The sequence below is a fragment of the Halichoerus grypus genome, chromosome 7 (genome assembly GCF_964656455.1).
Source record: "Halichoerus grypus chromosome 7, mHalGry1.hap1.1, whole genome shotgun sequence".
Taxonomy (NCBI): Eukaryota; Metazoa; Chordata; class Mammalia; order Carnivora; family Phocidae; genus Halichoerus; species Halichoerus grypus.
The window spans coordinates 41,430,341-41,574,519 of NC_135718.1; the positions used below are offsets into that span (position 1 = coordinate 41,430,341).

At 42.3% G+C, this 144,179-nt stretch overlaps 4 protein-coding genes across 17 annotated transcripts; 1 reads left to right on the forward strand and 3 right to left on the reverse strand.

Annotated features, from left to right (window-relative positions):
• Nucleotides 1-3,954: 3,954 nt before the first annotated feature.
• On the reverse strand, nt 3,955-84,084 carry SHLD2 (shieldin complex subunit 2). 14 transcript variants are annotated; one of them, XM_078077472.1, is made up of 13 exons: nt 84,020-84,084; nt 82,134-82,356; nt 58,441-58,487; nt 58,152-58,276; nt 36,311-36,544; nt 34,201-35,730; nt 30,424-30,531; nt 25,830-26,024; nt 25,533-25,667; nt 19,846-20,052; nt 13,051-13,279; nt 6,450-6,565; nt 3,955-4,615 (listed from the first exon to the last, which is right to left on the reverse strand). In XM_078077472.1, exons 6-13 carry the CDS (start codon nt 35,723-35,725, stop codon nt 4,416-4,418), a joined length of 2,715 nt encoding a protein of 904 aa, XP_077933598.1. In that variant the 5' UTR covers nt 35,726-35,730; nt 36,311-36,544; nt 58,152-58,276; nt 58,441-58,487; nt 82,134-82,356; nt 84,020-84,084; the 3' UTR covers nt 3,955-4,415. The 14 variants fall into 14 exon arrangements, with proteins under 14 accessions (XP_077933598.1, XP_077933599.1, XP_035935179.2 ...); XM_078077473.1 differs by lacking the exon at nt 82,134-82,356; XM_036079286.2 differs by lacking the exon at nt 58,152-58,276.
• A 122-nt stretch (nt 84,085-84,206) lies between these two features.
• GLUD1 (glutamate dehydrogenase 1) lies at nt 84,207-121,046 on the forward strand. Its single transcript, XM_036079291.2, has 13 exons — nt 84,207-84,902; nt 101,000-101,080; nt 101,547-101,602; nt 102,713-102,776; nt 107,081-107,175; nt 111,017-111,196; nt 111,917-112,054; nt 112,260-112,397; nt 112,804-112,884; nt 113,779-113,902; nt 115,085-115,176; nt 118,651-118,713; nt 119,630-121,046. The coding sequence occupies exons 1-13, from the start codon at nt 84,443-84,445 to the stop codon at nt 119,747-119,749; spliced, it is 1,692 nt and encodes a 563-aa protein (XP_035935184.1). The 5' UTR covers nt 84,207-84,442; the 3' UTR covers nt 119,750-121,046.
• An 8,265-nt stretch (nt 121,047-129,311) lies between these two features.
• On the reverse strand, nt 129,312-131,671 carry FAM25A (family with sequence similarity 25 member A). Its single transcript, XM_036079313.1, has 3 exons — nt 131,514-131,671; nt 130,097-130,159; nt 129,312-129,501 (listed from the first exon to the last, which is right to left on the reverse strand). Exons 1-3 carry the CDS (start codon nt 131,584-131,586, stop codon nt 129,368-129,370), a joined length of 270 nt encoding a protein of 89 aa, XP_035935206.1. The 5' UTR covers nt 131,587-131,671; the 3' UTR covers nt 129,312-129,367.
• An 8,337-nt stretch (nt 131,672-140,008) lies between these two features.
• Nucleotides 140,009-142,362, reverse strand: ADIRF (adipogenesis regulatory factor). Its single transcript, XM_036079314.2, has 3 exons — nt 142,203-142,362; nt 140,403-140,465; nt 140,009-140,201 (listed from the first exon to the last, which is right to left on the reverse strand). The coding sequence occupies exons 1-3, from the start codon at nt 142,261-142,263 to the stop codon at nt 140,098-140,100; spliced, it is 228 nt and encodes a 75-aa protein (XP_035935207.1). The 5' UTR covers nt 142,264-142,362; the 3' UTR covers nt 140,009-140,097.
• Between the last annotated feature and the right edge of the window lie 1,817 nt (nt 142,363-144,179).

Sequence of the window (144,179 nt, forward strand, 5' to 3'; positions counted from 1 at the left end):
CTTTGAATACATAAAGCCGTTCATGTTTTTGGTTTTATCTGTAAGCATGATTATTTTTATTATATTCAGAACTGTATATTATTGGTGTGTGGTAATATATTACTACATTTAAAATTTTTAAGTTTATGTTATGTTTAACTAATTTATGTTCTATGTAATTAACATGCTACTAATACATTTTTTGGTTGGTTTCCTAAGATTATTTTTCTGTGTATAACATTCCAGCCATTCAAAATAGTGACATTTTATTTAAGACTTTTTGTTACAGCTACACATTCTTTTTTTCTCCTGAAATCATGTGGCCATCATTTTTAATGCTGAACAGGCACTTCAAAAATATTAATAATACGCATATCTGGCTTTTATCTAGAACATACATATGATCAGTAAAAAAAGACAAACAACCCAATAAAATAAAGGAACAAATGACTTGAGTAGATGGTCCACAAATGAAGATGCATAGACAACAAATAAGCACATGAAAAGTTGCTCAACAGCATTAGTCATCAGAGAAACACAAACTAAAACCGTGAGCTATCTCTTCAGACCCAGTAGAATGGCTATGTGAAAATGACTGGCCACTCCAAATGGTGGCAAAGCGAAACAACTGGGACCCTCATACATGGCTTATGTGTAAAGTTGTACAACTTTGGAGTGCTGTTCGGCAGTTTCTTATGAAATGAAATATATACCTACCCTATAAACCAGCTATCTCAGTCACAGGTATTTATCCCACCCCCATACCCCAAACTGAAAACATATGTCCACAGCAGGACTTGCAAAAAAGATGTTCATAGCAACTATTCATAACAGCCCCAAACTGGAAACAACCCAAATGACCTTTGATCAGAAAATAGATAATGTAATATATTCATACACTGGCATATTATTCACTAATAAAAAGAACGAACTACCGAGTCACATAAAAATCTGGATGAATCTCAAAAACACTGTTGTGTGAAAAAAGCAAGTCACAAAGGAATATAAACCACACGATTTTATTTATATGAAGTTCCAGAGCAGATAAAACTAATCTGTGGTGATCGAAATCAGAAAAATGGCTGCCTAGTATGGGCGGGGATTGACTGGAAGTGGAAATGAGGGAAATTTTTAGAGAGATGGAAACCTAAATTTTGATGGTAGTATTGGCTACATGAATGTATATATTTGTCAAAATTCAGCAAACTGTACATTTAAGATCTGTGCATTTTACTCTGCATAAATCTTAATTTAACTCTGGAAAAAACAATCTGATTGGCCCAGCTTGAGTCAGGTATCCTACTGACTGTGAGTAATCGGTTTTTGCCAGGAATCAAACCAAATATAGACATGGACCAGAGAAGGGCTATCATTGTGGGCTCGGCTGCCACCCCATGAAGTATCTACATCTAGTAGGTGGTGTTAATTTCTGTGATCAAAACCATATTACCTTTTTCTATATTTGGTAAGTAATCTTTTTAATATAGGGAATTTGTGTTCTTCAGAAATTAGGGAAATTTTCCTAGTAATTCCATCAGATAAAAACAATCATAAAGGAGAAAGTAAAACCAGGCCCCAGTTCCCCACCCAGAGTAATCATGATATCATTTTGGTGAGATTCTTCCACACGGTATGATCACAATGTTAAATTTAAATTGTACTACACACATTATGTAAATAAGGGCAATCCCTCAGTTTGTCTGCTGTCCGGTTATGCAGAGAATTTGCTGACCTGCTGCCTTGTGCACATCTGGGCGTGGAGTGAAGTGAGTCAGAGAGAGAAGTTGGGGTGAAGAGAAGAGCTGACATCTGGAGGGAGTTGAGGGGTGGAAGAGACGAGGCAGGAGCATGATCTCCCCTGACAAGAAACGGTGCAGATGCTGTGTAAGAAGGAGAAGCCCTCCGAAGAACTCCGGCATGCGTTCTAGAAAGAGCAGCATTGGGTGCTTGCTGCTCAGAAGGCACCAGCAGTCAGGATCCCCCCAAGAGAGGACCATGATGGGAGCTGGTTTGTCATGAAACCCTTGTCCCCTGTCCTGTTTCCTCCCTGCCCTCAATCCCTGCAGGAGCTGGGCCTTGGGGGACAGGGAAGGGACTGGGGAGAAGTGGTCTCACTGCCAGTTCATGCCCTCCTCCAGCCCCAGGCCGCCAAGTGGGAGCAAAGGGAGAGATGTCTTGGAAGCAGACAGCTCACCCTTAGCAAATGTATTCCTTGAGTGGGTGGAGTTCACTTCCTGATGACGAACCAGGTTTAAGACCCCCAAAGACAGAATAACAATTAATTGGCAAACCTCCTCCCTCTCCCCTATTTCTCACCCTATTGGCCTTAAAACAGGGGCTAGGGTTAAAGTCTCAGAAAAGATGAACACTTTATTCTAATTGTTCCGATTTGGGAACCATATCGCACCATCTCGAGACCATCCAGGACGCAAATTCATCATTTAAAATGAAAGACACAGGGATGGCACATTTTCTGTTTCACTCTATGTTGTTCTGAGAAAGTAGAGATATTTTCTTCTAAGAAAGCCATGTTAACAGCCTGTGGTCCCCCATTCAGGTAAACCTAAATTAATGGAAGACTAGTTATAAACAACTTAAGACAGGAGAACTGTCCCTCTCAGCTGAACTGTCAGATAAAAAATGCGATTTACCTAAAATGTCTGCCAGACATAAGACTGCTGGATTGGCTGACATTCTTAGGCTACCTGATTTTTATAAAAATTTGTGGAGTAGGTTAAATATACTTACCTGTACATCATGGGTAAGGAATCACCTGGCAGCTATGGCAGTTTAAATTAAATACATGATAATTTCCTCAGGACAGAAGGAAGTTATTTTCAGCCCAAATAAGGGTTCCAGAAATATGGGTTAACCTATGAACTATGGACCAAAATCTGTGAAGAGATATTGGTGTGACCTGGTGCTCTTGGTCTCACTTAAAATGGCTTAGAGACTTCTTCCCAAAAGGGTGTGAAGAGCCGTCTATTCCAGGGGGCTGTGTTTTGGTTGATAAAAGGATTAGGCCGCATCTTGAGGACAAAGTGGGAAAGGTAAGTTTAAGAGAACAGCGCTCTTGGTAGGCTTACACTGACTGGCAAATTTTATATCAGAATTCCAGATTTGCTTCTACTGTGCTTATAGTTGAAAGAGCATGACTTAGAAGACATCAGCTCTGGGCTTGAGATTCATCACCCATCACGTGAATTATCTGGGAGAGCCAACTATCTTGTTTCTCTACGTACAACACGGGGACAGCTCTTTTTCTACCCACCTTACTGGGTGCAGGCAATCATTTGATTTAATCCCTTCCTTCCCCAGGAATTAACTCACCAAGTAGAGCGCTTGTTCCTACCTCACCTCCTTCGCCTCTTTTGGTCAAGGATCCTTCTGAGGATTTGCTGAGAATGACTGACCTCCTCCATAGAAAGATGTGCTTGTGTGTGTGTGCACTCTCACACACATTTTTACATATTATTTTTGGGAGAATCACAAAACTCCTGAGGTTCAAGTTAAAAAAAAAGCATCCCTAAATTAGAGAAAACAAGTACAATGAACCAAAATAATTTTTAAAAGCACATGTATGGTAAAACAAACATGTTCATTTGGTCACGAATTTAGTTTTTTTCAACCAATATTTTTAACCTATTAACCCTCAGCATACTCCAGACTTCCAGGTTAGGCGCCCTTCCACATTTCCTCATCAGTGACTACTATTTTATACGGGCTTCTTCTATAATCCTAATGAGAGAACAAATCACTAAATGTTTGTTAATAAGTAAACTCAGTAAGGCACTGAGATCCTAGAAATGAACTAATAACATGACTCTCTTCCACCTTTTATAAAACGAGTTGAAGCAGGATCTGTTTCCTTCATTTTCATTGCTTCTTTATAGAAAGACATGCTTGTCTTGAACTTGTCTAAACACAGGCTTATACAAACTAACCCATTACCATGTATAATTACAACCAAGGAAATCATTTCACATTGACAGTTTATTAAAGGGAAAGCGCTGAGAGTTTGTGAGCATGACAGAAAGCCACTCCAGAGGAAATGTCTTTTGTCTGTGTCCTGGGTCCTTAGTAGAGCGCTGGAATGGAGCAGGGACCAACAGAGTGAACTTCCCAGGGAAGTGCTACATACGGCCTTTATTGCCAGATCCTTCCTCTAGAAGCAGGAAAGGAAAAGACCAAACAACAGACAGAAAACCTCACAGAATGTTCCTAGAAAAAAAGTTTTAATTTATATATTTAATACAATTCTCTTTATAAAAATATATATATATTAAAATATAATATAATATAAAATATATTTTAATATATATACATATAAAATATATATATGTAACGCCCAGGTAAAGCCCTGTCATTCATTTCTCTCGAAAGGCAAATCAGTTCAGCCATCTTCCTTGAAGTACCTGCCACTTCCCCCTCCGGTCTCAGAGGAGGGCACTGGGCACAGGCTTGCCACTGTCGGGATAAAAATCCAGTAGGGAGAACTCTTGTTGCAGCGGGCAGCTGTTCTCATCCAACACGAAGAGGCTCTGCGCCTTCACCGTGCAAGGGGTGCCGCCGCCGGCCACCAGCGAGTGGATCAAGTCGGCGGCCACCATGGCGTAGGTGATCTCTGAGGGAGGTGCTGAGGAACACGGAAACACGCAGCTCTTAGGCTCCCTGCCCGCATGCCAGAAACGCACACAGCCAAGGGGTCGCTGTCCCCCTTGGTTCTCAAGCCCCGCACCCACCGGAAATTTCCCTTTCTATCCCCTCTCCTTCTAGTCACAGGTGCTGAAGATGCTCTAGAATGAGGACCCGCTATGCCTGCTGATCGAGGACAGGCTGCTCAGAGTGACGGCATTTCCTCTTGGCTTCTTAAAACAACAGAGGAAAGAACTGACGTTAACATCTTCCTAAGTCAAGCCTGACACAGAAAGAGCGTGTCCATGTCAGAAAAGTCATCTTCTTTATCCAGTCGACAGCTCTTACCAGTTATCTAGATAGTTTATACAACGGAACCCTGAGTCAGTGACTTAATGAATATCAAATCTTGATAATATAAAAATACTGAAATTACAGATAGATGTCACTGTATTTTTGCACTTGTCTCATAGTCTTCCTTTTTTTTAGGCTATCAAGTCCAGGTCCTGAGCCGGGTGCTCGATGCTAGGCTGGCCAGGCACGACCAGCCACTCAAACTACACTCGTTCCCTGACCAACACCACCCGCCCCTCTTGAGTTGGGTCTGTGGACTCCCAGGCAGCCAATCACATGTTTTTGGAGGTGAGGGAATTCTCTACAATACTTAAATCTTTTGTATTTTCACTTGGATAAGCTAAAAAAGAAAATCAAGATTAGTGATAATTTGAATGGTCTGATGCCCACTTTATAACTGGTGCCCACAATTTCACTTAGGGCTGCAATTTAATTAATGCCAGGAAGTACAACTTTGACTCGGGAATGGGCAAAACGTGAACATAGACTTGATCTGAGAACAGTCCTCCTCTGAGAAGTGGAGGCTAACTGGTATTGTGCCAAAAATGAAAAGACAAGACTGAAAATACAACAAAGAACACTGACAGAAGGAACAAAACAGCCAGAAGAATGAATGGTAATAAAGACAGTGAATAAAAAAGGACAGACAGACTTCCGGTTAGGATGTGGAAAGCTGGAAAGAACATGGCTCCAACCTTAACAATTACTAGAAAAACTGAAGACACTACAAAATCACAATTTGTGGAGCCTCTAGGAGAGCCGAGGCAGGGAGGCAGCCAAGCCGACTGAAATGAGAGGAGACAGCAGGAGCACAGGGTTACGGCGGCGAGCTCAGAAAGAAGACACATCCACCCAACAAGCAAGAAGAAGAATGCGCTACAATTTTTCATGACTTGCTGAAAGCCAAGTGTGGGCCAGTGTCTCAGGCAAGGGGAGTCTGCACCCTGGCGGGCTCTTCTCGTCCCCACCAGGTGCTCACAAGCCTGGACGGAGGGCAGGACATAGAGAAAGCTTCCAAACATGGTGAAGTCTGGAGAAAGGGAGGGAGAAGCTGCCACAAGGGAAAGCACAAAACACCATTCCTTTTAAGGAAAGAGAGCCTTAAACTGCTGGAGGAAGGTCGGCAAAACCTATTGCCCCAGGGCTGAACATGGAGGAAAGATAAAAGAAAAATCCCTCCATCCCTGGGGGAGGGGCAGGAAACCTCCAAGATCAAGGGCATTGGTGGTGCCCTACTGCTGGGAGAGGGGAGGACTGCAAAAGACCCGCAGAGACTCAAGGCTGAGCGTGGCTGTCATGGCAGGTGAGAGCAAGGCTTATCTTCCAACTTCATCCTCTTTGTTCCACTCAAGCTTTTGCACTGACAGGAAAAAAACCTTAATTTACAGTAGAGTGTTCTTTCTGTTCCAGTATACTGTCAACACCCCTGAAACGAGTGGTTTCACCACCAACCACCTCTAGATGGTGTGCTGACATCTTACCTATAACTCTGTTGAGCCAGTCAGGAGAAATGTTGAGAAGAATCTTCTCGATCAGCTTTGATCCTACGTGGATGCAAACCTTATATATTCCATCAGCTATGGTCATTACAGCTGGCCTACAAAACAGTAAATAACATGTGACCTTCAATAACATGTTCAAATTAAAGAAACACTTAAGTACCATGTAATTTCAAAGAGCACTGGGTTTTTATGCAGGGTTCATCTTAATTCCTAAAACAACTCTAGGACGTTCTGAAACATCCTAGAAAAAAAAAAGAAGGGTTTTTTTTTTCTTTTTAAGAATTTCAAATGACGGGGCGCCTGGGTGGCTCAGTCGTTGAGCATCTGCCTTCGGCTCAGGTCATGATCCCAGGGTCCTGGGATCGAGCCCCGCATCAGGCTCCCTGCTCGGCGGGAAGCCTGCTTCTCCCTCTCCCACTCCCCCTGCTTGTGTTCCCTCTCGCTGTCTCTCTCTCTTTCAAATAAATAAATAAAATCTTTAAAAAAAAATTTTTTTTTCAAATGACAAATTAATAAATTTGATTTATTCCATATTCATTTTAAAATTTCAGATACTAATATAAGAAAACATTTTTACACTGTTGTATAAATTATTCTTAGAAATAAAAATAAAGATGATAATCACAATATTTCACAATCACAATTTCAAGTTATTTTTCCCCACTGGATTCTTTCCTATCAAAACCAGACTGTTTTGCAAGTAGATCAATAGGGAACTAGATAAATCATGTTCAGTATGGGCTACAGTGGAGTACTATGTGGCAGTTAAAAGAATGATGAAGGTTTATAAGCGCTATTAGGGAAGGAAGGCCATGATGTGCTCTATGGAACAAACACTATGAATAAAACAAAATGGATAATATTCTATCTATTTTTATTTTTTTAAGGATTTTATTTATTTATTTGACAGAGAGAGAGAGACACACAGAGAGAGAAAGCACAAGCAGGGGAAGCAGCAGAGGGAAAGGGAGAAGCAGGCTTCCCACTGAGCAGGGAGCCGGATGCGGGGCTCCATCCCAGGACCCCGAGATCATGACTTGAGCCGAAGGCAGACGCTTAACCGACTGAGCCACCCAGGAGCCCCATATCTATGTATTTTTAAAGAAAGGCATATACATGTGCTGGTATGAAGAATATACAAAAACCTCCTACGAGCAAGGAAGTAGCACCGATGGTGGAGGGGTGGATGGGGAGAAACTTGTTGCTTTATATCTTCTTCTACAGTTTGCATTTTTACCATGGTCATATTACCTCAAAATAAACTGAGAACAGTTTTTTTTTTTAAAGATTTTATTTATTTATTTGAGAGAGGATGAGAGGAGAGAAAGAACACATGAGAGGGGGGAGGGTCAGAGGGAGAAGCAGACTCCCCGCTGAGCAGGGAGCCCGATGCGGGACTCGATCCTGGGACTCCAGGATCATGACCTGAGCCGAAGGCAGTCGCTTAACCAACTGAGCCACCCAGGCGCCCGAGAACAGTTTTTTTTTTTAATCTGAGAGAGAGAGAGAGAAGGAGTATAAGTGGGGGAAGGAGCAGAGGGAGAGGAACAAGCAGACTCTGTGCTGAGCGGGGAACCCGGCACAGGGCTCGATCCCATGACCCTGAGATCATGACCTGAGCTGAAATCAAGAGTCAGACCCTCAGCCAACTGAAACACCCAGGGGCCCTGAGAACAGATTGTAGAAACAGACTCATTAATATAGAGGAATTTCACTTAACAGCTCAAACAACACTACTGATTTTCCCTCAAAAAACCTACTTCCCCTTTTACCCATATGATGATTCTAGGTCTTTCCTCTTTCTCCATGCTCTCTCTGTTCCTCCATTCTTTATTTCAGCAAATACATACTCAATATGTACTATGTGCCAAGCACTGGACTAAGCACTGGGTACACAAGAGCAAACAAGACAGATCTGCTTCCTTCACTCAAGGAGCATAAGAGTTTAGTGGGACAAAAAGACAATAAGCGGGCGCCTGGGTGGCTCAGATGGTTAAGCGTCTGCCTTCGGCTCAGGTCATGATCTCAGGGTCCTGGGATCGAGTCCCACATCGGGCTTCCTGCTCCTTGGGAGCCTGCTTCTCCCTCTGCCTCTCTCTCTCTCTCTCTGTCTCTCATGAATAAATAAATAAAATCTTAAAAAAAAAAAAAAAGACAATAAGCGTTTTAACAATGGTGCTGTGCCAAGATAATTCAACAGGGATAGAATCGTCTTTTCAACAAATCATGCTGGGACAACTGGATATTCGCATGTAAAAAAATGAAGCTGGACCCCTTCCTTACATTAACTCAAAATACATCATGGACCTATACATAAAGAGTTAAAACTATAAAATTCTTGTAAGAAAATAAAGGAGTAAATCTCCATGATCTTGGCTTAGGAATGATACCTTTCTTAGATACAGATACCTTTGAAAAGCACAAGCAACAAAAAGAAAAACGGATAATAAAAAATGTTGGCAAGGATGTGCAGAAACTTCATATATTCCTGGTGAGAATGTAAAGTTGTGCAACAGTTTTGGAAACCAGTTTGGCAGTTCCTCGAAAAATTAAACATAGAATTTCCATACAACCCAGCGATTCTAAAACACATATCCACTAAAAATTTGTACACAAATCTTCACAGCAGTACTATTCATAACAGCCAAAATGTGGGACCAATCCAAATGCTGAGTTGGGGGAAGAGGGGAAGTGACTGCTAATGGAAATGGGGCTCTGGGTGATGAAAATGTCTTTAAGAATGGACCGGAGGGACGGTGCACAACCCTGTGAATATACTAAAACCAGGGATCATACATTTTAGATGGGTTCGTTTGATGCTACGTGAATTCTAGCCCAGTAAAGATGTTTTTTAGAGAAGATGGCATACAACTAGACAAGTACAAATTGCAGTGAGTACACACACGGTGCCATCACAGAAAATAAAGGGGGGATTAAGAAGGTCCCTCTGAGGGCACGTTCTGCATGGAGCACTGGGTGTTATGCACAAACAATGAATCATGGAACACTACATCAAAAACTAATGATGTAATGTATGGGGATTAACATAACAATAAAAATTTTTTAAAAATAATAAAAAAAAAAAAGAAGGTCCCTCTGATGTAGTGCCGCTTAAACTAAGACGTGGAGTCGTTAAGCGTCTGCCTTTGGCTCAGGTCGTGGTCCCAGGGTCCTGGGATCGAGCCCCGCATGAGGCTCCCTGCTCAGCGGGAAGCCTGCTTCTCCCTCTCCCACTCCCCCTGCTTGTGTTCCCTCTCTCGCTGTGTCTCTCTCTTCAAATAAAAAAAAAAAAAAACTAAGACGTGGAGTCGGGCGGAGGGAAGAACATGCAAGAAAGCGCAAGGAGAAAAACATCAGGGTGACCAAGGAACCGAAAGAAGGCCAGGGGGCTGGAACACAGGGAGCAAGGGAAAGCATGGCAGCAGAGTGTAAACGGAAACTACCGGGAGGTGTTTTAAGTCAGGCAGTGATCACCCCGTCAGCTGTGTAGAGAATGGACAGAAGGGGGCCAAGGTCGAAGGAGGCCAACTAAGAGACCACTACTCTGATAGTTGGAGCGAGACCTAGCAGCGGCCCGGACTAGGCCCATGTGCTTCGGGACCAGGAGGTCCTGACTCCCTGTTCTGGTTTCATGATAACTGAGGTTCTGGCAAGGCCAGGTAAACAAGATGCCACATGCTCTGCAATGTGTGGGGTACCCTAACAACGAGAAACTGTCCTGCCTGAAATGTCACTAGTGCCCCTGAGGTTAAGGAACAGTGGAGATGGAAAAAAGAGGGTGAATTTGTGATACGGTTTTGGATGAAAATTCATAGGACTTGCCAGTAGATTAGACATGGGAGGTAAGGAAAAAGGAATGATTCAAGGGCTATGTGCAGGTTTCTAGGTTAATGGGGTAGACGGTGATGCCATGTACTGGGAAGTATGAAAATGGGAAGAACCCAGTTTGATATAGACAGGAACAATAAGAGAGCCGAGCTCGGGTATTTTTAGTGTGGGATGCCTGAAACACATTCAAGTGGGGAATTGAGTATCTAGATACCGGAGCTTGGAGGAGAAAACCAGGGTGGAGATGCCAACGACACAGCACATAGGTAATCCTTTTTGCAGGTGGGAATGAGACTCAAACCATGGTATCTAATGTTGCCACTGGAAAATCAGTTCCAAGTTAAAAACAACCAACATCAAATGTAATTGGTCCACTCACAGCATGGGACTGTCATGCCATACAAATGTTCATTAGGTATTTCATAAGAGTTTTTGAGTACAAGAAGTATGCTTACATCAATCAGCATAACACCCACGTTACTAAATATTGGGTGAACATATGTGGATACCCAACTTGATTGTTTGGGTCTTTGAAAAATAAGCAATCAGAGCTTTTTCTTATTCAGGTTGCTACTGACCTATGTAGAATCGTAAGTGATGACTCATGCAATGATTTCTGAATCACGGTACTTGATAATTTGAAGGAATCTGTCATTTAATCTCAAGATTTTCTTTTTAACAACAAAAAAATTTCTTTTTAAGGAAATCAAATAATCTGAATCCTAAACCTAAAAACAATTTAAAGGCTTTTAAATAAATAAACAAAAACAACTCTTGCTTTAGCATGTCTATCAACATTCTAGCAACACAAAAAATTTGCACATCTTCAATGCAGTATAGTTTAGAACTATACCGTATATACCTCATACTAGGTTATACCATAGTCAGGTGATAATGATCTGTGAAGTCCTTCTCTTGAATAGTTATTCTTTTTTTTTTTAAGATTTTATTTATTTATTACAGAGAGAGAGATAGTGAGAGAGAGAGCACAAGCCAGGGGAGTGGCAGGCAGAGGGAGAAGCAGGCTCCCTGCCAAGCCAGGAGCCTGATGCAGGGCTCGATCCCAGGACCCTGGGATCATGATCTGAGCCGAAGGCAGACGCTTAACTGACTGAGCCACCCAGGTGCCCCTTGAATAGTTATTCTTTAGACTGAAGATTCAAAGCCTGTCTTCTCCATAAGGGATATTTATTGAGTAACATTTTTGTCCAATAAATAATTACATTGATTAGGAACATTAAGAATGACATAAAATAACACACACATTCTGTAAGGAGCCTTAACTATTGATAAGAAATCAATTTTAATTAACTATATTTTTTTTTTTTTTTTTAAGATTTTATTTATTTACGGGCGCCTGGGTGGCTCAGTTGGTTGGGCGACTGCCTTCATTTCAGGTCATGATCCTGGAGTCCCAGGATCGAGTCCCGCATCAGGCTCCCTGCTCAGCCGGGAGTCTGCTTCTCCCTCTGACCTTCCCCTCCATGCTCTCTCTCTCTCAAATAAATAAACAAATCTCTTTTTTAAAAAAAAGGTTTTATTTATTTTTTGATAGAGAGAGAGACAGCGAGAGAGGGAACATAAGCAGGGGGAGTGGGAGAGAGAGAAGCAGGCTTCCCGCTGAGCAGGGAGTCCAATGCGGGGCTTGATCCCAGGACGCTGGGATCATGACCTGAGCCAAAGGCAGACGCTTAACGACTGAGCCACCCAGGCGCCCCTAATTAACTTTATTTCTTATATACCATGCATCTTAATTTAATTTTCTTTTCCATACAAGCAACTTTCAGAGTAAGAGCAAAATTTATTTACTTATTTATAACACACATATGTAAAGGGAAATAAGGTTTATGGATTAAGCTTCTGTTAATATTCTTAACGTACACCAACGTAACATGCTGAATACATTTGCATTTAGTTTTTAGATACTGCAGTATTTAGAAACAGAAAAGAGCATAAAACACTGATGGCTATTTTATAAAGGCATGCAATTTACAAGGTAAAAAGAAAAAATTTATCCAAGCTTTTAAACATTTATTATTTGAAAAATGTGTTTTTCACTGAGCTGGTTTGCAATTTTACCAAAGAACATTTGCAATCCTTAATTTCTAATGTGAAGCTGGGAAAACTGAGGCACAGAAAAGTTAAACATCTTATTAGCTTCCACACTGAGAGGTTAGATGATAGAACAGTTTTAACCTTTAAATTCCAATTAGATGCTAAAGTATGGAAATCAGTTTCTTATGAGCCATTTAGATCTTGGTTAAAAATATAAACCAAGTAAAAATTTTCTTCAATATAGCTGCTTGAAGATAATAAGTCTTCCAATTACTGCTTTTAAAAATCCCTGTTATGATTACTGGACAATTTTTGCTTTCATAAATAGCCATTTGTCACTCAGGGGAAAATTTTTATTCTCTTGGATTAGTTCTAGTTAGTTCTCATTAGAAAGTAAGAATTGAGGGGCGCCTGGGTGGCTCGGTCGTTAAGCGTCTGCCTTCAGCTCAGGTCATGATCCCAGCGTCCTGGGATCGAGTCCCACATCGGGCTCCCCCCTCCACGGGAGGCCTGCTTCTCCCTCTCCCACTCCCCCTGCTTGTGTTTCCTCTCTCACTGTGTCTCTCTCTGTCAAATAAATAAATAAAATCTTTAAAAAAAAAAAAAAAGAAAGAATTGATATATGCAATTTTTCGGTCTCGTCCAGTCATGTAATAATACATCTTTTCCATCCCAATGGCTTGCTTGGCTGCCTCACCTATAGTATAACTTCTTCAGAGTAAATGGCAAGCAGCTGTAACACTGTTTATAGATCTTGTTCTTGTCTGTTTCCAGTTCCAATCCACATTTTGCACAGCCGGTATATACAATGTCCGGAAGAGAAGAGAAGATGCTCCTCAGAGAGCTGCGGGCATTGAGAGCTATCTTCTGAGCTGCTGGGATAGGAATCACTAACTCTAAAATCTGGGCTTTGATTAGAATCACTCCTACAAGAGACAAAAAGAAGTGTGTATAAATTATAGGACCAAAATCATAACTTTAATTTATGAACATGGTTAATGATAAGGTTGATTGAGTCACTTATAGTAAAGGATATGCCCGAGGACTCGTTCTTGGTCTTCCTTCCTTCACTCTTTCCCTGGACAATTTCACCTGCTTGCGGCTTCGGTGTTTACTCTGAAAAGTGAGAGGTAAGCTGCTGTTGCCCATAACTAAGAGTGAAGATTTATTTGGCTAGTTTGGCTGCACAGGTGGGTGTTTTCTTCCTCCCTGTCCTCTGGAATCATGCAAAATAAGGTCTCTCCCTCTTTCAGTAGAAATCCCTTCGAAACACCTGAAACTAGCTAACATCTCTCTTCCCATCCTTCTTTTTAATTGATCATTGCTGAAAGTCAAATAGCAGGTCAGTTATTCTTCCAGTCTCTATCCAAAACAAACATACCACTAGCTTATCCTCTTTTTAAACTTTTTTTTTTCCAATTTCCCGCCCATCACCATCCATACTATGGGCACTGGTTATAGAGCACGTGAGCACCGAGAGTTCTCATTTACGAAATGTGTGACTCACCAGGACCTTGAGCATGTTCATTCACTCTCACTGGCTCATGCATTCACCTGTTAAACAAATACTGAGTTTCTTTATCTGCCAGACATTCTTTTTTTCTAATTTACCTTTGCCGTAAGGTCTATAAGTTCATCTGAGTTTATCTTCTCCCTTCCTCTCGAGATTCAGTTTAAAGCCCTTTTTAAGTCTTTGGATTTGCTTTTCTTCATCCTTTTAGCAGGTGGTACATTTCAGGTCAGGAACTCAGCCTTCTGGCTACCTATTCTCTTTTCGGGTTATCTCTTTAAGAGTCCCACTAATGGTGACTTTCCTATTCTTAAGTCCTTCTGTTTGCTTTAGTCTTTTGGCGCCCAAAGATTGTTTTATCATCTTCTCCAATCATGCCCTGTATCCCTACATGAATTACAAGAGTGTGTAGTGGTCAGCATACCCAATAAACTACGGCACACTCTAAATCACACCTTGCCGCAGACATGTTGTATCACTATTAATGAAAGAATTCAATCATTTTAGAAGAACATTAACATCACTCCACACATTTTATAAACTTACACACTTCTATAAAAGAATTAAAAGTTCATGATTAATGAGGACTCTGCTTCCAAGGGGCTTACAGCCTGCTGGGCACTGACATTCTGCTGATGGCAGGACCGGATGCTGAGTAAGCACTTTCATTTCTTGACAAGGAGCCGGGCGCAGCTTCACCCCATCCAGCTTCTGTTAAGCTTTGTTAAGACAGCAGACCCTCTTAGGAAATTCTCCCATGTTGAGCTCCCTATCTCACTCCTTTTATTTAACTATGAAGCAGGTTAGGAAAAAATTACTTGTACTCCCACATGCTCTCTCCATTTCTGTCTTAAAAACACATAAACAGGGGCACCTGGGTGGCTCACTCATTAAGTGTCTGCCTTTGGCTCAGGTCATGATCCCAGGGTCCTGGGATCAAGCCCCACGTGGTGCTCTCTGCTCAGCGGGGAGCCTGCTTCTCCCTCTCCCACTCCCCCTGCTTGTGTTCCCTCTCTCGCTGTGTCTCTCTCTGTCAAATAAATAAATAAAATCTTAAAAAAAAAACAAAAACACAGAAACTACGAATTCAGCCCTCAGAGCTGAACATAAAGAGAATGAAAATTGGCTAAAAGGCCCTCTCTGAACACAGCCTACCAGGGACTGACTGTAACAACACAAAGTTTTTGCGTGGTTTACCAATGGGGGGCCCATCTCCAGCATTTGCAAGGATATCCCCAATCCCCAGCCTCATTCCCCAAACCAAATCTTCAGAGCTGTGAGCACCCATTTTATTAGTGTTCACGATGGTGATTTTGATTTTAAAATCTAATTCTACATCTTCAATTCCAGGAGGTAGCTGCTCGGTGTAAGCGGTAGCCAACAGAGCTGACTTCTCCGTGACACCAAGTTAAATGGAGCTCCCCACTGTCTGTGTGTAGTTAAGACCTTCCAATAAAGAAAACTCTAGGCCCACAGGGCTTCACTGAGAAAGTCTACCAAACATGTAGGGCAGAAAACATTCTAATTCTAAACAAACTCTTCCAGAAAACTGGAGAGGAGGAACTACATCCCAACTCATTCCATGAGCATTATTCTAATTCTATTCCAAAAGCAGAAAAAGCTATTACAAGAAAAAAAAAACACTACACATATCCTTCATGAACACAAACATAAAAATTCTTAACAAATGTCAGCAAATTAAATCCAGCAACATAGAAAAGGGACACATCATGACCAAGTGGGGTTTACCCCATAAATGCAAAGCTGTTTTGTTTTTTTTTAAAGATTTTATTTATTTATTCATGAGAGACAGAGAGAGAGACAGAGGCAGAGGGAGAAGCAGGCTCCTCGCGGAGCAGGGAGCCCGATGTGGGACTTGATCCCAGGACCCTGGGATCATGACCTGAGCCGAAGGCAGACGCTTAACCAACTGAGCCACCCAGGCGTCCCTGCAAAGCTGTTTTAACATTCAAAAAGCAATCAATGTAATTACATTAAAAGATTGCAAAAGAAAAACTCTATGATCATCTCAATCGATGGAGAAAGAGCATTTGATAAATTCTAACACCCATTCTTGATAAGAAAAAAATTTTTTTCAGCAAACTAGGAATAAAAGGCAACTTCATCAGCCTTATACAAAGCATTGAGGAAAACCGTAAGCCAAAGTCATACTTAATAATGAAAGAACGAATGTTTTCTCCCTAAGATCAGAAATAAGGTAAAAACGTTTGCTCTTACAACTTTTTTCAATATTAGAGAAGTCATCAAGTGCAAAGGGGTGAGAAAAATAAATAAGGGGCATCCAGACTGGAAAGGAAAAAATAAAACTGTCTTTCTTCACAGATGTAGAAAATTCAAATCTACCAAAGAGTTACTATTGAGCTTAGTGAGTTTAGCAAGGTTACAAAAGACAAGATCAATATACAAAAATCACTATATTTCTACACAATAGCAACAAACAATTGAAACTGAAATTTTAAAAAGCACCAATTGTAATAGCAGAAAAACAGAAAATAGAAGTCTGAAGAAAGATATGAAAGCCCTATATTCTGAAAATTACAAAACGCAGCTAAGAGAAATAAAAGATGTATCTTGTTCTTAGGTTGGCAAACTCAATATTATGTCAATTCTCCCTCAAATTGATGCATAGCTTCAAAACAATCCCAGCAGACTTTTTTCTAGAAATTGACAAACTAATCCTAAAATTCACATGGAGATGCAAAGTACCTAGAATTGCCAAAACAACTTTGAAAAAGAACAAAGTTGGAAGGCTAAAAATATCTGACTTCAAGGCATATTATAAAAGCTACAGTAGTCAAAATAGTGTGGTACTGGGATAAAGATAAACAAATAGATCAATAAAATAGAAGAGAAAGCCCAAAAATAGATCATTTATGTGTGAACAACTGATTTTGACAAAGGGGTAAAAGCAATTCACTGGAAAAATAGTAATCTTTTCAACAAATGGGGCTTAAACAGCTGGATATTCATATGCAAAAAGGAAAAGAACTTCCAACCATGCCTCACACCATACATAAAAATTAACTCAAAATAGATCATGGACCCAAATGTGAACCCTAAAACTCTAAAACTTCTAAAATAACACAAAGGACATATATGTTTGTGACGCTGGGTAAGGCAAAGATTTTCTAAATAGGAAACCATACAAGAACAAATGGATAAAATGGAATTCATCAAAATTCGAAACTTGTGGTCTTCAAAAAGCCTGGTTAAGAGAATGAACAGACTAGTAACAGACTGGAAGAACATATCTGCAAAGCCTATATCTAACAGATAATTTTTACCCAAAATATAAAGAACTCTCAAAAATCAATAATAAGAAAATAATCAACGCTTTGTTTTTAAATGGGCAAAAGATTTCAGTTGACACTTCATCAAAGAAGACATGTGGATGGCAATTGAGTACATGAAAAGATGCTCAATATCATTAGCCAATAGGGAAATGCGAATTAAAACCACAATGACCTGGGTGCCTGGGTGGCTCAGTCGTTAAGCGTCTGCCTTCGGCTCAGGTCATGATCCCAGGGTCCTGGGATCGAGCCCTGCATCGGGCCGGCTCACTGCTCCGCAGGAAGCCTGCTTCTCCCTCTCCCACTCCCCCTGCTTGTGTTCCCTCTCTCGCTGTGTCTGTCTCTGTCAAATAAATAAATAAAATCTTTTAAGAAAATAAAAAATAAAACCACAATGACCTATTGTTACAGAAATTAAAAAGAAGGCCCATACTAAGTGTTGACAAGGATGTGGGAAAAACAGAACTTTCACACACTGCTTGGTGGAAATACAAAATGCTACAACTACTTTGGAAAACAGTTTGGCAGTTTCTTAAAAAATTAAACATATACCTACCATATAATCCTTCAGCTTATTCAGCTACTAGGTATTTACTCACGAATAAAGAAAGACTATGTCCATATAACACTTTGTACATGAATGTTTACAGAAGCTTTACTTAAAAGAGCCAAGAACTGGAAACAACCCAGATGTCCATCAACAGATGGACAGATAGACACATCACGGTATGTTCGTACAAGAGAATAAAAAGGAATGAACTACTGATGTGCACAAAAGCATAGATATGTCTCAAAAGAACTTGCTTAATTAAAGATGCCAAACAAAACAGTGTACATAATGTAGATTCCATGTATATAATATCATAGAAAATTCAAACTAATCTCCAGTGACAGATTGATTGCCTCAAAGGATCAGGAGGGCAGGTACGCAGGGAAGGGAGAGATTACAAAGGGGCAGACTGGTGATGGTTTCACGACTGTGGCGATGGTTTCATGGATCTTGTGTCAAAACTCACCAGTGTGAATCTGGATACTTCAAGTAAGGGTAGTTTATTGTACAAAAATTATACCCTAAAAACTTTTATTAACAATCTTTTTAAATTTAACACTCTGAGCCATATTAGAAAAGCACTCTAAGATATCTTCCCTGCTTTATGACACAACTTTTACATTTCCATGGATGTACCAAAAGGGGGCATAGCATGCTAGCAAAAAGTTCCAGAAATATACTTGAGAATCTTAGCCTGTGATCTCTTAGGAGTTCCAACTCATTTCATTTTGGAACATTGTAAAAATAATCCTATTTCACTTAAACCACATTTAGCATTTAATAAAATCTAAAACCATCTATAAGAATGCAGAAAATTATTCATGCAAATGGGAGAATAAAATTGAAAGTTAGTATCAAAATCCAAAGTTCCTGAGTTATTCTAATAATTTAACCTATAAAAGCACCAAAAATGGTAATCTTATTTATACAAATTCTGAGAAAGAATTTTGACCATTTTCCTCTTCATTAAAAAACTTAAATTATGGGGCGCCTGGGTGGCTCAGTTGGTTAAGCGACTGCCTTCGGCTCAGGTCATGATCCTGGAGTCCCAGGATCGAGTCCCGCATCGGGCTCCCTGCTCGGCGGGGAGTCTGCTTCTCCCTCTGACCCTCCTCCCTCTCATGCTCTCTGTCTCTCATTCTCTCTCTCTCAAATAAATAAATAAAATCTTTAAAATAAAAAAAAATTAAAAAAAAAAAACTTAAATTATGTAACAATAAACCTATAGATACCTACTATTTTTTTCAACCTTCATTTCCCCTCTAAAAACAATTGCTATAATAGCCACCAGAAAACATTCTGTTAGTTTCCAAAATTGATAATCACTGGCATTTACTGATTATTGGCATTTAGCAACCTTAAAAATAGCTTCAAGTGCTGTTTAATTGGTTATTCCTTTAACTTGGAGTTAGCATACTTTTAGCATCATCTCTGTACTTAGGAATGTAATTTAGTGAAAAGTATTTCCCACTAAAATTGTATCAATTTATCTAGTTATTTTCACTATTTTACTCTCTTCATTCCAAAGCGTATGGCATATTGAACCTAAGACATATTCCTTTTACTACTGCACTCAAAATTAATTAAATGGTATTAAGTTCATGGAAAGTGTGTGAGTATGTGTATAAAATCCATCACCAAAGGCAATCTTCTATGTAGTATGTTTCTAAGGATGAATTTTATACACATACATACACACACACACAAATATGTGAGTTCAGGAAGTATGTTATTACATTTTACTAAAGCAGTAAGCAAATTGCATGAATTCTGTATCAATGCTAAATTTTAACAACCATGTATAGGTAACAGTTTAATAACTTGATAAAATGCTTATCTCAACAGTGACTCTGGTTAGGGCCATTTTTCTATTTCTGGTTTATTAAGTGATAAGCTGCTTGCACATATATGCAAAAAGTATTTTTAAGTGATCCCTAATAATTACAGATTAACCTCGAAGGATTGTAGGCAGAAAGCTAACAAGCTATGTAAATATCTGGTTGAGCTGTTTATAGTGATCTATATTTTACTTTCATATTTAATTATACATTTTTCCCATAAATGGTAGCTTCCCTTGCTTATATTAAAACAAGCAATATCTTACGTATATAAAGAACTTACCTGAACGCTTATCCTCCAGGTGTGTTGCTAAATCTGACATCTTCACAAAGGAGGGCATGCTTTTTTGAAATTTTGCTTTAAATGTAATTGCCCTTATATCATCGTCAAACAGGCACTCACAGGATGACCAAAATGTTGTATGCAATTCTAGGCTTTCTAGGATGTCATTGCGCTGAACAAAAAGATATTTAAATTCCCAAATATAATCTTAAACAAACAAACAAAAACAAAAAGTCACCGAGAAGGAAATAATCTAGGCTCAGAATCAGATTAAATAGATTGATCCAAATAATTCAATTAAATACAACTTTTACCACTCTAAGGAGTTTGGGTGTTAAAAGACAAAATGTGAATTATGCTGTTTTAGGGCAATAGTATAAGGATGCTGGAAATAATTTTAATAAAAATTTTCTCTAAAGATTTCTTGGTCTCTTAAACAGTCATAATTTATCATAACCAACTGCTTTTCAGAGTAGCTAATTCCTGTTTTGATATCTACAGGCAAAGGTTTTTAAAACGAGTAAGGCATAGAAATGGAACGTGTCTGCCATAATCAATATCTCTCACTGATTTTTCAACACCTTCGTTTTCTTATTTAGCTAATTTTTCAAGGACAGAAAAAAAATAGCATTGAGAGACAATTGCATGTATTTTCAGTTCCCTCAGTCATAATTGTAATCCTTAAAACTGCAGTGGCACAGAGCTTCTTGCCAAATAATCCTATTCTATATTAATAAATTCAACTTTAAACTCTAATAAAACAAAAGATCTCTTAGCACTGAGTTTTCTAGTAATAACAGCTGTTCTTTTAGTTTCCACTTACTTCAGGCCATAAAGCTAATTCACACCCCTCCCCCACACTGCCTCCTTAGTTTTTTTTCCTTAGTTTCTTCTTGAAAAATGCAGAATCTTTTTTTTTTTTTTTGGAAGATTTTATTTATTTATTTGACAGAGAGAGAGAGACAGCGAGAGAGGGAACACAAGCAGGGGGAGTGGGAGAGGGAGAAGCAGGCTTCCCGCTGAGCGGGGAGCCCGATGAGGGGGCTCCATGCGGGGGCTGGATGCGGGGGCTGGATGCGGGGCTCCATCCCAGGATCCTGGGATCATGATCTGAGCCAAAGGCAGACGCTTAACAACTGAGCCACCCAGGCGCCCCCAAAAGTGCCGAATTTTAAAACAAGTAAGTCTATACAGTAAGTCTGTATAGACAGAGCATCATTAGAAAGAGCTAAAGCATATATATTCCAAGTCACTGCTTAAAAACAATCACTATTTTTAAAAGTTTGCTTGTCCCACTACAAAATACAGGCTTAGAAATCAGATTAAGTACATAAATAACAGCCATAATCTCAACACCCCCAGATAAACACAGTTAACGCTTTTAGTGGACATCCAGTTGTTTTCAATTGGATTTATATGTCATTAAGTATTATTCTATATTATTTTAAAATACTGCATAATATGCCCATACTTTGGAACAGATATGCCAAAATCTTAAAAATTAATACAGCAATTCCTTGTTTGGGGGCATGTTGGTTATTTTTTGTTTTTTTACTATTATAAACAGTACTGTGATAAATATACTTTTAGCTACATGTTTATGCATAGCCATGATAAATTCCTAGAAGTGTAATTATTAGGCCAAAGGTATTCCAAATTCGGTTTTCATAATGCACTGTCGGTTGTCCTCAAGAAAGGTTTTGCCAATTTACATTTCCAATAGTTTATGAGAGTGGCTGTTCCCCTTTATGTTCTCTATCAATTACTCAGGAGAAAAATCATGTACTGCCATTACTTTATTTGTGTGCCTTCAATTACTAATAAGTAAATTTTTTTTCATACATTCATTGGCCATTTTTATTTCTTCTTTGGGACTTCCTGTTCGTATCTATTGCCCATTTATACTTACCGACATTTGTCTTTTGTTTATTGCATTATTTTTTGACAAAATGCAACTTTTTTTTTCTGGTTTTTCACTTGCCTTTTAATTTGGTATATGATGATTTTTATGTACAGTTCCTGTTGCTGCATTTTGTTTAACCTACCAATCTTTACATTCCAAATAAGTTTGCTTATATTTTCTTCTACTACTGTTTCTTTCTTAAAAAAAAAAAAAAAAATTTGAATCTCTAATGCATCTGGAATTTATTTTGGCACAAATATGAAGTATAAATTTAATTCAATTTTTTTTTCAAATTGTTAACTAGCTATTCCAAACCTTATCTGCTCTTCTTTTCAAAAGGAAAAACTTGCTTTATTTCTTAATCATAAATAAAATATATTTACTATAAAATATTATACAGTAAAAGAGTAGCAATAGATGAAATATGATTGGCCAATGTTCTAATATAATGGGTATAATGGGTACTATAATGGGTATTTCATTATATTATTCTCTATTTACTAAGTTCGAAGTTTTTACTAAATGTGTAAAAAATAAATGCAGATTCACACATGTACAAAATTCAAACTAAAGGCATAAAGAAAAAACAAACATAGCCATTGCTAGCATTTTAATATCTATATTTCCAAATTTTTCATGTATACACATACTCACCTACCTGCTTTATTAAAATGGGATTCTATTATACATGAAATTTTATAATCTACTTTTTAAACTAAAGAGTAACATCACATACGTCTTTCTGGGCTAGTGAACATTCATATCTTTGGTGGCGAATACCTTTGTGTGTCCACCCAGACCACAAATGACCCTCTCATCTGTTCCCTGACCCTCTGAAACAAGCTCAGGCATTCCTATTCTACTTTCCCACCCTGTCCCCGAGGCCATAGTTGATTGAATCAAATTCAGTCTGGGCAATCAGATTTTCTTTGCTGGGAATTTGGAAATGGACTGGTCTCTTAAAAGGAAAAGTAAAATCAGGGGCTACAGAGTAAGCATCTTCTGCTGCCTTCCATATGGTTGAAAAGCAGAGAAAGTCTGCACCGAGTGAATAAAGCACACAGCTGGAGAAGCTGCCCGGGATCCACAAAGCATTTCAACTCCTGGTTCTTAAGTACCCCTGAACCCATCAGCACTCTTGCCCTATGTACCATGAGATACTCCTGTATACTTCAAATATATGCCCCTTAATTGGTTAAGTTAACCAGAGAAGCGTTCTAGTTCAGTTCACTAAAAGCCCTCAGTGCCCAAGTTTAAATATAATTTGTTAATACATTCCATGGGTTGCCAAAACTTTGTGTGCATGCATTTTCAAACTGGTGATTTTTTATTATCATTTGAAACAAAGTTATTCCCTCCTCAAACTTGAGTCTCTTATTCCTTCAAGACTGGAGATTTTGAGTGGTTGCTTGATCTGTATTTTATTCTTCATTCGTTCATTCACAAAGAAAGCACTGCGAGCGCAGGCGCAGTGCTGTTTAATGAGGATACAGGGCTGAACAAGCTTAGCAGAATGCTTGTATTCACAGAATTTATAATCTATGGAGAAAATTAGTTAATTAGCAAGCAAGCAAATAAGCTGGATAATCCTGATTGTGTTAAGTGGCACGAATGGACCTCAAAGACTGAATCTGATAGTGATTATGTATGTGTGAGGCCCCCCTGAGGATATGACATTGAAGCTGAGAAATGAAGGAGACATCCATGCGGGGACCTGTAGGGGGGAGCACTCTAGGCAGAGGAAACATGTAAACTTAAGATCCCAAGGCAGGAAAAAGATTGGCAAATTCAAGTAACAGAAAGGAGTCGTGTGCAGATTAGACTAGCAGGTCTGAAGGAGACTGGTATTGAGACAATTTCTAATACATTTCTATTATTTGAATCATGAATTAAGGATGTGAATAGATTTCAAACCTCCATACAGACATAACTATGATTTTGCCTTAAGTATAATTACAAACGTTGGGATCATTTGCATTACTCTGTGCTTAATTAGTAATGTCACAGAGTACTTTATTATAATTTGTTATATTTTTAAAATATTAGACTTCTGTTAAATACTTTCAGAATATTGCATTGGAATGGCATTTAGTTCTGAATAGCTTCTTTTATGTACCCAATTATTCCTAAGAAGTGTAGTGTATGCCCCTAGTCCACCCTCATTAGGACCTAAACTGTGATCAGTCCTTGCTACAAATTCCCATGCATATTTTGAAAGAATGTGAATTGGGGATTTCTTATTATTCCTCCCCAAAACATCAACTCTGTGATCTCCAGTATTCAACAATGACTACTTGACGATCATTTCTGATTATATCATCTCAATGTGAGTTTGTTATCTTCAGGAACAAGGAAAACCAGTGCCCAGTATGGAGGTTAATACAGAGAACACCTCAAGAAACACTAAATGAATAGATAAAATGCTAACAGTTTCTGAAAGTAGAATCACTTACTTAGATGATCCTTCAAAATTGGTACTTTCCCATTTTGAAAAGAATAATTTTGAGGTATTGAGGTGGATGTCAAAACTTAAAAATGATGATTATAAAAGTATGCTGAATGAATGAATGACCAAAGAACAACTATATCTTAATTCCTGGATTCACAAATTTCCAGTATTAACCTAAATACCATAGAAGCGTCTAGAGAGAACTAGGATGTCTCTTCTATTAGCCAAATAACTACAACTTTTAGAAGAATATTCATAGGAAGCATGGAGCAGTCTGCTACAGCTCCATCACAAATGGAATAGCACCTTTGACCTACATTTTGTTCCACATGCACTAGACTCATGTTCCCAGCTATGATATAGTGGTCAATAACAATGGTCAGTCTACCACTGACACATGTTTGTCAGATTTCTCAACTGAACAAATATTTGCCATTGTTTGATCCTAACATAAAAGTCAAAAGTCAGACTTACCTCAAATCCTGGTTATAGGCTATTAATGATTAAGAGAGAGAATGTGACAGATCCTATCCTTAGATAACCATTTTGTAGGTAGAAGTTTGGGAAGAGGCATTAACTCTTTCAGGCAAAAAAGAATCAGTCGCACACCTAACCAATCTCTGGATTAGTTCAGCAGGATAAAATAACTCACAAGCCACTAATTAAACTATTTCTGACTGTTACAACAAAAGGATCTCACAATATAATATTGAAATGAAGATACTATACTATTTTATTGAAACATCAATGCCATTTAATTAAATTCATCATAAATTATTAGTAACTCATGCTTTAAAGAAAAATGGCGTCACGGGTCATATTTTAAACATGAACATTCTATGGATGACTAATAGTCCACACTTTTAAAACAACTGGTATAAAAACCTGGAAGACACTAATTTGTGAAACAGTAACATTGCGACTTGAAAGGGTTAATGCAGCTCCCCTAACATCTGCTTTATAACCAGAGAGACGTTTATTTATCAGAGTACTTTGGCTGGATAAAAACTGTAGAAGCGTCTCCAGATTTCAATTTTTAAAGAACGTTTCCTGAAGGAGATAAGATCTTCACTAAAAAGGTAAAGTAGTAAACCTGGGAATAAATGGAAACTTTTCTTTTGCCTCTGTTAATTAAAGAGGACTTTTTAGATCACGAAATTGCTTACAGGAGGTATAAAATCATAACAGAAGAAATCCGAAGACGAATATTCAATTATGATCACCTACTATTTCAAATGTCTATCTTAATCTCTTAAGATGCTCTTCATCTTCAGCTCATAAGCATTAATCATTTACCTAACTATAAATAGGCTAAAAGCTTTTTGGGATATTTACCTTTTTTTCTTTGAAGTTGAGGGTACCAGGCTGCTCCAGGACCCCATAATACAAGCACATAATGTTGACCTTGGACCTGTTCCACTGTTAACATAACTTTCCTTTGCTTCTGTCCTCTATAACTGTATAATGCCTCTGGAAAAGAAATATTTCAGCCAGCATTACTTTATCACATAGGACACCTTACTTTAATGTCCAATGATAAATATAATAGTGATAACCAAATGATACACTACAAAAGTCTGGTATCTTAATTATTTTATAATCTAAAATTAAGATGGTGCCGCAAATATTTACCTGTCAGCACAGTGATATCAATAACTCTTAGTACTGCGTGGACCAATACGTCCGGCTGTAGCTGCTCCAAATCTACAAATTCTATACTGTTCATCTTCTGAGGCTGCCTCTGAGGAAGATCCCTGAGATAGGAATGTTTTGAAGACACGTATGCCAGTAAGTCTCGAAGTACAACATCATTAACTATATTGGAGTCTAAGAAAGAAAGACACACACATGTATGAAAGATGGCAAAATTATATTTTCTTAACAACACAATATTTTCTTAGAAATGTATTTTATGTTGTAAAGTGTGATTAAATGGAAAATATGCTTTCATTTCTAAAAATATGTAACTTTTTCTTAAATGCTTAGGTGCACAAATAAGCTTGCTATTTTTAACCAAGGGAATTAGAATTATTTACCATCTCCAAAACAACTTGCCCTGTTCCCTTCTCTATTTTGTTAATAATATCATTTTTCTACCAATTAACCAAGACCAGTATTTCGGTTATTTCTGTTGACCCCTCCATTACCCTGCTTTACCCAATCAGTCCCCTAATCCCTGCAGTCTGATTTGCTCACACCTTCCCTGACCATCCCAACCACTGCTATTCTTCCTCAAGACTTTTATGTTCCTCATCTGCAATACACTTGTCACCTAATGACTCCTTCCCTGAACATGCTTTCCTCTTCCCCACTTCCAAGCCTCGGTCCTCACCACTCTCACTGGCTACAACGCTTCACCCCCTCTATCTATGCAAATACTACACAGAAAAACAACCACCATAGAGCGGCTCCCAGTGACTTCTTCCCGTAGAGAGCTTTTCTCTCCAGCTTTCATGTGGCATTTGAGCATATGCTACGTTGTAATATTTCTCCTGATTGTTAGATCAGTTGTTTAGTTCTTCGGTCATTATGTCATTTAGATGTTTTCGTCTATGTTTTAATTATTTGTTTCAATGTTTTCTCATTTTTTGAGATATACTTCACATATAATAAAATACACACATTTCAAATGGACAGATTGATGAGGTTTGCTGATTAAATTTTAATTTCCCTGAAGGTAAGGGAGGTATATTTGAATATATAGTGGATTGTTGACCAAAATAAGATCTTAGCAAAAAGCAGTTAAGTACTTTTTTAGAAGGTTGGGTCTATTTGCTGATTTCAGGAGGAAAAAAACAAATGATTCTTCTTTCCTTCCATTAACATTTTCATCCTAATGTATTTCTTATGCTACACTAAAGCCTCATTATTCATTCACTCATCAGGGGACCATCCACTACGTGCCAGGCATTATGCCAGGTGCTAGGGATACAAAGACATATCTTGTCATGATACTCACACTGAAGGAATTATCAACCTTGAGATAGTCAATAACAAACACTGGGCTTAGGGTATAAGAGATGCATGTAAGCCTTCCCAAGAACACACAGAAACAACTGCCCAGGCAAGTTGGAAGCTTTATTGAAGGAATATTTGAGCTGGGTTTTGGAAAAAAATGTCCTAGTTTTCTAGGTAGTAAATGGAGGAGGGGGTATATTTCCAAGTAAAGAGAAAGGGATCTGTACTCCCTTACATATTACATATGCTTCTGGTAGTCTGATGAAGCATATGATTATCAGAATAGTATTTTTTTAAAAAGTTTTATTGGGCTATAATTCACATACATAAAATTCACCCTTTTAAAGTGTATAATTTGGGGCATCTGGCTGGCTCAGTTGATTGTGCACACAACACTAAATCTCAAGGTTGTGAGTTTAAGCCCCATGTTGGGCGTGGAGACTACTAAAAAAAATAAAATAAAAATAAATTTTTTTAAATAAAGTGTATGATTCAGTGTTTTTTAGTATTTCACAATGTTGTGCAACTACTACCATTATCTAATTATAGAGCATTTTCATTACAAAATAGTATTTTTCAATGTATAAAATAAGATTGCAAAACCGACTATATGGAAATACAGCAATCAAATATTTTTCAACAGATAATTTGTGCCTCATTAGTACATTAAATAACAATATATAATAGAGTATGTAACAACTACTGTAATTTCAAAGTAGTGACGAGCATAGATGATATTCAAGTTATCTTCGACAACTATAATATGTGATATGAAAATATACGTGCTTTCCATTGGTGACCAAGCCCCAAGTACTGCTAATATTACTGTGGATTGTTGCCTCATGGATAATGGAAGCAGATGCTCGTTTTCAGTTAGCTATCAGAGAAAGTAAAGATGTAATGCCTTGCCATCCAAGCTCACAGACCCCTTAATGTGGAGGAATCAATTTTCACAGAAGAGAGAGTAGGAAGAACACTTAGGAGGCCAGTGGCCATCCAGCGGGAGACGATGAGTGCTGGGAACCAGGCAAGACTGCATAAAGGGACGAGGGGTGACAGATTTGTGAAACAGTTCAGAGGTGGACTCCAAGAAACAATGAGATGGAGAGGGTACAGAAAAGATGAAAGATGGCATCAAGATCCCTTGCACAGCTCAGTGCATGGATAAAAACAAATGTTTTAAGGTTTTTAGAACCTGATACCTGAAATTCATTCTAGTTAAGATGACTCCATTTCTCCATGACTTTTATGAAGCAAAGGTGATATCACTAACAAAGCAAGGAGCATAAGAGAAAAGAACAGATGGCATGAAAGGGGAATGAGCGCAAGAGAGGAAGAGATAAGACCTGTTAGATTACAGCAAAACCCAGCTCCAAGCAGCTCCATCCGGGGCTCCAATTCATCCACCAGACATCCTAATCCCTCTTTCGCAATATTTCCAGCACGTGTGGAATCAACATTCAAACGGGTTCAAATTCTGACTCTGTCAACAATGAGTTCTGAGAACTCGTACATAACTTCTCTGGGCTTCATTCTTTGTCTATAATGTGGAGCTTTTCGGGAAAAATACAAAGATCCCTGATATCCAAGTATTTATTTATCCCTGATTTATAAAACAGAAACATGGAATTACTTAGATTCCAATTAAAATCATCTACTTCACAAAAACATTGTATTAACCTTTGATTTATATACTTAATCATTTCAATTTAATAATACTTAAGATAAATTTATGTCCTATCACATGTAACACCTCACTATAATGAGGAAAGAACAGAAGTCTTCTCTAAAAGCACAATATATTGATCAGAAGAATGTTTCATGAGCTGTAAGTACTTGTAAAAACAAAAACAAAAACCTAACCAAATTGATTTATTCTTTCAGAAAAACAATTATAATATTCTCAAAGTACCAACTGATAACCATTCCCCTACATCAAATTAAAAAGACTTAGAATATATGTTAGCTACCAACTATGAAAAACAGGGCAATATAAATTCCTATATAAGTATGAAAAGAAAGAATTTGAAGTAACCTTTAAAGGTTCTCTAACTAGTTCAAGGTTCTTCTCTTTGTTCTACAAAAAACCTGAAGCTTCCCAGGGGTTCCATGTGATATTCTCCATCTAGAATTAGGTCCTAAGATTTTTCTGAAATGACTGCAACAGATCAGCCTTACTTGAATGTAAATCAGTCTTAAAACCAACTCTACCTATGACATTTACCTCCCCCGATCCCTTGCAAAATATTTGCATACCATGTTATTTTCATGATTTCAAAACATTCCTTACTCTTCTATTGTATTAACATCTATTAAATATGGTGAATTTTACTTAAAACTCATTTAGCTCCATGGACATATGCTCTCCAAGATGCGGCAACTTCAAATACTCGTAACAAAGGATAACACTTACATCTTTTAAAGAAATCCCCAAACTGGAAATTGACTTTTTACATTTTGTTGCTTCCAGTTTCCAGGCTGTTGCTAACCCACGCCCCTCTAAGAAGCACTTCTACTAACCAGACTGCAGCACCCATGCCCTCCTTTTGTCCTGGGCCTTGCAGAATCCAGTGCATACACTGTTTTCCACAGTTACTGAGGTTTGATCTTGCCTTCCCCCACCCTCCTTTGTAATACGGTTAGGTTCATTTGTTAGTGGCATTTCTTTGGGGCTTCCCCCTCCACTGCATTTGGTTTACTGTGGGTATGGGAAGCAGCACTGTGATTCTCGGTGAATCAAAGCTACACAAAGAGATCCACTCAGAGAAGTGTTACTCCCTCCTCCTCAATGCTACCCTATTTCCATTCCCTCCTTCTTTCTGTCCCTTTTCCCACCCACTCTGTAGGTAACTCATCTCTTTAATTTCTGTTTTCTCTCCTGCATTTTTTTTTTTTGCACAAATGAGGAGATACACATATATTTTATTACTCCCCTCTTTCTTATACAAAGGATAGCATGCTATGTATACTTTGTTGAGCTTTGTGTTTTTCACATAACAGTATGTCCTGGAAATCATTCCCTGCCAATTCACAAGAGCTCTTTCTCATTCTTTTTCACGGCTGCATAGTATTTCACTGTGGAAATGTACCACAATGTAATCAGTCGTTCTGCTACGCAGGAGCATTCCGATTTTTCCCAGTGTCTTGCAATTATAAACACTTCCCTGAATAACCTTGTGCATATGTATTCTCACATTGTTGTAGCTTTTTCTAATATGTGTATATACTTTAAATACTAGGAAATTATTATATTTAAAATGTGTCTTACACTCTTCAGACTGGACAGATGAGTAACTCCCAAGATTTAATAACTGACTGGTAAATGTTGACTGTAGTACTGTCTCACCAATCCAATGATCTTCATAAACAGTAACATCTGGAAAGGAGAAAAAAAAGTTCTTCTGATCATGTCATAAATTCCTTCACACTGTAATGAACTTAGCAATCATAGCAAAATATTATGCATGTCTCTCACATGCCAGGCAACTAAAGTTCAAGTGGGTTAAATGATCTGCCTAAAGACACAAAATAATAAAATAGCAGTAACAAAATTGCTTCTGTATATTTGAACAATATCAGTATGGAAGCTCACTGCTCCACAAAGAATGGTTTAATGGCTTTTGTTTAAGTAAAAGAAATGTTCTAATGTCTATTTTGAGAAATTAAAAGCAAATCATTTAGAGCCAGGAAGCAAAGTAATGGTTCCAAAGCAGTAGTGCCTAGAAGAGCAAATAATATTTAGTATGCATTTACCCCTTCTGCTATAAACACATATGAATATAAGGCATTCTTAAAGGACTTTGATTATTTTTTCCCTCAAAAGCAATCTTCATCTCCAGATGTTAAAAGTGAAGGATTTGGGAGGTAAGGAACACTTTCCAATAGGAGAGCTCTATGATCTAAGATGCCTAGAGAAGAATCAGAGAGTGGAACTAAATATACCAACAGGTAGAAACAATTCCAAGTAGAGCAAAAACTGTAAGTTAGAGACAGAGACATATTGATCCCAGGCAGGATATAATCAGTGCATAAAATGCTAGAGGTATAAAGATATCCTAACAGCTGCAAATTTTTGAGATAATAAGGATAAACAAGGATGCACACATTCCGAGTACTTACTTCCAAATTGATACCCAGACCCTCTCCCCAGCTTCAAACCCATTTACCCATTTATCCACAACTGCAAAACAGACATTCCTGACTGGATATTCCATTGGCTCCCCAGACTCAGCATTGCTCAAACCTGCTCTTCTTCTCATATGACCCATCTCATTTGTTGGTACTCTGGAATTCGCCAGGTAAATTCAAATGTGAAGTCATCCCTGGACTTCTACCTCTCCTTCCCCACCTTTGTCTCCAAACCCCCACCCGTTGGCTCTGCCTCTTGAGTCTCCCCACGGCCCTGCCAGGACTGTTTTATATCATACATTCCTCTCTCTCCTAGCAGGTCCCTTCCCACCTTCAGTCCACGTCCCCCCGTGCTAATGAGTGATTTCTCAAGAACATTAATGCGATCCATTGACTGGTTTAAAAAGCACTCAGCAGCTCCCCACTGCCTGGCCAGGAACAGCCAGCACAGCGTTCTAGACTTCTCATCATCTGACCATCAGGATGCCTGCTCTTCAGAAAGAAACAAATAAATTTCAAGGAGAGGCTTCAGAAAACTAGATTGTAAAACCTAGGTTGGGTTAGTGACTTGCTAATCAGTAGTGATAGGGTGGAGTGGAATTCTTGGCCCAGCCCTTGCCTCCTGGCTCTCCTGATTCCCTCTCACGGATACGCCCTAGAGCCTCTCCTGTTTGTTCTTGAAAATCTGTGGTTTTCCACAGTTCAGCGCCAGGTCGTCTTTGAACTCCGGCCAGCAGTCTCCCTCAGACAGTCCTCACTTACAGCACCTCTTCATGCTGTTGCTACAAGTATAATGGCAAAAGGTCGGCTGTGTCACGGAACACAGTGTGAGCTGGGATACATCTGCGGAAACACGTTCAGTTTGGGGGTGTATGTCAGTAGACAGTACGAAATATCCAACGTGGAGATATAATAATGTACATGGATGCTGTTAATTAAAATGGGATTTTACCCATAAATTTCTATGTAAATACAATTTCAGTATTTAATTAGGACAATGGAAAAGTATAGATTTCGCTTTTTTCCATTAAGTTTCCATCTGTCCCACACAAACAAAAGAAACCTATTCAGAAATTAGTGAACCAGATTACTTTTTTACTAAGGAAATAAGGCAAAACAGAAAGAAAAAATCTAATTTTTTTAAAAGGTGCTCATAGAAATAATCTAAATATCCTATAATAGGAAAATGGCTAAGTAAACCAGTTAAGTCACTTGATAGAAGGTTACCGAGTTGCTAACAACTGTATGGACACTAGGAAAAAACACAGGGATAGGAGGCTTGAGTTTCCATCTGCCAGGAAAAGTCCTCCTGTGAGGCTCACCCAGGGACAGTAATGGCCTTGGTAAAATAACCGTGGTCCAGGGCCCCGTTCTCTCCTGATAGTCTGGGAATCTGATTTTGTCGGCACCCCAAAAATAGATTTCAGCTCTGCAACATAAGCTCCCATTAAACAAGTTAATGAGACAAACAAAAAACACAACACCGTTTTTTAATCTACAATGAGACATTCATTGCCACAGAAACAGCATTTGCAGCCGATTCTCATGTAGGCAGCTTTACACCTGGGAAGCCAAATCGTAAGCCAAGGGCTGCTTGGTGAGCACTGAATCAGAATAGAGGGAGCAAGATGAACTGACTTAGCAACAAATAAGATGACATTGCCAGTGGGACGGGACTCTGCTAACCATGTCGGTTATAATCCCACATATCTCTTTATGAGAGCATGCACCTGACACTCTTACCTATGCACCTAAGGAATATTAGGCAAGGCTCTCATTCCCCCAGCAAACCACTTGGTAGGAACCACCAATGACTGCCTTGATGTCTTCTTTTTCTAGGCTTCTAAAGCTCACCCACTCTTCTTCTCTACCACGTTCTTTCTTTAGGTAGGTTACTGAGCTTAATCAACTTCCTCCCAGTCTGGGACTCACCCTTAATATCATTGGTATCTCTGCTCTAATACACTGTGTATTTATTTTCAATTAATGAAGAACATATAAAAAAAAATGTTAGATGTCTTATGTCAGAAAGAAGCAGGATAAAAACTCGATGCCCTTTATGATTACAACTATATAGTAAGAGTGTGGGTTCTGGAATCTAGGTGAGATCCTGGCTTTGCCAGTTCCTAGATGTGTGAAACTGGGTACACTGCTTTACTTTTCTGGGTCTCAATTTACTCAAAGTGAAAAATGGGGCTAATAATCAGTACCTTCTTTACACAGTTGTTGTAATGAATTGATATACATGTGAAGTTTAAAACAGGGTTGGACACAAAGTAAGTTCCCAATAAATATCAACTATTACATATGTATGTATACACATTTTAAGGAGCAGAGGGAAGATAACTGGAAGGTAACACTCCAAAACTCTACTGGAGGTGATATGAGGTTGCTTTAATATCAGCAGTTTTTCCTTCCCATATTCCCAAATGTGATAGTATAATTTTAATAATTAAAAACACAATAGAAATTCTCTATCTGTCCCCTCAATAAGAAGGTGATGTGCACAGCATCACTAGGGTTTAAGTAGTAGAAACGCTGTCCTTTCATCATAAGACTGCTAATATAGCTCAAGAAAACACTTAAAAATAAGATATATGTAGCCAAAACCATAAGGAAACAAAGAAAGAGCCTGATGATATGACCTGAATGCTAACATAGTGAATGAAAGGGAGAAGCAATCAGGGAAGGCTTCTTCAAGGCCTCCCTCAAGGAGGGACAGAACTAAGAAGGGCTAGAGCAAAGGCCCAGAAATGGCAGGAACATGGGATACCGGGCGATGGTAAGGGGACAAACCTGGATACCGGAAAGGGATCGATCATGCCGCCTCCCACAGAGGCAAACGGTATAAGGCTAAAAGTGGGAGGTCGGGGAAGCCTACAGCTTGAAGCTACCACTACCCCATGATCGACCTTACCTGTGAGCAAAATTATATCTCCAGGAAATACTATAAGTGCCCAAAATGCTGCAGCCCTCCACAGAGAGACCTTCTTCTTAATTCCTGACTGGTCCGTTACCACAATTGTTCCTAAAGGCACTTTAGAGCCAGAATTTGGTCCAGATTTTATACTTATTTCTTTCACGTGACATGGAGATAATACCATGACTAAACAATTATACTTCTGACTTTTAGAATCACAATTTTGTATTAATGATGTTTTTTTAATCCCCTTAAATTTAGACGCATTCCTCTGGTCCATTGTTGCAGTAGGATCTCCTGCATCAGAGACCAACTTAATTTTCTTGGATGGTTGGAGGACTTTAGACAGAGCTTTGGAACGGCCCAACTTGTCTTCAGAGGTCCAACTTCTTTTAACAGAACTTTTGTGGAAGGTATTTAGTTGGGAACACAGCATTCCTGAGCTATATGACTCGATACATACATCACTGGGTGGCAGTTTGTCTTCAAAATTGAACAGTGCTTGAGGTCCTCTATTTTCTTCGAGACTTTTATCAGACTTCATGTGAGTGTCGCTACTTTTTGCTTCAGGACAAACAGGACTAAAGAGTTCAAGGGAATGTGCTTCATTTTGTCCACTTTCACATCCTCCTGCAAAGTCATCATTAGGCTGAGTCAAATTATCTTCAAGTATTCTTATTTCCCTATGACTTGCCTTTGGTTCGCTTACAGACCCTTTACTGATAAAATTCTGTCCTTTAGACTTCCTTTGAGATAAAAAAGCAACCTGGCTAGAGGTCATTATAGTAAGAAATTCGGTATCCGTAGATATTTTAAGGTCTGTGACCTTTCTAACAGCTTCGGACCTTGGCTTATCTTCTGTGTCAGAGGAAAAGAACTCCAGACCCTGGTTTTGTACCTCATGATGCTCTGCTGGCCCACACTTCGTTTCAATCACTCCCAGCCCCACATTAATCTTTTCCATACTATAGACCAAATCTAATGTAGCTGCACACTTATGATCTAACTGAAAGAAGTTTTTCTGAAAGTTCTGACCACATGCATTTGACTGATCTTTATGCTGTCCATCTGCAATCTTCTTATTTTCACTGAGAAGATTTTGAAACTTTTCTTCTTCCGTTAAATGCTGAACTTTGCCCTTAAATCCATGTATTTGCACATCGGAGCTGGTTCTCTCACTCACTCCTAAAGGGGGACTCTCCTGGGATTTTACAGTCTGTGCTTCAGAAATACAATCTATAGAGTCTTCTTTCACGTGAATAGGTTCACCCATAGGGTTTGTTAAAAACTGAGCATTAGGAAAATCTAGAGGGCCATTAGCTTCTAGAACTGGATAGTCTTCAAGAGTTTCCTGCGTGCAGTTTTCATCCCGCAGACGTAAAGAATGTTGGTGGTATAAAAGCTGAATTTTCCTCCAGGGGTTCTCAGCAGACATTAAAGAAGGTGGTTCCGTTGATACTGTCATGTTCAGTGGCCCAAGCGGAGCACCCCAAAAAACGTGGACTTGAGATCCTCCACTCATAGTTTCTGAAAAAAATTAAAATGAGTATTTTGTCACTAGATTTTTTCTACATTGATATTAACGTAATAATATGCCAAAAGCAAATGTTGTATAAACTATGAATCAAAAACATAATTAGGGGCGCCTGGGTGGCTCAGTCAGTTAAGCGTCTGCCTTCGGCTCAGGTCATGATCCCGGGGTCCTGGGATCGAGCCCCACGTCCGGCTCGCTGCTCAGTGAGGAGCCTGCTTCTCCCTCTCCCTCTGCCTGCCACTCTGCCTACTTGTGCTGTCTCTCTATCTCTCTGTCAAATAAATAAATAAAATCTTTAAAAAAAAAAAAAACAATTAATAAAGGTTATTTATACTGGTATTCCATTTAAATACAAAATTCATAAATAAATAAGAAATCATAAGGAGAAATCAAAATTGCCACAAAAATCCTCACATACAGACTCTCTTCAATAAATTAAATGAGATACTTAAAAAAAAAGACTAAAAAAAATAAAGCTAAGTATACTAACATCAAATGACGTTTAATAACATTTAAATAACGAGTTAGCAGAGAAGGAAAAAGAAAGCATTGGTTTCGTTGTACTATAGTCACCTTTACTTTTCCTGTTTCCTTTACTCCAGAGATTATCTCAGTACCTTTGGGGCCTCCTTCCTTCAACTGTGAACCCAATTCCCAAGACCAAAATAGAAGGCCCCAACCAGAAGGGAGAGAAAATAAAAAACTGAGACTTGAGGCTCTCTCTTCAAGCTGTAGAAGTGACCGTGTCATCGGTGCTCAGGCCCATGTTAGCCAACTAGTGACTCCTTCTGTACTTTTCAGTCTTCTCTGCAATACAAGTAAAAAGATTAAGAGTAGTCATTCTGTAATACCTGGAGAAAAGGAATCCGTTGTGATTTAAACTTTTTCTCATTAACTGTAGCACCTGACATAAGCACATCTAAGTAAGCATCATATTTACTGAGATTAAAAATGAAGAATCAGGGAGTGCCTGGGTGGCTCAGTCGTTAAGTGCCGGCCTTCAGCTCAGGTCATGATCCCAGGGTCCTGGGAACGAGCCCCGCATCGGGCTCCCTGCTCTGCGGGAAGCCTGCTTCTCCCTCTCCCACTCCCCCTGCTTGTGTTCCCTCTCTCTGTCTCTCTGTCAAAATAAATAAATAAAATCTTTAAAAAAAAAAAAATGAAGAATCACACCCTGATTTAATTGATAACTGACTTTCAAAAGGAATTTATGAACCAGATCTGGTCCTAGAGCTTGCTGAGAGCTTTTTCACAGTGCTTCAGGGACAAAGAGACAGATAAGGCTCTTGGCCTAAACAAAAAGGAGAGGAAAACAGTGACTATAAATTAATACTTTGAAAATAATGTACTAAATCCGACAGACTATAAACAGGAAGCGACCATCCACTGGGGAAGGGAGCTGCTGCAGCTGAGAGCTTTTAAACAAAAGGAACAGCGGCTATACAAGGCAGAGTCAGGCAAAACCGTGGCATGACTAAGGACTTTTGATCAGAGTACAGGGTCCTTTGTAAAACGGTAAGAAGTTTCCACATCATGAAAAGTCCGTCCGGCAGTACAAGAAGTCTGGAAGTACACAGAAAGGGGGAACCGTCAGGAAATGACAACTGTGATCTCCAGTCACTCTCATCATCCTTGAGGATTTGCTCATTGTCACCTTCTCCAAATCTAATAATCTCCGATTATAATTCTTGTGATTTCAATGTCAATGTGGATGATCCTTCCAGTCACCTGGCCTCTTGGCTCCTTGACCCCCTCTCCTCCAGTGACTGTATTCTCCACCTTACCCCAGTTACCTGTTCTTAGAGTCACATACCCTCCCATTATCCATAACTGCACATCCTTCCCTAATTTTAAGCTTTCAGTGCTCTGATTAGTTTCTCCCATCTTCCTACTTAGTCCCTTTAAATGCACAACTTCAGCAATTCCTTGAACATGCGGGACCTACGACTGATTGTAGGCACCACATCTTCACAGCTTCATTCTTCACTTCCCTCCTTAACCAGCTTCGATCCTGTAGGCCAGTGTTAAAATCACTCTCTGGCATACATGGCTAATTTCACTGCTCTCCTCGCTAAGGTATTTGCCCAGCTGAACTCAAACACTGGTTGAATCACCACCTACCCTGCCCCTGTAGCCCAATGGCTAGAAGTAACTAGAAAAAAAACCAAAAAAACAAAAAAACCTTCATCTGAAAACTAGTCTCATTTTAAGTTCATTACCACTAACCTCCAAGTGGTACCTCACAATCTATCTTTCCCTATCCACTCACTAAGCTAAGTCTCCCATACCTCTCCACTCTTTAAATCTGCAGCATCTCTTCCCCACTCCTCGAGTGCTGCTGGTGACCATGCTACCATCTCTGCTTACAAGCTCTCACCAACAGACCTACCAACCCAGCCCTGTCGTATTAGATACTGTGCCCACCTTCCTGTTACTGTGGATGAACTGTCCATGCTTCTAGGTGAAGCCACCTTACTTAGACGTTAGATCTCACTCCCTTTCTCTTCCTCAGGTTCCAACATTTCTCCCCTTCTCTCCTAGGTGATTGATTTCTCTCTCTGTATTGGAGAATCTCCATGAACATACAGACATGCTGTTATTTTTTTCATGTTGTTATTCCTCCTCTCCTTTGCCCCTCCAACCATTCTGCTCCCCTCTGCAGCCATACTCCCTCTTCTCCCGTTGTCTCTTACACCCACCCCCGTCAAGCTTTGGTCCCAACCACTCCACTGAAACGGCATATTTCAAGGTCCCCAGTAACCTCCACACCGCCATGCTGAGTCAGTTCTCCGTTTTCAGCTTACTCAGCCTATCGGCAGCACTTGACACCGCTGAACTCGCCCTCCTTGAATACTCTATTATTTGGCTTTAGGGATACTACACCCTCTTGGTTCTCATTCCACGTGGTACTACTTCACCAGGTGCTCTTTCTCAGTCTCCTCTGCTGGCTCCTCCTCATCTCCACAACTTCGTGCTCAAGGGCCAGTCCTTGAGTCTCTCTCTGGGCTCACTCCCTAGGTGACTTCACTCAGTCTCAAGGCTCTGAATACCTTCTCTGAGCTAATGACTGTCACATGTATACCTCCATCACAACCTCTCCTCTGAACTCCTGACTCCTTAACCAACTTTCTGCTTACTCTTCATCGCCACAAAATGTCTAACAGGCAGCTGTGCAGAAAAGAGTTAACACGGCAGGCCTCGGACTGTTGTCCTTAAAAAGGCTGGCTTGCAAGGTGGGCCCAGGCTGGCGTCTAGGAATTTAGATTCCAGGAGGATTCCCACCATTCTTTGATAAAAATGGCTCACCCTGCCTAAATGATCTATGTAAACAATGTTGTGATGAACACTTGCTTTCTTTCTGAGAAACTGGAATTTTGGTATATGCTATGCAGATGATGACCATGTGGCCAGAACTCCTTAAAGAAATGGCTGGTTTTAGGTCTGGAGCAAGAAATGTACGAGGTGAATGTGAAACATCTCGTCATACCAGAAAGTAAGAAAACTATCAGAGACTACTAGGATGGTGTCAAAAGAATTCAGGAGCCAACTTAAAGAGGTTCCCACCGGCCAACGTTGAGCAATCTGAGCATCATTTGGAATGATTACTATAATAGATTGGAACACACCAAATTTGTTTAAACCCATGAGTTCATAAAGATAATTAAAACAGGGGCGCCTGGGTGGCTCAGTTAGTTAAGCGACTGCCTTCGGCTCAGGTCATGGTCCTGGAGTCCCGGGATCGAGCCCCGCATCGGGCTCCATGCTCAGCAGGGAGCCTGCTTCTCCCTCTGACCCTCCCCCCTCTCATGTACTCTCTCTCTCTCTCATTCTCGCTCTCTCAAATAAGTAAATAAATAAATCTTTAAAAAAAAAAAAGATAATTAAAACAAACTCAGTGATGACCTTGGGAGGATACTGGCAACAAAGTAATTCCTTTAAAAGCTGGTGAATGAAAGGAAAGAATCTTATCCTTTCTTTCTTTACTAACAGTATCTTGAGAAGACCAGCTATTTGAAGAGAAAAAAGCTCTTTTACAGAGGTATCCTGCTGATAAACAAACAAAAAAGAAATGACAGAATAGCACCATTTTGCAACTCCTGATGAATGAGTGTATTTTTTTGGCAATAATCATTAATGACTGCTAACATCACAAGGTAGATGTTGTACGGGAAGACGGAGGGAATCTGTAGACTGAGATCAATTATAACGTATGAACCTTATTTAGATCCTGATTTGAAGACACAAATGTAAAAATATTACAAAACAACTAGAGAAACTAAATTTAATAACATTAAGGGATTGTTGTTATTTTTTAGTGGGATAATGCTACCGAGGCTATGTATGAAAGAGTTAGTGCTAGAGATGCATGAGTGTCTGCAGGTAAGACGGGGTGACATCTCAGATTCCTTTAGAACCCTGGGAAGGGAGATGGAGTAAGGTTGTAGATAAAACAAGAAGGGCCATGCGTTGATAAGGGTGACAAAACACATAGAGGTTCACTGCACTAATCACTCTGCTTTCGTACATGCTTTAAATATCCTATAATACAAGTCTTCTCTTTGCTGTTCTTAAGAGATACTGTTCATACTCGCAGGACTGCAGAAAGATTTAAGCAGTCTAACGATAGCCAAGATTGAGGAACTCTCACACTGCTGGTAGAATAGTAAGTTGGCATTCCACTTTGAAGAACAATTTGGTAAAGCTGAGGATGCACATACCACATTTGGTTAAATAATTCCACTTCCAAGTTTCTGCCCCGGAGAACTCTGGGGGTTTTATTTATACATATACATATACATATACATGTATATATACAGAAGAAAACATGTACAAGAATGATCATGGAGACTTTTTAAGCAAAAGTTTAGAACCTAGAAGTCCATGAAGAGGAGAACGGATCCATCATGGAATATTCAGAGAAAGATTACCATATGGCAGCAAAAAGAAGTAACCAAGAGTTACATGTCAACATGGATACATCTTACAAATACAATTTTTTTTTAAGTAGGCTCCATGCCCAGCATGGAGCCCAGTGCCGGGCTTGAACTCATGACCCTGAGATCAAGACCTGAACTGAGATCAACAATCAGATGCTCAACCGGCTGAGTCACCCAGGCTCCCCACAAATACAATTTTACATGAAAAAAAACAATTTGTAAATAAAATATTTTTTAAAAAGGGGGGGGCGCCTGGGTGGCTCAGTCGGTTAAGTGTCTGGCTTCAGCTCAGGTCATGATCCCAGGGTCCTGGGATCAAGCCCCACATCAGGCTCCTTACTCAGTAGGGAGCCTGCTTCTCCCTCTCTCACTCCCCCTGCTTGTGTTCCCTCTCTCACTGTGTCTCTCTCTCTGTGTCAAATAAATAAATAAAATCTTTAAAAAAATTTTTTTTAATTTGAGTATAGTTGACATACAATGTTACATTAATTTCAGGTGTACAACTCAGTGACTCTGATTCGACAAGTTTATACATTATGCTATGTTCACCACAAGTATAGCTGTCAGTATTAAATTATGATATACTGAATTTTTAAATATGCCTGAGAATAATACACCAAATTCAGGATTGTGGTTACCTTCAGGAGGGAGGAATGAGGATGTAATAGGTAAAGGTACACAAAGGGCTTGAACTGTACTGAACACGCTTGGTTTTTTTTTTTTAATGAGGTGTGGTTAAAGAAGTGTTCCTGGGGTGCCTGGGTGGCTCAGTCGTTAAGCGTCTGCCTTCGGCTCAGGTCATGATCCCAGGGTCCTGGGATCGAGCCCCACATCAGGCTCCCTGCTCCGCGGGAAGCCTGCTTCTCCCTCTCCCACTCCCCCTGCTGTGTTCCCTCTCTGGCTGTCTTTCTCTCTGTCAAATAAATAAAACCTTTAAAAAAAAAAAAAAAAAAAGAAGTGTTCCTTATATTGTTCAGATATATTTTATTTTTTTTAAAGATTTTACTTATTTATTCATTTGACAGAGAGAGAGAGGAAACACAAGCAGGGGGAGCGGGAGAAGGAGAAGCAGGCTTCCTGCCGAGCAGGGAGCCTGATGTGGGCTCGATCCCAGGACCCCGAGATCATGACCTGAGCCTAAGGCAGACGCTTAACAACTGAGCCACCCAGGCGTTCCCAGATATATTTTATAATATAAAAAAATCCTAGAAAGAAAAACATTGAGAAGCAACATTAAGGATGATTTTTAAAATTTTTCTATATTTTAAAAGTTTTATTGTGATGAATAACGAATATGTATTATTTTCATAATAATCAAATCTTTTTTGCTTGGTAATCAGGCTTTTCTTTCACAATCTCCAAACTGAATATGATGGTCTGTAGAACAATGGACCTAAATCTAACACTGCAGAGTAAGAGTTGAGCACAATGATGGCAATTAGTAATGTGTTAGCAACTAAACAAAGATATACTGCAATTTTCAAGGTTTATAATAGTAAATTATTATTATGGAAACAAAATTACAGCAAGTTTAGGTGTCAAGTTTTGACAGATAAAAAAGGACTAAGCCTCACTAATTACTATAAGCCTTACTAGTTACTTTCCTCGCAGAAAGAATAATCTGCATAAGGAATAACTGGTCTAGTGGATCATTAACATTTGACTACTTATATGTCATTATTAAATTGGCCACTAGGGGGCTCCCAAATAGCACAGCCAAAACCTTCAAGTTGTAAAGATGCATTAAAATCAAGCAGAAGAGCGCGCCCCAGTGGCTCAGTTGGTTGAGCGACTGCCATCGGCTCAAGTCATGATCCTGGAGTCCTGGGATCAACTCCCGCATTGGGCTCCCTGCTGAGCAGGGAGCCTGCTTCTCCCTCTGACCCTCCTCCCTCTCATGCTCTCTCTCTATCATTCTCTCTCTCAATAAATAAATAAAAATCCTTAAAAAAATTATTTAAAAAAAGAGGGAGAAATAAAATATGCTGACATGCAGGTGAGAATACTTATATTCATATCAAATGCATAAAATTACTATGATAATGACTTTCCCTCTCTCAAATCTCTGGGTTTCTCTCCAATGGTTTCTTAAAACAAAACAAAAAAAACAAACTTCTACGGCACCTGGGTGGCTCAGTTGGTTAAGTGTCTGCTTTCAGCTCAGGTCATGATCCCGGGTTCCTGGGATCCAGTCCCGTGTCAGGCTCCCTGCTCAATGGGGAACCTGTTTCTCCCTCTCCCTCTGCTGCTCCCCCTGCTCATTCTCTCTCACAAACTCTCTCTCAAATAAAAATCTTTTTTGAAAAAAAGAAAACTACTATGGTGTTTCTTTGTTCTTACTTCTCATTTATTCTTCAACTCACTTAAATACGGCTCTTACTCCAATCATTTTGCTATAACGCTTTTTACTATGAAAACCAATGCCCTTTACGAGCCAAATCCAAAGGTCAGTTTTCGATTCTTATCTTACTGCCATTTCAAACTTTTTATAAGTCCCTCTTTCCTGAAACGTTCTTTTTTGATTCTGTGAGAGCATCAGATTGGAATTACTTTGTGCTTAAGAGACAGATAATTGTTGGTTTATTCATTCAATCCTTCATATAACAAATACTTAATACTATGTGCTGGGCATTATGCTAGGTAATGGGAAGTCAGCGACGACAACAAGGAGCTTTAAGGAGCTTATAGTCTAATGGGAGTGATAAAATGACAATTATAAAATAGTGATATTGAGCTGCCACAGGATTAAATTCAGGGGTGTCCCTAAAAGGCAGAAGGCGGGGGCAACCAACCAAAGCAGGACTGCCCATTATCTGCATTTTTCCTAGGCTCTTTGGACTACAGTTAGTGACAAATTTAAATTTAAATAAATTCAGAAAAAAAGGAGTACAATACAGCCCCCAAGTCCCCCTCCTCCACACCCCAGCACAGGAGCCAGGAAAGCAGCTTCAGTTGCCTTACCCAAGAGACACATGTGCTACAGGAAGTCTTGAGAACGTTTACAGAGACTCTAAGACACTCACTGCTTCTGCGTCCTCACTTAACCTTTCCTCCTGAATGTCCTACAATCGGACTTCTATTTCTTACCTCTGTTGAGACAACAGTGAAGTCCAAATCATCAAATAAGTACTCACAGTACTGGACGACTCTAATTGTAAAACTCTCTTCCCTCCGTTTCTGGAATGCTATGCTTTCCTATTTCCTCTACCTCTCTGGTTCTTTCTCTCTTTCTTCTTGGACCACTTCTTCTTTTCACTCCACACAACACTGCCGAATTTCATCCAGTCTCATTCATTTAACTACAAAATATCCAATTATGCTTTACCAATCTATATTTAACCAACCACATGCCCTAGTGTCAGACATACTTCTAATCTTGCTATATTTGATAAAATCACAGTAGATAAAAAAGCAATATTCTATTTAGCCTCTTTCTTGAAGGGAAAATCTGACTAAATGACACTGTATCCAGACCGGATTATATAGCCCTTGGACTCAACTCTAGTATGGTTTATGGTTACTAGGTCATGAGGCCATAGGTCCCCAAGATTCAGAGCCCTAAGTGCCCTCTGGGCAGTGGAAGATGGGGAAGCACACAGGGGTGACACAGGGCATCTTGAGAATTCAGAGATCTCCCAGGACAAGAGATGTCTGAAATGAATCAGTTCTATAAAACACAAGGTTATCTGTCCCTCATAATTATTTCAGTATGCCTTTACTTGTCTAAAGACACACTTCCTGTAAGTGTGGAACTTCCCACACACACACCAAAAAATGGACTAGAAAGTATGGTCCTGTTAATTCAAAAAAGAGGAATTTTTTTGAAGGTCTTTATATCTAAGACTGCTGCTACAAAATCCTATAATTGACAGGAGTTGTGAATGTGTGAACAGGGGAATAGGATGTGGTGAGGGCGGGGGGAAACAAAATATTTATCAAGCAAAAATACACAGAGTGGAAAGTTAAGTTACAGACAACTGATAAATTGCAATGATTCTAGGATTTGTTTGGGGTGTACTCAGAGGGTTAAAGCTCATTAAGATACCAGATGAAACTTGCAAGTACATATCCATTACCGTAGTTAATAATTAGCCAATTTCTCAATCTGCAGAAGGCCACTTCAGTTAGAAAGTGAACACAGCCAATACAGCCATAACCCTTTATCTTTAGAGTGGTCAGAGTCTGATGAATGGGTCAAAGATTTATAAAACAGGATGAACTGTATCAGCAAGTTTTGTCTTTGCAAAACACTGCAACTAAAAATGCTTATTACAAAATATATGTGGTTAAAAGAGAGTGCTTTCTCCGCCTTATAAAACTCACTGTTATAATGCCTTTCCATGTCCATTTTACCAAAAACACTAAGCATCATAAAGTTATTCAATAGCATTAAATGACAAAATGAAGAGGCAAGACAGGGTTGTGATGAGAAGCATGGGTTTCGGAGTAGGATAGATACGGTTACAACTCTGCAACTTACTAAAAATGTAAACTTGAAATTGTAGAAGGTAGGTGATAGTTACACAGGGCTCAGAATTACTATTCTTGCTCCTTTTGTAGATATCTGAAAACTATAATAAAAAGTTAAATTTCTGTACATGTCAAATGAGAATTAAGTTTCTTTATCTGTCTGTTGAGAATAACATCATGCCCTGTCTTACAGTGTTGTGAGATGGGCACACGGTACTCCCTCAGTAAATGTTAGTCTCAAACCTTAGAAACTCTACACACACATACTTGGTAAGACAAACAAAAACCAACCTGTGGTGTTTCCTCCAAAGTTTTGCTTTTTATGTGTATTTTTACATAGTTATAACCATAAAATTGAAATAATTTTGTATTCTGCTTCAATGGTTTTATAGGGCCACCCTTTTATGTCAATCTATAATCTTCCTAATCATTTTTAGTGCTCACTTAATACTCTAATGATGAATCTAATTTAGTTAACCATTACTCTCCAATTCATTAATTTGTTTCTAACTTGTCATTAGTATAAGCCCTTGCTGCAATAAATGATTTGGGGCATTCAACATCACTTTTCAATTATTTTCTGGTAGTAAACTCCCAGGTATGGGATTATTGGGTCAAAGATATGTCCATTGTTATGGCTCTTAATATGTATTATCGTGTTGTTTGCAAAAGAACTGAACAGTTTATAATGCCACAGATGACAACTGAAAGTTCCAGTTTGACACAACTTCGTTAGCACCTGAAAAAATAATTTTACTGGTAAGGGTACTGAGCTACTTTACTGCTGTTACATTTGCATTTCCCTAGATATGTCTGAATAGAAAAAAAAACAGTGAATTTTAAATTACATTTGAATGAATATCCTTAATATATGAGGAGTTTGCAAGCACGTGCACAAACGGGCACACAAAGTAATAAAAAAAAATGGGGGAAGAAGATAAGCAGGTATATAGCACAGAAAAAATACATGGTTAAAAACAAAGAAAACATATGTCTTCCTAATAACATGAAAGAAAAATTAATAAGTTAGTGAGAAAACATTTCTACCTATCAAACTAGCAAAGATTCATTTCAAAGTTACAAGGGTGCAGGGAAATGACTTCTACCCATAGGGGTTTAAACTAGTAAAGCCTCTCTGGAGGGCAATATGGCGATGTATGTCAAAAGTCTTAAAATTCTGCATCCCTTTGGCCCCACAATTATACTCCTAAGAGTTTAACCTCAAGGAAGAAACATCGTATACACTCTCACTGACTTAGCAACAAGGATATTCATAGCAGTATTGTGTAAAATGTTAAAAAAAAAAAGTGAGGACAAAGTACATCCATTGAGGTCTGTTAAATAAGTTATGGCACATCCATACAAAGGCAAACTACACAGCCACTAAAAATCATAAAGATATATATCACATCACAAAAAAAGTCCTCTATATATAAAACAAGGAGACTATAAAAAATTATATATGGAAAGGTTGTATTTTATATTTTAAAACACTGTATTCTGGGGCGCCTGGGTGGCTCAGTCGTTAAGCGTCTGCCTTCGGCTCAGGTCATGGTCCCAGGGTCCTGGGATCGAGCCCCGCATTGGGCTCCCTGCTCCGCGGGAAGCCTGCTTCTCCCTCTCCCACTCACCCTGCTTGTGCGCTCTCTCTCTGTGTGTCTCTCTCTCTGTCAAACAAATAAAATCTTAAAAAAAAATAAAAATAAAAAATAAAACACTGTATTCAGTTTACCACTATTTATATTGAAGTTAGAAACCATTTCCCCTCCTATGTAAGAAAAATATGTGTTCTCCATGGTAACTGATACAAGTAGTGGCAAAAAAGAAATAGCTCTTTTATGCTTTAACCTCATTGAATCAGTCCAATCTATTATCTTACGTGCTAAGGAGTGACATAGAGTACTATAACCCCCCTTATTATGTACATTCACGCTGATCTCTACTCTTAAGAGTCACCAATAGGCACTAAATGCTAGTACCTGAATTTCCCATTTAAAATGACAGAACAGTGCCACACTTTATGCGACCTACGAAAGGATAAAAGATAGTATTTGTCCTAAAAACAAAAGCAACTGAGGTTTAAAGCTACTCCTTATTCTTGTAACTAAACTAATAGCTACTAAGGCAAACCCGGGAGCAGACAACCAATTCCTTAAATCTCCTTGCATGACCTTGATTTCCTTTGCAATGCACTGGTTTTCAAATGAGGAACATCATCACGGTCCCACTGCCACCTCATGTTGGTGCAGTACAGTGAGCCTCCTTAGTCTTGCGTGCAACACGGTGGGAATGTCTCCTTCCCACACCCTACTGCAGGCAAGCGCCTTTCTCCCAGTGAAGTCCCAGCATTTAAACAGGAAGCGAGCCTTAATCTAGCTGCTTTTTTACCATCAGAATATAGTGACTAGACACTTGGATTTGCCCAGAAGAGTCTTAGTTTAACCATGCTATCCTGGTGGCCTGGTCAGTCAGTTTCCCTTTCCACTCTTCAAATGTCTCGGTTTAGAGACACATTATATAGTCACCAAGTTAAAAGAACCACGCAAATACATGAATAAATGTTCTACTAGTGAAGAGTGTGCCTCTTAATACATTTTATCAGAAACATTATAATAATAGGAACAATTTAAGGGAGAAAGGAAACATTCTGTTCAGTTTTCCTGTACAATTTTTTTAAAGACTTTTATTTATTTTGAGAGAGAGAGCACAAGCAGTGGGGAAGGAGCAGAGGAAGAGAGAGAGGCAGACTCCCCACTGAGCAGGGAGCCCCAACGTGGGGCTCGTCCCAAGACCTCAAGATCACGACCTGAGCCCAAGGCAGACAGTCATTTAACCTACTGAGCAACCCAGGAGCCCCTCCTCTACAATTTTTTAAATAATGAAATACTAATGGAAATAAGGTTGAACCAGTATCTGAAAATTACAACATGCATTTGAGAATCTCACAACGGAGATAAGAATTAAATGACGTAGAGAAGAGAATTAACGTGTTTGCAACCAAGGGGGAAAAAAGAACCTGGCCGTCAGGTTCTGCAGACAGGTACTTATGAAACTGCAGACAAAAGGTATTAAACCTTTTGGATCCCAGGCCCCTGGGTGGCTCAGTCAGTTCAGTGTCTACCTCCAGCTCAGGTCATGATCCCAGGGTCCTGGGATCGAGTCCCACATGGGGCTCCTTGCTGAGCAGGGAGCCTGCTTCTCCCTCTGCCTGCCACTCCCCCTGCTTGTGCTTTCTCTCTCTCTCTGACAAATAAATAAATACATAAATACATAAAATCTATCTATCTTAAAAAAAAAAAAATAAACCTTTTGGATCCAGTCTTCCTGGAAAATGTCTCAGACAGCAAGATGTCAACTTGTCCAAGGCTCACGCTTTCGAAGGAATTCCAGTCAAATCCTAAAATATCACACTCTGCTTCTCCCCCACCCACACACCACTTAATAGCAAAAGGACCGAACTCTAAGAGAGGTAATCACGATCTCTAAGCATAAGCTGGGCTCCAGAGGTCTGCCTGCCAACCCCTGGGCTTGCTACCATCTCCACCCATTCCCTAAAAAAATATGAAAAACAAAACGAACAAACCAAGGGGGAAAAAAAAAAAAGAACTTTGCAGCCTAAGCCCTGACATTCCTTTGTAAAAAGTCACACTTAGCCAACGGGGACTCCATCCTTCCAGTTCCTCAAGCCAAAAAGCTTGGCGTTCTCACTGATGGCTTTCTTTTTCTCTTAACTCATCAAATCCCTTTAGCCCTCCCTTTAAGATTCCTTTAGAATTTGTCTACTTTTATCCCCCTTCACCTGCCACCGCCCTGATGCAAACCACCATGGTCTGGATGATTGGCAACAGCCTCCTGGCTGCTTTCCCTGTTCCCCACTCGGAACACTTGGCCCGGGTCACACAGCCTGGAGGTCATGGAGCAGGGGCTGGAGGCAGGACGTCAGAGCCTACGCTCCTCAAATTTTAAAACCTGTTGCTCAGAATTGAAACAGAAAGTAAATGTTAACAAAGTACAGATGACAGAGCTACCTACCTGACCTAACCTTACACTTTCTCCCTTTCACCTTCAATATCTTTAAGTGTGGGGTGCCTGGGTGGCTCATCAGTTAAGCAACTGCCTTTGGCTCAGGTCATGACCCCAGGGGCCTGGGGTTGAGTCCCAGGTCAGCAGCATCATCATCAACATCATCGGGCTCCTTGCTCAGCAGGGAGCTTGCTTCTCCCTGTGCCTGCAGCTCTCCCTACTTATGTTCTCTCTGTCTCTCTCTGACAAATAAATAAATACAATATTTTTTAAATAGTAATAATAATAATATCTTAAAGCACCTAGGAGCACTTGCATTAACATTCTTCCCCTAGACTCCTGTTTACTAGTTTTTAAATTTTTAAATTTAAAATGTTTGTAATTAAACATTCAATAATAGGCACAGGTCTTAAGATTCCTGCCCAGTGACTATTCACAACTATCTGCACCCACGTAGCCATCAGCCAAAACAAGACGTGGCACATTTGCATGGACCTCAGGAAGTTCCCTCCGGTTCTTTCCTCAACACGGTCCCTCCCTCTCCAACCTACAATTATTTTCTGATTTCTATCAGTGTAGAATAGTTTTTGCCTTTTCTTGGACTTCATATAACCCATATAGTATATGTTCATTTATGTCTAGTTTCTTTGACTTCACACAGTGGTTTTGAGACTCATCTGTGTTGCTGCGTGTATCAGTTGTTGGGAACTGTGAACAACTACAATTTATCCATATTCCTGTAGATGGACATTTCAGTTGTTTCCAACTCTTAGCTATTATGAATAAGGCTGCAATGAACACTTTTGAATAATAAATTTGTGGACACGTGTTTTCCTTTTTCTTCATTAAATACCTAGGAGTAGAACTGACAAATCAGAGGATAGATATGTGTTTAATTTCATTAGAAATTGCCAAATGCCTCTCCAAAGTGGCTGTACCATTTTGCACAATCACCAGCAGTGTGTGCTTCCAGCTGCATCACATCGTCCCCCATGCTAAGTAAACTTAGTCTTTCTCTTGTTAGTCATTCCATCACATCGTCCCCCATGCTAAGTAAACTTAGTCTTTCTCTTGTTAGTCATTCTAGAGGTATCTCGTTGTGAGTTTAGGTGGTGAGTTTAGGTTGCATTACTCCCCTGCTGACTAAGTGATGCTGAGTGCCTTTGCAAGTGTTTACTGACCATTAGTATGTCCTCCTTTGGAAAGTCATGGCTTTTTCTCATTTTGTTACTGGACTACTCCTCTTTTCTCATTTTGCTCTTGGGTTTTTGCAGTTCTTTATATCCCCTAGATACAAGTCCTTTGACACATAAAACTGGTAGAAATATTTTCCTCCCACTCAATTATTTGATGCTGGACATTTTAATTGCTGGGTGTTGGTTTTTACTGTATTCATTTAAAGAGTGATGGATTCAGTTTTGGCACACGGTTGAGTTACTTACAATTCATTTGATTCTTTCCAAACATGCTTCTGAGCTTTGTTAGGGTGGGTTTAGAGGGGGCTTCAGTCTATGGCTAATTTAACCCCACCCCGAGATGTCCAGCCAATGCCCATGTATGAAACAGTCATCGATGCCAAGTAGAAACACACACTATTCCAAGCTCTGTGTGAGCTCCTGGAATTATTCAGCATGCTGATTTCCAGTGTGGCTTTCCCCAGCATTGTGGGGTTCATACTTTGCATATGCAGATGAGTATTCAACAAAAGATTCTAGAGGACCCTTCTATAGATCTCCTAGTTCTATGGATTTCTGTGTCGTACCCTCTGCTCCAGTTTTTTATCCCACAAATTCTAGGTGCTTTGGCTTCTCTAAACTCTCCTGGGCTCTATCTGGGGTTCCCTACTCTGCTGCAATCCACAAAGTGCCTACAGGCAGTGTGCTGGGGCACCTACAGTGCTCATGTCATATCTTTCAAGGATTGCCATCCTGCACTGACCATTTTCCAATGTCTGAAAGCAGCTGTTTCATATATTTTAATCCTGTTTTTCAGTTTATAATAGGAGAGCAATTTTCAAGGCGGTTAATCCTACACAGGAAGATGTACCACTTTTATAGTATCCCTCTTTGTGTTATTTTTTAGTGGTTGTTCTAGAGATTAAAATATGCACCTTGAAGTTATTACAGTCTACACACAAATAAAAGCACACTAATTCAGTGTACAAAATTTATGACAGCATAATTCCATTTCCCTCTTCTGGCATTCTCGTGGTATTATATTCTATTTCTATATAAGCTGTAAACCCCACATATGTTAATATTTCTGCTTTAAATACCCAATAGTCTGTCTGTATCTATTATACATGAAGGTACCAGAAAGTTTTCCTGCATATTGGTAAAAGTATTTACCATTCCTGGTGTTCTCCATTCTTTTCATTCCAAGGTTCCATCTGGTCTTTTTATCTTTACCTTGAGGAACATTTTTTAGCATCTCTTGGCAGTTCACATCTGCTAGAGACAAATTCTTTCACTTTTTAATCTGTGTGAAAATATCTTTGATTTACCTTGATTTTTGTAGACTTCCTGCTCGAGATAGAATTCTAGGCTGACAGGGTGTTTTTGTTTTGTTTCCTTCAGCACTTTTGTGGATGTCATTCCCTTGTCTTCAAGCCTCTAGTTCTTTCTGGTGGGTATTTAGCCATAATTCATACTGTTATTCCCATGTATTTACTGTGTCTTTTATTCACTTGCTTGTGAGATCGACTGATCTTCAGTTTTCAGCAGTTTGATAATGATGTGCGTAGGTCTGGGATTTTTGTTGTTGATTCCTTGGTTTGTTTTGTTTTGTATTTAACTTACTTGGGGCTTCCTGAACTCTCGATTCTGTGAATTGAGGTCTTCCATCATCAATTTTAGAAGTTCTTGACCATGGTCTCTTCAAGAATGTCTTCTGCCACTTCTCTCCTCTTTCGAAAACCCCAAGTACACATACATTAGACTGACATTATCCCACAGGTGGAGGAGCTCTTTTCTCCCTCTCCCCTCCTCTCTGCTCTCTCATTTGTCACGTTGGAATGTGCCATCAACAGGGCTCCACGTTCACTGATCCTTTCTTCTGACATGTGAAGAGCTGTTAAGCCCATGTGTAAGCCCAATCTTCACTTCTAATATTGTAGTTTTCATTTCTAGAATTTCTATTTGGTTCCATGGTAGTTTCCATGACTCTGCTAAAAATCCCCATCTGCTCATGCATGTTGTCCACCTTTACCAGTAGGTCCTCTAGCATTCTTTTTTTCATAGTTTTCTTTAAGTCCCTGTCTGATAATTCTACCACCTGGGTCACCTCTGGGTCTCCCTCTCCTGCCTATTTCCTCTCCTGATATTTGGTCACATTTTCCTGCTTTTTCTTGTGTCTTCTAATTTTTTATTATAAGCCAGATATTCTGTATCAAAATACATTCATGGGGTGCCTGGGTGGCTCAGTCATTAAGCATCTGCCTTCGGCTCAGGTCATGATCCCAGGGTCCTGGGATCAAGCCCCACATCGGGCTCCCTGCTCCACGGGAAACCTGCTTTTCCCTCTCCCACTCCCCCTGCTTGTGTTCCCTCTCTCACTGTGTCTCTCTCTGCCAAATAAATAAATAAAATCTTAAAAATAAATAAATAAATAAAATAAATAAAAACACATTCATGATTGAAGTAAGTAATATTTCACTTCTTGAAAGAGACATGACCCTTCTGTCAGGCCACTGGCATGGGGTCTGAGTCAGTCTCATCTGTCATTAATCTGGGTCTGGGCTTTGGTGCAGCTTTAGTCTGATGCAGTCTATCACTGGCTTCAAATATTTAGAGGGTGGGAATCAGGACTTTTGCTAGAGCAGGGCCTGGGATCCAAGCCCAGGTAGGATTCCAGAGACCTGCCTGTGTTTCACAGCCAAGCCGTGGGCTTTCAAAACCATGGGAGGGCTTTATACGTACACTGTGACTGAATAATTAAGTAAGCAGGTGGCAGATGGTGTGAGCCAGGTTTCTCACTACGAGAGTAAGAGTTTACAGATAAACAAGGGGAGGAATTTAGAATGTTCTAAGCGGCAATGGATTTGAGTTGGACATGTCAGTATGAACTCATATTTCGCTTAATATAGATATAGATGGGTAGGGGCGCCTGGGTGGCTCAGTTGGTTAAGCAACTGCCTTCGGCTCAGGTCATGATCCTGGAGTCCCGGGATCGAGTCCCACATCAGGCTCCCTGCTCAGCAGGGAGTCTGCTTCTCCCTCTGACCCTCCTCCCTCTCATGCTCTCTGTCGCTCATTGTCTCTCTCACAAATAAATAAAATCTTAAAAAAAAAAATTAAAAAAAAATAGATATAGATGGGTATACATAGAAATATTTATAGATATGTGTATATATACAGATTAGTAAATGCACATATATTTCCTGGCTCTGTCAGCTGAGAGGGCCTCAGCACAACACCCCAGGAGCAACAAGCACATCTAACACCTCAATCTTGGTTTCCCCATTCTCTAATAAAAGGTACCAGGGCTCCTTGGAGAAATGGCTGACTGAAGGACTGTGGCAGGAAATATACAAATAAACCTGGAGCATCACATAGTGCCAAAAGTAAGAAAGTGCTCTCTCTCTCTCTCTCTCACATATACACACATTGATAGGGTTATATCAAAGAGACATAAGAGCCAATTGAAAGAGCTCCCAATGGTCAAAGGTGGAACAATTTCACCAACAAAATAAAGTAGTAATTGGATTATAACCTCAAGAATAAAATAAATATCCATGAGTCCATACTGTTAAGGCAAATGATTGACTAACTAAATAAATGAGGGAAAAGAGACAAATTTCCTACACAGGAGAATTCCAAATAATTTACATAGATGCTCCACCCTTAAGGACAGAGAGCATAACTATCCACTTCTTAAGTGTGGGCTTTGAATAAGTGACTTCCTGCCACAGACTGCAGTATGGAAAGAGAGAAAAAGAGAGTAACTTTACAGTGGAGAAACTTGAAAAACACTACCTCAACCAGGTGATCAAATTCAAATTCAACACTGATAAATCATGTACCCTTAATATGTTGTGATGAAAATGGCAATTAGCCTCTGTGGTCTTCCTCCCCCAAACCTAAAACCCCACCCCAGTCATGAGAAAAATATGAGACAAATACTAATAGAGGGACATTCTACAAAACACCTCAACAATACTCCTCAAAACTGTCAAGGTCATCAAAAACAAGGGAAGTCCAAGAAATTGCCACAGCCCAGAGGAGTGAAAAGAGACATGACAACTAAATGAAATGTGGAACCCTGAATGGGATCTTGGAACAGAAAGAGGACATTAGGTAAAATCAAAGAATATGTGAATAAAGTATGGACATTAGTTAAAAATAACATTATCAATATTAGCTCATTACTTATAATTAATATACCACACTACTACAGGTGTTCATAATAGGGGAAACTCAGTGTGGGGCATAGGGAACTTTCTGTACTACCTTTGCAATTCTTCTATAAAACTAAAACTATCCCATGGGCTCCGCGATCAGAAAGGAGTCTACTTGAGATTCTCTCTCCCCCTCTCCCTCTGCCCCTCCCCACCCCCTTGTGCTCACTTGCACTCTCTCTCTCAAATAAATCAATAAATCTTTAAAAAACTAAAATTATTCCAAAAAATAAAGTATATTTTGAAAAAAGAAAAGAAAATGGGAGCTCTCTCTCTGCTTTAAGCATGACTGCCAGGTTTTTCATTTGCTAGGGATTCTCTTTGCTTTCCGGTCCCACACCTTGCTTTCTGCAGCCCAGGTGACCTCTCTCAAGCCTGTTCCTCCTCAGCCTTCCTGTCGGAGGGCAGCCTCCTACAGGAAGACCTGGAATGAATTAGAGGAGTTTCTCTCACCTCTCCTGCCCTGTGTTCAGTCCTCAGGAATTGAAAGCCCAGAGTTGCAGAGTGTGGGGGTGGGGCGGAGGTCATCTCCAGCTCTTTCCCCACCTTCAGCCTTCCATAACTGAAAGCCTGAGGCGTATCACCCCTGAGCGCTCACTGAAGACCTGTGGGCGAGAGCTGGAGTGGACTGGCTCTTTGGTGCAGGAGCAACTGGGGCGTCTCGGGGTTCTAGCCTGTCACACCACCCCTCCTGGATGGGGCCACAGCAGGCCAGCCCGAAGTGTGGCAGGTTTCTCCTTTCCCCCATCTGTGGCAGGTTCCTCTTCCTTGGGCTGTTCTACCCCAGAGCAGCCATGGGTCTCTTCTCTACTGTGAAGCTTTCATTACTTTCTGGAGTTTGTTTCATTTAGGTTTCCTTGTATCTTCACTCACTGATGGGTTTTTAAAACTATGATTCTTATTTGGCTTCTGTTGGTTTTCAGGGTGACAATAAAAAAACTTTGTAACTTTGTACATCTAAAGAAGCAGCAGGATTCATTCCCCAACACTTCTGATGGTTCACCCCACACACACACACCCCGGGGCATTAAGGTTTCTGCTCAAATATACTCTCTCCAAAGAAGCCTTGCCTGATTACCCTGTCTAAAAAAGTCTCACCAGATGTGGCAAATCCACAGAGACAGAAAGCAGATTAGTGGTTGCCAGGGGCTGGGGAAAGGGAGGGAGGAGTAGGGAATGACTGCTTAATGGGTATGGGGTTCCTTTTGGGAGTGATGAAAAAGTTCTGGAACCAGACAGTGGTGATGGGTACACAACATCATGTATGTACCTTTATGCTATTGAACTGCACACTTTAAAATGGTTAAAAACTTTATGTGTATTTTACCACAATAAAAAAATGAATAGATACATAAATGCTTAAGCAAATGAAAAAAATCTAGCAGTTTCTGGGAAGATGGAAAGATTGAACATACATATTTAATTTCATTCCTTCCCAAAACTGAGCTAAAATGCTAATGAGGTATTTTTAAGGCATAAACAAAAGTTTGCAGGCTGGCAAGCAGATAGAACAGTGGTAACTAGGAGCAGATCCAGGAAAGCTGAATCTTAAACTAGGAAGGTGGAAAGCCAAAAATCAACCTGACTTAGTCCACAGAATTCTCAAAAGGCCCAGGAATCGGTAACAGATGGTTCCTCTGGAAACAGAGGTGAAGGGAACACCAAATAAGGCAGGTTGGTTGAAAGCTCTTTAAGAAACGGCTTAATTTCTCCATGCCTTCCTAAATTTCATGTGCTTGGGTTAACTATGCCTCTTCCACCAAGGCAAAATTCTAGAGCATTAGTCTCGGAAGAGGATTGCTGAACAAAGGGAACGAGCACTGTGGGGAGAAGATCTTAATGAAATCAGGGGATTAAGTAAACACATATATATACTGAATGCTGAAATCCTCAGCCTTTCTCCCTTACTCAGCCCCCAGAGAACCGGCTATAAATTTTCACCCACCAGGGAGGAGATTAAAAGACTTTTCTTTTCAGAAAGGGGAAAAAAATCAGAAAGAGTTATCAAGTGCTCCCCAATAGATGGCAAAGCCAGGTCACCCAACAGTGAACTCACAGTCCACAAGTACCAGTGATGAACTCAAAGCTTCTAATCAACTTTTAGGACCACACCTTTCATAGCTCAGGATCACTACTCATCAGAGAAAAAGACAGAAAAAAGAAGAACTCAGAGGAATCACAGACAATGTTAACAGAAGAAATTTTTTTTTTAATTTATTTTTAAGTAATCTCTACACCCAACGTGGGGCTCGAACTCATGATCCGGAGATCAAGAGTCGCACACTCCTGTGACTGAGCCAGCCAGGCACCCCATCGGAAGGAACTTTTAAATTAAAAAAAAATTTTAACCCAATCATTAATATCATTGGAGAGGTAAGAGTACATCCATGACAAAGAAAATACAATGCTTTTTAAAAGAGACCTTGGAAATTTGGGTGCCTGGGTGGCTCAGTCGGTTAAGTGTCTGCCTTCAGCTCAGGTCATAATCCCAGAGTCCTGGGATTGAGCCCCATCTGCTTCTCCCTCTCTCTCTGCCTCTGCCCCTGCTTGTGCACTTTCTGTCTCTCTCAAATAAATAAATAAAATCTCTTTTAAAAAAGAGAGACCTTGGAAATTAAACATAGGGATATTTATCAGAAAGAATAGAGAATAAAACATGATAATAAGAAAAAAACAAGGAAATTAGAGGTCCAGTCAAGATAATTCAATATCTGCACAGGAGAGGCTCTAGAGGAGCAAAATGAGGGAGTGAACCAAGAAAGGAGACAACACAGGAGAGAGGAAATAGAAGATCCAACACAGAGGAAGAGAGAGCCCCTAGAATGAGAGCTGGACACTCTGGGAAAGCAGAAGTTACTCAGTACCACAGCACTTTGCCCTGGGAGGGATTTCTTCAAGATAATGACATTAACAGAATAAATGATGTGACAGAAAACAGGAACTTTGGGCAATTGATAGAGACTCCTGAGTTCAGTTAGTGATAGGGACACAGAAAATCATATAAACAAGTTATGCCCTAAACTGAAAACTCAGGTGACATCAATTCAAATATATTACTTGAGAAACCACAGGTAAATCCCAAACAGCAAAGAGAGTCCAGAACAGTCACCTCTGAGAAGGGGGAATGAGGGTGGGGACTGAGAATCCCTGTTTGAACAATCACTGACAAACTACTTAACTTGCTGAACTGTATAACCTTGAAAATAGTGTACATAAAAGAATACGGGGGGCGCCTGGGTGGCTCAGTCGTTAAGCATCTGCCTTCTGCTCAGGTCATGGTCCCGGGGTCCTGGGATCGAGCCCCGCATCGGGCTCCCTGCTCAGCAGGAGGCCTGCTTCTCCCTCTCCCACTCCTCCTGCTTGTGTTCCCTCTCTCACTGTCTCTTTCTCTGTCAAATAAATAAATAAATAATCTTAAAAAAAAAAAAGAACACGGAAGATGGGGAAAGAGTGCAGAAAACCCATCTCAACAACTAAATCTGATCTCTGGAAGCAAAGAAGTCCCACAAAATTGTCCCACAAAGGAAAAAATAACGAGAACAGATGAGTTTGAGGGGGGGGAAAAAGAGCAAGAAAGAAGTAACATTACCTTCACACTATCACAACTCTTGTCAAATGCATGGTGTCGACAGCAGAAATCCGTAGGTTTCTGGGCTTCAGTTCCCTAGTCTATAGAGCGGGTGTAATAGTATCTCTCACAGGACTGTTGGTAGGCTTAAATCAGATAATGAACATGAAGTGCTTACAGTGATGGTAGACATAAATATTATTAACACAGTTAATAATTCACTCTTCTTTAAATAACTGAAATTCTTTTTTTGATATCAAATCAACCCATTCAATTGTCACAATACTGAAGAGTTTACTTGAATGGTTACCTTGTCTACTCAAACATCAAGGCTTCCAACCCTTTCACGTAGGTCTCCTGAAAAAGAGGGAGCGAGAGAAACTGACTATCCAAGAGAAACAGAAAAATTGTTTATAAAAATATTTATCACACTAAAGAATTGACTGTACCAGAAAAACTACTCAGGTCACCATGCTTTATCTTACACGTTCCAGTTGATTATAATCAATCATTCACTCACTAAGCAAGTCAGCAATTAGAATTGAAAACTTTGTACCAACTGTACATTAACTCAGTAATGCTGGGACAAGAATTTTTCCATTTCAGAATAGGCAAAGTCTCCAACTTATGCACAGACTATCTTCTCCAAGTTCAGTGATACTTTGTTATAAAGCTTGGGAAACAGTTTTCCAAAGAAATAAACTTATGAAATAAAGTTGAAGCCCTGGGCAATCACCAAAAACCAATTTAATCCATAAGTTCTCTATTTCTGGGCCTTTGGGTTGTTTTTTTTTTTTTAGATTCCACATATAAGTGAGATCATACAGTATTTGTCTTTCACTTAGCATAATGCCTCAGGTTCCATCCATTTTTTATTTTTGTAAATAGCATGATTTCTTTCTTTTTTATGACTGAATATTCCAGTGTATGTGCGTGTATCACATTTTCTTTATCCATTCATCCACTGATGGATACTCAGGTTGTTTCTATGTCTTCATTGTAGATAATGCTGCAATGAATATGGGGATGTAGATAACTCTTTAAGATAGTGATTTCACTTCCTTCAGATATATACCCAAAAGTGGAATTGCTGGATCATATGTAGTTCTATTTTTAATTTTTTGAGGTAGTTTTTGATTTGTAGTTTCTACTCTACTTCTAGTTAGTACAGAAGCTTATCAGCAGCAACTTAAAACCATGTCCCCCAAAATTATAAAAAAAAAACCTTTTAAAAGAGTCAGTATTCAGACAAAAAGATCTGATTAAAACCTAATATTTCTCTAGCTCAAATGCAGCTACCTATTCTTAGATATTTCAGAAGTAAAATAGATATAAAGTTACCCAACACAATAACAAATTATTTTAGGCACCAAAATAATTGCAAAAATAACTGAAAATTATAGGATAAAACTATAGAATTTAGTAAACAACATATTCAGTGTCCACAATGATACTGATTTTCATAGTTTAAAACCTGAGAGAAATTTACCTAAAAAGAACTCCTTTAGTTTTTCATTACTCTAAGAAAACAAATCAATCTCTATAATATACCTACACAGGAATAAAGATTAATTTATGAGAGAGAGAGAGCTGACTCCAAGCTTTTTGGAATGACTGATAATCTCATTTCTTCTTCCAAACACAAAATTCAAATAGACTGTCACCTTAAATGAGATATGGCATAAAAAGCACTTAAGCTCCAATCTAGCATCAGAAATTATTCCATAAATGTTATTTCTCTTGCGCACCCTTTCTGCTCTAAAATTCTATACCCCCAATAAAACCAACTTACTTTATTTCTTTATAATGATTTCATTTCATGTAAATTTACTAAGGCAATACAAATATTTGCTAGAACAAATGTAGGAGGTTGAAGAGCTGATAACGACTACTGACAACAGAAGCAGAGACACAGGTAATGTCATCAGCCAAGGAGGTAAAAGCATCTCTAGACTACCTACTACATTAACACAATATTCTTGACATAAAGATTTTTAGGTGAGGTCTTTATGTGATATTTTTGAAAAATATTTGTATATCCAAGAAAATTTAATCACAAGTAATTAAATCTATTTTGAATTTTGTTTCAAGAATGTTTTCTGTTAAAAGAATAATGTTCATGGCACCTGGGTGGCTCAGGAGGCTAAGCATCTGCCTTTGGCTCAGGTCATGATCCCGATCCCAGGGTCCTGAGATGGAGCCCCACGTCCGGCTCTCTGCTCAGTGGGGAGTCTGCTTCCCCTTCTCCCTCTGCCCCTCCCCCTGCTTGTGCTCTCTGTCTCTCTCTCTCTTAAAAAAAAATAAAGAAAATCTTTAAAAATAAATAAATAAATAAAAATAAAAGAGCAATGTTCAATATCTCTGCATTAGTAATAAAACATGAAACCCACCAAGGAAAAGCAGAGCAGGAACCTCAATATATCACTTTTTATTTTATTTTATTTTATTATGTTATGTTAGTCACCATACAATACATCATTAGTTTTTGATGTAGTTCAACATGTCACTTTTAGAAACCTATACTTATGTGAAAGTAAACATCATCAATTCCAATCATATTCCGAACTTTTAGGAGAAGTGGGTGGGTAGAGGAACAAGAGGGCATAAAAAATTTGACACTATTTCTATGGTGCAGATTTATATTTTAATGTTTTCATTCTGAAAAGCAAATAGGCAAATTGAGACTTCCATCTGGCTTGTCAGAAGGGCTGTCATGAGTATTAATAGTCCCAGGTTAACATTTTAATAAACTTTTCTCTCATTTCTTCAAGTATCTGAGATAGCATTAAAAACTACAGAACATGATGCCACTGCTTTGGAAAAAGTCTGGTGGTTCCTCAAAAAGTTAAACATAGAGGATCCCATGTGACCCAGTAATTCCTCCCTAGGTATATACCCAGAAGAACTGAAAACATATGTCCACACAACAATTTTCACAAATGGTCATAGTAGCATCATGCACAATAGCCAAAAAGTGGAAACAACTCAAACATCCATCAACTGGTAGATAAATAAAATGTGGTATATCCATACAATGGAGTATTATTCTGCCTTAAAAAGGAATGAAGTGGGACACCTGGGTGGCTCAGTCAGTTAAGTATCTGACTCTTGGTTTCAGCTCAGGTCAGGATCTCAGGGTCATGAGAACAAGCGTGGGGTCAGGCTCCAAGTTCAGCAAAGAGTCTGCTTGTCCCTCTCCCTCCCCCTCTGCTCCTCCCACGCTCACACTCTCTCTCTCTAAAATAAATGAAGAAATAAATAAAAAATTTTTAAAAATTTAAAAAGTAATGAAGTGCTGATACGTGCCACAACATAGACAAGCCCTGAAAACACGCAAAGTGAAAGAAACCAGACACACAAGGCAATATATGGTATGAGTCCATTTATATGAAATACTGAGAATAGGCAAATCCACAGACGTGTAAGCAGAGTAGAGGCTGCCAGGGGCGGGGAGAAAGGAGAAATGGCGAGTGACTGTTCAATGGGTACAGTTTCCTTTGAGGGTGATGAACAAGATCTGGAACCAAATAATGGTGGCAGTTCCACAAGATTGTGAACATTCTTAGCACCACTGAAACTTTTTCATTATGTGAATTATATCTCAATTAACACAAGAAACTCTACATCACAAAACATAGATGTTAACATCCTATCAGAGAAATGTGGATTATTTTGGTATCCCATTAAAAACCTTATGGTTAATTTCATAAGGGAATTATTAATATTTTATTATATTTATTATTATTTTATTAATATTTTAATTATAAACCTTTTTTAAAGATTTTTTGCAATTTTTAAGTAATCTCTATACAGGGTTCAAACCCACAACCCCGAGATCGAGAGCTCCACCCACGGCGCCAGCCAGGCACCCCTCAAAATTAAACCTTTTTCTATAATGTCAATGTCATCCGTAAGAGTTCCTATTTGTTAGGAATTCTGATAAAACGCTTAGCACCAGCTTTGCAATGCTTAGTCTGCCAGGGTAGGAATCAATTTTATATAATACCTAGGCAATTCAAGTCAATTTTTAAATGGATTAAATATTTTATTAAATTTATCTTACCAATATCCTGTGTTAAATTTTAGTATAGGAGAGGAACGTGTTTATTTGTGATGAACAAGATCAGCAAAAGATAAAAAACTTTTTAAATAGCAAAATTTACCTGGTTTGCTTTAGCACTCATGAACTTATCTCTTGACATTTTTTTTTAATTTTAGTATTTAATAGAGAAATGCAACATTTAAAAAATGCCATGTCAAATGCAATAGCAGCCCGTTAATTTATTTTACTTCAGATACAATAGAAAATGCCACTTCTGGGGGAGCCTGGGTGGCTCAGTCTGTTAAGCACCTGACTCTTGGTTTCCGCTCAGGTCATGGTCTCAGGGTCGTAAGATCAAGCCCCCCATCAGGCTCTGCACTCAGCGCAATCTGCTTGGGATTGCCTCTCTCCCTCTCCCTCTGTCCCTCCCCCTGCTCACGTGTGCTCACGCTTTCTCTCTCTAAATAAATAAATACAATCTTAAAAAAATGCCACTTCTGCTGAACCTGATTCTAGGTGAGGCCAACTTCGGTCACCTACATAACCTTATGCCCAATGTTCATTCACAATCTTCCTGGCTGCTCTTAACAGGGTTTGAGTACAGTAGTAGGCCCTCAATATACATGAATTAATTACATAAATTATCAGATTAAATAAAAGTCTCAACTTAAGATAATAAATCTCTTCTGCGCCTGCGCAAACCAGGCACTGGAACCAGATGTTTTATACATACTATTACTCATTTCAACCTCACCATACTTTACAGACAGGTTAAGTAACTTACCTAAGGTCATAACATAGTCAGTTGTAAAGCCAGAATTCAAACCAAGGTCTGTCAGGGATACACTCGGTTTTGCTGAAACATTCCAAGTACTGGCTACAAAGGAATGTATTTTCAGTTTAATTGGCAAACACTCATATTCTCTCTTGAACATGGCTTCAAAGTGTTTAGGGAATGAGAAAGTGCTTGAAATGTGCTTGAAGAGAATACTTTTGAAGAACAAAGTGAAGTGTCTGGGAGAACCGCAATGCACTGTGTGCCCATTATGGCGCCACGTGCTGTGCCAGCTATTTTTTTTAAAGATTTTATTTATTTATTTATTTGTCAGAGAGAGCACAAACTGGGAGCGGCAGGCAGAAGGAGAAGCAGGTTCCCGCTGAGCAAGGAGCCCAATGCGGGACTCGATCCCAGCACCCTGGGATCATGACCTGAACCGAAGGCAGATACTTAACTGAGCCACCAGGCATCCCTGGGCTGGCTATTTTAAATGCATGAACACTTCATTGTTAACAACAATCCCGGGACACAAATATTGGTACCTCATTTTTTACATAAGACGAAACTGAAGCTTAGAAGGTTCAAGAAGGTCCAAGTTTACAGAAGTCGCAAGGCACAAAATTGGGATCAGAAATCAAATTCAGTCCATCAAGAAGTATTTACTGAGTGCTTACGAGATATCAGGGCTAGAAGAAGCACTTAGGATAGAATACTAGAGATCCCCCCACATGCAGCTCAAAACAAACCCATTTCCTTTTTGCTTAAGAAGTCAGTCATTGGAAATTGCAAAATCTCCATAGATTTTTCCTTTAATAGTTTTGTTTTCAGTAATTACTCATGCTTTGGTTAGATGTGTTAAGTATTGCCCCCTAAACTCCAAAGTTGACTGCCAGGAAAATTGAACAAACCTCCAGCAGCAAATGTAAAAATGGAAGCGAATTCTGTCCTACATGCATGATTTTGAACATACTGCTGGATGTAGAGGACCACTTTGGAAAATAAACTTCGCATGTTCTGGAGGATGGATTAAACCCTTTAGCATTCTGTGAAGCTTCTGAAGGTCTGGCAGATTTTAAATGACAACAATGAAATTTCAAAAAGAACAGGATAAGTCAGCACCAGAGCTAGTTTAACATTAATAATAAGTGATCTAATAAATAGGTCTATGTTTGCCCAGTCAGGTTTTGCTTATTATGTCAGTTGGAAAGCCGGAAGGAAACTGGTTTTAACTCCCATCAACCTGTATCAGGACAACATCACTTTATCAGAAATGTAGCTGATGTCAGCGTAACACTGCGGCAGTTCAAATTAAAATTGACCTTTCTTTTCCAACTATTTTTGCAATTCATTCATGGTATAGAGTTGAGAGCAATTACCATTTGTCGTGAGCTTTCTATGTGCCAGACATTACATGAAATTTTCTCATTCGATTCTCACAGCCACCCTGTAAGATATTAACCTTGTCTTTTAGAGGAAAGAAGTTTTGAGAAATGAAGTGACTTTTCTAAGGCCACATAGCCTGTAAAGAGGCAGAACCAAGGTTGAAACTCAAGAAAGAGGTCAGTTACCATCATGTTCCATACCACTAAAAAGCTGTCAGTTTCTTATCTTGTACAGAAAGCAGAGTAAAATAGTGATTTGGATTATAAACTGTTTTAGTACCTCGAAAGTAGTGTAGAATGATGTTGACCTTTTAAAAATTCCTAGGAAGGTCATTATAAAAGACAATATAAAATGCCTTGAAGTCAAAATATTAGTCTTTCAGTAACATTTAAAAATAACAAAAAAATAAATAAATATAACACTTAATATTATGAACAGAGAACCAAGTTTAAAAAAAAAAAAGTTCTATTCCAAAATAATGGTGTTTAAGACACTGCACCAGTGCAGGCTGGCTCAAGACAACACTTCCCAGTTAACTCCATGGAAAACTAATCCCTATAAAATATTGAAGGACAATGAGCTTCCATTGTTAAACAAGCTTGAGAAATGTTGCACTAAACACTAAACCAGTCTTCTTTCCAGTTACAAATAGTACAGTGTAGTGCTTGAAAATCCTCCAGAGCCAGTTTATCTGAGATGGAGTCCTGGCTCTTCCACCTGCTAAGCCATGTTAGTAACTTTGGGCATGTTATTTTACCAATGTGGACCTCAATTTTCTCATCTGTAAACAAAAGGAGGTTAATTGCAGAAGACAGACTTGTAAAGATTAATACATGTGGGACTGCTAGAACAGAGCCTCAAAATACTAAGTACTCAATGTTAAATTGTTAGTGGTAATATCATTTCCCTGAGCCTTTATTAAGCTGATGAAAGTTGATGTTTATGGTTAATCACCAAGTGGGAAAGGGATATGGTATGCAGCTTCTTCTCAAAATTATCCCGTGGAACCCACTTTTTCAAAGACCATCAAGAAGACTGGTTAATGTCTTTAAAACAAAAACCAAAACACACACACCAAAAACATACTCTGAGAAATAATAGAGAATTCTAAAATAAAATCTGTTAAAAAACAAAACAAAACAAGGTTAGTGTTTCCCAGTTGCTGAACACATCAAGGTGCTGGAAGGGTAACACGTCCAGAGTGGGCATGGAAGTGCTCCTTCCCCCATACCCTGTCCTACATGGCTCTTCCATTTGGCTGCTCCTGAGTTGTATCCTTAATAATAAAGCAGTAACATCTCCTTACATGGATTCAGTGCCCAGAACTTGTACATATACTGAAATGAAATACCATTTTGTTTTCTATTCCATAACTCACACTGGCTTCAAGCCATCATCTGCCTCATCAGATCAGTCATTCAATTATCCAAAATACTGTGTGTTACCTAGTCAGTCATCATCCAGCCTGGAGGCATCTGAATAAGAAAAAAAAAAATGTTTTCCATTATCAAGATATGGCCATCTCTTTAAGTCTCATATCCCCTGTATAGATTTGAAGATATTCAGATTGTGTTTTTTGCATTTGGTGTTTATTGTGCCCAGTTGCAAAATTTACAGTCATTGCTGGAAGTGCCAATTATGTTACCCTATCATTAAGAATTTTTCTAAGCAATATGTGTTAGGATCTTCAGAAATGCTTATAGCCTTTGATCAAACAAATCCATTTCCAGAATCTGTACTGTGGAAATAAATAAAGAATACATGATAGAATTTTATGCAAATACATATATTGCAACATGGTTTAATAGAAAATTAGAAATACAGTTGACGCCTGAACAAAGTGGGCATTAGGGGCATTGACTCCCACACGGTCAAAAATATAATTTTAACTCCCCAAAGACTTAACTGATAGTCTACTGTTGAGCCAATAACAGAGTTGATTAAAACTTACTTTGTATACATATTATATACTATATTCTTATAATAAAGTAGGCTAGAGAAAAGAAAATGTTATTAAGAAAATCCTAAAAATGAGAAAATACATTTACAGTACTATATTGTATTTATTGAAAAAAAACCCGCATGTAAGTTGACCCGTGCAGCTCAAACTTGTATTGTTCAAGGGTCAACTGTACTCAAAAAGTCTAATTTTAGGGGAAGGATTAAATACATTTGTTGTATTATGCAGTCATCACAAATGATGTTATAAAGATTATGAATAATGCTATGTAAAAAAGCAGATTACAAATATAGGTTCACGGTATAGCATAGTTACCAAACAAACCAAAACAAACCAACAAAACAATCAAAATATAAGAGAAAAAACTAAATTAAAAAAAAACACATCAAAACATCTACTGTGGTTGATTTGAGCCACAGGTGACCCTTCTTCCTCCTTTCCTGTATTTTCCAAGTTTTCTTTACTGAATATGTCTTTCTGTTAAAATATTTCTTAAAAACTCAAAAAAATAAAAGGTCATATTTTTTGTCCAAACTTTTCATTAACTCTTACTTGCCACCACCTAGCCTTTGAGTTAAAGTTCTAATAGATAACAAAAAAAATGATGTGAGGTGGACTGGCCTAGTGGTTAAAAAGATTGAAAAAGGGGCACCTGGATGGCTCAGTCTTGGTTAAGCATCTGCCTTCAGCTCAGATCATGATCTCAGGGTCCTGGGATCGAGTCGTACATCTCGGGTTCCCTGCTCAGCGGGGAGCCTGCTCCCCACTGTTCCTCTGCCCCTCCCCCCCACTCGTGTTCTCTCTCACTCACTCTGCTCTCTCTCCCCTTCTCTCAAATAAATAAATCTTAAAAAAAAAGATTGAAAATACTATGACATGATTTCTTTTGAACGTTATCTATTATTTTGTGAGCAGCAGAGATGGTTATATATCTAAGAAAGTAATGTTTTCTGCTAGCAGAATTGTTCTCAGTTTGCATAGTGAAATCATACACACCAATATTTCTTTTTTAATTTATTTTATTTTATGCTTTTTTAAATTGAAGTATAATTAACATACAGTATTATACTGGTTTCAGGTGTACAATATAATGATTCAACAATTCTACCTATACATTACTCAGTGCTTATCAAGTAAGTGTTGAAGAGCACATACCAATATTCTTAGGGCTCTGTAAAAATGCCATGCATCATGATTCTAAGAATTCCTTAACCCGAGGAAGTCTGAAAGCATATTTTAAATATGCCAAAGATCAATGTAGTAGAACCTTTGGTTTTAAGACATTTTGGGTATTCATCGTTTCTGATGGCTGAATAATGAGGGCACGTGCTGTGATGAGCACTGGGTGTTATACTTAACTAATGAATAACTGAACACTGCATCAAGGACTAATTACGTACTATACAGTGGCAAACTGAACATAATAATAAAAAAAAGAAACACATTTAAAAAAGAAAAAGAAAGGCATTTTGGGAGAGGTAAAACTTCAAGAGTATGGTCTTGAGACTTTATAAATTGACACATTTTCTAATTCTAAAAATAGACATTAATATGTAGCATTTTGGGTTATAATTTTTAACTTAGATATGATTTAAATATTGCTGCAATAGTATTAAATTTTTAAGTCATCAAGGAGATCATGAATCATTCTTATTGCTATTCCCTCCTTTTGGGACTCAGAACTTTTTACATTTCCCCTCAAGCTGGCATCAGGCTTTTAAAAGGCCTGAAGACTTATGATTTCTCACCCCAATTTGGACTCAAGATTATCCCTACCCACCTACCCACCCCTTAGACACAAGTTTGTCAAGGTCAAAAGATCAAGTGAGCACCAATTGCTTTCACTCTGCCGTCCTCCTCACCAGGGCTAAGCCTCGCCAAAGAGGAAAACAGCCCCATGCTAGGGTTCTTTACGACATGCTGAGCAAAGGCCACAGATTGCTAAACATTGCTAAGTAGAACTGAAAACAATGAAATCATCTAGCTCTGTGCATAACCCAGTACCTCAGTCTGTCAGCATAAATATGTTTTCCCACAAAATTAATAAAAATTTGGAAATCAGCTAAGACCACCATGTTTTTCATCATTACCACAATCATCCAAAACATCAGCCCCTCCAAGTAATTCCCCTTTGTCGCTGAACTCTGATCTCATTTCTGCTATGTACTCTCCACCTCCTTGACCATCACACATCCTCCAATAGCTATACTTCCAGATAACCCTTTACACTGTTCCACTGTAAACAAATACCCGAAACCTTGAACCAATATGAGCACCATTCCAGCAGTCTTCTTGTCTAAACTAAAATCTGAGTGCAGCTATTCTTTCTCCCCTCAGCAAACCTACAGCATAGAAGTCATTCCTTGTTCATCATCGAGGTTCTTCACCCTCATGTCAAAGTACCTCTTTTGAGGTGTCTGTCCTGTTCCTACCTCTCTCTCCTTGTTTCTGTCATCGACTGACCTCTTGGTCACTCTCCCACATTCGCCAAAGACTTTGGAACCTGGTTCAGAATCTTCCCACCCCTTGCTCTAGAACCATTCTGAGCAATTCACTTTCTGTGAAGCTGACTCCTGTAACACCCTAGCTTTACACTTTCCTTATCTGCCCAACCCAGTAACCTTCACTTTCTCTGCTTCAGAAACCCATTCCATGGCCAGCTCTTGCATTCAGTCATAACCAGCAACTGCTCCTCTTAGTTAAGTTTCAATTTAACTTAATCTTAAATTCCAATATCCAGTCTCAACCACTTCATATCCCAGCTGCCACTTTCTGGTTTCAGTTGGTCCCTACTGAGCTTCGACTCAATGGCCCATCACTTCAAACACCGTCACTGCTAGAATCTCTTGCCTCCCTTTCTGCCACACTGGCCCGTTAAACCCAGACCAAGATCAATCCACTTGTTCAACTTGTCTGCTCACACGCTCAGGTTGCTGAGCCCTGAGATGGGGGGGAAGATCACTCACACAACTACATACACCAGAGCCATGAAAAATGTGTCAGTACAATTCTTCTAAGTAATCCTGTTCCGTTAGCCCTCTCATTTCCCCCAATGGCCTTCTCAAAATTCTCCCTTTCTCCTCAAACTCTCTCCTACGATCATCATCTCCTTCCCCTATAATCTCAGCTAATGACTTTATCTCCCCCCCACCACCTCATTGGAAAAATTCATCAAGTATACTGAGGCCCCAAATTCTTCACCTACCACCCAAATACTTCTTCATTGACACCATCCCTCCTTCCATTATTCCCACATCAGTGGAAACTATATTCCTACTTCTACTCAAACCTGTATCTTTACTCCATTCCCGCTAATCCTAAGGATAATGTTCAGTCAATCCCACATACCTCCTTCTTCCTGTGTCAACCTCTCCCTTTCTACTGACTTCTCCTGTGAAGCATATAACCATGCTGACGTCTCTCTCATCTTGATACAACACGCGCTCTACCTACTATCCTTCAAGCTTTTGGAAAAGAATGTCTGCACTGCCTCCACCCTCTTGCAACCATTCACTCTTCATCCTCAGCAATCTGGCTGTATCTCCACCATGGAGACTCCACTGACATTCTTCTGTTGAAGACAATCAATCATCTCCTCAATGCTCTGTCCTTATGTCAGGTGACCTATTTGAGACATTTGACACTGCTGACCACTGTTTCTTAAGACTTCTCAGTTTTCATTTAACAACATCTACTGGACACCTACTTTATGACAAGAATTGAGGATAAAATGATGAACATGGCACAGTCAAGCCTTCAAGGAGCTTAGAGTTAAACGGGAGAAGTTTCTATGATAATTCATACTCTTCTTTCAACCTCTCAGATCACTCCTTCCTTTCTCTACTCAACACTTAGAGACTGATACTCCCTCAGGACTCCTTTCTTTGCTCTTCTCACATCCATCCTGGGATTACCATGTTCACATTGCCTACTCACTGATGATGACAAATACAGATCTCTAGCTTAGAAGTCTATCCTGAACTCTGGACCCACTCACTCTCTATGAAAAGATATTGGTACTTCAATATCTCACTATCATTTTTTCTTTTTTTTTAATCAAGGTTTTATTTATTTATTTGACAGAAAGAGACACAGCGAGAGAGGGAACACAAGCAGGGGGAGTGGGAAAGGGAGAAGCAGGCTTCCCACGGAGCAGGGAGCCTGATGCGGGCTCAATCCCAGGACCCTGGGATCATGACCTGGGCCGAAGGCAGACGCTTAACAACTGAGCCACCCAGGCACCCCAACATCTCACTATCTTGATAGTATCCTCTGATGCCCAAAAGTTTTGAATTTTGATGAAGTCAAATTTATCTATTTTTTCTTTGTTTGTGCTTTTGGTGTCGTATTTAAGAAACTGTTGCCTAATATAAGATCATGAATATTTACACCTATATTTTTTCTAAGAGTTTTATACTTTCAGCTTTTAGATTTAGGTCCTTAATCCATGGAAACCATAATTCTCCAAAGCTAAGAACTTCACTTGCAATATCTAAGGGTTTTTTAAATTCTAAGACCCTGGCTTTAAATTACCACAAGCCAAAGCAAGAAAACTTTGCTGGCAGAGTTTATACTGTAAACTACAACATACAGGAAGTGGCAGGTGATGGCGTAAGTGTGTTCTCCCACAACAATCGAGAGGACATAAAACTGGGGGGGGGAGGGGGGAGGAATACAGAGAGAAAGAGGAGGTAGAAAACAGGTAGAAGTTTGGAATTCTTACCTCCTATCCCATCTGAGGCTGTCTTGGAGTGAGAAAGGGTGAGAAAAATCTCTAGTATGTTTGTGGGGAAGGACCCAGAAGAGAAGATAACCATCTTTCCCTTTCCTAAGTTATGGTCCAAGGAACTGCAAGTCTTTTAGCAAAACCTTGCACCTACCACTCTATCAGTGTTAATAGCCAATGACATGCTCAGACCTGAAAAGCTGCCTCAGAGACCCAAGCACACCAGCATGGGGTAGAAACTGTTAAGAAGTTTGCTTTGGGCCAGTGTGCCCAAAAGAGCTTGGCATTAAGGCGGATCCAGTGCACATAGCCCTGTTGACCAGAAGTCATGGTAGTAGCAGGGACATCAGCCTCGGACGCAGCAGAGCAGACAGTGCCATTCAAGACTAAGCCAGTTAAGGTACAGCTTAGCAATGGCCAAGGACAGAGAACGGCCCCGAGACAAGATGCCCCCTCCGCAATGCCAGGAAAATTTATAAGTCTTCTCTACCAATATCCTCCACCTCAGAAAAAAAAAAAAGTAGAGCACTATGTGGAAAAACTGAACTTATCCAAAGGACTGATTATTTACCCAAGGGTCTGAGTTAACCTGGAATTAATGAAGTTAAACCAGAAGCTACTGACTTTATCCTAAACTGGCAAAATTTCCTCTACTACCCAGTAGAAATAAGAAGCTCCAGAGCTAAGGAAATTTTAGTTATAGAGAGATAACTAAATTTTGTAGTTTACAAAATTTATGCCTACTATATAACAACCGGGTTTCCAGCTGCACAAAAAGTAAAATGTAAAGCCCTCGTCCCCATGATCTCTCTCTCCAAAGGTACAACATGCTGCACTAAACATAGACAACCATAATCACCCTGGTTTCCTCCCATTCCTAAAATATGCCAAGGTCTTTCCTATATTAGAGATCTTCACATGCTGTTTCCTTCACTTGTTCTCCCATGGGTCTTTATAGACGTTGCTCCAACGCAACCTTTAGCTTCAATTTACATGTTTCTTCCTTGAAGAGGCCTTCTCTGACATCCTAAAGTAGCACAGCACCTTATGATCTCCAACTAGTACACTCCTCGAAACCTCACATGCCCGCTAGAATAAAAGCTCTGTTCTTGCCTGTCTTGTTCACCAACTACCCCAGTGTCTGGTCAATAATAGGTGGTCAATGAATAGTTCCTACAGGAATAAATGAATCAGAGTAAAGTGTGATATCCAAAATAAACTTTAAAATCTTCTGACAAATCCAAGTATTAAAGAATTAACAAAATTAAAAGTAGACAACCACCATATTTCAATTTGGAAATAAAAGTCAAATAAAAGACCATACATAAATAAGTTTCTATTTCTATTTTTAAAACAATGCAATTATAGAATCTTAGAAAATGGTTGTATGAAATTATAGAGTACCTTCTCCAGGCTAAAGCCTCTTAAAACAGAAACACAAAACAGAAACAAATCCAACAAACCATCAAGATGAATTTCTTTGAAAATAATCATAATCATAATCATAAAATTAGGTGCACAGGAATAAAACTGAGCCTACAAAAACTTTACTGAGGAATAAAAGAGATTGTCTGAGGGGCACCTGGGTGGCTCAGTCATTAAGCGTCTGCTTTCGGCTCAGGTCATGATCCCAGGGTCCTGGGATCGAGCCCCGCATCGGGCTCCCTGCTCCGCGGGAGGCCTGCTTCTCCCTCTCCCACTCCCCCTGCTTGTGTTCCCTCTCTCGCTGTGTCTCTCTCTGTCAAACAAATAAATAAAATCTTAAAAAAAAAAAAAAAGAAACTGTCTGAACATAATGGGAGATGCTCCATACTCTCTTCATAGTTAAACAATAATGTAAGATATCAATTCTCCTTACATGAATCTATAAACCTAATGCAACTTCAAGTAGAATACAAAAGGATGTATTTTTTAAGTTAATCAGGATCAATATTAGACAAAGTTAAATATAAATAACAATATTAAGTTCCAGTTTTCCAAAATGAAGAGCTAGATTCACGCCAACTCTTCTTATGAAAACAACTAAAAACACAAGGTGAAACATAAAAACCAAATTCTTTGCCACCAAGAGATAAGAATATAGTAAGGAATTAGCTAACTAAAACTATAAGAGAAAACCAGGAATCTAGAGCAAGTTAGCATTGGAGCTGCTTTTGATGTGAGGGCATTTGATCATGAGGGAAAATATACATTTTTGTTTGATGGTGTCACAGCATACTAGAAACATAATTCAAAGCACAGGACCCACATAAAATGATGAGCCTAATAATAGAGTGTTCCCACAATAACCTGTAACTCTAAAGGGCAACATCCTCAGGTAACAGTCATCAGAAAGTAAACCAATGCCTGAAGTCTTATAACCAAGATTTGCATCGTCTGATGGTCCAGGAAACTGCAAACCTCAGATTAAGTGGCACCTTGCCTGACCCTGGGCACCTATAGAATGAAGCACAAAAAAATAAAAAGTTGGAAAACATAAAAAAGAGTAAGAAATACAGAAGGTAAAGTGAAGGAGGATAGAACAGGGTAGAGACAGTATTGGAAGAGGTAACAGTTGCAAATGTTCTAGAACCTGCAAAGATCTCCATCTCTAGATTCAAAATTGCAAAGAACAAACATCCAATAGAGGATATTGGTAGGGGCGCTGAGGTGGCTCAGTCGGTTAAGCATCTGCCTTCGGCTCAGGTCATGATCCCAGTGTCCTGGGATCGAGCCCCGCATTGCTCCCTGCAGAGCAAGGAGCCCACTTCTCCCTCTCCTCCCCGCTTATACTCTCTCACTGTCTCTCCTGTCTCTCTCTCTCAAATAAATAAATAAAATCTTTAAAAAAAAAAAAAAGAGGATTATTGGTAAAGCCATTAAACTGGCCCAATGAAGAGACTCGCTATCCGGTGAGCTGCCCCACCTAATCTCTTGCCATTTCTTCTTCTGTCTCTCCTCCCTCCCCAGCAGACCCACATATACACACACTCTGGCCACAGTGAACTATGACACAGTTACCTAACACAGACCATTCTGATGAGGCTTTTTTGGTTTAAAAAGAAGACATTTCGACCAGTTCTGAAAGTAGGGATAAGGATATTATAAAGGGACAAATGGATTAGAAATAAAACTAAAATTGGAAAGCCATTTTTCTGACCAAGTCACATCATGGGTTTCTGGCCAGCATTTAGACTGGACATGGCTGGGTACTTGCCCAAAAGGCAGTCCATCATCTGTAGCCTGAGGAACAGGAAATGAAGGTCACAGGGTACCAAACATGACCATCAAAAAGAGCTGGGAGCATAGCAGTGATCATGATTAAGATCAATGGTAGAGCTCCAGGTAATTCGGCAAAAAGCTGTCAACACGACAATTTGGCTGAGATGACAGTTAAGAATCTACCTGTAATAATGTTAATTTCTTAATTTTGATAAATGTATTGTGGCTATGTAAGAGGTTATCATCAGGAAAAGATGGGTGAAGGGAACTCTGCAGTATCTTTGCACCTCTTCTATATATCTAAAATTCTTTCTAAAGAAAAGTTATTTCGGGGCGCCTGGGTGGCTCAGATGGTTAAGCATCTGCCTTCAGCTCAGGTCATGATCTCAGGGTCCTGGGATCGAGTCCCGCGTCGGGCTCCCTGCTGGGCGGGGAGCCTGCTTCTCCCTCTCCTTCTCCTGCTCCCCCTGCTTATGCTCTCTCACTCTCTCTGTCAAACAAATAAATAAAATCTTTAAAAATAAATAAGTTATTTCAAAACAAATTATTATAAATAAAACTATTTCAAAATAAAAATACAATTTAAAAAGTGGAAAAATTGAATACATCTAATCACTCTTTTTTTTCAATTGTTAGTATCTTAAATACATCATAGAGTGCTTCTATGAGCCTAGATACATATTTTTAAGCATTATTCTTTCATATTTCATATTTTTCAGGTCTTATCTTACTCTTCTAAATTCAGATTCAGGGCTGCCTGGGTGGCTTAGTCAATTGGGCATCTGACTCTTGATTTCGCCTCATATCATGATCTCAGGGTCCTGAGATCAAGCCCCACATCAGGCATCAGGCTCCGTGCTGGGTGTGGAGCCTGCTTCAGATTCTCTCTCCCTCCCTCCCTTTCTTCTGCCCCTCCCCCCCTCACTTGCATGCTCGCTCTCTCTAAAATAAAATAAAATAAAATAAAATAAAATAAAATTCAAAGTCATTTTTTGCCAGTTATAACTGTTTTAACTGATAACTGTAGAGAAAAATTAGGAAAACGTAGATGTTCCATAATGAGAACCAATATGAAAAAACATATTAGAAATATGTTTAGATTAGAAATAAATATGTTAGAATTAGAAATAACATGAGTCTGCAGAAATAGGTTAAGAATAAATCTAAGCATCCCTTGTCCCATCTGTTCTGTTTCTGAGTTCAGACAGCAAGAGTTGGGTCAGCGAGGAATACCTGTAGTTGAAAATGCACAGTCATCGCAGGCTGATGGGGCAGGCTTTCTGTTATTCTCATTCACACACTTTTTAGTTTTTCTCTAAGAAAATGTTAAAATAAATGAAAACCATAAGAGGCAAGGAACTGGAATTTCTCAGGGCTCAGGTTTTTTAGCCTTTTCCCATTTAAATTTTTTCTAGTTAACTTAAAGCCGATTGTGATTGCTTCTCTAACATTTCCTTCACTTTTTTTTTGGTGTTTGTATTATATAATGAAAGAGGCAAGACAGAATATGAAATTACAGAGGATAGTCAAAGTCTATAATTCTTTATAATACTTATTAAAATATACCAAATAATTGTTATTCAAAAATAATTCCATTTTATATCTGACCTAGAAAAAACACATGAAGGTAGGGATACATACTTGCTTTAATTGGAGTCTCTCACCACAACTTCCCTTGTTCTGGAAGTCCTGAAACCTCTTCTCTCTCTGTAATAGCACCTTCCCACTGACATACTGCTCTTCACTGATACTTCTTTCTTTTTTTTTTTTAATAGCTGATCAGAACTTCACTGTGGACGGCTGGTGATTCTAGAATCTAAGATGAATCCCTTTGTGTTTCATTGGTTTTAGATGGCCCTCCAGGAATATAATTATAAAGATTCCACCTTTGACAAGAAAACTGTGGAGGGCAAATACATGTAAACGGCACTTTTACATATCTACCCCATGCATCTTCAAAATAGTCTTACCTTGGGGCACCTGGGTGGCTCAGTCAGTTGCATCAGACCCTTGATTTAGGGGTTGGGATCTTAGGGTCATGGGACCACGCCCCCCCTGCCCCCAGGGCATGAAGCCTGCTTGGGATTCTCTCTCTGCCTCTGTCCCTCCACCCCTTCCACCAACCCACCCCAACATGTGCATGCACGAGCTCTTTCTTGCTGTCTCTCAAAAAAAGCAGTCTTGGGCACCTGGGTGGCTCAGTCGTTAAGCGTCTGCCTTCAGCTCAGGTCATGATCCCAGGGTCTGGGATTGAGTCCCACATCGGGCTCCCTGCTCGGCGGGAAGCCTGCTTTCCCTCTCCCACTCTCCCTGCTTGTGTTCCCTCTCTCGCTGTCTCTCTCTCTGTTAAAAAATAAATAAAAAATCTTAAAAAAAAAAAAAAAGCAGTCTTATCCCAAACCGTGCTTCTGATATTATGTACTATAACACAGAGACTCCAGTGAGACTGTCACACTTGCCCTTAGCATAAACACAAGAACTTCTAATTTCAACTGAAAGACCAGACAGATTAGCCCTCCTATTGATTTAACTCATTTGCCTGTGTGTTACACCATTGACAATAAGTTGCTGGTGGCAGCTTAATCTGAAGATCCAACGAAATCATTTGAGCATTTGATATTTCTTTATATCCCAGACTTTCCCCCAGAAGTTGAGGATGGGTTTCCAGTTTCCGTCCTGTTTTCTCGTCTGGCAACAGAGTAAACACTGCAGCATGGAGATATTGCCTTATAAGCTGTTAAGCCGCAGCCCCCACCCCGCCCCGCAAAGAGGCATAGTCTTAAAACTACAATCATTTTATAAAATCTGAAAGGGAACTAGACTCAGCAAATGTCTCAAAGTAGAAAACATGAAACATAATGATAGTTTTCAAAGGGAACTAGATTCTTTAGATTTCTCAATGTAGAGAACATGAAACCACAAGCATAATTCCCAGTGTTATATTCAGGAATGTTTCACCCCTCTTAAACTGTGCCTATATTCTAAGAGAATATATTATCACAGTAAGAGAGCACAGAGCAGGGGCACCTGAGTGGCTCAGTTGGTTAAGCATCTGCCTTCGGTTCAGGTCATGATCCCAGGGTCCTGGGATCGAGTCCCACATGGGGCTCCTTGCTGAGCAGGGAGCCTGCTTCTCCCTCTACTTGCCACCTTCTCAACTCTGCTTGCTTGTGCGCTCTCTCTTTCTTTCTCTCTCTGACAAATAAATAAATAAAATCTTTAAAAAAGACAGAGAGAGAGCACAGAGCAGGTCAGTTATTTTCTGTGGCAAATACAGCAAACACTGCTGGTTGCCAACTTCACAATTATGCCTCCTGCTCTTTCTTCCTCACTGGTAGCGCCTATCTGTATTTTAGAAGTTCAAAGTGTCAGAAAGTCCTCCTTCCGGCCTCCTTTACAGCAAGGGCACGGCATAGAACCCATTCCTAGCTACTGAGGCCCGCCTAAAAGAGCTGAAGCTGGCTGGCAGGCCTTCGGAAAAGGTTTTCTTTACCAACAAAGAAATGTGTATGGGAAGAAACCGCTGTTCTTCCACACAGCACTTAGTTGTGCCTGGATGTAACCCCTGGAACTGATGTAGCAATCTTCTGACCAAGAGGAAAGATACCACCAACTTGCTGAATGTAACACTGAGAAAAGCCCTGGGCTCCCGATAGTATCACTGAGCCCTATGTCAACAACGGGGAATAGGCTTGCCTCCAGGCTTCTTGTTAGATGATAGTTATCTCATTTAGTTTGTACCTTTAGTCTAAGACACTTTTATTTGGGTATTGTTGCTTAAGGGCCAAAAACATCCCAACTAATACAGCTAGCAAATATCTGTTCACTTCAAGATCAGGGAGTTAGACCACTGCAACTTAGCTGACCCCAGCCACTACCAGCATCTCTGCCTTGATCCGTTCTGCCTCATTCATGTTTTTCTTTTCTACCTTTCACCAAGAGCAGACTCAATGTAATTATACTCACATCTGCGCTTCATGATAAAGTCAGTTTCTTCGCAACTTTTCCATGACAGTCAACGAGAAGGTACTTTTTTGCTTCTCTAGCATACAAATGTGCCTCAATTTTTAGCTTACACTTTCTTACTATTCAAACTCCAATCCCATATTTAGATCACAAGTGATCTGAAATTTCCAAAAAGGGGGGGGTGGAGGAGGGCACCTGGGTGCCTTAGTTGGATAAGCATCCAACTCTTGTTTTCGGCCAGGTCATGATCTCAGGGTCATGAGATCAAGCCCACGTGGGGCTCTGTACTCAGCAGGGAGTCTACTTGAGATTCTCTCTCTCTAAAATAAATAAATAAAATCTTTAAAATTTCCAAAAAGAAAATGTGAAAGCATTTAGAATAAAGATTTGATTTTATAAAGAGTCATCTACATAGATCAATAAATGCAGCTGGATGGTGAGGCATCTGGAATGATGAATAATTAAATGTGCTATCTTTTTTACATATAAGGAAAACAAAAGATCTCAATTAAAAACAAAGGAAAAGACAGAGACATGATGAATTACATACAGGTGAGCTCAGAATCCCACCTTAGTATAGTAATTTTTAAGATACCTCATTTGTTTCTTGCCTACTATGCTTAAAGAGATAAAAGTTCCTATAATGAGTTTTCACATTTACGCACAACATGGAAAGAACCCTTAAGCAAGAGTTGATAAAAACCTTTGTTGAATATTATTCAGCAACAGCAAAATGAAAACTTAACCAAACTACACAAGTAGATAAAAGTGACATGTAATTTATTAGTAAAAAATAGTTTTTAAAAGGAAAAAGACTATAAATCCTGAAAATTCCAGATCCTTTTCTTGGATATAGTTTGTTTTTTACTTACTAAAATAACATGCTCACTAAAGGGGACAAAAAATGAAAATTATAACTTTTCTGAAAATCAATTAGAAAACACAAAAGTATTAGAAAAAATTTTCCTGAAAATTACAGCACAAAGGCTTAAAAAATAATCCATGATGCACCAAAATTACCAATAGTGGGGGGGGGGGGGAAGGAACGAGGGGATATTCATTTTTCAACCAAAATGCTGTTTGTTTTTTGTTTTTAATTAATTTATTTATTTGAAGGGGAGGCAGAGGGTGAGGGAGAGAGAGAATTTCAAGCAGACTCCCCGCTGAGTCAGAGCCCAACACAGGCTCGATCTCACCACCCTGAGATCATGACCTGCGATCATGACCTGAGCTAAAATCAAGAGTCAGACGCTTCATGGACTGAGCCACCCAAGCATCTAATGAAAGAAGTACAGAACTTCTATTATGAAAAGACAACATTGCTGAGAGCAATTTTTAAAGACCTAAACAAATGAAAAAACATCTCGTGTTCATGAGTCAGAGATGTGGTATCATTAAAATGGTGCTCCCCGAATTGATTCAACACAATCCCAATCAAAATTCCAGCCAGAGTCTGTGCAGAAATTAAACACTTGACCTAAAATTCATATGAAAAGTCAAGGGACTCAGAATAACCAAACAATCTTGAAAAAGAACAAAGTTTGAGGACTCACACTTCCCAATATCAAAATCTACTACAAAGCTACAGTAATCAAAATAGTGTGGTACTAGCATAAAGAGAGACACGTGAGCAAGTGGAAAAGAACTCAAGAGTCCAGAAATAAATCTTCACATTTAGGTCAATTAATTTTCGATAGAGTGTAAAGACAATTAAATGGGAAAAGAAATAGCCTTTTGAACAAATGGATATCCACAGGCAGAAGAATGAAATTGGATTCCTTCCTCATTCCATATACAAAAATCAACTCAAAATCCATTTTGAGACCTAAAACATAAAAGAACTAAATATAAAAAGACCTAAATGTAAAAGCTAACACTATAAGACTCTTAGAAGAAAACATAGGTATAAATCTTCATGACCTCCAATTAGACAATGATTTGTTAGACATGATACCAAAAGCACAAGCAACAAAAGAAAACATTTATAAATTGGACATCAAAATTTAAAATTTTTGTGCTTCAAAAGACACCATCAAAAAAGCAAATAGAGGGCGCCTGGGTGGCTCAGTTGGTTAAGCAACAGCCTCCAGCTCAGGTCATGATCCTGGAGTCCCGGGATTGAGTCCCACCCTGCTCAGTGAGGAATCTGCTTCTCCCTCTGACCCTCCCCTCTCCCATTCTCTTTCTTTCTCTTTCTCTCTCTCTCTCTCTCTCTCTCTCTCTGTGTCGCGCACGCGCAAATAAATAAAATCTTTAAAAAAAGGCAAATAGACAACAGAATAGTAGAAAACACTTGCAAATCATGTATCTGATACGGGATTTGTAACTAGAATATGTAAAGAACTGTTACAACTCAACAATAAAAAGGAGAAATAATCCAACTTAGAAATAGGAAAAGGAGGGGCACCTGGGTGGCTCAGTCGGTTAAGCGTCTGCCTTCAGCTCAGGTCATGATTCCAGGGTCCTGGGATGGAGCCCCACATCGAGCTCTCTGCTCAGCAGGGAGCCTACTTCTCCCTCCTGCTCTGCCTGCCGCTATGCCTACTTGTGATCTCTCTTTCTCTCTCTCTGTCAAATAAATAAAATCTTAAAAAATAAATAAATAAAGCCCTCTATCTTTTAAAAAAAAATAGGAAAAGGAAATGAATAGGCATTTCTCCAAGAAAAGATATACAAATGGCCAATGAGCATACGAAAAGATGTTCAGCATCATTAGCCACCAAGGAAATGCAAATCAAAACCAAAATGAGCTACCACTTCACCCCAGATAATAGTATGTGTTGGGGAGGATGCAGGGAAATTGCATCCCTCATACACTGCTAATAAGAATTAAAATGGTACAGCTCTGTGGAAAACAGTTTGATAGTTTCTCAAGGTTAAAAAACTTTTTTTTCTTAAAAGGTTAATCAGCAATTCCATTCCTAGGTATATACCCAAGAGGACTGAAAACATATGTCCACACAAAAACTTGCACAAGAATGTTCATAATAGCGTTATTCACAACAGCCGAAAGTGAAAATAACTCAAATGTCCATGATGAATGGATTACAATATGAGACAGAGCCATACGATGAATACTATTTAGCCATAAAAAGAAATGAAATACTGATCCATGCTATAACATAGATGAATCTTTACAACATTATCCTAAGTGAGGGAAGCCAGTCACAAAGGGCCACATATTGTATCATTCCATCTAAATGAAATGTCCAAAAACGACAAATATAAAGAGACACAAGGTAGAAAGTATGTATTACTTTTTCAAATCATTTTTTTAAAAGACTATGGTGTTCTTTTATTTTTATGCTATGTCTTTCTAAATCCTAAAATTCTTCTTCTGAAATATTTTTAAAAGCACTTGAAAACATAAAAGCATGCAATGGATCAAAGAAAAATGACCTGGAATTTTAAAACAGCTGAGGAAAACTCATACATGTCAAAGGCAGAAAATTGATTTGTCTTTGTTGAATGTTATCAAATGACCAAAACTCCCTTCAGTTAAATTCTGTCTTCCTTTTGAAATGGAAATTACTAATAAATTTAAACTTTAATTTGCAAAATAACTGTATACTTTATAAAGCAATCATCAATGTAACATATAGAATTGTTGAATCACTATATTGTACACCTGAAACTAATATAACTCTGTATGCTAACTATACTGGAAATTAAAATAAAATAAATCATCAGTGTGAAGCTGAAACTTACTAGATCTTACATCACAGTAGTTTAAACTAAATGCAACAAATACTTAAAATATTTCTTGGAATAGTAGCAATAGAATAACTTTGGAGTCAAATACACAGGTTTGAATCTCAGCCTGCAATTTACCAGCTAGGTGACCATCAACAATTTACTTGGTCTCTGTGAGCTTTAGTTCCCTCTTCCATTAAATCAGGAATTATAATACCTACTTTAGTTTAAAAAGAAATACTCCAACTACTTACTAAATGGGGGAAGGAGGAGTACTGTTTGGAAAATTTCACTCTTTTCTTTAAACTTATCTGTAACATTTGGGGGTGCCTGGGTGGCTCAGTTGGTTAATCAGCAGCCTTCAGCTCAGGTCATCATCCCAGGGTCCTGGGAGGATCCAGCCCCACCATCAGGCTCCCAGGTCAGCGGGGAGTCTGCTTCTCCCTCTGCCTCTCCCCCTGCTCCTGTTTTCTCTTTCTGTCAAGTAAATAAGTAAAATCTTAAAAAAAAAAAAAAAAAAAAAAAACTTATCTGTACGGTCTGAATTTTTTTACAACTTATATATAATTTTAAAACATAATGAAGATTTAAAAAATAAAAGCATCTATTTTGGAGGTTCTTATGAAGCCATTTTGTAAGATATTTATAGATAGGGGACTCTCAGTTAAAAATAATTTCCTCACTACTTCCTTTCCAACTTTTGAATTCAGATGAATAAAACTTGGGAAGAAGCAAAGTTAAACATTTATTTTTCTGAAGGCTATGGTTATCACGAAAGAGATAAACAGGGCAATAAAACTAAGCTTTTAAACCACTTTCCTCAAAACATAACAAAAAATTTAATCTGAAACAAAAAAATGTCCACATGTTTATGGATGCTAATTCACTTTATTCTAAAATTTTACTATCTGGGGTTTGGTTTTCATGGGGTTTTCTTTGCAGTGTAAAATGATAATACCATCAAGTGAAAAGGAAATTTGGTACCTGAATGTTTTTACCAACAAGACAAATTCAGGATTCAGTTCAGAAAATATTTTTCACTGAAAAACAACACACAAATATAATGATACATTTATCTAGCAAATAAGATAAAATATAATCTGCATCTTCTTTGCTTTGAAAGTACACTGAGATAGATGAATGTAATTTAACTGATCTACGTTACCACTTTATACTTCGCAGTATATTCTAAGAATTAAGAACATTCTCTTCCATATTCTAATAGATGAATAAAATGAATGTCAGGAAGTAAAGTAGTTTTGCAAGTCAAAAAGGTGTGTCATTTTATAACCACCAAAGTACACCCGGACTACTAAAGCTGGGAAGGGAGCCTTTGTTTGGTACCTTTTCTTAAGACTGAGTCATTGGACTGAAACATGTGCCTACCCTACCCAAAGGAGCACAGGACTTTAGCATTTCTCAAGTATGCGTAAGTACAAAATGAACCCTCATGAAGCTTAATGTTTACAAATCCTGCTCTGGACCACTTAATACATATATTACTGAGAATGTGCTGGAGTATTATTATTGCATTTCTAGAGTGTCTTTGTTTATAGACCATTTCAAGAACGTATTTCTGAAAAGCGGAAACACGGTGAGTAAATGTTAGAAGCTACAATGACTCACATAACTTTTATCTTGACATTGATGAGTGGTTACATAGGGCAAAATTGAAAACTTCATTTTTTGTGTAAGGCCAGACGGTAAGGGATTCCCCAGCTCCCAGGCCTTCTCCTTTCCATTTCCCGCAAGCCACCTCAAAAACCTGACTCGGATGACATTAAGTGCTTCGCATTCCCCGAGGGCAGAGCCAAGCCCACAGCCCCGCCTTCAACCGCAGCTCCTCGATCTCGGCGCCCCTCGGCCGGCTCCGCAGAGACACCAGAGGACGGGGTGGGAGGGGGTGCAGGACGGCCGCCCCGCCCGACGGCGTGCGGGCGGAAAGGAGGGACACCAGTGACTCACTCGGCCCGGCCGGCCGCCAGACCGCACCACCCTCACCCCTGCAGGAGCCCGGGGATCGGCCTCTCAGCGCCCCCCAGAGGCGGACAAGCACCTCCCCCGGCAAGCCCACTTCCCAAGCTGGCCCCCTCCCCACGCTGGCCCCCTCCCCAGGTCGAGGTCGGGGGCGCGCACAGACCTGAGACACCGCCTCCTGTAGATCCAGCCAGCCCGCGGAGTCCTCGCCCCTCCCCTTCCCCGTCCGGCGCGAGCATGCGCACTGGGCCAGCCCGCGCCTGCGCGCCCCCGAACGCCCCTGCAGGCACGCGCCGCCGCCTGGGAGGCCGGGTGAGGCCGCGGCAGAGGCGGAGGCCCGGCTCCCTGGGCGGCGCGCACCGCCCCCCCCGCCCCAGCCCTGCCATTCAGAGGCGACTTGGGCCTGCGGCCCTCGAAGTCCGTCCTCCCGGTTAGGCGGCGGGCGCTGGAGGGGAGGGGACAGCCCAGGGGGCAGGAAGCTGTAGCTTAAAAGGGCAGCCTGCGCCGGACCCTTCCTTCCTCCCTCCCTCCCTCCGTTCCCCGGCCTCCGAGAGCGCCTCTGCTCCGCGGCCTCCGCCCTGCCGCCATGTACCGCTGCCTGGGCGAAGCGCTGCTGCTGTCCCGCGCAGGGCCCGCCGCCTTGGGTTCCGCGGCGGCCGACTCGGCCGCGCTTCTGGGCCGGGTCCGCGGGCAGCCCGCCGTCGCCGTCGCGGTCGCGGCCCCGCAGCCGGGGCTCGCGCCGCCCACCCGGCGACACTACAGCGAGGCGGCGGCCGACCGCGAGGACGACCCCAACTTCTTCAAGATGGTGGAGGGCTTCTTCGACCGCGGCGCCAGCATCGTGGAGGACAAGCTGGTGGAGGACCTCAAGACCCGGGAGAGCGAGGAGCAGAAGCGGAACCGGGTGCGCGGCATCCTGCGGATCATCAAGCCGTGCAACCATGTGCTGAGCCTGAGCTTCCCCATCCGGCGCGACGACGGCTCCTGGGAGGTCATCGAAGGCTACCGGGCCCAGCACAGCCAGCACCGCACGCCCTGCAAGGGAGGTGAGCGCCGGCCAAGCCCCTCGCGCCCTCCCCCGCGGCCCTGCCGGGCCCGGATGGGCACTGGCCCCCTCCCACACTCCCTCCGGCCTCAGCCGCGGATGTGTCAGGCTCGCGCGGACAGTGATTTTTCCTCCCCAAACCGCCACGTAGTGGTCCTATCTTCTGCCCCGTGAGCCCTCATCCCCGGCCCCTGCAGGTGGATGCTGTATGCAGAATAGTTGCTCCACCGCTCTTCTTTTCGGTCCCAGTGTAGGTGACATCCAGGGTGGGTCCTGACGAAATGGACTTATAGATATGGGAATGACCGGCCAATCTGATTGTGCCTTTGCAAGTTTTTGTGAGTTTCTGTGACTCACCCGAATACAAACTATGAAATAATTATTTCCGGGTTTTTTTCCTCCCACTCATTTTTACATCAGGGACAAATGATACAGAAACATACAAAGTTTATTGCCTTTTAGGTTTGAAATCTAGACAGTTTTACTAACCAAATGATTTTACTAATTACACGTTGGTCTTTTAAATCCTGTTATTTTCTGCCCTGACTGCTTCTGTTTTGCACACACCAAAAAAAAAAAAAGTAATAGAAGAGCGACGTAACATCTCCGACAAACAACACCGGGCGCCCTGACAGTAAATCTAAAGGGTGTAGAATGCAGGAAGGCCCGCCAGCCAATGGAATGAAATAGCCCTGGGGGTGTGTACTGGTCCTGGCTAGCACCAGATTTGAGCTTGGGGAAAAGATAAAGTACTGAAGAAAGGAGTTGAGTCGCTTACAATTTGGTAGTCACCAAGTTATCCTGTAGTTAAATTTTTGCATATCTGTGGATTTGGCCTCTGCAATCAGATTGCATCCTTCGAGCAAATAAAAACTTTTAAAAATCTTTCCCCACTAAATTGCACAATACATGTTTAAAAGTGCTTAAGCATACCCTAGAAAAAGGGCACAACCACTTTTTTTCTATTAAAATAAATGATGTTGAATAAAGGACCCAGGGAGTTGAAGTCTTCTGGAGGTTGCTTGGCTAATAGGCACAGAGAGGATGTTGGGCTGGACCCTTTGTCTCCATGAGCCTGGTACAGTGTTCTATTACACTAGCTGACTTCTAAGGATAATTTTTAGAAATCTACTAGAAAAATTTGAGCTCTGCTGGCATTTCCAAGCCGGGACAAAGGTTGCCTGAAACTGTTTAATGATTTACTTGCTAAATTTGCATTGGCCCCACCCTCTTCTAGGACATGCCTTTAAAGCTTAATTATCCTCTAGTTCTGTTTCTTCTTCTCAAACTAATGTTTAAACCACTTTGACCTCTAATTTCCCTTTGCACCTCCAAATTATATAAAAGTTACAGTCTCCTACATCACCTTCCTTCTTCCTACTACTCCCTTATTGTCTAAACCAAGAATACAAGTTTAGACTCCCAAGAAAAGCAAACAAGGTTGTTGGAGGAAGAGAAGTTAGCAAATACTAAATTGCAGTGTTTCTTTAAAATGGCCATCTAGTTTATATTACTATCCTCTTGGCAGTATTTTCCAGTCACTTAAAAGATAAGCAGGTAAACCATTATATATGTTTTTCTGCAGGATCTGATTTCGTTTCCTTGAAGTTCTTTATATTCCTCTATTCTTTATATGCCAACCCCTCTCCTATCTTTATAAATCACAACTCCACAAACTCACTAAAGCAACTAAAATTTAGCATGGTATGTCAATCCTCCTCCTCTTGTTGCCACAGCAGTTTTAATAACAAAATATTGAACCTAGCAACAAATGGCATCAGCCATATTGAGGCACTGTTACTGTAGCATTTGCTTGTACTGAAGTGTGAGATACAATTCTCTCTTCAGTTTATTCCATTTACGTTACAGAGGGCGTGTACTGAAAGTGCTATTAACTCCCAGCTTATAAACATAGAGAAACTGAATTGCAACTAATAATTAGTAGCAGGCATTGCAAGATAACATAACATGAAAGAAAAATTGGCCTCTATAAAGTGATAAATGTATTAAGGAATTTGAAAGACTTTATGGAGATAATAGATTTGGGCAGGATTATATCTCTGTGAAAGCCCTTAAAATATTTTGGTGTGCTCAACATAATGAACAGTGTGCTAAATAGATGATCAGCAAAATTTGGGTAATGTGTACTTAAATGCTTTGCTTTCCTAACACTCCAGGATCTTTCTTCCCATTTATTACCTTCATCTGACTGCGGAGAATGTATATTCTACGAGCACCTTATTTTGAGTAGTTTTTGTCTCCAATTAAACTTTTTTTTTTTTTTTTTACTTATAAAAATGTTGTTGACTTCCTTGGTTGCACTCTGGTCTTCGAAATACAAAACATATTAGATGACTGAAATTTTTAAGGATGCTTTGAATAATCCCTGTGACTTCAGTAAATCTTTCCCTTTTAAACACACTTTTCTCTCACCACCTCAACTGCCTTTTCTACCAATGTTCTTCGCAAACACACACACACGAGCGCTTGCACACCTGCGCACATACAGCCTTGTCTGCTCATCTTCATCCTTTCCATAACCCTCAGTGTTCTGCATCTAATCTTTCCTCAAGAGTGACCTTCTGCCTGAGTTTTCCGAAATACAATTTTCAAGGTTGAAGCAAAGTAACAATCTAATTATAATCTGTGTAAGAGAAACAGGTGGTTTTAAGACCTGGGGGTGGCTCATGTGTACTTTATTCCAAGTAAATATTTAATAATACATTTTGGGGGTTTTTTTGCTTTTTTCCCCCACAAAGCGTATTTAACTGAAACCATCAGATTTTGCATCTATTAAGGATTTGCAAAAGTATGCTATAGTCTCTGAAGGGAAATTTAAGAGCAGCCTTAATTTCATCAAAGATGAATATTGTGGGAATTTCTGCTTTGAGAAGACTTTCAAAGTTTCTTACATGTTTGAAGACATTATCAGTGATTGTTTCTGTTAACTTTCTCAGAATAAATTCTATATTTTATTGGCCCGTGGTTCTGCGACCAGTATGCAGTACCTTTTCAGAAAGAAGTTTATCATTTAAGTCAGTTTTGGGGGGCGCAGTCAGTTAAGCAGCTGACTCTTGGTTTCAGCTCAGGTGGTCATCAGGGCCGTGGGATCCAGCGCTGCATTGGGCTCTGCACTCAGCGGGGAGTTGCTTTAAATTCTCTCTCCCTCTCCCCCTCCTCCCGCTCTTGCTCCCTCTCTTTCTCTCAAATAAATCTTTTTTTTTTTTTAGATTTTATTTATTTATTTGGCAGAGAGACAACGAGAGAGGGAACACAAACGGGGAGTGGGAGAGGGAGAAGCGGGCTTCCCCGATGTGGGGCTCGAACCCAGGACCCTGGGATCATGACCTGAGCCGAAGGCAGACGCTTAACAACTGAGCCACCCAGGCGCCCCTCAAATAAATCTTTAGAAAAATTTTTTTAAATAAATAAAAGTCAATTTTGGGGGAGAAGTACGGATTGATAATAGCAATTCATTGATGTAGGAGCAATTTAACTTTTTCTCCTAGCTTGTTCTCCCCCACCTTACCTTAGAACTATTAAGCCAAAATTCCGTTACTGTTTCTTCCATCATAGAACTTTCTAAAATTATCATTTTAAATAAAGTTGGTGGACTATAAATGGAATAGCCTGATACACTGACCCTAAATCTTTTAACTGTAAATATCAGTACCAAAAAAAAAAAAGAAGTACAAACTATGTTAACCCATCGACTTGTTTTTTAAGAGCCAAAATGCAGAAGAGAAACAGTGGGAGGTAGATGGTCTTTGTTCTTGGCTCTGGGGGACAGGATGCAGGGGTGGGGGGTATGGGAGGCAGCTGAGGATTGGAGTCAGTGTAGTGTCAGTCCCCCTGTCCTCTGGGTTATAACTGTATGGTGAATGGTAGTGCTTTGGAGGAAGACTGTAAGAAAGTACTGATACTGTTTAAAAATGACACATGCTCTGCCTTCACTGAAAAAAAAATTGTTTCTGACTTACTTCTGCTGTGCCAGGTTGACAGCCGTCACAATTTGGGTAACTTTGAATAAACTCTCACACTCCCTGATCTTGAAGTGGGAGCGTGTGTCCACATCTGCTCCCACAAGATAAAATGTAGCCTTCGTAGATAAATTTAGGATTTAACTCAGTCTGAAAATTCTGTTAAAAGACAGGTAATTTGTAATGTGTTCTTCCCCCTAGCCCTCCTCCCTGAGGGTTTTGTTGCTGCTGCTGCTGTTGTTTTTAATCCTTTTTAATTAAATCCAGAACTGGGTTGCCATCATAGAGGCCTTTGAATTTCACGGAAGCCAAATGCCTCTGACCTGCCCCCCTCCCGCAAGTATACTAGAGAATGAAGAGCTAGGAATGTGGTGGAGACCAGTGCATCAGATGGCCATTCAGTCTTCCCCTCACTTGGGGCGAATCCGTGTAGCTGGCTGGCTCAGGCAGTAAAAAGCCCATATGCAGGAACACAAACACTGCCCACTCATTATGCAAAGTCCACGTTGCAGGAATTGGGACATCAAAAATTGGAGGACAAGTACCAGTATATTAAACTTCAATGAAACTGGCAGTGTTTAAATTTTAAGTACAAGAAATAAAAATTGAACATGAACTTTCTGGCTTTTAGAGGGAAGAAATTGGATATACAGCTACTGATAATAACTTAGATTAAGAAAATTGTTTTTGTCCAGTGATGTTTAAAGGTGCTGAGGGTTCTGCCAGGAACCAGTAAAGACCAAAACAATTAGCTTTTGGATGTTGAAGAATTCCTAGGCAATAGCCTAACACAGGACTTCAGGATGTTGTGGGTTTTTTTTCCCCATTTACCTTGCATAATAATAAGATCTTCATAATACAAAAAAAAAAATTTAGACCTCTAATATCACTGCATTGAAGAACATCGATTCTTAAATAGGTCATGATGGCTGTACCCAAGAAGCTCCTGTTAAAATAACTGTATATCATTCAGATATTCAAATAGCGGTAACGGTTTATAAAATGTAAAATGAAGCAGCTCTGCCCAGGTCTTCCCCATGAAATAACTGAACCATCTTCCATCCAAAGCTGTTACCTAAAACTGACCTAGCTATCCCAGTGAGGCAATGTTTTCCCCTTTCCAGAGGCAAAAATTAATGTAGATTACAGTACTCACTATCAAGACTGAAGCATTCGTGTATGAAATATTACGGCTGAAGGCAGGACAGGTTTCACCAAGCGCAGAGCCGCCTGCCGGGAGGGCTGCTCCAGACCTTAATTTCCTTTCACAAAGGCAGCGAGCGGTACCTGGGAGATCCTGTCTCCACACAGGTCAACTGGCAAAGCAAGGGGTAAGCTAACAGCTAACATTTGTTGAACTCTCTGCGGACACCAGGCATTTTGCTAAGAGCTTTTCACGCATCATCAGTTTTATTCTTCATAACAACCTCATGAACACACTGTTGTCCCCGATTTTCAAATACGGACACTAGGGTTGAAACGCAAAGGCTCCTCCACTAAGGTTACACCCCCAGTTAAGTAGCAGAGTTGGGGTTCAGGCTCCCGTCCTCTGGCTCCAGCACCCACCTCCTTAATCATCATTGTCCGGGATTTATTCACATAAAAAAATGACAAGTTGTATCCTAAGCAGTGATTGAGAACCATGTCATGCCCTCAACACAGTGACTCCTAACACTTTGGATCATTTGAAATGTGTTAAAAGCTATTAGAAGGCCTCCTTTCTGTCTAGAAAACGCATGCATATTCCAACAACTGTGCATATAAAACTCGCTCACGTATGAAATCTTTACAGGTCCATTTATTCTGGTAGGCCATGAGAGAACATTCTAACGAGAGTTTTCCACTGAAAGGTTTGAAGAGGTGTGGTGTTGAACAGTTTAACATGTCAGCCAGAACAACTCCTTTCTGTACCAAAGTGTTAGAAGGTGCATCTTTAAGGGTTTTCAAAGGAATCGTTTTAACATGGTTTTCTTCTGGGTGTCTCTTCCTTAAAAACTCAGAAGTTACGGTTTGTCATGAATTGCTATTTCTCCGGATTATTCTTGGACAAAGTCTGTCAGACCTTTTAACTTCTCTGAATTGCTTCTTCGCTAGAGGAAAATGTGAAAGATGACACAAATGAAAATTGTAAATGTTGTCAGTAATGTGACTCCTTTTGCCATGTATCATTATCATCAATATGTGGACATGGGCCTTAAAAAAAAAAGGCATTTAGTACATTTGAGCCCTACGATTTACATGGACTCTTTGTTGTTTTTTTAATCCCTTTTACCAAGAGAGAAACAGCAAGGGAATAATAGTCAAGGGTGATAGTCACATATTGGGGGGTTTACTGAATAAGGACTATGTTCATTATGAGCTATAGATTATATCCAGATAAATCAGTTTTTCCATTATGTGTTACTTTCCCCAAAGACAAGAGCTTTAAACTTTATGCTTAATTAAGAAGCATTCCTTAGCCCATGGGGATTTCTGATAGTTAACCTGTTCATTCCAGGCCTTTTAATTCCCTACTCTGTGTCAGGTACTATGCTCTTTGCTGGGGGAGCTATCCATAAGAAAGCTTTAACAAAACAAAGCTGTTGTTTTTTTTTTCCCTCAAAATGTCTTTTCATTGATTTCCTCAAAATAGAACAGAATCCCAAATCTCCTATGGTATCTGTGTCATTCTCCTTTTGCTTTTAGCTCAGTATTCTATTTCTACATTTTCCTTTCCCAAAACCAGTCAATAAATGACATGGTTGAAAACACACTCAACAATGCGTTGCTACAATAGGAATTCAAAGAAAATACCAGGGAACGACAGTCTTGATCTCTAAGCAGGGAGGGCTGGATAGGAGTTGGATGGGGGCAAGATGATTTTAGATAAAGAGAAATAGGGGGGGTGACTGATCCAGCCCAGGCAAGAGGCAGGACTGTGTGATGGGGTCATAGGGACAGACTGTGTGTTTGTAAATAGTGGAAAGTGAGGTTTTATGACATGATAAATATTTATTTGGTCTCTGCCCCTAGTTCTTGACACAGAGCTCCTAAAATCCTTGAACTTTCCTGAGTGATAGAGGTGCTGAGAGCCTCTTCCGTCCTAATATTTGGTCTTGACTCCAGTTCCTAACACAGAGCTCCTAAATCCCCTGGAATTTCTGGGTGATAGGAGCATCTTTTGTTTTTTGGGGGGGGGTTAAGATTTTATTTATTTGTCAGATTGAGAGAGAGAACTAGCTAGCACAAGCAGGGGGGAGGGGGAGAGGGAGAAGCAGGATCCCTGCTGAGCAAGGAGCCCGAAGTGGGACTTGATCCCAGGACCGTAGGATCATTACCTGAGCCGAAGGCAGACGCTTAACCAACTGAGCCACCCAGGCATCCCACCACCTTTTGTTTTCATGAGGCAACTCTTGGTGGGCTCCTGGATAGCTTCAGGATGGCAACTGGCCACCAGAAAGACTAAGCCATGATGAGTAGCATGGAACATTCAGCTCCATCCCCTATCCTCCATGGAGGTGAGAGGAGTTGGACATTGAGTTAACAGTCATCATGCCTACATGAGGAAGCCTTCATAAAAATCCCGAAACTACTAGGTTCTGAGAGCTTTTGGTATATATCCATGTGCCAGGAGGATGGTGCACCTGTTACACAGGGACAGAAGCTCCTGTACTCAGGACCCTTATAATAAACTAGTATACATGCATGAAGTGCTTACTTGAGTTCTGTGAGCCATTATAGGAAATTACCAAACCTGAGGAGGGAGGTGTGGGAGCCCCCGGGTTTGTAACCAAGTTGGACAAAAGTAAGACTACCCTGGGCATCCAATACCTGTGATTAAAATGACGGCCAGTCTTGTGGGACTAAGCCCTTAATCTGTGGGGTCTGCGCTAACTCCAGGTAGTCAGTGTCAGAATTGAATTAAATTGTGTACGACAACCAGTTGGTGTCCACAGAGATTTGGAGGACTGGCTGTTGGTGTGGAAAACCCACATATTTGGTATCAGAGGTGTGCAAGCAGAAACAGCTTTCCCTTAATGGTTGTTGGGCAGATAATGATAAATCTGGGAGGGCCCAGAAGGCTAAGCAGCAGAGGAGCTGAGAATGAGATAACTCAAATTTCTAGCCTGAGGCACTGTTAGAAAAAGGGTGCTATCAGGGACCAGAAAGTGTTATTAGGAAAAAGGACTGGATTTTTAACTTAAAGGAGATGGGTATAAAATGATCCTTAGGAAAATTGGAAATACGGGCATACGTGTTTTCTTGATCTTACTCTGGCAAAGTACAGTCACTCTACCTATGGTGCCCGTCTATTCCCTGTCTCCCTCTAATTCTCTCCCTGCTCTTTTTTTTTTTTTAAAGATTTTTATTTATTTATTTGACAAAGAGAGACACAGTGAGAGAGGGAACACAAGCAGGGGGAGTGGGAGAGAGAGAAGCAGGCTCCCCACGGAGCAGGGAGCCTGATGCGGAGCTCGATCCCAGCACCCTGGGATCATGACCTGAGCCGAAGGCAGACGCTTAACGACTGAGCCACCCAGGCGCCCCTCTCTCCCTGCTCTTAAGATCCATCTCAAATGTCACCTAGATTTATTCATAATTTATATGAAACTGGATATCTGTAATGTCGATCCTTTACCCTTTGAACCTTTTTATAACAAGTTATTATTATGTTTTATTAAATGTCAAATTTTATATTCACCACTTATACTGGCATCGTTTCCAAGACCTGTTTGGTAGGAAGGTGGGACTAAGTTTACTGCTATTATCAGAATAAGCAATCTATGAAACCAGTGAACAAGACCCCCCCCCCCTTAATTCATCTTTCCTCCGTGTATTGGGCAGTAAGTTCAATACTTAAGCACAAGACAAAGCTATATGTTCGATAGATAGTATGTATTTATTTATTTATTTTTAAGATTTTATTTATTTATTTGACAGAGAGAGACACAGCGAGAGAGGGAACACAAGCAGGGTAAGTGGGAGAGGGAGAAGCAGGCTTCCCACCTAGCAGGGAGCCCGATGTGGGGCTCGATCCCAGGACCCTGGGATCATGACCTGAGCCGAAGGCAGAGGCTTAACGACTGAGCCACCCAGGCACCCCTGATAGTATGTATTTAAATGCAGGGAAATAATTTGGAAGGATATGTATAGATATATATACACACATAAATTGCTAAGAACGGTCACCCGTAAGGAAAAGACAGGGATCACATAGTGATAGGGGAGATTTCAGTTTTTTCTATGTTTAAGTTTTGATGAACACATACATATGTGTTATAACTTTTAAATGTTAATGAAAAGAAGAAGTGAAATATTTTCCATTTCATTTCTCCAACATCAGCTAAACATAGGCTTCCCAGAACTTACTAAGTTTGTCTCTTCAAAACTGTAAAAGATTTTGATAATGGGGCTTCCCTGCCTTCTGATACAGACATGGACACTGTCAAAAGCAGTTAAAGGTATGATTTTCCTTTGCTCCCGAACGAAATGCTCCTTGCAGTGCCGAATGAATTTTTATCTGAGACTTCCCATATTTTCCGTGGTCATTACTTGCTGATGAGTGCTGGCTCCTCACTGCTTCTTGCTCTCCTCTCCTTATTTGTAATTAAGTTATGCCATTCTGTTGCACATTAGAAATTATATCAGTGTTAAGTGAGAAAAAAGATGTTCTCAGGAGTAAATAGCAACAGGGTTAGTGCATGCATTTTAAGAGTTCTAAGGTCTTTTTGCTTTCCTGTATGTTCTGTGCTTGTGGTAGAACTCTTGGTTTTCTTTTTTTTTTTTTTTTTTTTTTTTTTTTTTTAAAGATTTTATTTATTTATTTGAGAGAGAGAATGAGAGACAGAGAGCATGAGAGGGAAGAGGGTCAGAGGGAGAAGCAGACCCCCCGCTGAGCAGGGAGCCCGACGCGGGACTCGATCCCGGGACTCCAGGATCATGACCTGAGCCGAAGGCAGTCGCTTAACCAACTGAGCCACCCAGGCGCCCAGAACTCTTGGTTTTCTGAAAAGTGAGAGAATACAGTTGGAAATTGAATTTTTAATAAATCAAGCCCCATTTTTTTTTTTTTAGATTTTTTTTTTATTTGACAGAGAGAGACCAGCGAGAGAGGGAACACAAGCAGGTGGAGTGGGGGAGGGAGAAGCAGGCTTTCTGCCAAGCAGGGAGCCCGATGCGGGGGCTGGATCCCAGGACCCTGGGACCATGACCTGAGCTGAAGGCAGATGCTTAACAACTGAGCCACCCAGGAGCCCCATAAATCAAGCCCTCTTAAAAGATCTTGGTTCAAGTAATTTTTAAAACCATTTGAATTTTCATGAATGTGTTTAGTTAATGATTCATCATAAAAAAACAATGGTGACTCAGTTGCTAGGAGCTTTTTTGTCTGTTTTTGGTTTTGAGTCAGCTAGCAGAAGGAAAAAAAATCGAAGCTACTCAGTTGTAGTTTTCACTGAATCTTTCTCAAAAGTAAGGAGCTGGTGTGGTTTCTTCATCACTATAGCAACTTCAGCTAATTTTTGCTTTTGATTTTTATTTCTCCTAGAAAAACGTACTGTACACCAATCATGAGGCTCTTGAGGATAGTAAGGAATATCTTTGGTCATTAAGTCAAAAGGCAGAGAATTGCTTTGTGTTGTGTAGCATGCAGATGTCTGCATGTTATTAATGTTCTTTTGAAACATCTGGATACCAGTTAGTTCAAAGTAACTGTATGATAGAGTTAATTACTCTTCAGAATGAAAGGTCTGATTTCAAAGCTGTATCACCAACCCTTCCTCCAACTTTACCGGATTTGATAAATAATAAACCATTGCCATGGGTGCTGTTTCTTTAGTTTCCTCTGGTGAACTGGAAGTACGAGTTACGCTGTGGGCCAGTCAGAATGTGGTCCTTGATTTTTAGACCCTGTTTCTAATGACACCTGGGTAATCACCCAGTTCCCTTTCTAGTATGGCCAGCCATGGACTCCTGCTTTTCACTGTAAGTACTCACCCCCATTATAGCTGCCAGCGCTGCGTTCGGAGAGCCCGTTAACCTGCTCCCGAACACTAGTAACGCTAATAGCACAGGCTAACAGCTAGTGCTGTAGGACTTTAGGACAGAAAAAAATCATAATTTGCTTTTCTCCGTTCCTGGAATAAAATTTTTGGTCCTCCTGGTTTCTATCCTTGTGCCCCCATCCAATCCCAGCTGGTCCAGCTCACCTTTAGCCTTCTCTGCCATACTATCCATCCCACAGAAAAGAAGGAAAGGTGTGGTTTTGGAAAAAGTGAAAATATTCAGACTGCAAATAAGATCCTTCTTGTTTCATTTTGGTTTAAAACACTTTAAGCTTTCCTGGTTTTCTTGTATGTGTGTGTGTATTACATGTTATTTGGCTTTACTGAACGACTTTGTCTTCAAGTTCTGTATTTTTGAAATACAGGAGGCGTTCAGAAATGCTACATTTTCCCCCTTTTAGAACTTTGAGGTATAACATGTGGGGTCTGTCCTAACTCGAGGTAGTCAGTGTCACATCAAGTATATGCACATGACTTTGTCCCTCGCTCGCCCCAGTTGTGCTGATATCTCATAATCCACCGGATTTACAATACAGTGGAGAGCTATCATACTCTTAATATCCAATAGAATGTGGGTAAGAATTTTTAGGTGACAGTATATTTTTAGTAATTACCTTTGGTTTCCAGTCCCATAAGAAGGAAAGCAAGTAGCTTTCCCTTAGGTATGGGTGAACTCCTATACTGGGGCTCGTTTTTTCTCAAGTATTGGTACGGTACAGAGTAGTTTATTTATGGCTCTACTTGGAGAGTTTTTTCCAGACCAACAGTTTAAATAACCCTGTGCTAGTGTGTGCCTGCTTCCAGAAGTAAAAACATTTGTGTATCACTGATTAATTAGAAAGCTGAAAGGAAAACCTGTTTTTTCTTTAGTCCAGCAGTATCATGTGCGTTGGTTCCTGGGTCCCCCTCTGCCCCCACCTTCATCTGCTCCAGGGCTCATCCCCCTAACTCTTCTGCTCCTGCATCTCAGTTCACTGGAATCCTTCAGTGGCTCCTAGCCTGCCGAAAAGGCTGGTATGAAAGGTAATTGATCTAACTGCTTCTCTTCCGTGCTTGCAGCTGAGCTCTCTGACTGGGTGTGGCTCGGAAAGAAAATTTCACTTTACAAACAAGAATTCCTGGGTTCTTTCCAGCAGAAACATGTTTTTTTGCTATACATGTACAGTTTCTGACTCATCATTCCGGGACTTCTGCAGTAAAAAAACATTTTGTTTACACCGTTTTGTACAAGGAGGAGTCCAGTTTCTAATTACCCTCAGTGTCTAGAATAATAGGATCGCTCTCAGATTTGTGAATGTTACTGTTTCAAGCTGTTTTTAGTTTCCCACTGAAGGCATTAGTTTAAAGCACTGGATAAGGGAAAATAACTTTTCCCCTCCCTTAAGAAAGCAAGGAGAGTGGTACCTACACTTGTGAGCATAGTATAATGTATAGAATTGTCCAGTTACTCTGGTGTGATACGCCTGAAACTAAGGTAATTTTTTTTTTTTTAAAGAAAGCAAGGGAAATTAAAATAACTTAGCAACTACTTCCACAGGCTCTAAAAGAGCAATGAAAAAACTGCTTTGTGTGTAATAGAAATACTAATTCTTTTTTATGTTAGTCACCATACATTACATCATTAGTTTTTGATGTAGTGTTCCATGATTCATTGTTTGTGCATAACACCCAGTGCTCCATTCAATACGTGCCCTCCTTAATACCCATCACCGGGCTATCCCATCCCCCCCTGCCAAAACCTTCAATTTGTTTCTCAGAGTCCATAGTCTCTCATGGTTCGTCTCCCCCTCCGATTTTCCCCCCTTCATTTTTCCCTTCCTACTATCTTCTTTTTTTTTTTAACATATTATTTTTTTCAGAGGTACAGATCTGTGATTCATCAGTCTTGCACAATTCACAGTGCTCACCATAGCACATACCCTCCCCAGTGTCTATCACCCAGCCACCCCATCCTTCCCACTCCCCCCCCACCACTCCAGCAACCCTCAGTTTGTTTCCTGAGATTAAGAATTCCTCCTATCAGTGAGGTCATATGATACATGTCTTTCTCTGATTGACTTACTTCGCTGAGCATAACACCCTCTAGTTCCATCCACGTCGTTGCAAATAGCAAGATTTCTCTCTCTTTTTTTATGGCTGCATAGTATTCCGTTGTATATATATATATATATATATATATATATATATATATACCACATCTTCTTTATCCATTCATCTGTTGATGGACATCTTGGCTCTTTCCATAGTTTGGCTATTGTGGACATAGAAACACTAATTTTTAATAGCAGACTATTTTTACTACCTTCATGAATTTATCTTGAGAAGTAATGAAATCGAATTTTATTGTTTGTTTAAGCTACTATCAGTTTAGACTTTTTTAAAACCTAAATTTCTTTATCTGCCACTACTGGGTAATACTTAGAGGGAAAATGGCTGAGATGGAAGCTGTGGCCACGCGTAGCAGTGTCCTGCGCACCCCAGGTAAGCAGGCACACGCCACGGCAGCTGCTGCTGAGCTGGGTTCACTTGGTTAGGAAGTGCCCGTCCCTGCACCCGGCCCAGGTCCGTGGCCTAGCTCGGTTTCTACTCGGTTACATGGTAACATTTTTATTGATTTTAAAAACACTACATTGTAGTGTTTGAGCAAAATTTTTTGTTTTAAAGAAATAAATGTTTGGTCTTAATATTACTTACAGGTTTATTTTGCTTTTTCCTGGAGTACTTTTTAGGACCTGGTACTTCTGCCTCTTACTACTTTCTAGCCCTTTCATAATATAAGCAGATACTTCTGGTGAATTGTTAGAACTTACAGGCATGTCAGAATTTTAGTGACCATGGCTTTTCTGTATTAACACCTTAGTCAAGAAATATTCATATTTTTATTCACCACGTATTTGAGCGCCTAATACTTGCATGCTATTTTCTATGTTAGGTACCAAGAATTAAAGCAATGAACAAAATAAAAGTCTGCCCTCACGGTGCTAGCTTCCCAGGTGGGGAAGCCAAGATGGTAAATAAATATATAAAGTCAGTGGTAAAACATTTAAATAAGGCAGAGGGGACTAGAGAGTGGGGATGAGGAAGGTGCTTTTTTAAATTTTTTTTGTTTTTTTGAAATGTTTTTATTGTTATGTTAATCACCATATATTACATCATTAGTTTTTGATGTAGTGTTCCATGATTCATTGTTTGTGCATAACACCCAGTGCTCCATGCAGAACGTGCCCTCTTTAATACCCATCACCAGGCTAACCCATCCTCCCATCCCCCTCCCCTCTAGAACCCTCAGTTTGTTTTTCAGAGTCCATAGTCTCATGGTTCGTCTCCCCCTCCGATTTCCCCCCTTCATTCTTTCCCTCCTGCTAGGGCGCTTTTTTTTAAATAACGTGGTCAGGAGGGGCCTCTTTGAGTGAAGAAAGTTTTAATAGAGACCTGAATAAAACAAGGAAGCAAGCTCTGTAGCAACAGGTAGCCACTAGATCTTTAGAAAAAACTGTCATTTCTTGGGTGCCTGGGTGGCTCAGTGGGTTAAGAAAAAACTGTCATTTCTCATCTAAAATTTCACTAAGACATAAATTTGTTTCAGGATAATCTGAGAACCCATTATATGTAAGATCTATTTCTAAGAGCTCATTTTTCTAAATTTAATCTTTTTTTTTTTTTTTTAAGATTTTATTTATTTATTTGACAGAGAGGGAACATAAGCAAGGGGGAGTGGGAGAGAGAGAAGCAGGGAGCCCGATGCGGGGCTCGATTCCAGGATCCTGGGATCATGACCTGAGCCGAAGGCAGACGCTTAACGACTGAGCCACCTAGGCGCCCCTCATTTTATTTTTCTAATAGGCCAAAGAAATATATTCAGCTTTAGAATTTGCTCTTTATGATTGTATATACAACAGATAAAATTCTCTTAAGATGTATCATTTGTGTTTAGATAGATGTTTTCTGAAATATATAAGAAGCCAGCTTTTAAAAATGACTAGGGAAGTTTTCTCAAACTGCCAGTTTATGAGATACTGTATATTTCTATCTGAAAAGGTTTTATTCCCAAAATTCTTTAAGAGATGTCCCTGAGGCCCCCCATTACTGTAACTCTCAGTGGAGGTTGTACCCAGGTTCATTCAGGAATCCTTCATCGCTCACAAACACACCCAGTGCCTCGGAGCCCCAGTAGTATGCAAACATCAGCCTCACTCTGGCCTCCTTCCTTGGGGTTGAGAAGCAATGAGCTACAGAGGATGAAAGGTGGCTTCACGCTGCAAAACTCGGGAGGTTGAGTGACCAGGACCCCCAAAACCAAAGTAGTGGGCATACTCACTTTCAATGTCCCCTCTACCAAACACCTAATCACTCCCAAGTGCAGGGACAGTAAGACACAGATGCCTGTCACTTGGCCTCCTTCCATCCTTGCAGAAAGAGCAGCTGCTCATCTCTTGGTTGACAGGCTAGCAGTGGGTGAAGGGAGGAAGAGATAAGGATCTCTGGGTACACTTGTCTGAAGCCAGAACCTCTAGACATCTGATACCAAGTTGACTCTTTTGACTAACCATTTGCTCATATTTATATGCTATCAGAAAGGAAAATTTTTTGAACTCCCTGCTACCAAATCACCTAAGCCAAAAAATAAAGAAAAAAAGCCTTCACTGAGTTAGTTGCCCTCCTAAAAGCATAAAAAACATTCATTTGAAGGTAGTTTTTGTCTTGTGAAGTCATAGTTCCTGCTGTATCCCACTGGGTTGTAAGTCCCTCAAGGACAGGACTGTGGCCCATCTCTTCATCTCCAGGAACCCTGCTTGATGCTCTTACCTGCTCCTACCAGAACGCAAAAACTGCACTCCCACGCCAATCTTTTTCTCTTAACTATCAGAATACTTAAAAATCAAATTCAGGACTCATCCTGTAGCCCTTGCTAGGTGTCTAATTAGCAGATTTTCCTTGACTTTGTATCACAAGCTACTTTAAGTAACCAGGGTGTAAGATGCAAAAAGTGTGGACATTTCAATTTCTAGCACTTTTTCTTTTAACCAGCCGGCAGGGTGTTCTAAATACATCCCCTTCTTTCTCACGCCCCACAGGTATCCGTTACAGCACCGATGTGAGTGTGGATGAAGTGAAGGCTCTGGCTTCTTTGATGACATATAAGTGTGCAGTGGTTGGTAAGGGACCCCCCTGTTGCTGCCTGATAATGCTTTAGGGAAATAGGTGCTTATATCATTTTTTAGTCAGTCTTAATTAAGATTTAGTCTTTTTAATGGAAAACTTCTTATAGGAACTAATTGGATTTTCTTTAAGTGTGGATCTTTTTTTAAATCCCTTTCCATACTCTTGTACGTAAGACCAAATCATAGTAGAAGGAAAATAAATACATTTTTTCTTTCAGAAGTAGTAAAGCACAGTGATTAAATAGGCATTGGAACTTGCCTAGCCTTGTAATTCCTGTGCCACTAGAATTTTAGTTCAACTACATTTTAGAAGAGCTCAGTGTGAGTTTATTTCTTGAATTTTCTGAAATTAAAGCTTGAAGTGTCATATTTGAATCATTGTAATTTTGCATGGTGCTTTCTGCCTCTTGAATTTTTTTGTCCTTTGTATGGGATAACAACTTGCAGCCTTCTCTTTCAGATGTGCCATTTGGGGGTGCCAAGGCTGGTGTTAAGATCAATCCCAAGAACTATACTGTAAGTATCTAACATTTATGCACTTGGGGCACTCACAAAGGACTTGAAATTACAGGGTTTCTGTGTGTCCCCCATACCAGTGGGATTAATGGCCCCTATTGTTTTTTAAAGGAATGGAAAAACAAGTAAATAATTAACCCATTGAGTGTGGTGCCATTTAAGGTCACCTGCTTAACATCAAAGTCCTTTTTCATTTTTACACTGGTTAAAAGGTAATTAATACCTTCATATTCTTAGGCATTTATATCTATGTTACATATTGTACAATATAAATATAAAATGCTCTATATACATTTAACATGTTACTATGATCTGAGATGGTTTTTTAAAGATTTTATTTAGAGAGAGATTGGGAGAACGACTGGGGGGAGGGGCAGAGGGAGAAGCAGACTGCGTGCTGAGCAGGGAGCCCGACATGGGACCCTGGGATCATGCCCCAGCCTAAGGCAGCTGCTTAACCAACTTGAGCCACCCACCCAGGCGCCCTGATCTCAGATTTTTATGTTGGGATCTCAAGGTCTAGTGACAAATACCTTAATTCAGTAAAAATCTTGTTTAGCCTATCAATTCCAAGTTAATTTTTTTTTTTTATTGTTATGTTAATCCCCATACATTACATCATTAGTTTTAGATATAGTTTTCCATGATTCATTGTTTGTGCATAACACCCAGTGCTCCATGCAGAACGTGCCCTCCTCAATACCCATCACCAGGCTAACCCATCCTCCCAACCCCCTCCCCTCTAGAACCCTCAGTTTGTTTTTCAGAGTCCATCGTCTCTCATGGTTCTTCTAATTCCAAGTTAATTTAAGCTAGCTGTTATATACCACAGGGATTGCTCATAGGGTCCTGTATTAATACAAAGAGAGCAGACACTGGGATTTGAGCCCTAGTTGTACTGTCTGTTATTTGTATAACCTAATTTCTGATCTGTCATTTTCTTAATCTTCAAAATGGAAATGCCTGCTTTATGAGTTGTAAGGATTACACAAGAAGATATATGAAAATGTCCTATAGGTAGAAAATATGATGCAACTATTATCTCTACCAGTGGCTTTCTATCAAAAACATTTGTTTCATTGTTTTGTTTTCATTTTTTTTCCTTTATAGGATAATGAATTGGAAAAGATCACAAGGAGGTTTACCATGGAGCTGGCGAAGAAGGGCTTTATTGGTACGTGTTACCTTGTAGGCTTGTGCATAGAGTAGGAACATCTAAAAAGCAATTGCCTTAAGTTAAACTCCTGTTTTTATCTATATGTACCTGGGTAGAATTGCCCCTTTACTTTGAGAAACTGGGTTCTGTGATAACTATGGTGGATGCACGTGGGCCTGTTTTTGATACACGTCTCTAATAGGTTCAGCTTCTCAGTATGCATTGTGGACACTGGGGGATCGCTTCCACCTCGTCTCCTCGTACAATCCCTATTGTGATGCCCAGAAAGATTTTAGGAACTAAATAATTCCTGTATTATAAATGTTTTTTAAATGTGTAAAAAATCACTTTTACAATAATAATCCTGTTGTGAAAGCAGTGAGAGATCTGATGCCTTTTGGAATTAGAGCCTAAAGCAAGCTGCCCCTTCAAAGAGTGAGCAGAGGCTGGGAGGGGAGGGGGGCTCACACTATGGCTCACTCCGCCATCCATCACTGGCTGGTTTTGAGGATTCCCGGGGCTCCTGAGATTTGTCACGAGGCCCTTTGGCCAAACACTAGATTTCTGAGGGTGCTGATCTTCATGGGCTTGATGTTTTTGTATGGTACTGTCATCTGCGTCATAATGTCCTTTCTGCTATGATATATGAATATTCAGCATTTAATCTTTAATTTTTCAAGCAAATTAAGTCTGTATTTCTTTTGTTGTTCTAGAAGGATTCTAATTTGTTCTAATACCATAAAAGTATTTAACAGAATGTTTGCCCTTGTAACATAAAGAAGACTGACTAAAGTAAGAAAGAAAAATCTACTTTTTCTGTTTTCCTGCCCCTGTGTTTTTCTTCCCCAACATTGTCCCCACCGTTGACAAGTTCCTATGAACTTAAGATATCCTACTTTGAAATTTGCCCTCTTCTTAGGAAAAAAAGAGCATAAAATAAACTAATACGGAAATAAATATAAGTAACTCGAGAACTTTACCAGATTTGGTCTGTCGTTCATCATTTAAAAGGCATTTGGATTCTTGGCATGCCTCCTCCTCAGCACTGCTGTGGACTTGTCCTGTCACTGAGCAGGGGAAGCACTGGGGAGGGGACTCCCTTCCTGACTGAAAGATTTGGTGAAGCGCAGTCATGTGCAGCCTGTTGACAGCCTTCGTGATTTTTATATCATATGTCCTCTAAGCTTAAATCGCAACGTGTTTCAGTCTTTAGTGGTTTCAGACTTTATTCAGTAGTATTTACTGCCCATATCTAAACTATAACCAGCTTCATTTTCTCTATATTGACCAGTACCTTAGGATTCCAAAGGTTAAAAGAGATTGGTCGAAACAATGAAGGCTTAAAATATAGCAATTTGACTTCTTTTCTGAAGCAAAAAGCCTCATTGACTCACAATACAGCTAACCTGACACCTGGGCTCAGAAAGCTTTGTAGCATCCGGGGGAGGAATTCTCTCTCTCCCTCCAGGGCACAGAACTGGTCCTAGCAAACCTCTGCAACTGAAGTCATTTCTCCCTTATTTTGGTTGGGACTTCTCTTTTCCACAGTTTCAGAGTGTGAGTTCCACCTGGGTCTGAGTCCTGGCCCTGTCACATGGTATGCGTTTCAGTTTCTGCAAAGAAGTCATCTGGGCCTTTGATAGGGATTGCGGTGGCTCTGCAGACCAGTCTGGCCAGTGCTCCAGTCCCTGAACACTGAATGTCCTTCCATTTGTTTCCTCTCCTGTCATTTCCTTCGGTGATGGGCTGTAGTTTTCAGCGCTTCTGTTAGTTTATTCATAAGTACTTTTTTTTTTAATGCTATTCTAAGGGATATTGGTTTGTAGCATTCTTTTCTTGTGAGGCCCTTGATAGAGAATAAATACTGGCCTCAGAGAATGAGGTAGGAAGTGTTCTTTCCTCTTGTCTTGTTTTTTAAGTTTGTGAAAGGTTGGTGTTCATTCTATTGCGCTAGTTTAGATATCACCTTTGTAAACTGTAAAGTTACCTTAACAGTAACCAGTGTGTCCGTCTCTTTAATTCCTCCGGATCTTCATGCACCAAAATTGGCTTTCCAGCTCCACCCTGTGCTCATGTTCTGTTAAAGCAGCTCCGCTCTTTAGCCACTTTTTCATCTTTTTTATACTATTATGGGATGGAGTGATTCTCTGTAAGGTATTTGAGAATTTGTCTGTAATTCAGGATTTACCTCTAATCCGAGCATCCCTAAATTTTGTGTGGAGTAGAAAACTCACAAGCCTAATAATATTTCGGCTTTGGGTAGGGAGAGCTGTCTCACCTCAGGCTATCTAGATGAATTGAGGTTTCTGAGAAGCAATTTTACAAACTGTATCTCAAACTTGCCCCTTGCCAGTAGCCCCTCTCCAATAGCCCTTCTCCAGTTGGAATTGTGATTTGACACAAGCTTCCTTGACACTTGATTATTGCTAAAAAAAACTTATGTAGATTCCTCTAGAAGGATTCAGAAGCAATTTGTCATATATACCTTGAGAGAAAAGCAATATGGTCAAACAAATCTTTACAGAACATCCTTGAAGTCTGTTGCTCTCAAGGAATGGACATTGTGAGCAAATGGAAATAGTAGAGCCCTTTTGTTAGGATGAGGCTAGGATGGGGCATTAGTCCTTCCAAGGAGGAAATTATATGGGGGGAGAGTGGTTTGGGGTAGTCAGACTTCATGTGATTTAGAAGCCACCTAAGGGAAGCAGTGCTCAGACACAGGAGTATGACAGATTGGCTGGGGGGCGGGGCAGGAGTGTGAAAAGCAAGCTTGACCATTTCCAAGTTATCTTAGACCGGTTATGTATCTATTGCTTCACAGCCTGCGCAGAGAAACACATCACCTTGGACCTGGGCCCCAAAAGTGTAGGAAAATATTAAAACATACCTTGTTCTGGGCGTCTGGGTGGCTCAGTCGGTTAAGCATCTGCCTTTGGCTCAGATCATGATCCCAGGGTCCTGGGATCGAGTCCCATGTCGGGCTCCCTACTCCGCGGGGAGTCTGCTTCTCCCTGCTTGTGCTCATTCTCTCTCTCTAAAGTATAAATAAATAAAATCTTTTATAAAATAAAATAAGACATACCTTGTTCAGTTGGCTAAAAAGTAAAAAATACAGAACTCAAGTACAGCCCTTAGAAAGAACTTTATTTGGAAGACTTCATTGCTGAACCATTTTTAAAGTTGTGTTTTCCTGTTTATAAAGGTAATGAATTTGTCTTAGGCAGCTGAAACAATATAGAAAGTTATAAACAAGGCCGAAATGGAAACATAGTGAGCAAGTGTGAGGTATCCATAGCCTTCCAAACTTCTGCACAGGTACCGTATATACACATGGAAATAGATGCATAGATACTATACAGGGATCTAGCTATAGAGAAAGAGAATTTTATGTAAATGGCAACACACTCTACGTGCTATACAAAACCTGCTTTTTTTCCATATAACTGTTTTGGTGAGGATTACAAGCTTTTTAATGGTTGCATAGTATTTCTTCATGTAGATACAGCATATTTTCTTTAATTGGCCCACTAAATGACTAAGTTGTTTTGATTCTTGCTGTTCCGCTAGGCATGTTTCTGTGTCTCCCTCCCTTGGCAGATTCGAGTGGGCATCGTGTCCCACATTTCTACCTGAGATCTCAGTGTGGCCCTCGGATTGGCGCTGTCGCTGGCCTCTGTTGCTGCCTGTGGACTAACTTATTATCCTCAGACTTTCTAATTCACTGTGATCTGAGGAATTGAAAGCCGAGGCCTAAAGCTTTACGTACATTGAGTAAGCTTTGAATAACAGGTCCAAGCACGGGTGAAAGTATCATGGGGCTTAACGCAACTGCTTCAGCAATGTGTGCTTTTCCTTTTCCTACTTGGTGGGGAGGGCTTACACCCCCAATAAGTGGTATGTTTCTGTGCTGTCTCATGCAAGGCGCTCCCCAACCACAACAGTCGTCCCTATGTAGGGCAAGATGGTACTGTTCTCTCAAATTGCAGTTCAAGGAACTGAGGTCAAAAGGAATACACTGATTTGCTTCTGCCCATGTAGTCACAAGTCCAATAGAGTGGCTTACGTGTGTTATGCAGAGCTAACTTCCAAACACAGAGCAAGGAAACGCCAGAGGGAGAAATTACCATGTAACATTGCGTGTGTATAAATTTTGTAGTGAAACGTTTAACGAGTATTTCTATGACTTCAAGTAGTTACCCAGATGAAATCTGAAGTTTTCTAACCACGGTAGCTTTGTTATTGTAGAAAATTACAAGGATCTATGTGTTTGAGATGAGTGGATCTTAAAAGCTGATGTGATGCCCTTTTCCTTGTGCCCCCAGGTCCTGGCATTGATGTGCCTGCCCCAGACATGAGCACGGGCGAGCGGGAGATGTCCTGGATTGCTGACACCTACGCCAGCACCATAGGGCACTATGTGAGTACCCACCAAAAGCCTGGACGGCCTCATTTGCTCTCTACAAAAAATAACAAGCTGATTGTATGTGGACAGAGAGAATTCACTGGGTTCTTCTCCCCTTTAATCATATCTTTATTTGCATATTATTTTACTTCTATCTCTCTCATCATAAACCATAAATGTAGTAAACATGGACTGAGCTTTCACTTATGTGCCGCCCCATCCTGAAAGCTGGGGATAGGACCTCAGAAATGATCACCTACTAGGCAGGGCAGGACATGGTGCAAGACACTAGAAGGGAAATAAAGAAGCATTCAATTCTGACTTCCCTCAAAGAGCTTTCATTTAAAGAGGAATTAGGACACATAAGCAGATAAGGTATGGAGATGGGGTAATACAAGGATGGAGTTACATCTCTGAAAGAAGGCTTCCTGGTTGAGGTATCTGGGCTAGACCTGGAAAATGGGTAGAGTTTAAACATGGAGATGAGGGACGTCGAGGGTAGGAGGAGAAACAGTAGAGCTCAGATTGTCTGGAGATGAGGCCTATTTCAAAGCGTAATAGAAGAGTGAAGAAGTAAGTGAACCAAGACAAAAATACTCAAGCCCTAGTTTTTTGTTTTGTTGACTAGTGAGGGGGAGGCTCTGTGCTGACCTCTCTTACGGGAGGCTAGGCTGGTGGTGTTAGGCTGCACTGGAGCCCAGGGGCCATGGGGGCTGGGGAGAAGCGGTGGTACATGACAGAGACTCCGCAGGACTGGAGTGGATGTGTGTTAGCAAGGAAAAGAACCGGGAGGACTTGAGTCTGGAGGACCGAGCAGAAGTAGTGCCGCTAATATAGAACACAAGAAGGAAAGCTCACTTCCCACTCTTGAAATGGATGGAACCTTGAAAAACATTTAAGGGGTAGGAAGAGAAAGGGAGTTGAAAAGACATTCATTAAAAAAATATATATATGGAGTGCCTCTGCCAAACAAGCAAGGTATTCAGTGCAGTTGGGATAAATGGGAGCAGGGGGAGTTCTGATGGTGGGACAAGACGTAACCGGGCCTGGCCAAGCCTTCACAGGTGAGATCAGAAAAGGCCTCCTTGAAGGAGTAAGCTTCTGGTCTGCACTTTGAATGAAGAATAGGATCAACTGGGGAAGGGGCAGGGGTGCGAGTATTGGAGGCAGAAGGACCACTAGGTAAAGTTCTGGAGTGCAGAAGAGGTAAACTTGAGACTGAGGGAAGACTGGTAGCCAGAGTGGAAAGCAAGAGAGTAGAGCTGAAGAGAGGCCAGTTAGGGGAAGGTCAGACCAGATCATCACCCTGTGACTGACAGCGAAGACTTTGGTCTTTGTCCTGAAAACAGAAGGAAGCTGGTGGAGTGCTAACTGGAAAAACTGGTGTGAGGCATTTTGAGCGTCACTCTCTGCAGCAGAGAATGGGAATGTTGGGGGCAGGCTACCATACAGAAGCCTAGAAAGAGAGGGGATACTGGCCTGCCCTAGAGCTGGAGAGAAATGGCCAGATTGAAGAGTGATTTAGAGGGAAGGCAATCAGTGGCAGAAGAACAAGGAGTGCAGGGCTCCATGTGGTGATGTTGAGGGAGGGGTTTCTGGTAAGAGGCAAGTTCAGCAATTAGATAACCTGTGGGGCCACAGTTGGGTCCAGGCTGCAAGGAGGTGTTGAGGGAGGGAAATAGGGCAGGAAGAGGAGCCTTCACTGAGAAAAATGGCACTGGACAGCAGAGCAAGAACTTGAAAGGTGGCTGTTACTCAAAGAGAAAGATTGTTGTTGTTGATGATGTTGGCAAGTTGACTGGCTGCAGGCCCCAGGTTCATCCATGCAAGAGACGATGCAAGAAAGATACAGGAGAGGTAGCAGAGTCTCCCAAGGTAATACAGGCCTCAGGAATTGTCCTGTAAAGGGCCCTAGTGGAGGGGCGCCTGGGTGGCGCGTTCAGTTAAGCATCTGACTCTTGGTGTTGGCTCAGGGCCCTTGAGATCAAGCCCTGCATCATGCTCCAGGCTTGGTGCAGAGTCTGCCTGAGATTCTCTCTCTCCCCCACCCTCTGTTTCTCTCTCTCTCTCACTCTCACAAATAAAGAAATAAAACCTTTTTTTAAAAGGTGGGGGGAGACCCTAGTGGAAAGATGAGCCTTGGAGAAGAGGAGAACTATTCCCACCCCCCACCCCCCCCACCCCCCACAGAGAAGGAAGGGGGCTGCAGCAAGTAGTGGAGGAACTCCCACATTGGTCTGAGGTCCTGAGCGGGTGCAGTCTGTGGCTGGGCGCGGGAGCCTGGGTTTAGAACTGGCTCCCTCACACACCAGCTCCGTGACCTGTGGCAGGTGCCTTGAGCTCTCTGTGCCTCCGTCTCCTCGTATGTAAGATGACAATAGTAATCACAGCCAATGAGGATTAATTGAATAGTAATATAATGCATTTAGAATAGTACCCACTCCTTAGTAAAACACACAAAACAATAAATATTTATTAATATTTTATTAAATAAATTGCATAAATTCCCTGAAATAAAACAAGAGCAGTATGAGATGCTTCAAAGAATTTTGGTTTTAACTGCCCAAAATGAGCTTTTTCCATGTCACCTTTTGATATTAAATGAGCTCTGGATATAGTCTCCCGCTCTTTTTAAGCAAGACACTAGACTGCCTAGTGCAGAGGAGTAGGCCGTGTATTCGTTACTCATAGCTTCTTCCCAGTGGGGCCACAGAAGAAAGTGTTGTGAGGCGCTGCCGCCTAAACCTTGGCAGGAGACCTCCCTTCTTCTTAAAGTGATAGGACATCACAATCAGGGCCTAAGGTAAGGAAGCCACTGTTTTCTTACTTACTTTCCAGATGTCAACCTAAACATGCCTCAGCTTTTGTCTAATCCTACCCAGAAGCGCAGGCCTTGGAGGGAGGGCGTGCGGTCGCTGGGCTGCTGGGACAGTGAGGTGTGCTGGGGAGCCCGGCAGCAGGCACCCAGCCCGACCTCAGGCAGGACCGCTAGCGGCTCCAGGATTCGCATTTGCACTGTGGGAAAGCATTTGGCACTAGGTTCGTAATTCTGTGTTCGCAGTGTTAATTATTCATGAAGGGGAACTGTGGGAAAACTACTAATTTCTTAGATCACTTTACCGGACTGCTTTCTTTTGTTTTGTTTTTTTTTTTAACTCTTTCTTTTTGTTGGCGATTTAGACCCAATGCAATTCTAAGTTGTCTCTGTAAAAATAGTTAAACAATACTTACAGATAAAGACCAGGTTACTTTTTAACTCACCCAGCTACAACATCTGTTGGGGGTAGGGACTATGGTGTGAAGTAAAGCATTCCATCTTGCTTTCCATGGGGAGCAGATGCCCCGAAAGTTTATTAAATAGTCCGTACTTTATCCACGAATTTAAAACGCTTCCTTCTTTTTATGTTGATTTCCTATTTATAAGAGGACCATGTAGTTTCTCCTGTCCCACTGATCAGTCTGTTGCTTCTGCACCATTCTGGTTGCTACAGTTTATGGTATATTTGGTATACCTTGGAAGGGAAGCTCTCCCAGGCCCTTTGTTTTTTCTAATGATAGTTGTTTCTGAATAGAGAGGAGAGGGAGAAACAGACTCCCCGCTAAGCAGGGAGCCCGATGTGGGGCTCGATCCCAGGACCCTGAGATCATGACCTGAGCCAAAGGCAGATGCTTAACTGACTGAGCCACCCAGGCGCCCCATGAAAATATAGTCTATTTTAGTATATATTTTCTGGGAACAGGAATCTGAAAAAGTGAGGCTTATCCCTGTTGGTGAAAGTGTACCCATAAGCACACATACAGTCCTCATGAGCAAATTAGTTAAACAAAAATGTGAGGTTTTAACTTTTTCTTGTAGGATATTAATGCCCATGCCTGTGTTACCGGGAAGCCCATCAGTCAGGGTGGAATCCACGGGCGGATCTCTGCTACTGGCCGGGGAGTTTTCCATGGGATTGAAAATTTCATCAATGAAGCTTCTTACATGAGTATTTTAGGAATGACACCAGGGTTTGGAGATAAAACATTCGTTGTTCAGGTAAAAATGTTTGCTCTCTTAAAGAATAACTGATATACATAAAGTAAGTTAGTTTTTCAGTGTTTTTAGATTTGCAGTTTTTAAAATGTCATTCGTTTAAATCTCTTAAGTGTTAGAGTGTTTCCAGAGTAGTACACGCTTTAATCTTTGAATTTTGGTATGATTCATGTGACTAGAACCACTTTAAGTATCTTGCAGATACGTATGAAACCATCACCAACTTCTTTTGGTCAGTATTTAAATTGAAATTGTTTTCAGAAGGGGAGAAGTTTGCACAATGATCCAGATTTCAACTTTTAGGAAGAATTTGCTTGGTGTTTGGTTATTTTACTGAGTTGAATCTAAATTAAGTTGAATGCTACTTTAAAGTAGAATTCTTATTCCTCCCAATTAGTGACTTTAGTGTTTTTACAACCATAAGACATGTGGTCATCAGGGACTGAGGGGTGGTGTGACTGATGCCATTTCTATATAAGCCAACAAGGCTACACCAAACTAAACTTCTTCAGGACTCACTATCACAGATAACAGAGGATTGGGTTCCACATTCTTAAAGAGAAATTGATTGCTGAAGAGAAGCCACTTAGTATATTGTTTCTTATGGCAAAATGATTTTTGGAATAACTTCTAAACTAATAGAATGTGTCTTGGTCAGAATATGACTCTTACCATCTGTACTGAAACTTTGGTTTTTGTGTCATGTGTAATTGTTCTTTATAGGGATTTGGTAATGTAGGCCTGCACTCTATGAGATATTTACATCGTTTTGGTGCTAAATGTGTTGGTGTTGGTGAATCTGATGGGAGCATATGGAATCCAGATGGTATTGACCCAAAGGAACTGGAAGACTTCAAATTGGTATGTTAATCTAATATCTGAAGTCTGACTACCCTGAATATTGAAAGTTGAAATAAGTCTTATTAAAATCTATTTCCATTGTTTACTTTTTAAAATGTAACCCAAAGAGCTCTTAATAGATGTGTCATCATATCATGGGCGCTAATCATAAACATTGAAACTGTTGTGGTGCAGCCATTAATTCTGACTTCTCAATCAATTATAGCAACATGGATCAATCCTGGGCTTCCCCAAGGCAAAGCCCTATGAAGGGAGCATCTTGGAAGCTGACTGTGACATCCTGATCCCTGCTGCCAGTGAAAAGCAGCTGACCAAGTCCAATGCACCCAGAGTCAAAGCCAAGGTGAGAGCTTGATGGAACTGGGGCCTTACCACCGTGGAATGATCCTGAGGGTCGTAGAAAAGCTCTTAATTGGCTTTCCTCTTTTTTTTTTTTTTTAACTGCTTTATTGGGCTATAATTCACATACCATACAATTCACCCAAGTGTAAAATTTAATGCCTTTTTGTATATACACAGAGCTGTGCAGCCATTCATCAGCACGGGTTTCCTCTTAAACCAAACTTCCAAAAAGCAGTTAGGGAAATAGAAAGGTGAAAAATAGTTTTATACACTTTATTTATAGAACGAAATAATTCTTATTAATTAAATTTAAACTGGAGTTCTGCCCACACACACATACCTCTTGCACCCAGTGGAGGGATTCGATGGCGTTGCCGGCATTTCTGTATGTCCTGACTCTCTTTCAGATCATTGCCGAGGGTGCCAATGGGCCGACAACTCCAGAGGCTGATAAGATCTTCCTGGAGAGGAACATTATGGTGATTCCTGTAAGTCATCTGTGTTGGCCAGGTTTTATATGCACTTGGAATCCTAACTGTCTTCTGCGACAAACTGGGGAGACAAAAGGATCATCTTTAATTTCCCAAGCTGTAGTGAATTTTCATCTTTATTCTGCTTTTAAGAAAATAAAGTAGAAGCCTGGTTCGTGTAAAAAGCCTGTCAATTTCCACTTTGACCTGAACATTTTCTTCCAACTCTAGGCTCTTTCTTGAATATGTATTTAGCCTGCTTAAGAATCCGATTATATAAATAATGTATGTTGTGCTAGAAATATGAATTCTAACTTAAACTCTAAGCTTTTCTATAATTTCTAACCTTGTGTGTTTCAAATGTCCCTTGCTGCTTTATTCAGGAAGATAATAGGAAGAATGTGTGCATAGGTTATCAGTGGGTGAGCATGGGGGTCTATATCAAAAGATTATTTGCAAGTGGAAATGAATGTGGATTTGTGATACGTTTAAAGTTTTATCAAAAGCACTTAAGAAATTCAGTTTAAGTGAGACAGACTGCCCTTAGATAGTAGAAGGAATGCTGATCTTCTGGTGAGGCACACTGTGGACAATCCGGTGGTTAGTGGACAAGCAGTTTTGTCTAAAGACTTTTTTGGTGAAGACGCTCTAACCAAAGTTGATCAAATGCTTGTTAGTTAATAAACAAAAAAGTTATTTTTTTTTTCAAAATGGAAAAAACCTCAAGTGAATTGGAAAGGATGTTTTTTAAATTTAAGTGTGAAATTCCTGATACAATCTAAGATATATTTGGGAAGTTTAAAGCTTAATCTGCCTTGATATTAAAATGGAGCTCTGATGGTCATTGAAGGCATTTATTAAAACCATCTTGTCATTTCTTTGGTGTCTTTCCTGTCACATTTTTGTGTATAGGATCTCTACTTGAATGCTGGAGGAGTGACAGTATCTTACTTCGAGTGGCTGAAGAATCTAAATCATGTCAGCTATGGCCGTTTGACCTTCAAATATGAAAGGGATTCTAACTACCACTTGCTCAGTGAGTTCTGATGACCTTGTTCACCAAAAATAATCTTTGGGGCCAGTAAAAGGCTGGAAAAAGCTTATACTTAAAAAGGACTAATTTCCTTTTTGTAATCCCAGAGAATTTAATCTCAGGATAGGAAATTATATTATTGTCTCATGAGTCTTAGGACCAAAAATATATGATTTCTTTATGGGTAGTCAACTTATTAACTCTCAAATATATTTCTATTCAGATGTTCGCCTAACATAATCTGCAAGTTAGTAAATAGAAAGAGTATCCTTTTAAACCAGGAACTACTATTGGTACTCATCCATTCCGATCTCTGGTTGCTCTTAGTTAAGGCCTTAATAGTGTCAAGAATTTTTGGAGTCTTCTGATGAGAATGCGGTTTTTCTTTGACTAGAGTAGGCTCCAGAGTTAACGGTCCAGTTTCGTCCAGCTGAAGTAAGACCAAGACCTCCAGCTGAGCTTCACTCAGCCCACTCTGAGAATCTGGGTGAAGTGTTCCATCCATTTCCGTTTCTTTTTCCCTCAGCATTTTCTTTTTAACAGAGCCAAGGAAAAACCCTGGTAATGGGTGTTATGGAAACAGAGCACTGACCTAAATTCGCATTTATATAGGAATTTGGCAGAGTTCTAAATGATTAACCCGTTATGGCATTAGTGTTGAAGGCTTCCCCCCCACCCCCAGAGAGAGAGGGAGGGAGGGAGGGAGCGAAAGGGGGGAGGGCAGAGGGAGAGGGAGAAGCAGACTCCCCAATGAGCAGGAAGTCACCCATGGGGCTCCATCCCAGGACTCCGGGATCATGACCTGAGCCAAAGACAGACGTTTAACCTACCAAGCCACCCAAGTACCCCAAAGGCTGCTGCTTTTTTTTTTTAAGATTTTATTTATTTGACAGAGAGACTGCCAGAGAGGGAACACAAGCAGGGGGGAGCGGGAGAGGGAGAAGCAGGCTTCCCGCAGAGCAGGGATCCTGCCCAATGCGGGGCTCAATCCCAGGACCCAGGGATCATGACCTGAGCCGAAGGCAGACGCTTAATGACTTGAGCCATGCGGGTGCCCCGCCCCTAAGGCTTCTAAACTCTGTAGTTGTTTCTGGGTTATGGATATAGTTTGAAACTACTTTTGGTTCTACTTGTTTTTTCCCCCCTACTAGCAGTATTTTAACTTCACGTCTTGGCTTTCTGCAGTGTCTGTTCAAGAGAGCTTGGAAAGAAAATTTGGGAAGCATGGTGGCACTATTCCCGTTGTACCCACAGCAGAGTTCCAAGACAGGATATCGGTGAGTGTGCCGTGATAGGGCCGCACTCTGCACACACAGCCCGCTCTTCTGTAGACCCAGGCAGATGGCCTGGGGTGACGGGTGGTCAGCAGCGTGAACGTGTGATGACAGGATCTGTGTGTGCTTTGTACACTCCTCTCTCGTTACATGCTAAACGTGGAGTCAGGATTTTAGTTTAAAATAATTAACGGTTAAAATAATCAGCAGTTCTTCTGGTCTTGATACTTCCGTAATGCAGATGACTCAACAGGTGATTCTAACATAATTTTGAAGAATTACTATGTATTCTAACTCTTAAGCTTCAGAGAAATAGAAAGAAAGGAAAAGTAAACATTAGGGGCGCCTGGCTGGCTCAGTCAGAAGAACATGCGACTCTTGATCTCCGGGTCGTGAGTTCGAGCCCCACATTGGGTGTGGGGGTTACTTAAAAATAAATTTAATTCCATAAACTTTAAAAAAAAAAAAAGCTTTACACAAAACAGAAACAGAAGAAAATGTGAACTTGAACTACGTGAAGAATTGAAATTGCTATGTGGACATGAACAAGCATGAAAGGAAGCAGGTAGAAAAGGTAACTGAGTGAATTAGCTGTTGACGGGACAGAGTAAGAGCGCTCACACGTCACAAAGAGAATGTCTTCTGCAGTAAATGGCAGAGACGTGAAAAACAAAGTCATAGGAAATAGGCCTAGAAAAGGAAATGTTCTATCTCGCTGTTAAAGAAATACAAATTAAAATAAGGTTTCTTTAATGTGTTAAACTAGGAAAAACCATTAATGGATCTTAATATGTACTGTGTCTATGGTGAAATAGTGTACCTTTATTTTGAGGACGAGGCAGATTGGTGCAGGTCCTTGGAAAATTTGAAGCACTGTGACCGCTTCCCTGCCCGTGGACACTATCATAACGTCCCCTCTGGGAATTTATCCAATTTATCTTGAGAAAATTATTCTAAAGGAGAGGAATGGCTCCATGCATGATGATGTCATTGGAACAGTGCTTGCAGTCAGGTGTTTAAATTAGGTTTGCTTTAACAGTCTACATGCACATGGCCGGGAAATGGCTAACTTACCATAAATATGTCTTTGTATGAAATATTCAGTCATGGAGAGTAATGTAAGACTAGATTGCAACATGGGGGGAAAGTTAGGCTTTTGTTTTGAAGAAGAGAAGGTGCTTGGCCACTCTGGGTGTTAATCATTGCCCTAAATGAACCTTCATGTTTCCCAGAGCCGTGTCTCTGTTAGTTCCGGTCCCTCTGTCTGCAGTGCCCTGACCCGCTCCCTGCTCACGTGTCCCAGCCCTGGAGGTCCCGCCGTGTGCCGGAATTGCGCACACCCTTCCATCCCACGTGTCCCCGCGCCGCCGGGACTTGCTACTGCCCTTAGATGGGCTTCCTGCTGCTCCCTGCGGCCGCCTGTGTCCCGGCGCAGGCCTGGCGCACAGCTGACGACTGAAACCTGGAGAGGGAGTACGCAAAGAGGACCGCCACTTAGGAAGGCAGCCACGACAACTTGCTTTTTATCCTTTTTTAAATAATCATCGCCCAGTATGTTGGTCTCCCAATTTCCACATGCTTTCAGGGGTTCAAATGTTGGACTTCATTGCTATTTCTCACCTCTTACTGACTGACTTATTGTAGGAGTCTTGTAGTGTCAGTTTAAAAAACGGGGTTTTTTTTCCAGCTCCTTCCCTCTAGCTCTCCCTTTCCCAGCCATGCTCTGGCCCTGCCAGGACCTACATCATTGACCACCCCACCCCACCCCTGGCTTTTCACTGCCCCCCACCACCCCCGATGTCCTCAGTCCTCTCTTTGTCTGACTGAAACTCCACACTCCCTCATTAAGTCACTCCCTCTTCTGGTTTTGCCTCAGCATCCCCCCTTGCTAACACTTGAACCCTGAAGAAACCTGAGTCTGCTCCCTTCACACCTGTCCCCTGTGAGCTGGAGGACCTGCCCGCTGCTTCATCCTGACCCAAACCTCAAGTCCGTGGCCGGTGCTGCCTGGCAGTTCTGCCTCTCCCCGTTCCACTTTCTCGTTCTCTCCTCTCCCCCGCACTCCAGCACATGACCCGGGATCTATCCACCGGGGGGGGGGGGGGGGGGGGGGCGGGGGGGAGGACTTCCCCAGCCTCCAGCTCCTGGCGCCTGCGCCCTGTCTCTTGTCATGTCTCCTCTGGTTCCAGAGCGGCTCTGGGTGCCTCCATCTAAGCCCAGTGGCCTGTTTTCGCCCCCCCAAAATGCGCTGCTTGAGCACTTCTTCTCTCCCGCATCAGCAGTCATTCCTGTCAGTGTGCTGAATGCAGGTTTGTTTTTGTAGGGTTTTTTTTGTTTTGTTTTGACAGAGAGAGAGACAGCAAGAGAGGGAACACAAGCAGGGGGAGTGGGAGAGGGAGAAGCAGGCTTCCCATGGAGCAAGGAGCTTGATGCGGGGCTTGATCCCAGGACCCCGGGATCATGACCTGAGCCGAAGGCAGACGCCTAAAGACTGAGCCACCCAGGAGCCCCTGAATGCAGTTTTAAAAAAAAATCAGTCTCCTTAAGACATCCTTAAGAGTTGTGTATACTCTGTCTCCAGTTCTCCTAATGCTCACCTTCGCCGACGCCCACCACTCCAACCAAAACCGTTCTTGTCCAGATACACACCTTCCAAAGTGATGAGAATGCTAACTAGATGAGGGTCAGCATAGACCCCCTTGCTTGGTGACCCAGTTTTAAGTTTTCATGTGGCATAGCAGGATTTGTATTTGATATCTAGGTAGGACATACTAGAATGGGGGCGATTGTTAATTGTCCTAAAATTTTAGAAAGCATTCCAAAACAAACTAGTTAGAGGAATCTATTGAAACAAACTGACTTACGGAAATAATTGGCTTGGGAAGGAGATGAGCTGACTTGGTGGTCGAAGGCCCTGGGTTATAGCCCAGCTCTAAAAATAGCTGTCGGTGACAGTGGCCAGCTTCTCTGGTCATCGGCTCCCTCGGTGGAACGAGGGGATAATGAGGAGCTGCTGAGTTGCATCCAGCTTTCCACATTGGTGGCACTGCTGAACACACAGCCAGGATCCTACCGCAGAGCTACTATTGGAGATGGCCAGACTCCTTTCGGGGCCCCGTGTGGTGTCCCTGTTACAGTAGAACGTGCTTCTCTGGTCCGTCTGCGCTCAGAGGGGTGACCCGTGCTGGACTGACTACTCGCCCCCATGTTTCTTGCTCCCAGCTTTTCTGTGTGCATTGTTTAACCATGATCTTATTTCGTGAGTGTCTGTTTGCTGTCAAATGTAATGACAACCAAACTGTGATTAAAACAGCTATTTAAATAGCTATCAAGATATCTACAGAAATTAAATGTATCTTTACCAAAAGACAAAACAGTTCTGGCTGGCTGTATGTTGATTGAAGAATCCTTTGTGCTCTTATAAATGAAGTGTGTCTGTGTGTGGTTTTGTTCAACTTCTGTTCTTTTTCCTCTCAGGGTGCCTCCGAGAAAGACATCGTACACTCTGGCTTAGCTTACACCATGGAGCGCTCTGCCAGGGTATGTGTGCAGATGCTCTTTGCATTTCTGCTCCTGACACAAAGTCCCGCTCAGCCGTGTCCTCTCAGCGGCCAGATTGTGTGTGCAGTGGTACCAAATAGCAGTCTGTTCACATGTTCTTCATGAATGTGTAGCAAAATGCATGCTTTCTCAGGCTCAAGATGATGGGCAGTGTTTCCAGGGTCTTCAGTATGTTTACCAGGCTTTTGGAAATAAATAATAATAGCAGGTTAGGTGGGAGTGATGTTTGGCGGCTCGCTAAATACCAATGAGTCTGCCAAACTGGATTGCCCTTCAGTACACCACTGTGGCTGTAGGAAACTGCATCACTAGAGAATCTGGTGTAAGTAAAAGGTTTTTTGACCACTTGGTCCTTATTTCAAGACCTTAAACATAATTTGAGTCCAGTTTTCCTGATTTCTTCTTGAGTTCAGATTCTGTCCACGTGGCTTTAAGTTGAAATCGCATAAGCAGACATTAATGGTGGTGCTTGCTGTTGATTTTTCTAGTGAGATATCATTGACATGCTATAAATTCACCCTTTTAAAGTATACAGTCTGCAACCTTAAGTATCTTCACAAGACTATGTAGCCATCACCACTCCAGAACATTTTCAGCAGCCCATTCTTAGTTCTGTAGAATTATCACCAAGTGTGACAGCGAGCTCACTCCAGATAAGAGGATGTCTGAAGGACAGAGAAATAGTTCATATTTGAGAGCATCTTCTTACTGCCGCCTAGTCAGTACATGCATGTATTAGTTCCGGAGAATTCATCCTTCCCGACGGGGTTCAGTGGCCGAGTCCTGCACTGACCCGGGGGCGGGTTCATCTGCACCAGGCCTGTGTGTGCTGTGAACACATGGCCCAGTTGCTTGGGTCGGGTTTGTCTTCACTGTGTTTTCTCTTGCCTTTCAGCAAATCATGCGCACGGCCATGAAGTACAACCTGGGTTTGGATCTGAGAACGGCCGCCTATGTCAACGCCATTGAGAAAGTCTTCAAGGTATACAATGAAGCTGGTGTGACCTTCACATAGACGGAGTGTGGCTGACCTCTTCACTGCCCTCTTCACTGCCCTCTTCCCCTCTTCATCTGCAGACTCTTCACAAGTTTACATGTAACCACAGAAATCTCTCTCTCTCTCTCAACTTACTAGATAATGGACATCATTCGCAACAAGTCAGTCCAAATCAGCCCCTTTGAGAAAAAAGAAATTAAGGTTAGGGGATCATGCACAAGCTGATGAATATGAAAGTAGAAATTACCTATGCCAGAGAGAGCCACTGGGGTATTTTGCCGTTAAATGAAAGGCCTCTTCCGTCTGTCTGTGCTGCTTTGTTCCGTGGCCGCTTCGAGTGCGGTCAGAGCTGGGGCCAGGAACACCCCCGTTGCCCAGGAGCAGCCAGCTGCTGAGCGCTTCGGCTCTGGACGAGTCTGAGACACGCTCTAAGGCTGACGCCTCTGAGCAGCAGGTGTGAGCATTTTCAGAAGGTGGCATGGTCCTCCAGTGAGTTACTGGTATTTTACATCAGCAAAATAACTCAATTTCACAGATTGCAACAAAAATAAAAGCTGTTCCTCTTTATGCATTTTATTCTCTTAGAATAAAATAAGTACATGCTGCTGTAATAAAATTGCCTTTAATCACTTACCAAGCCTAACCTTGACTCAAGCAGTGAATGCCTATAAACATAATAAATGAAAGAAAGCTAGTATTTTTATAATATAAAACAGTATCATTTATAGCTTATCAATCATGTATTGTTGTCCAGCAAAAATAAAACGTCCGATGGAGAATTAAGTTATCTTCATACCTGCAAATGGTGGAGGCTATTTTTGTTAAGACTGTCAGAATTTACTAACCACAATTATGACATATAGTCCAAAGAGTGCAGTGACCTCCTTATCATGTTAATTAATTGTTCTCCTTTGAAGATCTACTGTGTTGTCTAATTGAACAATAATTCAAGTAGAGTGTCCCAGAAAAAAACCACTTGGGCTCCCACTTTGGAGTCTAGCTGGCGGCTCCGAGCCCTGCCAATGGCCCCGACTCGGCCTGACTTGGTGTCCTCTTTGAGAGGCCTGAATTCTGCACACAGCTTCATTACCACTGGGCTGGAAACAATCTTGGGTGAGTGTTTTGTTTGGGAGTTATTTCACCAGGGCCTTTTGAACAGTAGTGTCCCAATGAAGTACTAGATATTATTTATGTAAGAATGAGCTTTTTTTTTTTTTTTAAACAACAATATCCTTTCAGAAGTTTCTTACTACTTTGTAACTGCATGACTTAACCTGGTGATAAAAGCAGTTATTAAAAGTCTACCTTTTCCAAAGCTTATGCTTCCTGTGTTCTGTGTTTTTATATTTGATAGTAACTTCGTAAATAATAACTAAGTTGGGTTTCTTAATTTTTGAAACAACCACCTATATAACATTTCTTTCCACTGTATTATGAGCTGCCCAGATTTTATTCTTGAATTCTTTGTGTTTGATTCTGTTAAGCAATATCAATGGCTGTTCTTGGGGAAGAGGTTCTAGTACTCAAAGCTGATATACCCAAGTAATTTTTAGTGCCTTTTGTAATGAAGGACTTATTCATTGATTAGGGTTTTGTTTTTAATAATTGAGCCACAGCATGTAACACCTTAAGGCAGAATACTAACCATGATCAGCAGAACTAGATCCTAGACCTGACTCCACCAGTCACTTAGCTGCCAAATCTGGAGCTCAGCTTTCAGTTGGACTCTGTTTTGTCCCGATTCTGTCCAGAACATCTCTGTAGTTCTGAGCATCAAGTCAGGCAGTAGGTAAACAAGCTCCCCCCACCCCGCCCCTGCACCATAGACCGGGTGAGCCCTTCCCAGGCTGCTTACTTGCGCTCCGGGTGGAGCACTAAATGTGGGGTTGGGGGAGTGATAGGGAGACAAGTCCCAGAATGCTTGGAACAATACCGGGTGGGGCAGTCAGTTCAGGTCGTGTGAAAGGGGAATGATAAGTCTTCATGGTGGCCTTTGCCTAGCATTGGGATTATTTGTAGTGGTTTTTTAAAGATTAGATAGACATTGCTGTGCGTTGCCGATATTAATGTTAGAAAACCTGAATCACGCTTGCTAGCTATATGAAGACCACAGTACTGGGGTCAACTTTGGTTTCTGAGGGTTTGAGTTTGAAAATCCTGGTCAATTAGTCTTTCACCTTCACTGAAATTTTCTAGTTTATTTACTATTTATAATTTTTAAAACTTAGATATAATACTCTAAAGTTAATTGCCTCTGAAATAGCCACAGATGGCTTAGGTTACATGTGAAGAATACTTCACTGTTGCCTCGTGAATCCCTACATCAGAATGTTCTAATTACCCAATAGGTAAAGTTTAGGGAAGTGAGATTTTGTAAAAGCTTGGTTTTCGGTTTGGGGGGTGGGGAGGCTTCTGTTTGTTTGTTTTTTAAGCAGTGCTTCTGGCAACTCAATTACTAGGATTGATGATTTACTTTTTTTAAAAACCTTAGCATCTTAACTCCCCAGCTTTAAGTAAAGTCATTATTTCCTAAACCTCCCTGGTAGACTTCTGAGCCATGCTATACATTCAAACAGTCCAAGCATGGCAGAGGAAGAAAACTACATCTATGGACCTTGCACAGAGACCCCTGCAAAAGACTTTTTTTTTTTTTTGCTTTGTCATATGAGTGTTAGGATTTTTTTTTCTCGAATAATTTTTTATTGGCTCCTTTGTGTGGATCTTCAAAGCTTACACAGTGGTTTAGGCAGTTGCTATGCTATTGACAGTTGGGGCAGGTAGTGCCTTCTGGGGACTGCCCTGTGCTTTGTAGGATGTTTAACAGCATCCCTGGCCTCTACCAATTAGATGCCAATGGCGTATCTCAGATTTGACAATCAAAAACGTATTCACATTGCCAAATGTCCCCTGAGGGGTTGAGGGGTTCCCTGTTGAGAATTACTGGACAGAGAGCCAAATAGTTCTACCAGTCTTGTAAACAAGGCCTGATGCCCCCAATCTACACACCCAACCTTCCCATTCTCTCCACTCCCCAGGGGTAGCCACTTCCAACAACTTGAAATGTTTCTTTTTCATTATATTTAAATCCTTTTCCCATTTTTTTTTTAGAAAATTTTATTTATTTGACAGCACAACCAGGGGGAGTGGCAGGGAGAGGGAGAAGCAGGCTCCCCGCTGAACAGGGAGCCCAACACAGGACTGGATCCCAGGACCCTGACATCATGACTTGAGCCAAAGGCAGACGCTTAACCCACGGAGCCACCCAGGTGTCCCCTCTTCCCATTTTTAATTGGGTTATTTTGTTGTTGATTTCTAAGAGTTCTTTATATATTCTGGATGTGACCCTTTTCAGATATATGATTTGCAGATATTTTCTTTCATTCTGTTGGTGTGTCTTCAATTTTTTGATGGTGTCCTTTAACACAAAAGTTGCTTTTTTTTTTTTTTTTGATGGAGTCCAATTTATCTTTGGTTGCTGTGCTTTAGGTGTTAGAGCTAAGACACCATTGTGCAATCCAAGGTTACACAGGTCTGATGACTAATAATAAATGTTTAAAGAAGAATTAACAGGACTCCTTTTCAAACTCTCCCAAAAAATAGAAAATGAGGAAACACTTCCAATGAGGCAAGCATTATTCTGATACCAAAGCCAGACAAAGACATCACAAGAAAAGGAAAACCACGCCAGTTCCCTTATAATTGTGGACACGAAGATACTCAGCAAAATACTAAAAACTGAATCCAACAGCTCACTCTAGGTATTACACATCATGACCGGGTAGGACTTAACCTCAGGAATGCAAGGGTGGTGCAACATAAGAAAATCCCTGTAATACACTCCATTAATAGAATAAAGGGAAAGAAAAAAACACCTAATCATCTCAATAGATGTGGGGAAAGTACTTGAGAGGGTTCAAGACCTTGTCATGACAAAGCATTCAGCTAGGAATAGAAAGAACTTCTAAACATGATAAAAATCTTTACAAAAAGCCACAGCTCCCATCATACTCAACTGGTGAAAAAGCAGTATCTATGTGCAATGGAGTATTATTCAGCCATGAAAAGGAAAGGACTGGTGCTAACATGCTACAACTTAGATGAACCTTGAAAACCTGCTAAGTAAGTGAAAGAAGTCAGACACAGAAGGTCGCATATTGTATGAGTCCTTTTATTTGCTGTACCCGGAATAGGGATTCACAGATCAAGAAAGCAGATTCATGGTTGCCAGGGCCTGGGGGACTGAGGAGTGATTACTTAGGAGGATGGGGTGTTTTCTGAGGTGATAACAAAGTTGTGTTTTTTTAGGTTTTTTTTTTGGCTTGGTTGGTTTTTTTTTGTTTTGTTTTGTTTTTTAAGATTTATCCATCTGTTAGCCCACGTGCACAAGTCGGGGGGGAGGGTAGAGGGAGAGATGAGAGAATCCCAAGCAGACTTCCCGCTGAGCACAGAGCTGATCACAGGGCTCAATCCAACAGCCTCAAGATCACAACCCAAGCCGAAACCACAAGTCAGGTGCTCAACCGACCGAGCCACCCAGGTGCCCCGAGGTGATAACAAAGTTTTAAAACTAAGAGTGATGGTTGCACAACATTGTGAATATGCTGAATACCATTGTACACTTGAAAATTGTTGCTATGTAAATTTCACCTCGATTAAAAATAAATGAAGGAATTTAAAAAACCCACTAACCTAGAGTTGAACCCCCGGAACCATCCAGGGAGTCTAGTTGCAAATAGGCCAAAGTTTCTGAGGAAGCCTGTTCACAGCAAGTATCCTGTGAGCGGAGTGGAGGTGGGTGCTGCCATCAGCACACCCTCCCCTGGGAAGCCCACAGTACAGAGTGCTAGCATGAACCAGTGCGCTCAGGGAGTTGCAGGAACCTGGCGGTATTTGGGTCTTTATAACCCTGCAGCAGGCCATGACGCTGGTGGGACAGGCCAAGGCCTGGGTCCACCAGGTCTCCCGTGATGACAGCAGGGTCGGCAGCATGAGTGGTGATCCAATGCGTTAAGCGGACTGTGCCCATGTGAGGAGAAAATGCTGTGGTTGCTGGATATTAGAACTCCTGGCTGACCGGCTCTCTTGGCACTTTGAGTAGGTGATCCTCCTGCTTCTGGCCTCTGTGGTTTCTGATGAGAAGTCACCTGTTAATCTCATTGAATCTCCCTTTTACGTGATGACTTATTTTTCTGTTTCAAGATTCTCTTTTTGTCTTTGGATTTGAACAGTCTGATTAGGATATGCCTGGTGTGCATCTATTTGAGTCTTCCTATTTGGAGTTCATTGAGCTTCTTGGAAGTATAGGTTTATTACATTTTCATCAAATTTGTTTTCAACCAATATTTCTTCAAATACTCTTCCTGCCTCTTTCTCTCCTCTCCCTCTGGTACCCCCATGGTGCACAGTGACACATGCATCTCTAATCCTCTTTATTTTTGTTCATTTGTTTGCTTTCTGTTCCTCAGGTTGGATAATCTCATTTGACATATCTTCAAGTTCACAGATTCTTTCATGCGCCTGCTCACATCTGCTGTTGAGCCCTCTAATGAATGTTTTATTTCAGTTGTACTTTTCAACTCTAGAATATCTATTTCATTCTTTTCTATAATTTCTGTCCCTTCATGTGTAATCTCTATTTGGTATTGATCTTACACTTTAATTCTGTAGATGTGGTTTCCTTTAGCTCTTTGAACATGTTTAGAATAATTGATTTAAAGTCTTTGGGGAAAAAAAATAAAGTCTTTGATAAGTCCAATATTTGGGCTTACCTAGACCTAGTTTCCATTTTCCCCCCTTAAATGAGCCATAATGTCTTTCCTTGCACATCTTTTTTTTCTGAAAACTAGACATGTTGAATAATATAATGTGGCAACTCTGAAATCAGATTCCACACTCCTCCCCCCAGATATCTTGTTGCTTTTTGTTGTTGAGTGTTTGTTTAGTGACTTTTCTGAACTAATTCTGTAGTGTGTTTTCTTTGTTGTGTTTGCCATTGAAGTTTCTCCTCAGGTAGCTTAGTGGTTAACTAATGACTGGACAGAGATTTCTTTAAGTATCCAGAACCAATAGGTCTCCCATCTTTGCCAGAGAACTCTGTGCAGGTTGGGCCTCACCTTCAACACTCAGCTGGTTTTCACTTCCTGCTTGCACAGAGCCTCAAGGTTGTTTAGAGGTGAGAGCTTCAAGCTTTCTCCAGTCTTTAATGAGCACATGCACAGCCCTACACATGTGCATGGCCTTCTAGATTCCCAGGAATATATGGAATTTTCAAAGTCCCTAGGAACATTTCATTCCCCAGTTTTTCCTCTTAAGGTCTTTGCTTTGGTTAGCCTATTGATTTCCCAAACTGTTATCCACCACCTTAATGCAGCCACCAGCTTAAAAAATTGCCTCTAGGGAATGCCTGGGTGGCTTAGTGGGTTAGGCATCTGCCTTCGGCTCGGGTCATGATCCCAGGGTCCTGGGATCGAGTCCTGCATCGGGCTCCCTGCTCAGCGGGGAGCCTGCTTCTCCCTCTGACTGCTCCTCCCACTGCTTGTGTGCTCTCTTTCTCTCTGACAAATAAATAAATAAAATCTTTTTTAAAAAATTGCCTCTAATTGTTTTGCGACAAACAGCCCCAGGTAAAAAGCTGTTTACATTAGGTGAGCTCCTAGTTGCGACAAATAAAGGCAGGCTTGCAATGGGGTCTTCCTAGGAACAACCAGTCAAGTGAAATAATCACAGTTTTCTGGGAATGAGGCTTTGAAGGAACTCCAACCCTGTTCAGCTCTTTCCAGTAACTGCTAGGCTATTGGTTTTCAAGGCTGCAATGGAGCTGAAGAAGGTACCCCAGGGGTGGGGCATAGAATAGGGTAAGTTAAAAACATCACAGAGCTTGCCATTCTTAAGAAGATGTTGTTTGTTTGTTTTTAATTTGTTTTACATAAATGCGCCTTGATTGCTTTGGTTAAGAATTCTGAAAAAAATAGTTGATTCTGACTATATTTTTGCCAGTTTTCTCATTACTTTTATGGAGGAGGGAATTTTTGGAAGTCCCTGCTCCACCAATTGCTTGGACATCACTGTCTATTGCTTTTTATAACACATTTAGAGCTTGTCTGGGCCTGATGTCTTACCACTATTGTACAACACACAGTAAAGAGAAAGTGAGAGATAGAAGTACTTATTCTAGAACAGCACATTGCAAGGTGAAGTTAAGGAACCATGGGCAGTGCTTCTCCAGCTCTCTGTGGCAAAGGACCAATTTGTTTGTTAATCTAATACATCATGGTATGTAGTCCTACTTCATGTGACTAGTTCACATACAACTTGCCATGCAAGTTCAACAACCCAGAGCTGGGCTCTATCCTGTTCAACAAGCCTCGTCTGCCGAGCACACTCCTGGAGGGCCAGGCAATGTCAAATTTTTGTAAAAGTTTCTAAATGCTCTATTCTTCACTTATCTTGTCGCCAAGTAGTAATAACAAGGTTTGCAAGCCAATAAACTTTGAGAGCACTTAACCAGCAAATGATCTTGAATAAGCTAATATGTGCCCACCTCAACAACATTTAAAAATCTGTGTTGGTTTTCTCTTAAATTCAAGCACCATGGAACTGTGTCACGTAGAAAATGAAGATCTCTCGGGATGCCTGGGTGGCTCAGTCGGTTAAGCCTCTTGTCTTTGGCTGAAGTCATGATCCCAGGGTCCTGGGATCAAGCCCCATATCGGGCCCCTTGCTCATCGGGGAGCCTGCTTCTCTCTCTGCCTGCCCCTCCCCCTGCTTGTGCTCTCTCTGTCTCTGACAAATAAATAAAATATTAAAAAAAAAGAAAAAGAAAATGAAGATCTTTCATATTCCCACGAGCACAGAGATGAACACGATTAACATATCTGCTATATACGTGCTACCGTTTTTTTTTTTTTTAAGATTTTATTTATTTATTTGACAGAGAGAGCGAGAGAGCACAAGCAGGGGGAGCAGTAGAAGGAAAGGGAGAAGCAGGCTTCCCGCTGAGCAAGGAGCCCGATGCGGGGCTCGATCCCAGGGCCCTGGGATCATGCACTGAGCCGAAGGCAGATGCTTAACCATCTGAGCCACCCAGGCACCCCCGTGCTACCGTTTTTTTCTCTTCTTCCACAAGTATGAGTTTGCTTTACAAAAATGAACTCTTCCTACATACGTATTTTCCATAACTTATAATTCATTTGGATGTGTTCCCATATGGCGTATGTACATTTTCCTCATTCTTCTTGATAGTCATGGGGTATTCCATTTCATACAATTGTTAACCAGTCCCTTTTGATGGCTATCTAGGTGCAGGTCCCATTTTTCAAGCTGGGATATGGTTTACAATACACTAGAAGTAAGAGGTGTCAACTCTAAATTAGGCGTCAAACCTACTAAGCAGAGCAGTACTTGCCATCCAAGTGATTTCTGACTGGCACGCTAGGGTGTTTCCAACTCTTGCTATTACAAACAGGCCATGATGAATCTGTGTGTTCACCCTCTAGACATCTGTGTGTACCTGTGCACACCGGAAAAATAAGGTCTTGGTAAGAGGAATTGCTGTCCAAAGAGGGCTCCAGTTTACTCTGCCATCCACAATGCTCCCACTTTTTTTGAGCTAGGGTTTAGACTGGGGGAATTCAAAAGTCTCCAGGAAACAAACCACGATATAGAGTCCAGATCTAGCTGGACAGTGGCAAACGTCCCAAGCCAGGACACTGGATATTCCTGGGCTGTTCAAGACTTGGGAAGCCACTTAAAAAAAGCCAGAAATGTGGTGACCAACTGACATGCTCCTTAAAACACCTTTTCTTACATAATAAAATGAAATCAAATTAAAAAAAACAAAACAAAACACCTTCTCATTTCTGCGAAGAACGAGTAGCTTCCAGCCAGATAAATAAGCAATGCCTCTTCTTTACGAATCATTCCCTTTTCAAAAATCCAAAATGTTAAGCTAAATGCCGCTTACACATATGTTTAACTTTATGGTGCTGACCCCTGATGGCAGGAAGGAGAAGAGGCCAGGCGTCCTTGGCCACTGCCAGCAATCAGGCCTGATAAGTCTCTGGGGAAAGATCCAACAGTGGCTTCCACAGCCAATAAGCAGTGGACTCAGTTACTACTTGACCTGATTCTGTGGCTGTCCAGCTCAAATGCTTCTCTAAAGTCCCTTTCAGAATGTGAAGAGTCTCAAACTGCCTGAGCCCGCCCAGCTACACTCTCAGTCAGGTCGGCCCGTGATCTTCCCTGACGCCTATAAGAACATTTCAAGGAAAACCCAAAGAACATGTGAGCCGAATTATGTTCCTCCCTTGGGATGTCCTGGAAGCACTGAGGTGTCTGAAAGCTATATATAGTGTCTGGGAAAATAACCCTTTATGAAATGCAGCACAGACACTAACAATCCTTCCAGAGCTCCTTGCTGATGTGAGAAATCTTAATGTGAGGGCAGCACAACTGATCAATCCCAGGGACCTCCTGACCCCCAGAAGCTGCCAACATGCAGGTCCCCTGCCCCTGCAGAGGGGACACTCGGGACACAGGCAGTGTTTCCATCCAAACAGGAAAAAATCCAGGGCTCAGTATACACATTTCACAGCTTTTTATTGAGATTCAGGAAGAGTCCACTGGAGGCGGACGTGCTCACTGTCCCAGTTTGCCCAGGCCTTCCGCTGCATGGGTGACAGCATTTGTGACTGTGTTGGTCACCGTCTCAGTGACTTCCTTCACCACCTTGTCCCCTGTATCATGGGCCTTCTTTAAGGCATCGGCAATGGCTGTCAGGAAGAAAGAGGAATAATGTCCTGTGAGCTAAGTAAAAAATTTCCAGCTGGTAGGGCCAGTGTCACGTAGAGTGGCCTGCGGGCTGTGGTGGTCCTACTGGATCATGCCCTGGAGGAGCCCCGAGGGGACAGAGGGCAGCGGGGCTCCTGGAGGAATGCATTCAAGGGTGGTTTTTTTTCCCTCCACAACTTGCGTTTCTGCAATTCTGAGTGAGATAACATTGGCTCCCCTCAGGGGAAGAGGTACTTTTACATCGCTGTTTACAGCATCCGCACACGCATGAAAGTATTTATGTAAATGTATATTTATATAAAGAGAGAATTTTATGTCTGAAATGTTTTTTTGTCCGAGCCTGGTGCCACATAGTCGTTTGTGACACCATCTTAACATCCCACAGAAAGGACTGTCTGGATGGATCTTGCTTTAGCAAAGTGCCGTCTGTGGTCTCCTATGGGTGTTGGTGATTGCACACCCCCTGAAAGGATGCAACATCAAGGTCAGGGTTTGACCTGGTTAGGCAAAGAATGGCCGCTCCCAGCATCTAGCTTCTCTCCCTCCCTCCTCCCCCGGCCCCAACCTCAGCCGTACCTTTCTCTCCAGCCTCCTTGGCGTGCTCCACCACCTCCTTGACCACCCCTTCCACGGCATGAACTGCGAAGATGAGGAGCCCGAGTGAGAGCACAGTGCAAGCCAGCTTCTCCTCAAGGCGGGGCCCAGACAGCTCGGGATAAATCCTGGACGCCACCCCGGGCAGGTCGAGGCAGCCCATGAGAAGGAGCCCCAGCTGGCTTACTCCCGAGACTCCCGGGGGGCCTGGCTGCTGGGAGACAAGCTGAGTGAGCCAGACAAGGGCACAGGGTTCTCCATGCCCCTTGGCCTGGCCTGGCGAGGCCTGGAATTCAGATGAGCAGGCCCTCCTGCCGGCTGGGGGCCTGGGGCCAAGGCGGGGTCTGTCTCCCAGCTCCGCGCACCTCTCAGGTGTGCTGCTGGCCGGCCTCAGCCTGACGGAGGCTGCAGCAGGTGGCCAAGTCCCAGAACCTCCCACAGCAAGACCAAGGCCCCAGAGCGATTCCTCCAACAGGAGGGAACTCTCTGACCACCTTGGAGTTGTCTGAAGTTTGGGTGGCAGAGGCCAGCACCAGAAGATTCTGGAGTCAGAAGAACTAATTCTGATTCTACCTCCACTCTGCGCTGCTTGGTTCCCTCACCCGTGGACTGGGGATGAGACGGAGCTCAGGACCAGTGGAAGGTGAAGGGGGGCAGGGAACACCAGCCGCCGGTTAACCATGACAGACAGACATGTGTGCGGCAGCCAGCCAGGCAGAACCGCGACAGCTAACTCGGACACGAGCTGGGTCTCACAAAACGCCTGGTGGGACCTGCACTAGCCTCCTGCATAGAGTTGCGGGTGTCTGCACACAAAAAAGGGTTTCTGAGGACTTTGAAGAAATTCAGAATGTCCTTTAGATAAACCCAGTGGGGAGGGTGGTTGCTGACTTTGAACAGAATCAGACTTGGTGGTTTCTTAGTGAAGAAATCTTTGAAGCTCTGAAGTGATGGTAAAAATAAAAATCCATTTTTCCTTTTTCTGTAGAGGATATTCAGAATAGGCTGTTCTGATACGGGGCTCCCGGGTTTCCAGAGGGAAGGATCCTAGCCACCCAAGGCTCACCCAAGCACCTGGGCTCTCCTCCTGCCCCCAGGGGCCTCCTCAGAGCTGGAGTCCCTCCTGCCCTCAGTCACAGACCCCAGAAATGGGTCTGACCCAGAGAGGCCTGTTTGGGGCACTGGACCCCTCATGACTCCACCCAAGCTGCCCTCCTCAGCTTCCATACCCCTCACTTCCATTCTGTCCTTGTGGGGCTGATTGGCCAGGGTTCCTCAAGAGGCCAAGGCCTACCTCCAATCTGCTGGGATCAGCTTCCAACAGGCCCCATTGAGTCTGCCCCCAGCCCCCCAGCCTTAGGAGAAGGGCCCAGCTGGAAAGGAGCCTTGGGGTCCTTACCAGCTTCCTCGGTGGCCTTCTCGGTGCGGTGGGCCAGGCCCTCAGCAGCAAGTTTCCCCAGGCCTCCCAGCATCGTGTGGTGACAGGTGGCAAGCAAGCAGGATGCTGGGGCCTGGAGCAGCGTCCTTTTATAGATGCCTGTGATGCCTGCCTAGGCTCTGGAGCACGGGCCCCCGCCTCAGCCAAGTAGGAGATAGGTGGTGAGTCAGCGTAGGCGGCGGCAGGAGGAAGAGGTTGGGTGGGGCCGCCCCAATGCTGTGACTCCAGCCTTGCCCCTCTGGCAGTATGAGACCCCCACACCCCGTATTCTGGGCCCCGGTGAGGGTCAGGGACTGGAGAGAGAAGTCAGCTCTGGGACGTGGCCTTCCTGCAAAGCAGGAGGCCTGACTGCCTTATGGATGAGAGGCAATCGGGGAGCCCTGCCAGCCCCCTGGGCTTCAAGCTCCCCACAGCCCGGGCACGAGTGCACACCCAGACAAGGCCTAGGACTTCCAGCCTGCTCTTCAGGATCCCCAGGGGGGCTAGTTAGGTAGGGGCTTGAGGGTCTGGCGGCCTGGGGACCTGGATGGCCCCTCAGGCCAGGAACACAAGTGGAGTGGGGGCTATTGGACCCCAGGATCTCAGCTCTGCAGCGTCTCTGCAGTTTTCACTGGAAATTTGAGGGGTGGGGGCCTCATCGTGGTACCTTGCCCAAGGCTGAGGAGGACACAGCATTAACCAGAAACCCAGTCACCCCTGGTTTGCAGTCAGCCGCTTCTCACTCATAGGAGCACCTGAGCACCTGGACGGCCCTGCACAGGAGCAACCAGCCCAGGAGGGAGCCCAGCCATCGCTGCACCCTGGGGCCTGGCTTCTTGGAAAGGCCCAGTGCCCCCCAGGAGGCCCTAGAGGAGTAGAGGGAGGACCCCACCACCACCACGGGAGGTGTGTCTGGTGGCCCTAGCCAAAATTCCAGAAAGTCACTCCACCAGCCCCTGACGCATCACAGGCTTAAGGGGTCAGGCTGCCTCCCTAGTTATTCAGGATGGAGAGAGATGCCTCAAGCCACGTGCCACATGCTGCATCCCTTAGTCACTAGCCCAACCTGAGCCTCAGTTTCCTCATCTATAAAATGGGGACAGCCATGCCTTCCTGGCCATGTCACTGAGAGTCGGTGGGATCATGTGTGCAAGCTCTTGGTAAACTTGTATTCCCTCCCCTTTGTCAGTGATGTGCCAGGGAGGGGCTGCTTGGCAGTGAGCCCTGACTGACCAGCGAGTGGGTCAAAGAGTAGCAGGGGCGGAGCTGGGGAGCGTGACCCCACTGGCTGGGAGCCACGGAAGAAAGGTCCTCCCAAGTCCCTGTTCATGCCATCCAGGCCTAGGGCAGGAGTCTGAGGCAGCCTCCCCGCGTACCTGCTCTCTCAGCCCTCAGAGCTGCTCGGGAAGGGGTGGTGAGCCCTAATTAGTGTTTACCCGACCAGGGGCCCTCACAGCCTGGGGGCTACAGCGCTGAGGCCCTCCCACACTCCTGACTGGTGTTAGGAGGCCTCAAGCTGTGGCTACCCCCCCCCCGGGGGAGGGGGGAGGGGGGCACTGTGGCAGCAGAAACTCTGGGTCACAGGGCCACAGCACCACTCGTGACATTCTCCACTGGCAGGAGCGGTCGGGTCTGAAACAATTTGGAAAGGCCCTCTTTGAGGGAAAGAATACAATAATACTACTCTTGCAAGTGTTAGAGATGGCTCTGTGTGACCTTATGGACTCAGAGGAGGCTGTGAAGTGAAGGGCTCTGGAGCTTAAGTAGGTCCACAAGACTCCGTTCTCCCCTTATCACAGCCAAATACCAGAGTGTTCTGCTCAGGCAGCATTGCCGGGGGGGTGGGCAAGGGGTGGCTACCAGGATGAAGCTGGTGGGAATTGGGCTGAGAGACCCACAGGAACTTCCCTGGATCCATCAAAGTCCCTTCTTCTGAGGTTGTGTGTGTCCCCCAGCCCCCCAGGGGTCCTCGCTATGCCTCCTCCCTGACAGGATGGTGGTGTCACTCAACATCTCTGGGATGGCTTCCAGACCCCACAGACCCCTCCCCACCAGTGCCCATCCTAGGACACTCCTCTCTCTCTCCTCAGGAGCTCACTAGCCCCTCAATAGGCCCTTGCTAGGGCTCAGCCCCTCGGCAGAACTCTGGTCCCAGTGCCAGTCCAGAGCTCAGCCCAGTACAGCCTCTGGATACACTTTTCTTTCCTTTTTTAAAGATTTTATTTATTTATTTGACAGAGAGATAGAGCCAGAGAGCACAAGCAGAGGGAATGGCAGAGGCAGAGGGAGAAGCAGGCTTCCCGCTGAGCAGGGAGCCCGACGCGGGGCTCGATCCCAGGCCCCTGGGATCATGACCCGAGCCGAAGGCGGACGCCCAACCATCTGAGCCACCCAAGTGCCCCATGGATACACTTTTCTTCCACTGTCAGGAACGACGTTACTGCCTGCGTGAGGTTGCAGATGACTCAGGTGAGAACCATCCCATCTTGGAAGAGGCCTGGCTCACACTGGGCCCCCGTGGAGCAGCCCTCGAACACAGGCACCTATGTCAGCCTGTCCTGAGTCAGAAGATCAAGTCCAGCCATTGGGGCAGGACCATCAGGCCTTCGGAGGAGCCGACTAATCCTCCAAGTGGAATTTGCTCAACAACCCAGTTTGGCAAAGGACCAACTGGGCTGTGTCACCAAGTCACGGAGAGCCAAGTTTTCAAACAATTTTCCAACTTAGCAATTACCAGTTCTGAAAAATAAAAATAAAGAATGTTTATTTTAAGTACTCAAATACTCGGAGCTGTCTTGTGTCTAAAGCAGGACAAGTTCTCGTGTGATCTGAACTGCGGATGTCATGAATGTCAAGTGTTATGACTGCCTGTCCTCCTTCTGCTTCAGGGATTTGAGCTCCCAGTAGAGTCTGAGCCCACAGAGCTTGCACACTCTGACCCCTCCCAGCCACACGGAACCAAATCCAGACTCCTGGGGACGGTCTGTGGGCCAGCAGAGGAGGACTTCCTCAGCATGTCAACATTACACATCCCTGGGGGTCGGTCAGGGTTCTGGTGGAAATCAGAGGGCACATCAAAGGGATACCTGATGCCCACAAACCTGTGGGCAGATTTAAAAGAACCAGTAAAGGATGGCAAGGTGCCTAGGGACCAGTAATAGTGAGAGTGGTTACATCCCTGGGCCCGAGAGGGGCAAAGGAGAGCCCGCACAGATGCGGAGGAGAGCGTGGCTTTGGGAGGTCATCAGACAGGATCAGCAGCAGAGGAATACGGCCACTGCCAAACCATGCCAAGCAAGGAGGGTGCAGGAGGAATAAATACCTCTCCTCTCCCTCTCTGCTCTCCCGGTATCTCCCCCATTGGCTGAACCTAACTGGGGCTGAGGGCGAGGGAGCTGTGGTGATGCAGTTCATGAGCGCAGGCTCCCAGGGTGAGGGCAGGGATGAGCAGGTGGAAAGTGGCTGCGGATTTTCTGTAAACATAACACCAGCTCAGCCTGCCAGACTGCTGGGTCTGCTGGTAATAAAGCAGCAGCCGAATTCTAAATAGTCCCATTTCTCCTTCTTGAAACCATATGGAGGAGGACAAAGGCAGCCCATCACCAACACACACACATCAAACTTAACTTCAGAGAAACTAGGAGACTGGGAAACCGTGCAAATGCAGAAGCAGGTGAGCCCAGTGGAACCAATGTGGGAAGACAGGCAGTGCAAAAGAGTGGGGGATGGGGAGGGCCCAGTGGCAGGCATCTCAGACGTTGCCAGCAACACTCACTCCCAGGACGAGAGGACCCTCCGAATGAGAACTCTTTGGGACGGAACTCAGAACCTGAGGAGGTGATGAAAGAAGCGGAATAAGCCCAAGGAACTGCAGGGGTTTACTCCAGAAGAGGACCACCTTCCAAGAGAGGGGAGAGCCCTTGGGAAGGCAAGGGCTCAACCCCTGGAGCCCATGACTGGGAAAAGAAGGCTGCCTGGAGAACCTTCTTGAAGTCAGTTTGGTTCTAAGAGGCAGAGGGGTCACAGCTATGAAGGTGAGTCCAACACTTGTATGAGAAAGAAGGGCAGCCTCCTGAGCAGAAGAACCTGTGTGAATCCCGGGCCCCGACCCTCTCCATAAGAATGTCCCACTGATGCCTGGGAAATTCTACCTCAGATTTGAACTTCGGATTCCTTACAGCCTCCGATGTCATGAATACAAGGACTTTATGATGAATAGGGTAGGTTTCTCTCTTCCAACTCAATGTTAATAGAGTTGTAAAAGCAATATAATTTTTGTATCTTCCTCACCCAGCCTTCCCTGATGGATGTTTGCATCTCACACAACCACAGTACAATGACTAGAAGGGAGGAATTAATAGTAGCATATTTAGCTAAATTAAAATTTAAATTATTTAACTAAATAAAATTATTTAATTAAATAAGAATAATAAAGTTTTTATTTTAACTTTTTAACTTCTTAAAAATAGAAAATGCCACACACAAAAATAGAACACGATGAATCTTCATGGACCCATTGCAATAACCCAAGGGGCCTAGCTATAGCAATTATGAGCTCAGATCCCAGATGTCTTCCCAGTGTGTAATTATCCCAGTGTAAATATTTCATTCTTGAGGAACCTTCTAGAGGACTAACTCCAACCAACCAACAGATAGCAAAAAATATTTTAGCAAAAGGAATGGCAGAGAGCTTTTAATATCTTCAATTGCAGATCTAAGACAAAACAAAGGTGTGGCTCAGAGGAATGGAATGTAAATATTTCAAAAAGTAGAAATGAGGCAAATAACAACAAAAAAAAAAGAGAGAAAGAGAGAGATTGAGAGAGAGAGAGAAAGAGAAGGGGGTTGAAGGTGGAAAATAGGGGCACCTGAGTGACTCATTCCGTTAAGCCTCTGACTCCTGATTTCGGCTCAGGTCCTGATCTCAGGGTCGTGGGATCAAACCCTGTGTTGGGCTCTGTGCTCAGCAGGGAGTCTGTCTGTCTCCCTCTCTCTCTCTTCCTCTACTCCTCCCCCTGCTCAGGCACATGCAAGGTCTCTTTCTCTCTAAAATAAATAAATAAACCTTTTTTAAAAAAAGAGTGAGAGAATGTGGAAAATAGAAAACTCTGCTTCTTGTCTCTTACGTAATTTGTAACTTGACAGGAATCAGAGCTGAGAAGTCAAGGGGAACCAAAATGTAATGTTAGTGACCTTGTGTTTGGCTAGTTGAGGAATTGAAATCTGGAGAATCAGGAATTATTTGGGGAAATTGCTAATGGAAGAATTGATCTTTGGAGCCTAGATCAATACCCAACAGGTACAGTGGCCACAGCCGTCTCCTCCTCGGCCAGTCTGGGCTCAACTAGCTTCACGAACCTCATGGAGACAGGCCTGGGCTCCTAAAGGCTCCCATGGGTTCCCCTGGTACTACGCCCACTGTGTCCCAGACATGGAGCAAAACCAAGTCCAACTTGGCCTTGCCTCCACTTGCATCCCCAGGGCTCACAATGTTGGGGAGAATAGAGGCACACAGAAATAAGCATTTGCATGGTGCCATGGGAGGGCCAGCTGCATGGGGCAGGAGGAGAGTGGAAGGGCTGCACCCAATAATGGCACCCATGGTGAATCTGACAATATGTGAACTCATTGTTATCCAGTAGGAGAACCAAAGAACAGCCATGGCTGTTTCATTTGGCAGATGTTCCAGATCACCACTCTTGGCACTGGGTGTGCACTTATCAGTAGAAGGGACTTGGTGGCAGCCCCATGGACAACCATCACAGAGAAGCACTCAGGAAAGGGACTCATTAGAATAACTGTGGAAAAGGAGTACGGGGGTGTGACAGTGTATCAATGGTGGCTGGACCCATTCTGAATGTATGTGTTGGAGGGTGGACAGGGGAGCTGGAACCTGAAGAATGAAAAAGTAGGAGCTCTAGACAAGAATGGTTTGTGGGGGAGGATGGAGAGCATTCCAGGTAGAAAAAACAGCACATGCAAAGACCCTGTGGTGAGCAGGAGCATGATGTCAAGGGGAATGAAAAAAGGTCAATGTGGCTGAGGCAGAGAGGGACAGGCTGTTGAGAGAGGAGGCTGGGCAGGTGGGTGAGGCCGGCAGGATGCTGGCATCCAGGTAACATGGGGATTGAAGCTTTTGTTTGCAAGAGAAAATCTCATTCACAGTGGCTCAAACACCGAGAGAAACTGCATCCATCGCTAGCATGTGGCAGCTGAAGGACTGGTTAATTTAGGGACTGGATAAAGTAACTTGGGACTCAGGTTCTTTCTATATTTCTGCTCTGCCTTCATCAGCAAGTTGGTTTTTCCTTAAGCTTGTTCCTCCTTTGGTTACAAGTGGCCACCACAGCTCCAAGCATCGTTTCCAGCCGCAAAATGTCCAGTGGAAGAGGGAGGACTCTTTCGTCTTCAGTTGTCTCTCTCTCTCTCTTTTTTTTTAAGATTTTATTTATTTATTTGACGGAGGGAGACAAAGCCAGAGAGGGAACACAAGCAGGGGAGTGGGAGAGGGAGAAGCAGGCTTCCCGCTGAGCAGGGAGCCCGGTGTGGGGCTTGATCCCAGGACCCTGGGATCATGACCCGAGCCGAAGGCAGATGCCCAACGACTGAGCCACCCAGGTACCCCTCTTTTTTTTTTTTTAGGATGGAAAATCTTTCCTAAAAGCTCCTTGGCCCTCAGATGTGATCTCCCCTCTTCTTAGCCAGAGCTGGGTCCCACACCCATCCCTAAGGCATTTCCCGAGTTGCACTGGATGAAGAGGGATTGCTGGGCCCATGGGGATTTCTCTCTGAGTCACCGCGGAAGGGCGCACACCAGAAAAGATGTGAGGGCTCTGCCAATCCAGCCCCTCCGGCCTCCCCCTAGTTGTGGCCCAAGATGGTCTCTCCTGACCCTGGCACCCACCTGGAGGCAGGGGTTCCTGGAGATGCTGGAAGCGCCCCCACACTACCCAGACATCTCTTCGAGGACCTTCCCCGTAGGCCAGAGGGAGCTGCCTTGGCCCATTTTGCAGATTAGGTGAGGCCTTCTTTTGGGTAGTCAGCAAACAAGAAAACAATGGAACAGGGCTTGGCCCTGGGGTGAGGCTGGGAGATGCTGAGGGTGAGAGGGAGAAGACCTGTCCCACCCTTGGGAGGGATCCCAGATGGGAGAAGAGAAAGGTCACTTGACCAGAGCTGCACCCCCAGAGGGCCCTGGGCCAAAGCGGGGCGCCACACGACGGTTGCTCCCCGCCGGAGGGCCGTGGAAGACCTCTCGGGAAGCCGGCCTTGAGTCAACGCGGGAAGGAAAGACTACGCTTTTCCCTCTTGTCTCCCCAGAACTGGGAAGTGTAATCAATATTTTTGAATGGAAACGGCTTGGCTACCTATGTGCTCGTCCCAAGACAGTAAGACCCTCCCGGGTGGAGGGAATAACGCGTGCAAAGACGCGGAGGTGGGGAAGGGGCAGCCGGCGTCACCAGCCGCGGTGTGGCAGGGGTCCGGATGAAGGGGGCCGCCAGCCCCGGCGCCAGGGCCGCGCCTTATCCTGTGGCAACTGTGAGTCACCCAGGAGCCGGGCGTACCCAGGGCTGGTGTCGCGTGCGTGGACACGTGCTGGAGTTGGGGGGGGGAACTAAGTTTGCGGGAAGTCTAGTCCCTCTACGCCCCTGTGGGACCAAAAGGCCGACCTCCGTCCCGGAACGGAAAGTCTTGCTGTGTCCAAGCGGGAAAGGGGGCTCGCGGGCGGGGTCGCGCGCGCGCGCACACTGCCCGGTTCCCCGACTTCACGCCCACGTGCACCGCCCGGTGCGCCGCTGCTCCTCCCCCAGGGGGCGTGTCATGGGCGGGGCTCCGCTCCCCCGGCGGCCGCGCGGAACGCTCTGAAGTCCAGCCCGCCGGGCGCGGCTGTTCCGGGCGCGTTCTAGCCTTCCCGGTCTTGCCCGGTGACTCACCGCCGGGTGGGGCCGGCGCACAAACACCCCGCAGGGGGTGGGGGGAGACAGAAGTCTCGCTCCTGCGACTCCGCGTCGTCCCCGAGAGCCCTGGTCACCCTAGGTCCTCGAAGGCGCCCGGCGCTGGGATGTTTCGATGCTCCCAGCCTCCAGGAGCAGGTCGCGGGGAGAAGTTCCCGAAGCCCCACCCCTTGGAGCCCCTCGCCCCCACCCTGAGCTGAGCCCCTCGAGCATCTGGGGACCCAGCATCGTCTCCTAGCAGGGGCGGGGTTCCCGGAGCTGGGGGAGCGGTTTGGGAATGGGGGACGCGGTGGCTCCTGAACAGAGTGGGAGGCACACATACCTCTTTGAACTTCGGATAAGGGAGCGTCTGGATTTGCGTTGAGATCATGGGAAAAGAATTCTCGAATAGTCTGTCTGGGTTTCAGAATTTGGAATGCCAGAACTCTGGATGTCCGGGCTGGGTTTCTGGATACGGGGGCTCAGCTCCAGGCGAGAGAGAGCTGGGCCCAGCTTGTGGGGAGGCATGAAGTGGACACAAGGTAGGAACAAGTGCTTTAATAAGGCAGCAGGCCAACGGCCTGCCAGAGCTCAGGGCCTGGAGGGCAGTCATCCATGTCTCCCTTCTGTCATTACATGAAGCCTAATTTTTTCCCAAGACCTGAGAAAGTCTCAGAGGTCTGGTTAGCAGTCTTGTCGATGGTTTCCTGGGTGGATTTGGCCACCTGGTCCATGGCTGGGGAAGGAAAGGAGAAACCAGATGAGGGCCTCGCCCTGGGAACCAGAGCCCTGTAGGGTTAGCCTGGCCTGGGTCTCCATCCCCAGGAAGCAATGTGGGCAGAGGGGCTCCGGAGGAGAGGGCATTTCTGGGTGAGGGCTGAGTAGGGTGGGGAGTGTGCTGGGGCTGCCCACCCTCCTGCCCACCAGCCCACCAGACCTTTCTGTCCTGCTTCTGTGGCCTGATCCACCACTTGCTGAGCCGTTGCTCCTGCTGCAGTCGCTGGAACAGAGAGATGTGGCCTTTAGCCCCTATTGAGACACTGCTGACCACAGGGGCCCCACCATTGCTACCCCCCATCTGTTCTCTAGAGTAGTCTGTCCTACAGGCCCAAGGGACGAATGCCATCCAAATAAAGTCCTTTGACTAAGGCCATCCAGCCAGCGAGGCACAGGAGCCCTTTCCATGCCTCTAGGGTGTTCTTAGTTATTTATAACTCTGGGCTCCTCCCCTCTGGCCTGCTTCTCTTCCCAACTCTAGGATTGCGGAGAAAATCTCCCAACAGAGGCTGGAGCCGGCATCTGGGCTGTCGCTGCTCCTGGGCATGGCCCAGGAGGAACCCTATCCCCCTTTCACAGTGTCTCCTGCAGAAGCCTGGCCCAGATGCCTGGCTTCCCACCTGTAGTGCATGGGACTCCACTTTGGCAAGAGGCCCTCTCCTGTGCCTCGCCCCAGAGGCACACAAGCCATGATGCTAGTGCCTCCGTGGGTGGGCAACTGGAGGCATTAGGAAGTGAAGTCCAGAGAGGAGGTGACACGTCCAAAGTCAGGCCATGTCCTCTGGACCAGAGTTTGTGCCTGTGGTGAACAGGGTTTCCAGGGGCTCAAGTGGGTCCCACCTGCTGGGTGAGCAGACAAGTGGCTCCAGCCTCCAGAGATCTGACTCATCCTTGCTGCTGAACAGGAAAGAACCTGCTTTACTCAGACCCTGGGCCAGGGAGGTGTGGAGGGCTCAGGCAGGCCCTGGGTCTGTGGCTCACAAAGCTCCCCACACACACACACACACCTTCCTGTCTCCCTCGGGGCCTTATATGACAGAACCAGTCAGGGCCACAGAATGAGCCCTTGCACCCAACTTACAGATGGGGAAAGTGAGGCCCAGAAGGAAGGGGCCTGTAGACAGGCTTCCTGGTAGCATTTTAGTTTCAGGGAAACAACTGTCCGAGTTCCCAGGGCACTGGTGAAGGAGGGAGTTAGTTTGACTGTTGTCTGTTGACTGGGATATGTGCAGGACAGACTGGGAGCTGGAGTCCCTAGGGAGGCTAAGCCGGGACTGGAAGAGCTGCAGCTGGTGGGCCCAGGGGTCTCCTCACACTCCCTAGCCCCAGTCTACCCTACCCCATGCCGCTGGGTAACCTCAGGTCTGAGGAGGAGAGAGCTGGAGGTGGAGAAACAAGGCTGCGGACCTGCCCTCTGGGGTGAGGGTGGGGAGTCCCTCTGGGTGAAGACTTAGAAGGAACGATTATTTTTCGGGGGGGGGGCGTGGGGGAGGTGGGGGGGCTCAAAACAACTCAGGGGTGGGGCAGGGGCGGGAAGCCGCTTCCACCATTCCGTCCAGTCCAGTGTGCCTCTGAGACCCCAGCGGGCAGAGGTGCATCTCGGAGTGCGCAGCCGCAACGGGCTCTCTCCGTGGACCTTCACCCTCCCCAAGGGACCGAGGTGGGGCCGCTCAGGATCAGGGTGGGGCCGGTCCCCGCCTGCTCAGTCTCCTCATATTGGTTCCTGGCAATGCCCAAATCGGGCCCCGAACCCTCGGGCACCGCTGTTCCCCACCTGCCTCAAGGCATCAGCCCCTAGACTGAGTGGGGTGGGCGTCCAACCGGGTCCCTGCATCTCAGAGGAGGGCCCTCCCGAACCCGAGCCGCCCACCAGCTTTCGGGATGCGCAGCCCGGGGCTTCTGCCTCCGTGAGTGCAGCCGCGTGCCCCTGCATGTGCCCCAGGTCGCGCGCCCTCCTCACCCGCTTCCTGGGCCGTCCCCTGCACTTGCTGCTTCAGGTCCTGCAAGCCCTTGCTGGCCATGGCTGCGCGGGGTCTGCGAAGTCGTCTAGGGTAGCCGCAGCGATGTTAGATCCGGTTCACCTTGCAGCGACCAGAGCGCCAGCTCTGGTTTTTAAGGCGCCCCGGGGCCGGCCCGCCCAGCGCGGGGCGGGGAAGAGGGGGGCGCAGGGCGTTTCCCAGCAGAGCGGCTCTGGGGACTGACCTGGCCCTGCTCCAGGCTCCACCATCCGGAGAGCACGTGCCGGCCTCCGGCGGGCGGCGTTCAGAAAGCGGCAGTCCCCACCAGGGTCTGAAGAGGGGCGAGGGGCTGCAGAGGGGTTGGGTCGGGGTCCAGAGACGGGCTGGAGTAGAAGGGGGGCGCACAAACCCCCCTCCCCGTCGGCCCGACCCTTCGTCCGTGACCCTGAGGATCCGGTGGGCACTGGGTCAGCGCCAGGTCAGAATCTCAAGGCTGGAATTGACATTAATAATAGCAGCGGCCTTTTACTGAGCATTTACCTAGTGCCAGGCGCTGCCCTAAGGCTTTACAGCCTCTTGTATAATCTTTACAACAGCTTCGTGAAATGGGTGTTATTAGCAGTTTATAGGAACAAACTGAGGCACAGAGGGCGCGTTAGGTCTCACCCAAACTCACATGGCAGGCAGGGACTCGAATCCGCCTCGGTGGGCTGTAAACCCTAAGGCCCCGACAACCGCCAAGGCGGCTGTCCCCACACACTCGGCCGGGACACTGCAGACTGGCCAGCTGCCCTGATGCTACTGGGACCAGGCAGGGGCAGAGGGGAGAGTCGAGGAAATCCCTCTCACAGAGGGGGAGTCACTGGCGAGCGCCTCTGGGGAGGAAGCAGCCCAAAGTGGAGGGGGACAACCGAGAGGGCCGCTGTGTGCGCCCAGCCCAGGCAAGGAGAGCCCTACCTTAGGTCACCAAACCCCTACGAGTTGGACGGGGGGCAAGGTTCAGAGAGGGCAGGGACGCTCCCCAGGCCACACAGCGAAGAAGGGAGTAGCCGAGCCTCAGACCACTGAGGTCACCTTTCCCAGGATGGGGCGCGCACTGGATGTGGTGACCACCCGGGGGCGCTGGGAGAGGAGTTAGAGGCCCAGGCGCCAGTCGGGGAGCCAGGAATCCCGAGGACAGCAAAATGACCCAAGAGGCATGACCCCCTGGCACCCAAGTGTGCTCATCAGGCCTCCACCCCGCCCCGCGTTCTTCCACTCCAGAGCCAGCCTGCGGAGCCTGGAGGCCACCGCCGCACTCCCTTGTGCGTTTTGGTGCGGCGGCTCGACCCTCTCTCTAGTGCTTACTCTCTGGTTCTCCCCCGGCCGCCCCGGGCCGGTCTCTGTGCCTCTGTGGGAGTCTTCCCGATTCTGGAGCCCTGGGAAGACCCCGCCTACCCAGGTCCACTCTGCTGGCCCATACCCTGCCTCTAATACGGGAGAGGAGGGGGGGGGGGCGGAGGCCAGGGGGGTAAACCGCAGAGCGTCAGCCACGGCGTGGAGTTATCTGGAAGCACGCGCGCACACACAGTGAGAATAGATTAATGGAGATAACTCTGGGCAAGTAAAAGGGACAGGCGCTGAGCTCAGATGGGGGGAGGGGACACCAAGCACCGATGAACCAAGCGGCCGCCACGCCCGCTCCTCCTGGCCTGAAGCCCGGCCAAGCCCAGAGCACAAAGGCGCGGTTGAAGCCGCCTTCTTGCTGCCTCGGGACTCCGGGGAGCCCAGCCTTGCCCACGTCCTCCTGAATTCCCACCAGTAGCACCAGTCTCTTCGGCCAGGAGGGTCTGATCACCACAGCAGTTAGCTCATGGCTGGCTGTTAAGGCTATTTGCTGCCGGTCCCAGTGGGCGAGAACAAGACAGGGAGGCAGCAGGCTCTGTGCGAGGCACAGCGGGGCCCAAGCAGGTGATGACAGAGAGAGCTGAGTGGCTCTA

Bases quoted from the DNA above. Each gene is read 5' to 3' on its own strand.
- SHLD2 (XM_078077478.1), bottom strand. From the start codon at position 35,725: ATGAGTGGAGGATCTCAAGTCCACGTTTTTTGGGGTGCTCCGCTTGGG. The intron at 13,280-19,845 runs GTAAGTTCTTTA...TGTCTCTTGTAG, and splicing joins CCTGGAGGATAAGCGTTCAG to GAGTGATTCTAATCAAAGCC. The intron at 4,616-6,449 runs GTAAGATGTCAG...CGTGTTCCTCAG, and splicing joins CTGGCTCAACAGAGTTATAG to CACCTCCCTCAGAGATCACC.
- GLUD1 (XM_036079291.2), top strand. From the start codon at position 84,443: ATGTACCGCTGCCTGGGCGAAGCGCTGCTGCTGTCCCGCGCAGGGCCC. The intron at 107,176-111,016 runs GTGAGTACCCAC...TTTTTCTTGTAG, and splicing joins CCAGCACCATAGGGCACTAT to GATATTAATGCCCATGCCTG. The intron at 112,055-112,259 runs GTATGTTAATCT...AATCAATTATAG, and splicing joins AACTGGAAGACTTCAAATTG to CAACATGGATCAATCCTGGG.
- FAM25A (XM_036079313.1), bottom strand. From the start codon at position 131,586: ATGCTGGGAGGCCTGGGGAAACTTGCTGCTGAGGGCCTGGCCCACCGC. The intron at 130,160-131,513 runs GTAAGGACCCCA...TCATCTTCGCAG, and splicing joins GAAGGCCACCGAGGAAGCTG to TTCATGCCGTGGAAGGGGTG. The intron at 129,502-130,096 runs GTACGGCTGAGG...TCTTCCTGACAG, and splicing joins CAAGGAGGCTGGAGAGAAAG to CCATTGCCGATGCCTTAAAG.
- ADIRF (XM_036079314.2), bottom strand. From the start codon at position 142,263: ATGGCCAGCAAGGGCTTGCAGGACCTGAAGCAGCAAGTGCAGGGGACG. The intron at 140,466-142,202 runs GTGAGGAGGGCG...TCTCTGTTCCAG, and splicing joins GGGGACGGCCCAGGAAGCGG to CGACTGCAGCAGGAGCAACG. The intron at 140,202-140,402 runs GTCTGGTGGGCT...TTCCTTCCCCAG, and splicing joins CACAGAAGCAGGACAGAAAG to CCATGGACCAGGTGGCCAAA.